We start from the raw sequence: 144,179 nt of genomic DNA on the forward strand, positions 1-144,179 counted from the left end.
TTATGGATTTATATTACATTTATTTAAAACAAGGCACATGAGTGTGTGGATCAGAAATGTGTTTGTGAAACTTATTTTAGTTTATGGATTTATTTTACGTTTATACATACCGATATCCATTTGTGTGTGCATTTAAATGTATTTGTGAGAAGAGAGTAATTTATATATAAATCACAAAATACATTTGTGAATCCTTCTCTGTGCATTCATTATTAATGAGACTGTTCTAATCTGACCCCATATGTAACGGGTACAAATATAGACTGCGCCTTTAAGAGAAAACGGGCGGGAAGAGGGGAGCGGGAAGACAGACAGTGAACGAGCGGGAAGACAGTGAAGGAGCCAGGCGGTGTGCAAGGCGATGTAATGCGGTTGCATGCTGGTTTTTCCGTTTTGATTTGTTAGATAAGTTTAGCACCAAGTTAAGTTTAGTACCAAGTTGTTCCAGTCAAACTGGTACGGTTTTGCGTCAACTCAGTCGCTGAGATTGGTGCGGCGGTTTTGAGCGTTTCGTAGTGGAGTGAGTCTGGACGTCAGTGGAGGCGACGGGGCAAAGAGACCCTCCGTGTGATTGTTACGAGGGAGGACGCTGTCCTGCGTGGTTGCCTGGGAGTCTGAACGTCGGTGAAAACAGGCCCTCCGTGTGATTATTGCGAGGAAGGACGCTGTCCTACGTGATTGCCTGGAGCTGCCCGAGAGCTGGGGTCGTTTCGGGAGGGCTTTGCCCTGCCAGCCATCGCACATCCCGAAGTGCGGTCTCTGCTGCAGTATCGTAATCCCTGCACCCCACCTAACCATTTACACTGAAACAGAATACACACACACCGTGCGCAGCGCGAACAGAACTGGGACGGAACGAACTAACGCTGCGCCGGTACACACACACACACACACACACACACACACACACACACACACACACACACACACACACACACACACACACACACACACACACACACACACACACACACACACACACACACACACACTGAAGGAAAGGTGTCTTTCTTGAGTGTTATAAGTGTTATAATATAGACAGTGTTATATTGGATTGTGATTAGAGATGTCCCGATCTCATTTTTTAGCTCCCGATCCGATTCCGATATTTTCATATTGCTCCCGATCCGATCCCGATATTTCCCGATACTGGTTTTCCGATACCGATTTCCGATGTCACTTGTGATCCGATTAAACGGCATTATTCCAAACACATGACAGGGAGGGGAAAAGGGCAATTACTAAAAAGATAACGTAATAAAATGATTACCTGAATGTCTTCGAGGATGGAGTAGGCCTTTGGTGAATGCTTAAAATGACCCACAAGCTTCCGTGCGTTGGCGACATTGGTTGATGACCACTAGATGCAATGTGTGTGCGAGGCAGCCCAGGCTCTGTACCCCCATGTCTGCAAATGCTTACAGTCAGAGATTGGGAGAGAGGATGATGGTGAGAGAGAGATAGATGAGAGAATATCATTTCAACTGGATATTAATGTTTAGTTTTAAATTGTTTGCTGTCTCAATAACAGCTTGCTGCTAGTGGCTATGCTGACGTGAGTTAGCTAATAACGCTAGGCTAACTTCTAGCCTGTTAACATGGTTTTCCATCAAACAGACACGTTATCGATACATAATTTTAAATAAACCCAGGGTATACGTAATTATATTTGGGAATAGGTGGTAACTAGTGCCCGACCGATTCATCGGCCTGCCGATTTAATCGGCCGATTATAGCCTTTTCGAAAATAGTCAACATCTGCCAAAAATATGCAGATTACAACCGATTATTATTTTATTTTTTTTAAATGTTATTACGCTTAGTATCCTGCAGATTTCGCTCCTACTCGCCTTGCTAACTAACAACTTTAGCTGGAGTAAAAAAGAGGAGATTGAATTTTACCGTACAACATGAAAGCACGCTCGCTCAGGCAGCTGCGCCCTCACCTCACCAATGTACACAAGGCGTGTTGTTTGAGCATGTTGTGCCTGTTTTTCTTCAGGTCCCAGGCCATGTTATTTTGTTATACTGTAGACTCTAACGGTGAGACCATACTGCTCAGCACGCACGTGTCAATGCTCACGAGCGCAGCACATTATGAGTTAGTTAATATTTTACATTTTACATTACACTAATTTATTTTGATTTAATTGACTGTAAATGTATTCTAAAACACTCAAAGGTTCTGCATTCAATTCACATATTCGTCAAAAGTGGCCGATTAAATCGTAAACGTAATTTTTCTCTGAAAATAATCGGCATTGGCACTCAAAAATCAATATCGGTCGGGCCCTAGTGGTAACATTTAATATACATCCAGTAGATCATGTCAAAATCATCAAATGGAAGTTGACTTCATGATAGGGTTGGGCGATGTGAAGGAAATGGCCGATTGGCGCTCTTGAAGGCAAAACATTGTGATGGCCGAAGCCATCGGCGGGGACGGGGACGGGGGGGGGGGTTGTTGTTACGTATTTTATTATTTTTTAGTTTAGTTTTAATTTCATTATTATAAAAAATATTTCGAATACTAATGTTATTATGTTATTTAAAAAGGTAAAGGAAGTTTTTCATTGAGGAGCTGGAGGTGTCAGAGGTGGATACGCAACTCACAGCTGACTAGAAGCGCGTCATCCTGGAGAAGATTGAAGGGAAATATGACAATGATGACTCCCAGAAGATGACGCGCAAAGCAAAACTGCTTGACCCACGAAACAGAGGGGACCACATGAAGCCACCTGAGCTTAGTAATTTAAAAACTGGTAGCGAAGATGGCGGCGGCAGCAGAAGCATCAAGCTCAAGTCCGACACGTGTTCCGATATCCATACTTCCATGACTACACTTAAACAAAGTACACTATCTACACTCAATAAGTGCGCCAATTTTCAGATGTCAGTGTTTTTCCAAATCGAATACTCCGTGCACTAACCGGAAATTACGATCACGACTCACAATTACGCTCCTCCCCCGCAATAAACATCCCGCTTTGATCGGTGAACTCTTTACTCTTTTTTCATGTTTGATACACGTAGTTGTCATACTACGTGTTTACAGGTTACTAAGTACAGGTTACTAATCCCCCAATGATTTAACAATTATGATTTTAGATTAGTTTGCCCCTTTTTTACTTTATAAGAAAAGCACCTTGTATATACCTTTTTGTATGTTAAAACAGAAATCATAATTACCACTCGTTTTTTAATATATTTCTGTTTCTGAAACGAAAATCAAATGCCCAATATATACACAGACCCATCAGCTGGTGTACCCAGGGAAATCACAAGGTGTTAGGAGGCAAAGGAATGATGACCCCCAATACGGAGCTTGCGTGTTGCTGACGGCTGTCACAATCTCTGTGTTCGTCAATCTACCTATCAAGTCTTGAAAACAAAATGGCGTCGACGGGTGATCTACTGATGGTATTGTGTGTATAAAATGTCATTTTTAATATACAATCTGTACACTTACAAAGTTCTCAATGCCTCGTTTTATAGGTTAAGACCCTTACTATACTACCAAAGAAGTGCCGGGCTACTTCTAGCCTTTTAAGTGGTTTAAAATAGCCATTTAGTTTTTACCATAACCACTGCCCCCTTCGTTCCAAGTTTATAGCGTTTTGATAGAATCAGCTAAAAACAGCCAACTGAAGAAAGCGTCTATATGAGTTTTTTGTGCTAAAAAATGAACGTTTCAACTCGTTATCATGCAAAACATATCCCAAATCCATTTTACACCGGAATTACCCTTCAAGTAGTTATAGTGCAGTTAGCAGAATACACGCATGATGACAAGTTTGTGCAGACCACAATAATGACGTTGTAGCCTGCACGTTCAAGAGAGAGAGAGAAAGAAAGCAAACAATAAAAATACGTAAAATTGAAAAATTGAAAGAAAATAAATGTTATGAACTACACAAAGTTCATTGTGCCAGGGTGTTTACCTAAAATGTTTATTCACAAAGTGATCCCTAAATGCCAGTCCACTCGGTTCCACACGGCCAAATTCATTGTCCTGTTGATCGCCATCATCATCATCGTGGTCATCGTCCTCTTCATCGTCGTCATCATTATCGTCTGGCTGTAGAATGTTCCTCCGCTTGCAGAGGTTGTGTAGAATGCAGTGATGACTGTGCTTGCCCTCTCTGGGGTGAGGCATATTTCGCCATGGAGGACATGAAACCGACGTTTCTTCTGCACAATTCCTCTCTCCACAACATTTCGTGTATGTTTGTGTGCTCTAACATATTTGGAGGAAAACATTAAACAATAATAAATATGGATTCAACAAATAAAAGGCGTCAAAGATCCAATATGATGTGTTTTACGCATAGGACTAAGTGTAATCTGCGTAATCACTTACATGTTATACTTTAACTGTGCTCCCGGTTGTGGATTGAGGTAGGGTGTCAAGAGCCACGTCTTGCAGGGATAGCCACTGTCACCCAGCAAGTGTCACCCAACTCCTACATGGTGCCTCCTACAAAACTGCCTCAGACCGCTCTCCATTAAAATGCGCGAAACATGGGTAGCTCCAAAAACAACCTGCGTGTTGATGGAATGCACTTTCTTCCTATTGACAAACACAATTTTTATGTGCGTCTCGTCAATAGCACCGACCACACCGGGTATACCTGCAATTGCCATGAAGTTGGCTGTGATCCTGTGTAATTGTTGAATGTCCAATGGAAACCGGATAAACTGTTGGATGATATGTGGTCTAGAGAGCGCGTTGATAGTTTGGTTTATGGCACGGCTGACTGATGGTTGGGATATTCCTAAATCGTCGGCATTGCAAAGTTGCATTTTCCCTGTTGCTAAATAACGTAGTGTTGCCAAACATTTTATTTCGGGACTAATCTGTTACGGCTCAAGACAGGGTGGACCCAAACGCATGGCACAAATTACCACAGACGAGGACGATAGCAATAAACTGGTTTACTGCTACACGGATGGTTAAAGGTGGTGCAGGTGGTGGCGGTCCACGTGCCGGGAGGCCCGAACCGGGGTTGGAGGAGTCAGCAGGCAGCCGAGCCGACAACCACACCCGACAACACGGTGCAGATGGAACTCCGGCAGCAGAGCTGGGTTGGAGAATGGACATGGTGGAGATGACTGGTAGGGAGACAGACGGATTAGGAACGGAGACTGGAACACGAGTAAACGGGAAGACAAGCTCGAAGAATCAAGAGGATACTCAACCGGGTAAGTAGAACTGACGATCCATCCGGCGAAGAATGTTTGGAAGGCTGGGGTAGATATGCTGGGTCCTGATTGGAAATGACTGTCGGGTGCGGGTGATCAGCGTGGCTGGAACAGCTGGGAATGCGTGGCCACGCCCCCGCACATGAAACACTGAGACAGAGACAAACAGGGACAGACAAGACTAACACAGAGTGAACTAGCGGAAGCTAGGATCTGGTGGGAGAGACCGAGACAGCATCCCCCCCTCTACGGACGCCACCTGGCAGACGTCTGGCAGTAGGATGAGCTCGGTGGAAGTCTGAGATCAACGTATCGTCTATGATCATACTCCGCGACACCCATTGCCGGTGTTCTGGTCCGTAACCCTCCCATTCTACCAGGTACTGAAATCCGCGCCCCCTAGGGCGGACATCCAGCAACCGCCGGACCGTCCACACCGGGTGACTGTCAATGATGCGCGATGGAGGTGGAGCAGGCGTAGCGGCCGCCAGAGGACAGGAGGAGACAGGTTTCAGCAACGTGACATGAAAGGTGGGATGAACCCGAAGAGAGGGGGGGAGCCGGAGACGCACAGCACAAGGATTAATGATGGCCTCGATCTCAAAAGGACCAACAAACCGGGGTGCGAGCTTCCGAGAGGCTACCTTCAACGGGAGGTCTTTCGCTGAGAGCCAGACCTTCTGGCCGGGAACGTATCGAGGCGCCGGTGTCCGGTGGCGGTTGGCCTGCCGCTGGGAGCGGGTGGACCCCCGAAGCAGTGCAGCCCGTGCCTTGTTCCATGTATGTTGGCAGCGTAGGATATGGGCCCGAACCGAGGGAACGGAAATCTCTATCTCGGCTGGTCGCCCAGGGAGCAGAGAAAGGGGGACATTCCGGTAGTGTCATTACGATGTGTATTGCAGTGATGTTGATAGGTTTTCAATGTAGTGAGTCCCCGGGACCCACAGGTGGCGAGTTGGGTGGGTCCCTGAGAAATTCAATGGGTCCCGACTCCCCAGTTTAAAAAATGTGTTTCTTTTTTATTATTATTCTATTTCTTTGTATGTGGTGAGCCACTGCTTCAGAAAAGTTCGCTTTTTTTGGGAGGAACATGTAGAAGGTTGAGGCACTTCTTCTGCAGTGGGCTTATCAAGGCTCAGTAGAGGGGGAGGCAGAAGTAGGTACAGGCAATGTTGAGGTACTCTCTCTAGGCTGATCAGAGTCAGGGAGGAGTGCAGAGGTAGTGGGGACAGAAAATGCAGCTGCAATAGTTTGCTGACCTGCAATAGGTTTCATCTTTTTCTTTGGTGGCATTTTTGCGTTCTCTCTTCTCTGTTTCTTGCCTGTTTCTCGAGAAAAACGGGATCTCGTTGGAAGCGCGATGTATGCGCAGACGCCGTTTGGGCATAACAATATGGCGGCTGCCGTTCAATGTAGTTATCACCACCACCGGATTATGTTTCATTTATTTCATTACAGCACGTCCCCTAAACGTTACAACATAATCGACACGAATGAGCACAGCATCGAGCAGTGGAAACGTGGGTTTATTTACTATGAAGTTCCTATTTTTAATTGTTGAAATGAAATCAGCGGTGACGAGCTAGTTGTTTTGGTAGCGGCTAAATTAGCATGTTGCGATACTTTGTACAGGGGATCACGTCTGCGCCCAGTAGATGCGCAGAGGGTTGAAACAGCGGTTGTCCGGTCTGCTCACAAGAAGGTTTCTTTGGCCAGTTACTGTGATTAAACACGAGTTGTTTAATGTTCACAATGTATCGTTTTTCATGGGGAAAATGAGATGCGTCCCCGGGACGCATGGATAGTGAGTTTAGTGCGTCCTTTCAGATTTTAATGCGTCAGAGACGCAGGACGCGTACCTAGCAACATCACTGGTATTGGGAGCGTACTCCACCCAGGGAAGATGAAGGCTCCATGAGGCGGGATTGGCGGCTGTGACACAGCGCAGCATGGCTTCCAATTCCTGGTTTGCCTGCTCCGCCTGGCCGTTCCAGAGCGATGTTGGACCACGGAAGACTGGGGAAAGGCAGGTGGCGAAGCAGTCCAGACCGGGGCTTATTGGATGTCTTGCTGAGTGCACAGGTGGCACATGCGGCGACGAAAGACCGGGTGTCCCGATCCATGGTAGGCCACCAGAACCGGTGGTGCAGGAAGGCCAGGGTGCGGTTGATCCTGGGATGACAAGCCAGCCTCGACGAATGACCCCACTGCAGAACGTCCGAGCGAACTGCATCCGGAACGAACAACCGACCGGGTGGACCAGTCCCCGGATCGGCCTGGTGATCCTGGGCCTGGGTCACCAAGGACTCGATTTTCCAGACCAACGAGGCCACTACGCAGGTGGGCGGTAGGATGGGGTCCAACTCTCAACACTCCTCGTCCACGGAGTGCAAACGGGACAAGGCATCCGGCTTGGTGTTGCGGGAACCTGGGCGATAAGAAAGAGAGAACTTAAACCGACGATGTAACTTAAGTTTTTATGGTCCGTCCACACGATGAACGGCAACTCCGCTCCCTCCAGCCAGTGATGCCACTCCTCGAGTGCGAGCTTGACGACGAGGAGCTCCCGATTTCCCACGTCGTAGTTCCGCTCTGGGGGAGTTAGCCCTCGAGAGAGGAAGGCACAAGGGTGAAGCTTACCGTCCATGGCTGAGCGCTGAGACAACACTGCTCCAACCCCGGTGTCCGATGCGTCAACCTCGACCACGAATTGCAGCTTGCCATCGGGCTGCGTGAGAACCGGGGCAGAGACGAAGCGCCGCTTCAACACCCCGAAGGCCGCCGCAGCCTCTGGGGTCCATCCGAATGCCACCTTGACGGAGGTGAGCGCTGTGAGAGGTGCGGCGATGTGGCTGTAGTTCCTGATGAACCGTCTGTAGAAATTGGCAAATCCCAGGAAACGCTGGAGCTGCTTACGATTGGTGGGAGTAGGCCAATCCGTCACAGCAGTTACCTTCCCTGGGTCCATCTCTACCCTCCCCTGGCTTATGATGAATCCCAGGAAGGCCACTGATGGCACATGGAATTCGCATTTCTCCGCCTTGACAAACAGCCGATTCTCCAAAAGACGCTACAGGATCTGACGAACATGCAGCTTGTGTTCTGCGAGGGACCGAGAGAAAATCAGAATGTCATCAATGTACACAAAAACAAACTGATGGAGCATAATTGTCTCTCAAAACGTCATTGACCAGGGCCTGAAATACTGCAGGGGCTTTGGTAAGTCCAAAAGGCATCACCATGTACTCAAAGTGACCTGACGGAGTAGTGAAGCCCGTCTTCCATTCGTCCCCTTCGCCGATGCGAACCAAATGGTAGGCAGTATCGGTGATCCGCGGCGGAGGTCTCGCTGTCGTGGGCTGGAAGGGGGAGGATGACGGGATCCGGACTGCACTTTCCCTCCTTCGCTCCCGAATGCGATTGTCTAATTGCAGGGCAAGAGTTATGAGCGCCTCTAAATCGGACGGCTCGTCCCGCAACGCGATCTCATCCCGTAGGAGGTGATCGGCCAGAGATCGCTGAAAAACGTCCCTTAATGCGTCGTCACGCCAACTGCTCTCCGCTGCGTAGATCCGGAAATCGATCACGAGCTCCGCCACGCTGCGGGAACCCTGGCGTAGAACCAGCAGATGCTGAGCGGCTTCTCGTCCCCGGACTGGATGGTCGAAAGTCCGCCGCAACGCCGTCGTAAACGCCAGGTAGTTTGATGCCTCGGGTCCCCGCGGTCCATCTCTGCCGAAGCCCAGGTAAGCGCTACCTCCCCGAAGGCAGGCGATGAGGTAGGCGATGCGGGAGGTCTCGGTGGCGTAGGTGAGCGGCTGTTGTTGAAAAACCCCACCCACCTGGAGAAGGAAGCCATGACAGGCCCCTGGGTCGCCCCCATATGGCGCCGGGGTTGGAACGTAGGGCTCCCGGCGAACGACAGGAGCCGTAGAGGGGGGACGAACCAGCGGGCGGGGTCGAAAATGTCAGCCGGGATTCGAGGGACGACAAGGCAGTGGCAAACCGGCTTAGGCTCGCGGAAGCCATTTTACGATTCTTTGTGAATAGGTCTTACTGAGTGAGGAGTCCTAAATTTAAGAGTGACACGCCCATTATTTTTAGGAGTTACTCCTAAATTCGCCAGTTAGGACCTACTTTTAGCCTTAAGATCCTTTGTGAATGCGGCCCCTGGTATATATGTTGGAATATGTTGTCGAACTTTATGATATTAAGACAGCAGAATGTAACATAACTAGACCTGATATAAATATGTCAGAAAGGAGAAGCTATAGAGGAATTGTTCTAACTATTCCTGTCAATTCATACATAGTTGCTGTATTTAAAATAATTATTGGCCTCAATCTCTAATGCCCTTCAGCTTTACAATACGAGTATCAGTTTGTGTCCTATCAAATATTAAATTGAGATGATTGCAGTAGGGCAGGCCTATAACACAGAAGGAATTCTGAATTAAGAATTCTGAATAAGGTGTGTGTATTTACAGAAAGATAAGAGCCATAAGCTTAAAGTCAACAGCGAGTGTCAAGTCTTCTGTCCAAAACCGGAAGCGTTTATCCGATTTTATACCGTAATTTATTACGTTCATTTATGTAAACACATTACGTAATGCCCGAGTTTTATTTTATTTTCAGATTTCGCCCGTTCATTTATGTAAACACTTTTATTTAATTTCAGTTTTTTATTTTCAGATTTCCGGTGTGCTGGTGGATGTTTCTGTGAGTGGATGTCTGCAGCGGAAGTTCTGTGGGTGGATGTCTGGAGCGTTTGGGTGGATGTCTGCAGCCAGACTCTCTTGGAACCAGTCAAAAAATCGGACACGTTAACGGAGCACTGAACCAGGCCCTCTCGGATGCCTGGTCGAAACAACATTTGTTTCACTACGACTCCATTCAGCCGCACACCCCTCCTTCTCCAGCAAAAAATAATTAGAGAGAACGGCTAATAAAACGCTTGAGGTGGCGTTTTGAAAAGAAAAAACATAATTTTTTTTAGGACATGGCATGAAGATAATTATGAGCCTTTGATTGACATCCAGACATTTTTTGCGGAGACACATTCCTGTTCCCCGCTTGTATTGGAGTGAACGGAGATATCGACTTCTGGGTCCTTTGAATCGAGGGACCCGTCCACAGCCCGCTTAAACAGCTGCAATACCAGGCTTGGCCGCTGAGCAGTGGTGGATTGCGGAGGTATGCACTGTTCCCGGGGGGTTCGGTGGCATCTCCCCGCTTAGGACGACATATGGGGAAAATTCCAAAACAGCCCGTCTGAGCTTAATTTTTTCAAAGGCGGAGCAGAATGCCTAGTGCTCGTTGTACACCCAACGAAATGTCTAGCTACTGGGGGAGCATACGTAGGCTAGGGGAACTCATTTTAATGTTAGAAAACCTCAGAAAGTGAGGTTTAACAGAGAACAGTATCATCAGTATTAACAGGCTCAACAAAGAACACGAAGGGCCCTATCTTGCATCCGGCGCAAGTGACTTAGTCACTGGCGCATGTGTCGTTGCTAGTTTACAACTGGCGCAGAGCGCTCTTTTGCCACCTGCGCCACTCGCCGGTAAATTAGGGAATGATCTTGCGCCCCAAGGGGCGGTTCGGCGGAAGGAGGAGGCGTGTTCTGGCGCAAACGGTATTTTGCCGTCTCTGAATACCATTGCGCTACTGACCAGGAAATACCTGGTTTAAATTCAGTGGCGCGTTGTTCAGATGCTATTTTAAGGGCGCAAGCATACATGCGCATGCGATGCATACGGATTGCTTGTGCACCTCGCGCATACACTTTGCTTCTCTCATCTACCTAGCTGCACATTCTTGGTAAATTATTTGGGAAAGAACAGCTGATGCAGCGGTAATAAGTTGTAGGCTACTTTTTAATCAATGCATCTGCAAACACCGTACAGCAAACACATATTTTCTTGACACAGACATCGTGTAGGCCTACATGCCCATAACTTTTAGGATTGATGAGTAGGCCTATTTGATCGTGAAAAACATTGTTTTACCACGAGTGAGTGTTAAAAAGAATTAATGAATGCGGGCGCGCGTGTGTGCTCTGTTTAAACACACGCAAACTAAACACTCTCATCATCATCTCATCTTCGTCCGCTTATCGGGGGTCGGGTCGCGGGGGGAGCAGCTCAAGCAGGGGGCCCCAGACTTCCCTTTCCCGGGCCACATTGACCAGCTCTGACGGGGGGATCCCGAGGCGTTCCCAAGCCAGTGTTGAGATATAATCTCTCCACCTAGTCCTGGGTCTTCCCCGAGGTCTCCTCCCCACTGGACGTGCCTGAAACACCTCCCAAGGAAGGCGCCCAGTGGGCATCGTTACCAGATGCCCGAACCACCTCAGCTGACTCCTTTCTAAGTAAAGGAGCAGCGGCTCTAATCCGAGTTCCTCACGGATGGCTGAGCTTCTCACCCTATCCCTAAGGGAGACGCCAGCCACCCTTCTGAGAAAACTCATCTCGGCCGCTTGTACCCGCGATCTCGTCCTTTCGGTCATCACCCAACCCTCATGACCATAGGTGAGGATAGGAACGAAGATAGACCGGTAGATCGAGAGCTTTGCCTTGCGGCTCAGCTCTCTTTTCGTAACAACGGTGCGGTAAAGCGAACGCAATACCGCCCCCGCTGCTCCGATTCTCCGGCCAATCTCACGCTCCATAGTTCCCTCACTTGCGAACAAGACCCCGAGGTACTTGAACTCCTTCACTTGGGCAACCTAAACACGTAACGCATAATACAATCAATGGCAATGTCTATTACCGCGGGGACACATGCATATTAGGATAGCATACAATACTGATAAGAAACAATGTTTATAATGTATTGCGTATATCATTAAATAGAACCACAGTTACCGCATATCATATGTTATAGCCTATCATACGTTTTCTTTGCCGAAATTTATTTGAGGACTCAGTATTTCTGAAGTTGTGGAAGAAAACCCCTTATTCCATGTGTGAATTAGGCCACATTATTTGGCAATAAACTAAGCCATTTGCAAATTCATGTGCATCTGTCTCATCGGAGACTGCAGACGCACTGTCAAAATGCGCTCATGGCTCTTAAAGGGGATGGGAGCTGGCACTCTCATTGGTTTGTTGCACGTTACGCCCAAACCACACCTACGGGTAATTAGGCTGCTTCAGACCAACCCTTTTGACGCTTGCGCCGCGGCGCAAGCGTCATTTATCCGCCTGTAAAATAGCGATAGCGCCGTAGAACCGCCCACAAAGCTACTTGCGCTTTGCGCTTTCCCACTTGCGTTTCAGACCGTTAAAATAGGGCCCGAAGAGTACTAACAGAGAACAGTATTAACGGTATTAACAGAGAACAGTATCAACAGTGACTGTTTATAGAGAACAGTATCAACAATATTAACAGAGAACAGTATTAACAGAGGACAGTATCAACAGTTAACGGAGAACAGTTTCAACAGTATTAACAGAAAACATTCTCAGCAGCGTTAACAGAGAACAGTATCAACAGCGAACCGCATAAACAGCTCGCATCAACATTTTAATAACAAAATGAATAGTATCCACAGTATTACCAGTGAACAGTATGAACAGCTTTAACAATCTTTACATTAGTAACAGTATTAAAAGAGACCAGTATCAATAGTATTAATAGAGAAAAATATTTGCTGCATTAACAGTGTTAATATTATTAACAGTATTAACAGACCAGTGTTAACAGAGTAAAAGTATTTACTAATTAACAGTTATACATATTTGTTGATTATGGTGTTGTTTATCTTTATTCTCTAACTTTATCTTCTTTCTGTATGTTGGCTCATCCCTTTTAACATAAAGGTTTATCTGTGCTCATGCAAATTTTATCAAGTTCCTCATTTCCTCACCTCACCCAGGTGCGGACAAAAATATGAAATGAAGTTGTTGCCCTTCAGGAACTTCAAATCAAGTCCTTCACCTCTATCACGTAAGTCACCTTTATATCTGGTTGCTAGAACAAAGGAACATAGTTCCTCTTTACATGTATTGATATATATATTAGTTTAAGTTTTATTCAAGCAATACCGGTTTTAGTTTGACCTTCGGCAGACAAACACCATGTTTTATCTTTTGTTTTCCTATTTATATCTGTATCTAAACCTCTCAAGGGTTGAACATGTCCAATTAAATTACATGAGCAGGTTTATGATCATTGTTCTTCTTTTAATATCGGTGTTATGTGCTTGAAAATTTGTTGAATTAGTCATGGTAGTGATAGATTTACTGGTATTTTGAAATAGACATTTCTATAGCAGTTTACAGTATCTCACTATAATTAGTGCAGTACTGAATACCTTAAGTGTAGTACGATATTCAGTGTGGTACAGAAGCTAATGTCCTCTATAGTTTTAATGAGGAAATTAAGAGATTTTGTATTTCTCCTGATGAAGTTTTGGAGGAGAACATGACTGGATCCTGGAGACTATTCCTGCTCTGTTGTCTCCTGCAAGGTAAACATCTCAACCCTCTATGTTGAAACCTGGAGTGGGTACTATACCTGTAGCACTGAAGTACTCTCTCTAGTACTCTCACTAATACCTTTAATACTTGGTTATTACCTATAGTACTATGTTAATATTGGCAGCACTCTCTATATTCCTCTGTTAATACCTGTAGTATTCACGGTAATGTGAGCAAAATAAACACCTGATTGCGACCTAATTTACCTAATAACTTTTACGTTACACACAAACACACCCGCACGCGCTCCGTGTGCAGGGACACACAGCCACAGAAAATGTTTGAGCTAAGGTTAAAAACACCCTCAAAATAGTCATGCATAAAATTATCTTACATTTATGTAGAACTTCAACTTGAAAATTATTCTTACAAGAACTTAAAAAACATCAACCGGAAAACAGCCAACATGTTGAGCCAACGGCAGCTCAACTAATACATCATGAATCAAATCTCCACAGCCGCGGTGGTTTGAGTGACGGTCTGAGAGCCCCCCCTCACCCCTAATTACTATTGGAGAGGCGAGCATGGTTATTGGTGGCTTCCACCGGGAGTACACCTTTGTTCCAATATCCATACTATCAGTACTCACTATACTTAGTTTGAGTACGTAAGGCCTTCCAATTAAGATCGGGCGAAAATTAGTGTACTGAAAGAAAGGACCGGATGGTGTACTCAAAACGGCCAAACCTCGTGTGTGGGAAAATGCACTCTTTTCGTATTTAACGGCAGCCATCTTAGCTATGTAGCGGGAAGAGGCGGAGCCAGGCTGAGCCAACGTCGGCAGATTTTTGACATAGCCTGCATTAATGGAGTCATTTTGTCTTTTTTTTTTCTTTTATAGCTTTTTATAGCTACTATGCGTAAAGGGTTCACCGTTCAAAGCGGGATAATTATTGTGGGGGAGGAGTCACGGCGGCGGTCGGAATTGTAACTTCCGGTCAGTGCACCACAGAATTTTCGATTTGGAACGACCCTGACATCTGAAAATCAGCGCACTTAGTGAGTGCGGATAGTGTACTACGTTTATGTGTACTCATGAGAGTATGGCTATCGGAACACAGTCCCGGATATGTAGCAAGCACCTGGACTCTAGCCATATAAACGGGGTCGTCAGGTAGACAAACGCCCGATATATATCAATCATATTTCCAATCGATTAATTATTTTATCGCAAGTGTAACAAGAAATACAGAACCGTTTGTGCTTTGCATTGTGTTTCTAGGTTAAATATTGACGTTGTTTAGGCTCCACGACTTCCGCAATGGTTAGCTTTCATAGCCACCATGGACTATCGCAAACTAGCCACCTTGTCATGTTGCCTGTCATCTAGAACGTGCTAACGCTCGAGCCTCAACGTCCATGAGACCGACTGTAAATATAGGAAGCGGGTATGAAATGAACTTAAAATTTGATTCTTAAAAAAGTATAAATTATATCGAAATTCTGTCTCTACAAAGTTTGTATAGAATAATAAATAAGAACTAGAAAATTGTGTGCTCTAGTGCAAAGTGAGATTGAAAATATTTTTTAATAAAGCCACATAGATTAAGACATTACGTCAATTGGCTTAAATCAAGTGAAGGAATTCAAACAAAAGTTGAAAAGTCTAAATGGAGTACACAATGTAAACATGCACACCATTTAAGAAAATGTAAATGGTTGGAAACAAATCAAGTCACAACTGAATGAAAAACACAAAGCATTGCTAAAAATGCAGAAATGTAAAATGAATTGAACTGAAGAATCTGAAAGGTCAAATGTATTGCCGTGTGTGTGTGTGTGTGTGTGTGTGTGTGTGTGTGTGTGTGTGTGCGTGTGCGTGTGCGTGTGCGTGTGTGTGTGTGCGCGTTTAAGAGAATAGCGAGCCGGTGCGTGATTAAAGTAGGCAAATAGAGCTGGAAAAACAGCCCAATCTGGCAACACTGCCTGAACTTCGTCATGCTCCAGCGTCAACGTAAATCAATTGGGCCTTTCACACTGCTGCAAAATCGGAGCCCGAACTGCCTTTACGCCAGGGGCAGGGGGCGGGGTTATCCTTACCTTCATAAACAGGAAGACCAACGAAGACCGGCATTTTTAAAAACAGCAAAGTGAACAATGGACGTGAATCTGTGTATGGTTCGTTCTTTGAATATTCCGAACAAAATCAGAAAAGAAAATTAACAGTCGTTTTTTGGTTTTTCTGATTTGGTTTTGAATCGGAAAAAGGGCAAAAGGAATAAATAAATATACGGCATTTTATTTGTGTTTGTGTGTTTTGTGTGTTGTTTTTTTAAGCCCGAAACACAAAAACAAAAATAGATACATTTAGTTATAGGCTACACCAGAAGTTAGAACGCAGCGAAGAAAAAATAGCCAACCACCTAAACCAGCAATAGACTGTCTAATTATATTTAGCCTTAGTTATGGCCGCACTTGAACCTTATGGTGATTTTATTCGTGAACTATTTGACACTGGAAAGACACACGACGCGATCAGTACCGCTCTAAAGCAATCTGGTGCTCCGTTATGACGGTGAGGAGGTTCTGTGTGGAGCACAACCTTCGAAGGAGAAATCTAGTTTCCGATTTAGTTTCAGATCGTCCACTCGCAGACTAAGTCGCCGGCTCCCACGAAAAACAATAAAGCTGGCCATTGTAGAATGCGAGAGACTCGATGGAACGTTTAAAACGTCTTTATATGTATTTTTTTTTAATCTGCGTGCCCTTTTCCCGGCATTCATTGCGGTTATATCTAAATATCACACAAACAAAACAAGCAACTGGATTATTCAGTTTTCCCGTTTTGATTAATTTAAATAACAGAAAAATAACGTTTATTTGTTTATGCCTTTTGCCCTTTTTTGGTTTCAAAACCAAATCAGAACGACTTAATAGTTTTTTCTGATTTTTTTTTAAATTGGAATATTCAAAGAACGAACCATACACGGATTTACACGGATTGAATCGAAGACGAAATTGTTGTTGTTGTGTTTGAAACTGGCGCAAGGGTTCTTCTTTTTATTGTACAGTTCCGGTGTGAGTACCAGATGTGTTCGGCTGCCAGATCGGCTCGGGGTCCTGCGCTTACAGATGGCGTATCGACACTTGACGTATTGACACAAGCCAACGGACAAAACCCGGAAGTGTTGTTTATAAACGGTGCTCTTTTGATTTCTAATAGCACTGATATGCATATGGGGCATACTGAATGCATATTTTTATTTTCCTATATGTTAAAGTAAGGATTGGCATTGTTAGAGTTAGATATTAAGACAGTATTTTCTAGTTTCTATTAACTGAAAATGAAAAACTTGGACAGTATGAGCAAATAAAATCTTGATGAGATTTTATTTGCTCATACAAAACCGAAAAAATAAGACAAATTAATACAACTGAGGATCAGCTAAATGTAAATCCATAAAAAAGAGCATGTTTAGATCCCATGGTGAATTGAGAATGAATTCATGAATGTGTTCATATTAGATATTCATCCTATTCCTTGAATTTCTTTTTTTTTTTTATGATTTTCCAGATGTTCAATGAATCGTATCCTTGCCTATACAACTAATAACAATAAAAAAATTAACATTTTCCTCGTTTCCACTAGGGGTATCTTTGCTCTATAATTTAGCAAACATCTGTAAAATAGTAAAAATTTCTAGGTTGGCCTGTATTAAGAATGTATATAATGTACCACGTTTCATGAATATATCCTCAATTGGCCGTGGGATCAAAACATGATGTTCTCATGGATTTACATTGAGCTGTATGTGTGTATGTGAATTGCAGTGTATGTGTTTGGATACACACACGGGCACACACACTGACATATTTGTATATTATTATATATTTTTTTATTCATGTGGCCTGCAGTGGCGATATCGCACAGGTGATTCCCACAGGCTCTGAAAACAACAGTCATCAAGCCATATCTAACTTACCATTTTTAAGCAAAATCATTGAAAAAGCTGTTTATCAACAGCTAAATAACTACTTCAATCACTGGATTTGCCAAATTGTCTTCAATTGAACAATGAAAAAACTGAAGTAATGGTCTTTGGTGCAAGGGATGAACAATTAAAAGTCAGTGCACAGCTGTTATGTTAGAATGCACACACCAAGAATTCTTGGCGTAGTCATAGACTCAGACTTGAATTTCTAAAACCACATTAAATGCCATACTGTACTAACTGACTAAGGTGTAAATGTGAGATGCATTTTTGACTGATAGATGCTTTTGCTTAAATTATTTGGGGATTCATAAATAACAACATGAGAAAAAAAATGTCTGTCAAAATCCCAATCCCAATGTATTGGCATTTAGGAGTTTTGAAGGACTGATTAAATACATTTTAATACCAATACCATTTAAGGAATTATTTTAAGCATTTGTATGACTTGGATTTATTCTATACATTTGCATAGCAATTGAATGATTTACTTGTAGATGAATTAAATCAATGCTTGTTAATAACAACAGTCATTAACAGTCATCAAGTCACTTCTAAGAAAAGAACAATATAGATACATCACTCATGAACAATTATATCTAACTTACAATTTTTAAACAAAATCATTGAAAAAGCTGTTTAGCAACAGCTGAACAACTACTTACTTCTTAGCAATGAATACATATCGCTGACACACCGGCTGCTGAGTGACGCGCATGCGCATTTAGTGACATCGTTTACAGGAAGTGCGTCATTATTGCGCATCTAGGAACCCCGAGACGATCTGGCAGAGTAGGGTCTATCTGCAGCCGGAGCCACTTGCCAAACACGCCCATTGCTCTGCCAGACACGCCCATTGCTCTGCCAGACACGCCCATTGCTCTGCCAAACACGCCCATTGCTCTGCCAGACACGCCCATTGCTCTGCCAAACACGCCGATTGCTCTGCCAAACACGCCCATTGCCAAACACGCCCATTGCTCGTTCAATGGTGGCCATTAAGGATTAGTCGGTCGCGACCGATTCGTTCACAACGAACGAATCCTGAAGGTGAACGACAAGAACTGGTTCCCCAAAACAAGAGAACTGGTTCTTTGATTCTTTTTTTTTTAACATAAAACAAAAATATGGTCACGGAAATAAAATATACAAACGAACAGAGCTTCGTCTCCCCGCGACCTTATATTGATTGAGTCTACAACGTTCTCAAAGATTCAGCCAATGAGAGGTAGCAATGGTGTTGCTATGGCACCTGGGTAAACAAATGACAAGGTGGTACCGTCTCCCACACACGTTAACTTATGATCGCTGTAGGCTTCAATATCATGCAAGCACTTCATACGTTTTATTTTTATTTTATTTTTATAACACAATTGCATGATTTAATAAAGTATTGTTTTACCTACCATTAGAGTCTTGTTTGGTCTAATATTAATAAGCAGTGCTTAGAGCTACTTGGAAGACGTCATTTAATTCTTACTGCACCGCTTTATGTATTAAGGATATTTATGAAAAAAAAGGCACGTATGTGCTTTATATATGCTTAATATTTACACTTAACCTGGGTAATTTCACCAGAAGATTAGAAAGTCAAAGTAGTAGGCTACATGCATGCATGTTGAACATTTATTCAATCATTTCATTGACCAACAATATCCCGTCACACTTGGTATGGGCCGAGTTGTTCAGCGCCAAACTTAAAGGAGAAAGAGGGGGGGGGGGGGGGGGGTCTTGAACATGAGGTCTTGAAGTCTATAACCCAAGCAACCATGTAAATCCTTCCACTGTCAAACATATTTTGCTCGAATTTGCGCGCTTTCTCTGTCTGACGTATCTTGGGTCATGCCATTCGACGTGGGGCCACTCCAGTGGAGGCTTCTCCATTGAGGAGAGGGAGGAAGATCCTCCTTAACATTGTTCAGAATAAAAAATGTAGATTGCCCAGACTACTGTAATAAATTAATGCCCTTAAATATGACTACTTTAATGCCTTTGAATATATAATGTTCGTTTCCCTGGGTAAAGGGACATTAGCACCCCCAATCGCCTTTTGACAATTACTTCAGGGAGGAAGGTCCTCCCACAGCCTCCGTTGACTCCCATTCATTTCCCAGAAAGTACTGGCGGCCGGTGAATAACATGGGTTTCAATGGTTGAGAGGAGGAAAGTCCTCCTCTGAGTGGGTGTGACCTTACAGGCGTCTGATTCGCGCAAAAATCTAGTCGCGTTGCACTATGAACCAATCAGCAGGATCCCTGGCTGGTGAAACAGTGTTGCCAGATTGGGCAGATTTCCCACCCAATAGGGCTATGTTTAACCTCTTTAGGCTGGGAAAATTATCATTGGGCGGGAAATTTAACCCTGTGGAAATGGTGTGGAAAGGGTGAATGATTCAGAGCATGATGCATTTTAAATGGCATCACTTTTGGTCAGTCTTTTCTTAAAACAATTGTGAATGAAAATAAACAGCTAAATGACAACCAATAACTTCAGTCATTGAGGGCAAAAATAGGCCCAGATTTTTTTATTTACTTTTACAAATCAATAGTAGGCCTGATTTGACTAATGGGCTTTGTATCCTTTCCTGCTGCCCTTGTGGTCCATTTCAAAGACATGCTGCCCACCAGCTTGATGCCACTGGTGGCTTTGTATCAAATTTATTCACATAACTATCCCGCCCTACTATTTTGTAGTTCACCAAAACACCCTGAAACAACTTGAGTCCCACATTCTTATGCCACCATACACCAACAGTGCAAGCAGGCCAATGGCAACCAAGCGCGCAGTCCTTCCTCCCTCACTTTAAAAACTACCAGCCGCCACTGGGCCACTCATATATCCCCCTACATTTCCGAAAATAGACTTGACCTGTTTGGCGGAGCAACGGGCGTTTCTGGCAGAGCAATGGGCGTGTTTGGCAAAGCAATGGGCGTGTCTGGCAGAGCAATGGGCGTGTTTGGCAAGTGGCTCCGGCTGCAGATATACCTACTTGATCTGGCAGCCGAACACATTTGGTACTCACACCGGCAAGGTGTGAGGGTTGCTGGGAAAGCGGAGACGTTTGCAGTGACGTCATGACGCTGCTCTCGCCGGCTCCATGGCTGGCTCTGGCCGGTGTGAAACCAACTGGTTCATAACTGGGATAAGGCTGGAACCTGTTTTGAACTGGCCGTAGCACCAGCCCGGAACTGGATCTTGGTTCTTTTTGGTGTGAAAGGCCCAAATGAGACCAACTGTAAACGAAGCCGGTATGAAACTAAAACGGTGATTCTGAAGAAAGTGACTCTCATGTTAAAAAAATAGATATTAGTTTAAAAGTAGAATATCTTAAGTATAGAATATTTAAAAAATCTGAAAATCAGCGCGATCCCAAGCTATTCTGAATATTTTAAAATGTAGGTCTATAGGTCTATAGGTGCAAAATTGAGGAAGGAGATATGTCCCAAAGTTTGTAGAGAATAACAAAGAAAGAAAGAACGAAAGAAAGAATAAAACTTATGAAGAACAATAGTTGAGCGAGCACTCACCTAATAATAATAATACTAATAATGATAATGATAATAAGACAAACTAATAACTTAGTAAATAATATTACTTACTAATAATTATTCATTGATACGGATAAATTGTCTTTTTGATTTTTTGTTAGGAAATTCAATGTTAAATTAGAATATTTTGTCAAAGTTTGTGCATCGATTGAGTCTTTGGTTTTATCAACCCCTTGTTTTAAAGGTGATGAATGCAGCTCTGCAGAATTTGAGGCCCTAATGCCAGATAGAGTGAAGACGACACTCAGCTCAACTGATAACTTAGCAACTAATATTACTAATTAATATTAATAGTAGGATATATTATCTTGTTTTGGTAGGAAGTTCAATGTTGCATTTAAATATTTTGTCAGTTTGTGCATCGATTGAGCCTTTGGATTTGTCAACCTCTTGTTTTAAAGGTGCTGGGTGCATTGGAAAATTTGAGGCCCTAATGCCAGCAAGTGTGATGACACTCAGTGGATCCTGTGTTACCGTTCCTTGTTCCTTCACCGTGGAGGACCAGTATAAAGTCAATCTACTTCCTGGATGTATACCAATATGGAAAAAAAGTGAAACGACTATCATAACTACTACAACATTGAGGGGAAATCTAACAGCGTACAACTGTACTACAACATTCAATGACGTACTTGAAGACAATGTTCCATATCAATTTAGAATTGATTGTGGAAATCCATTAAAATATAATTTTAAAGTAAAGCAAGTGACCATCCAGATCAAGGGTAAGTGCAATGTGTGTCCGTCTGAAACAAACATCTCTCACAAGTCCTATTGGTCTCACTGTGGTTCAGATGATGCTGAATGCTGGTAATGCTTGGGTCTCCATAGTAACCTCTCTAAATTGGTTTGGTACCCAGTGGACCCTGATGCACCTCGTTTGACCACCCCCAAGGAGCCGGTGGTGGAGGGGACTCCTGTGGAGCTGGGGTGCTCTGCCCCGTCCTACTGTGACACCCACCCCCCCACTGTGACGTGGACCCCCTCCCTGGGGGTCAGCACCCAGCTCCAGCAGAACGATACCGTGACCTCCACTCTGACCTTCAACGCCTCCCACTTCCACCATGGAAACAATGTCTCCTGCACTGCGGCCTACTACATACCATCTGGGAACAAAACTGAGACGTCTACAAGATACCAACTCAGTATCTTATGTGAGTCAATGTTCTACCTTTTCAATGAAAAGTACATTTTATCATTTGTTTTCTTTTTTATATTGATCTTCTCTGTAAATATACATTTTTTTCCTTGATCTTAGAAGACAAAGCAGTGGGCTGATGAACAACAACTTTTAATGCTTCTCCTGTTTTTCATTTAATTTACTATATTTTACTGTATTCAGAACAGTTTTGTTAAACTCACAACATCTGACCAACATGACACCGGAGCTGAGGGCTAGGCTCTGATTGGTGGGTTCTCTCTCAGATGCCCCCAGGAACACCTCTGCTGTCGGTAGCCCGTGTCTTCCAGCCAGAGAGGGAGGCTGCCTGAACCTGACCTGCTCCAGTCATGCTAACCCTGCTGTCAGCGAGTTCACCTGGTACCGAATACACGGAGAACACATCCATAAGATCGGGACTGGATGTTCTCTGTCCATCCAGCTGTGGAACGCCGATAACGTTTTCTTCTGTGAGGCCAGGAATGACATTGGCACTGAAATGTCTAATGTCTTCAAGATCGACATTCAAGGTAAGTTGATTCAAAACAGGATCAACCCTGAGCTTGTACCTAAAGGTTTCCTCGATCTAAGACAGAAGACAAAGCAGTGTGTTGATCAATCATTCAAAATTAGATTGACTCAAAGCCAGGTACAACCCTGAGTTTGTTGATGTAGTGATAATAATGTTTTTTGTTAAACAGGAAGTAAGATGACTTCTCCAAATTCTCTCTTGATGTTGTCCTCCCCCTTCCCTGTATTCACAGCTCCTCCCAGGATCCTGCCCTCTTCAAGCTGCAGCAGAATTGCAGCCTGGGTGCGATGTTCCTGCTACAGCGTGGGCAGACCATCACCGTCTCTGGAGTGGCGGTTGGATGGGAAACTGGTGTTGGGTTCTGAAGACGTGTCTGTTAGCCAGGTCAACCTGGAGAACGTCACGTTGAGGAGCTCCCTCACAATGAGGGCCCCTGCTGGTCTGACAGCCTTGACCTGCCACAGCTCCAACGCTGCCGGGAACACCAGCCAGGAGCTTCCTGTCCCCCACCTGGATACACAGCCAACCCTGACAGGTCTGACCTCAGGGAGATAAAGGGACCCTATTGCACCACCAGCTGTGAGGCTGATCAGTCATTACAAGGTCTTTCAAAATAGAGTCACTTCTGGACACTCCCATCACAAATAGGAGTGGTGTAGTACAGAATGATGTATGATAATAATTATAATATAAATAAATTATTTATAGAGCACTTTTCAAAGTAACAGAATGCTTTGCAAGGTCATGCAAACAAGGAAAATGACTAAAAGCAGAATTGATGAAGTAACAATGACAAGCAAGAGGAATTGGGAGATATTTTAAAGAAGAAACAACGCTCAAGTTTGTAGACGCTGTATTGAGAGGGACAGTAATACAACGAGTTACAGTAGTCTAAGCAGGAAGAGATGAGAGCGTTGATAACAGTGTCTACATTCTAACTGGTTAAAAACAATCTAATTTTATAGATAATACGACGTTGCAGACACACAATTCAAAGACTGATATCATCTTGTGGTTAAAGATGTTAGCAAAGATGACACCAACATTTCTGCAGTGGGGTATGATGCAACAGGATACCGTGAGGAGAAGTGCTCTCTGGCCTGCCCCCATGGTAATGGCTTCCAATTGATCTGAGTTTAGCGGAAGAAAGTTTTTTCAGAAAATATATATTTACTTTTAACAATATACTGTGTTGTATTTTGAGCAGTTTTGTTGGGTGTTATTGTAGTCAAACAAGAAATTGGTCTGGCAGTAATCTGCATATAAATTAAAAAAAAAAAAGTGACTTGTGCATCATAGATCATGGTACATGAAAATGAGGTAATAAACAAAATAACGGATGGGTAGATCAACTCCCAGGTCACCCCCCTGATGGACTGCACCAATTGGTAGGTTGGTAAGAAATGACCTTTTGTGACTTTTTTAAGGGCTTGTGACGTCTAATAAGCACAAGGGATTCTTAATATGCATTGTTGACACATCCAATCTCAAATTCCTGATGCCACCTTTTCACACTCAGACCAACTGCCCTGGATAGCTGCTATAGCAGTGCTAGCCGCGGTTCTGCTGTTTGCAACAGCGTGTGCCGTAAGGTACGTGGACTGCTAGCCAGTGATTTTACAGATTTTTCACTGATTTCTTTACTGAATATTAAATTATTGTCATTATTGAATAATTAGTAAGGTGAATTGAAACCAGCCTCCCTTTCTGGCAGTGGGATCAATAAAGCTAACCACATGTCAATCAAAAATAGCCAGCTTATTTTTCTCCTTCCTTTTCTTCTTCTTCCCCTGTTAACATTCCAGAGCTTGGAAGATGGCCAACCAAACAAGACTCGGCAAGGATGCTCTACTCAACAAATCTCCACCTAACCAAGGGAAGCCCCAGGTAACCCTCCCCTTATTTATACCCAGGTTACCCTATCTGAAAACAATCTGTAGCCGGCTGACCCTAACACTATATTTACCAAGGTAACCCTAACCTTATCTGTAAACAGGTTACCCTAAACCGACCCTATGTTTACCAAGGTAACCCTAACCTTATCTGTAAACAGGTTACCCTAACCCTATGATTAAAAAGGTAACCCTAACCTTATCTGTAAATGGGTTACCCTAACCCTATGGTTACCAAGGTAACCCTGACCTTATCTGTAAATGGGTTACCCTAACCCGACCCTATGTTTATCCAGGTAACCCTATCTCTGTCCCATGGCCACCCTAAACTTAACCGGTTTTAACCAAGGAAACCAGGGTGTGAGTTACGTGGGAGTAGGAGTTGAGCTCCCATAAGTCTGAGCTCCAATGAAATTAATAATGTGTGTGTGTGTGTGTGTGTGTGTGTGTGTGTGTGTGTGTGTGTGTGTGTGTGTGTGTGTGTGTGTGTGTGTGTGTGTGTGTGTGTGTGTGTGTGTGTGTGAGAGAAAGAAAATTGTGGGACTGGGAGAAGAGGCTGCTGGACTGGGAGAAGAGGCTGTTGGACCGAGAGAGGAGGCTGTAACAGCAGCAGGTTCCTCAGCCTTGACCCAACGGGATTCAGAAGAAGCAGCAGACCCAGCAGCAGACAGGCAGGTGGCAGACTGTGATGTCCTGTACACGAGAGTGAACTGGAAGAAGAAGTCCAAGAAAAAAGAGATCTGAGCTCCTGGGGCAGAGACCCTCTGGGGCCCAGGGCCCCGGAGGCCCCTAGACTTCCTCTGGGGTGGATGAGGGATGAGCTAAGGGCCGGAGGGATGAGTTAAGGGCTACATTGATGGGTAAAGGCTAGAGGGATGAGTTAAGGGCTACATTGATGGGTAAAGGCTAGAGGGATGAGTTAAGGGCTGCAGGGATGAGTTAAGTGCTACAGGGATGAGCAAAGGGCTAAAGGGATGAGTAAGGGGCTAGACCAGGGGCCATATTCATTCTTGAGACAATGGAATTGATAAAGAGATATAGGCGTGAGGGTATCAAACTTGTGTTGAATTAGTGAAAAACATTTCGCTATTTAGCAACAGGGAAGATGCAACTTTGCAATGCCGACGATTTAGGAATATCGCTGTTAAGGGAAATGTATAAATATGTCCTCAGTTGTTAGGCTATGTAGCTTAAATAATGACATAATCAGGCCGTATAGAATGCAGCATTTTTAATAGCCTAACTTTCAATAGATGGGGAAAAACATGAACGTCTTAACATGAACGTCGCAATAACGAGGCATAGTGTTACGAGTAGCATATGTGTGTGCGCGAGTTCCCTTTCAGTCGATTCACTCGGTACAACACATTAGTATGGGATATCACGCCCTCGCGTGGCTGACTGAAGACACCTCTATTCACGCCTTAAAAAGGCAAATGACCTGTGGTGACGTATGTGAGGCCCCGCCCGCACATAAAACACCGGTCACCACGGTCATTTCTCAGTTCTTACACTCTTCACCTCGCTAGGAACACCTCGCTAACTCTACAGAGTCACTCAGGCTAGCTAGCTGCTGCTAGTTAGCTCTGTTGCCGTTTTAGCGCCTTCGAACTAGCTAAACTGCTCTATTGGTGTAGTGTTTTGCTGCCCGCGGAGCGCTTGTTTCGTATTTTTCTGCTATCTCACAAGCTGTTTTTCGGGATGAACACACAACCTAAACCTGCGAGGAAGAAGTCTTCCGTTCGCCCCTGTCCTCAGGGGTGCGGCTTCGCCTTGCATGATAAGGACCAGCACGAAGCGTGTCCCGTCTGTATGGGTATTGTCCACGCCAGGAGAGCGTTGACGGAGCCCGGAGCTTGTGGTTTTTGCCAACCACTTCGCCACTCCCCCCTTGAGAGACGCGTTACTTTCGTAGAAAGAGTGCTGGGCCAGGCTACAGTCGCTCGGCAGGACCCACTCCTCTCCGAGTCGAGGGACCCAGCTTTGTCTGTGTTCCGTTTTCTCCCCACGGAAGGGGTAACCCGGTGTACAAAGAATATTACTCGGTATTCCACTTTTGTTTGTTTATTCTTTAACAAAGGGAAAGCAGGTAACAAATCTGAAAGGTAAGGAATGCAATGTTACACTTCTCATGTGCATTACACAAACATCACCTGCATTCATCAAAATACCAATATACAACAATAATAATAATTTACAATCATTAATGTACACGTTTCAAACGTCACCCATGCGCCATATTCAAATCCTATTCAAATCTCCGCAATAGGAAACTACAACTCCCAGAATGCCCCGCGGCAACCCAGGAAGTACAACACAAATGCCGGTCCCTGCGATTCATTTAATCGACGTTCACAAAACAAAACAAATACAAACATGGATGGACACGGATGTACGGAAGCCGAGAACGGCCATCGATTATTTTATTTTTCTATGCACTGTTATCTCGTGATAACGACTTATTATCTCGTTATCTCGATATAACAAAGATCGTTTTCTCGTGATAACGAGATATTTTTTCCCCTTCGTTTTCTCGAAGGGGAAAACCTGTCTACTGTCTACACCCTGAAGAAGGCTGTTGTGCCACTACGCATGGTCTTCAACCCCTTGGGGGACCCCCTTATAGTAAAAAAATAAAATGATGTTGCATTTTAAGTGTGATCTATAATAAGAAGTGCACTCCAGGATATCAGGATTGACACTCCTAGGATAGATATCTGTAAACTGCAAATCAAAAGCGCATTTATAAACGTAATGCTGATGATTCATGTGTGATTCATCGACATTTTGATTTGATTTATTTATCCTTAGTTGTGACTTGTGAAAGCTTGTAAAGTTGGATTTGATATGAGCAACGAGGTTCAAGTGAAGATGGACGATATAAAGAGCGCGCAGCCGCGTCGAGAAAACGACCCTTGTTATATCGAGAAAACGAGATAATTAATTCGTTATCACGAGAAAACGACCTTTGTTATATCGAGAAAACGAGATAATTAATTCGTTATCACGAGAAAACGAACTTTGTTATATCGAGAAAACGAGATAATAAGTCGTTATCACGAGATAACAGTGCATAAAAAAATAAATAATCGATGGCCGTTCTCGGCTTCCGTACGGATGGGACAGCGACGTTACAATTCCAAATGGATTTATGTATTTGAAATGTTTATATAGTTTTAACTTTGGCTATTAGCAACGTACTGGGATCTACCGGCGCATAGTGCTATTGCGAAATCATTAGACGACATAGCAGGCAACATGATTTGACATCAAGAAAGCAGACAAGAAGACAAGAATTCAAAGGAGCTTACCAAGTGGCTGCACACCGGGTCAAAGTTATGTGGCAATAATACAACTCTTGCGCCACCTTCTTATTGGGCGAACACCGGTCACATGGACCCACAGCACACCGTTCTCTTAAAGAGGCACTACACCATTGGGCTGCCGAGCCTCAGACGTTCATCAACAACTCAACTAAGTAAATAAGAAACAATAAAACTACACAAACGGCAGACCTCCACAGAAAACACAACACCTCCCACTTAAGTTGCTGATCTTATGATCCAGGCAACTTACCAAAATCAATGAAAGGACCCATTAGTGACACCCTTATTATTATTATTATTATTATTATTATTTTTTTTTTTTTATTATTATTATTATTATTATTATTTATTTTTTTTATGGCCATGTGGAAGTGTAAGTGTCCAATGTCCAAGTCAATCACATTCCTTTGGCAGTTGTGTGGTGCACTGCCTGGGGATATGCATGCTCTTACCTCTTCATGAGTGAGCAATGTGATGGGCATGGTGGCAGCGCTAGGCTTGCACCAACCAGCCAACAAGGGGTAAGGGTGGTGACTGGGGTTTGGGCAGGTGTGTGACAAGGGGATTGGGCGGTGTGCAGAATGAGAGGGATTCAGGGTTGTGTCGCGGAACTTGACACCGTCTTGAGCTTCGAGAGCTACATCTTTGAAAGCTGTTGCTCTTTCTTCCACAGACAGGCATGGTCTTGCCTCCCACTTTGACTGAACTGGGGCCTGGCAGTTGCCACCCAGCCAGATTCCCACTGCTCGTCTTATCCAGGCGATGGTCCCGCACAACCGTGTCAGTGAACTGAACCTTCGGGGTTTCACAAGGCGCACAAGCGCAACGCTGGTCGGGCCCGACCATTTCCTGGGCTGGGCTTTTGCTGTGACAAGGGCCGAGAACGCCTTCCTCCGAAGTTCCCCGATCTCTTCAGTGACAGTGGGGTTGATGTCTCCGGCGGTTTTCACGGGCCAATCTGACTCAGGCAGCTTCAAAAACCCTGGGCCTTCCTGCCAGACTGATCCCTCGGCAAGCTCCTCAGGGGATGCTCCCCTTGTGATGGGGTCGGCGATATTGTCTTTTCCTTCGACCCACCTCCAGCTGTCCACTGGTCCGGCCTTTTGGATTTCTCCAATCCGGTTCGCAAAAAATGTCTGATAGCCATAGCTATCCTTCTGGATGGCTCCCAGGATTGTCTGACTATCGACAAAATGGATCCACTGTTCGACCTTGATGTAGCAGTGCTTCTCGAAGTATGTCTTCAGGCGGGTTGCAAAGACAGCCCCACAAAGCTCTGCTTTAATGACATCACCTTTCTGGTCTAGAGGGGTGAGCTTGGCCTTTGATTCGACCAGCTTCACTACGACTCCATCTTGTTCTGTCTCCCACCGAAGGTAAAGAACGGCTCCGTAGGAAGTTTCGCTCCCGTCAGAAAACGTGATCCCCATCGGGCGGCCTATCGCTCCATGGGGTGTGAGGCTCCTATCAAATCTGACTTGGCCAAGCCTTACATACTGCTCAAAGAGCTTTATTGCAGCCTCTCGAAGACGTGTCGAGAGAGGATCATCCCAGGTGTCCTTGGAGGGACGGTCTCTTCCTGCTTCCTGAAAGGACTCTCTTATGAGCATCACTCCTCGTTGCTTGGCAGGTGAGGCCAGGCCGATGGGGTCATAGAACCCTGCGACCTGACTCAGCAGCATGCGCCTGGTGAGAGGGTCGGGGGTGCCGTCTCTGATCTCATCCTCCCGTAGATCCAGCCCGGTTCTCATCTTTCCTCGCCTCTTTGAAAAGTTCACAGACGTTAGCACACAGAGCTTGTCAGATTCAGGTTCGTATCCCACTCCCAATGCCTTATTCTCTTCGCCCCGCATCTGGTTGGGGAGTATTAGGGTCTTTGGCTCTGTCGACCCGACGTTGTTGGGGTCAGTGGGTTTTTCACTCCTCCCACTTTGGCCTGTCAGGACCCAGGGCTTGAGGGAGAAACCCCCTGCTTTTAGGATTTCCTCCACTCCTTTGGTCATTTTAATCAGGGTTTGGAGGTCATTATGTGACGTCAATATGTCGTCCACGTAGCAGTCCTCTGTCAGGATCCGGCGTTCTGCAACCATGGATGCAAACTGGGGCAGGTTTGCCGTCTCTCTCATGGCAACCTGAGCGATGCAACCGGCAGGCTTGTCGCCGATGTTGACCCTGACGACGGCAAACACACCGATTTCATCATCGGGGTTATCCCTCCAGAGGAATCGATGGAGGTGTACCTCCTCGTCCTTCAGCCACACTGAATTATAAATTTTTTTAACATCACCAAGAGCAGCGTACAATCTGCTCCTGAATCTCAGAAGGACGCCTCGGATTTGGTTGAGGACATCAGGGCCTTTGTGCAGAAGATTGTTCAGGCTCATCCCTTTAAACTCCTGGCTACTGTTCCAGACTATCCTCACTGGCGTTGAGCTAGAATGAGGATTCGGGGCGACCAGATGGCTGATGTACCAGATCGGCCCGTTCCAGCCCTCAATCTCTTGCTTTGTGAGCTTGATGGCTGCTCCTCTTGATACCATCTCGCGGATCTGCTCTCCATATGCCGCTTTCCATACAGATTCTCTTGCCAGTCGAGCCTCGGTGTTCCGGAAGGTTGCTTCCACTGCTCGGCGGTTATCTGGCAGAATCGCTGGGTCGGCCTTCCATGGGTAGGCCGCATCCCAGTGTGGGGCGTCACTGTGCTTGTCTACTAGCACATAAGAGAGGCAGTCCTTTATTTTCTCTAACTCCCTTTCTTCTCCAAGGGTCATCTCTTTGCCTCCCGGGGGACACTTGCTGCACTTGCAGCTCCCGCATTTCGGGTCACATGCTGCTCCAATACTGTCCCACTTGAACCACTCAAACACCTCTTTATTCGTGGCAGTGGTGCTGCTGAGTGTCACTTTTTCCAACCTCGTTGGGTCCTCGTCACTCAGGTCTATGGTGTCCACCAGGACCTCCTTGTACACCCTTGAGGATGTTCTCATGGACCTTGCAAAGTGGGTTTCGGACTGGTGCAGCGTTAGGTCGACCATCTCGAAGAGATCAGGGTGAGTACCGCCAACAGTTTTGCCCAGTGTGCCGTCCCAGAGGACTAGATCTCCCTCCATCTTGAACGGCTGTGGAACTAGGCGACCTTCCCTGTGGCTGATCAAAAGATCTATGTTCTCAGGACGGACCAGTTCTTCTGCAGCGACGTCGGGAAAGATCTTTTGCAGTTGCTGCGGAGTGACAGGCTGACTTATCTCCGCGATACTCTCCAGGCCATAGCAGAGCAGTTTGTGTTCCGTTACCGTCCCCTTGGTGGTCTTCACTCTTAGACGCAGGGAGTATCTCTTGGTTGTGACAGTCTTTCTCATCCCTCCTACTCCATGGACGATTAACTTAATGCTCTCACCAATCAGTCCAAGGCGTTGGGCAGCGTTGTTTGTTATATAGTTGGTGTCAGAGGCAAGGTCAATAAGAGCACCGATTAGCTGGCCTGAGTTCGTGGTTACGTCCAGCAACATCATTACCACCGGGTATTCTTTCAGTCCACCTCCAGCAGTGCAGATCGATGTTGAGACTTTGTTAGAAAATGCCTTCCTGAATTCTGCTCTCAGTTCCGGAGTGACTTTCGCCAGTAGCTCTACCTGCTGGCTTGTCATCCCGAGGCCTTTCCGTTCCACCCTCTTGGTACCTTGCTCCTCGCTACCAGTGTCTTTTTCTTGAGCGATGAACTTGGGGCAGAGCAGATAATGGTGAGACTCTTCTCTGCGGCAGTCCATTTTACTGCAGAGAAACTTTGGGTTGCAACGGCCATCCTTTAGGTGGAAGCACAGGCACCGATTGCATCCCCCATGGGTCTTTAGATGGGCCTTTCTCCTCTGGAGATCCATCTCCCTGAAGGCTTTGCAGGCAAACAGCCTGCCAGCGTGTGTCTCATCGGCACAGGCAGTGCATGAGCCCAAGCATGAGCCCGTTGACTGAGACCCTCTTTGGCCTGAGGTGGCTTTGGAGAACGCTTTCTTGGCTCCTCTTTCTTGCTTGTCTGCCGGGCCTCTCACTGAGGGGCTCCACTCTCCAGGGCTTGCCTCCAGCAGATCCAGCTCCTCCAGGATTGCCTCCTGTTTCTTCAGGAAGCGCAGCAAGCAGTCGAAGTGGTTAGGTGGAGCAAAACCATTCGCAGCCTCAAACTTGTGTTCAATCCATTTCTCCTTCAGAGAGCTTGGGAGCTTGCTTTCAAGGGACTGTGCTACCCAACGGTTCTTTATAACATCCTCTTCTCCCAGGATCATAAGGTTGCTAAGGGCCCGCTCCACGGTTTGGATCAGCTCAATTGCTTTCCTGGGGTTGTTTCCTTTTACGGGGAGTAGGGCCTGAACCTCCTCGGATATCCTCAGGACGATTTTCGCCTTGTTCCCGAAGCGGTTGTTGAGGCGCCTGAACATTTCATCTGCCGACGCACAGCTGGACAGAACCAGGTCTTTTTTCACTCTGTCGCTGAGACTTGCTAGGAGATGGAACCTTGTAACCCCAGCCGCCGTCTGTGGGTTTCCCAGCTGTTCCAACTCTTCCCACTCAGCCTTCCACCGGTAGTAGTCGGTCATGTCTCCTGAGAACGTGGGCAGGCGTGTTCTTTCAAGACTGATCTGTGGTCTGAAGCCGTACACCCCGGGATTCATGCCAGGGATGCTTTGTGGTGGTGCGTGTGGGAAGTTCGGAACCGCAGGCGCCGCCTCTTCTCCCCCGTCAAGCTCTTCAGTCCGCTTCAACTTTTTCCAGCTCTGCACCCAGTCATGCAGTCTGTTTCCCAGGTTGTATAGCTGCTGCTTGTACACTGTTGTCTTGGCTTCAGAGACAATGGTTTCCCATTCAAGCACCTTCCGCTCGAGCATGCTGATCCTCTCCTCCAGGCTCTCTCTCAGGACTTGACAGTCTTCCTCCGGCAACTCCTTCACGTCAGTGTACTCAACCTCGGCACATTTCTCCTCTGCACCGTCGGCGTACAGTTTTATTTCGACATAGGCGAATTTGAACCATAATGTCTCCTTAGCGAGCCGGAGCGTGTCTGTGTATGTGTCAAGGCACATCGCCGTTTTCTCCTCTGCATGAGCTGCTTCTTCTTCTGCCTTTTCCACTTCTCCCAGAGCATCGATATATTCGAGACCAGTATCGTGCACCTTTTCAAAGTCCACACCAAGTGTTCTGATCTCGTCAATGAGTGCTCTTTTTCCTAGGAGATCTACAGTGAGGGACAGCTTCTTCGCTCTTTTGCTAAAGAGGGCCTGTGCTGTTAAGCGCTTTCCTTTCAGGGCCGCTAATTCTGCCAAATCCATTTTCCTTTTCCCGCACTGACCAAGGTGCTGTTCCACAGAGGGGTCTATTCGGCCTATTCCTCTTCGTCTGGTGCTCCTTCACTGGTCAATGCTGATAGGGCGGTGACAGACTTGGCTCTTGGCTTGATGTGCTCAGGCCGTTGATTTATTACTGTTCCGTTTTCTCCCCACGGAAGGGGTAACCCGGTGTACAAAGAATATTACTCGGTATTCCACTTTTGTTTGTTTATTCTTTAACAAAGGGAAAGCAGGTAATAAATCTGAAAGGTAAGGAATGCAATGTTACACTTCTCATGTGCATTACACAAACATCACCTGCATTCATCAAAATACCAATATACAACAATAATAATAATTTACAATCATTAATGTACACGTTTCAAACGTCACCCATGCGCCATATTCAAATCCTATTCAAATCTCCGCAATAGGAAACTACAACTCCCAGAATGCCCCGCGGCAACCCAGGAAGTACAGCACAAATGCCGGTCCCTGCGATTCATTTAATCGACGTTCACAAAACAAAACAAATACAAACATGGATGGACACGGATGGGACAGCGACGTTACAATTCCAAATGGATTTATGTATTTGAAATGTTTATATAGTTTTAACTTTGGCTATTAGCAACGTACTGGGATCTACCGGCGCATAGTGCTATTGCGAAATCATTAGACGACATAGCAGGCAACATGATTTGACATCAAGAAAGCAGACAAGAAGACAAGAATTCAAAGGAGCTTACCAAGTGGCTGCACACCGGGTCAAAGTTATGTGGCAATAATACAACTCTTGCGCCACCTTCTTATTGGGCGAACACCGGTCACATGGACCCACAGCACACCGTTCTCTTAAAGAGGCACTACACCATTGGGCTGCCGAGCCTCAGACGTTCATCAACAACTCAACTAAGTAAATAAGAAACAATAAAACTACACAAACGGCAGACCTCCACAGAAAACACAACAGTCTGCGTCCGACTCGGATGAGCCTTTGGCCCACGTCCCTACTGGTGACTGGGCTGAACATATGGAGTTTGTCGACAGGCTAGCCGAACTTGAACCGGAGCCCCCCGAGAGCGCTGGCCAGCTGCCGCTTCAGCTAGCTGCTCCCCAGGATGAAGAAGACGTTCTAGACATCGGCCTGGACGTGCATGGGTTATCGGAGGATGAGCAAGACGCACTTGCGTCGGGTCAATATGCCACCGACACTACACCGGTTGGCGATGGCGATACTTCTTTCTTTTCTCTGTATCGTCGTGCAGCGCGAGAATTGGAGGTTGACTGGCCCGCTGCTGCACCGGCTCAGAAACAATCCCGCTTCGCGGGATTCTACCTTCCCCAGGAACCAACTGCGACCAAAAACCGACTACCTATGTTTCTGGATTTTGTGTCGGAGCTAACGTCGGCTTGGAGCAAGCCACTTTCTACCCGCGTCACAGTGGCGGGGTATGGGCAATACTTGGACCTGGACGGTGCTGACAAGGCTGGGTTAGTCAACCCCCCACCCATGGAACCATCTCTGGCAGCGTACCTTGCTCCATTGCAGAACCACGGTGTGGGCGGCCCCCGCTGTGCAGCGCTCTCCCTCGGCAGAGGAATGGCTTCTACGGTGGTGGCACAGAGGCACCTGTGGCTCACTCTCTCGGACGTGCCGGAGAGGGACAGGGCTGTGTACTTGGATGAACCAGTGTCTGCTGAGGGATTGTTTGGACATTCACTCGACGCCATTCAGGCGAAGTTTGAGATGAGGAAGAAGCAAACAGAGGCTCTGCGCAGCATCATCCCCAGACGCGACGCGAAGCCCAGGCCATCAACCAGTGCTCGTAGGCCCGCAGCGCCGCAGCCGCCTCCCCCCAAGAGACCGGCGCCGTTTGCGAGCTCACACTTCCACCCCGTGAAGCAGCATCAGCAGCCGAGTCAAACTCATGGTCAAGCTCCACGCCAGTCGGCTTGGAACAAAGGGCCGCCGCCGAGCTTCCGTAAAGACTCTGCGACGCGGAGGAGGAAGCCACAAGACTCCTAACTTCGGGAGTACAGAGGGCAGAGCAGCATGGAGACACTGCCAGCCCTCATCTGTTGCCGCCAAAGAGGTTGCCATGTTATGTTCAAGGGTCCAGCCCCAAAAGGCGTTGTTTTCCCCTAACACAGTCTCCCAAGCACTCACCCCCCATACACTCAAGTGCATGTTCATTTGCAAATGTTTCTGTGTTCAGTGCCCCAATAAAGGTGCCCCATGTTCAAAATATTGCTTGTCAAAATACAAGTCAAATAAAACACAGCAGGCGGTTAATGCCGTCACCTCCCGGCCCACTGGGGGGCGACATACTACCACCTACAGTACAGGAGGTCAGTCGGCTGTCAGCACAACTTCCCCAGTGGCGCGCGTGCGCAGTCTGCCCATGGGTAGAAAGAACTGTTGCTATGGGTTACCGGTTACAGTTTTGCGCCCGGCCACCTCGCTTCCTCTCTGTAGTAAACACAGTTGTAACAAGCGAAGCAGCAGCCGTGCTGAGGGAGGAAATACACACTTTGCTGAGCAAAAATGCAATACGAGTGGTTCCGACTTCGGAGGCGAACAGAGGTTGGTACAGCCGTTATTTCGTTGTCCCGAAGAAAGGGGGGGGACTACGTCCGATCCTAGACCTGCGTGTATTAAACAAATACCTGCGGTCTTACAGGTTCAAAATGCTGACACTCAGACAGCTACTGAACGCTGTCAGTACGGGAGATTGGTTTGCGACGATCGATCTAACAGACGCATACTTCCATGTAGCGATCCACCCGCACCACAGACAGTTTCTCAGGTTTGCGTTCGAAGGGACGGCATACGAATACCTGGTGCTACCGTTCGGTCTGTCGCTAGCCCCGCGCACCTTTTCAAAATGTGTCGAGGCGGCGTTAGCTCCTCTTCGAGAGAAGGGCGTCCGCATCCTAGCCTACCTAGACGATTGGGCTTTGGTGGCAAGCTCCAAGGAGCAAGCAGCAGTGCAACTGTCGCTAGTTCTGTCTCACATTCAAACGCTAGGGTTTTCAGTGAACGAACGGAAAAGCTCGCTGTACCCGAGTCAGCAGTTTTCCTTCCTCGGACTCGAAATATGCTCCGTTTGAGGCCGAGCATGTCTTTCAGAGCACAGAGTGACCGCGTTTCTCCGCTGCCTTGCTCAATTTCAGTTGGGACACAGACTGTGTTTTCGGACAGTTTTGAAGCTGTTGGGCACGATGGCATCTATGATCGCGGTAGTGCCGCTCGGGCTGTTAAAGATGCGAGCGTTTCAACGTTGGACTCTGTCTCATCGGCTGTGCACGCGGCGTCATCTTCGACGAATGCTGGCGATAACCCCGTCTTGTATGTCAGCTCTCCTCCCATGGAGGGATCCCGCTCTACTGAGTCAAGGTTCCGCGATAGGGAGGGTGACTTTTCGCAAAGTGTTGTCCACGGATGCCTCCCTCAAAGGGTGGGGGGCTCTGTGCGACAGTGTCGCGGTGAGAAGGGTTTGGTCGGCGGCTCAAAGCCAGCTTCACATCAACCACTCGGAAATGCTAGCAGTGTTTTTAGCCCTAAAGCATTTCTGTCCAGCTTTGACAGGCCAGCATGTCCTGATCAGGACAGACAACACAACTGTGGTTTCATACATAAACAAGCAGGGAGGGACCCGCTCACTTCCCCTGTTAAAACTGTCTCGCTCTCTGTTACTATGGTGCAGTGTGCATTTTCTGTCTCTCAGAGCCACCCATATCCCAGGTCATTTGAACCTAGGGGCAGACCTTCTTTCCAGGGGAGGGCCTCTAGTGAGGGAATGGAGGTTGCATCCAGCAGTGGTGGCTCAGATATGGGAGCGCTTCGGCAGGGCGGAAGTCGACCTCTTTGCCTCCAGGTCGAACACCCACTGCCCCTTGTTCTTTTCCATGACGGATCTAAACGCGCCTCTGGGAATGGATGCGCTAGCTCATCAATGGCCGAACACTCTCCTATATGCGTTTCCTCCTGTGGACACTGCACTATGGTGCAGAAAAAGCTGGACAGGCTGATCATCTCTGCAGTCGTGGTATGCAGAGATGATCAGCCTGTTGATGGAGAGGCCGTGGCCTCTTCCTCTCATCAGCAACCTTCTTTCCCAGGCAGGGGGGGAGGTAATTCATCCACGCCCCGAACTGTGGCGTCTCCATGCTTACCTGTCGAAAGGTCCAATCTGATAGCTAAGGGTCTGCCTCCGAGTGTCGTGGAAACGATCCAAAGCGCAAGAGCATCGTCCACCAGAGGCTTATATGCTTATAAATGGCGGGCATTTGAGCAGTGGTGTGAAGACCAGAATGTTCTCCCTTTCCAGTGCTCTATTGTGGACGTTTTAACGTTCCTTCAGGGGCTTTTGGATAAAGGGCTTTCTTTTTCCACAATTAAAGTCTATTTGGCGGCTATATCGGCCTGTCATATCGGCTTTGATGGTGTGACACCAGGTGCTCACCCTTTAGCTGTGCGATTCTTAAAGGGAGTTCGCCGGTTGAGGCCCGTTGTTAAATCCAGCATTCCCTCATGGGATTTGGTTTTAGTACTTGAGGCTCTTTGTGGTCCTCCTTTTGAGCCTATTGAGTCGGTCGATATGAAATTTGTTTCATACAAGACGGCACTACTCCTGGCTTTGACCTCTGCAAAGCGGGTTGGCGACCTTCATGCGTTATCTGTGCATTCCTCTTGTACCCAGTTCACCTCGGATGGCTCCAAGGTTACGTTGCGTCCGAGTGCGTCATATTTGCCTAAAGTCATTCCTGCGGCGTATAACTCTATGACATTTGAGCTCTCAAGCTTTTGTCCTCCTCCTTTTGCCTCTGAAGAGCTGAGGAGGCTACATTGCCTGTGTCCTGTGCGTACGCTGCGCACCTACATTGACCGCACTCAGGGTGTGAGGCTTTGTGACCAGTTGTTTGTTTGCTTCGCTAATCCAGCAAGGGGAAAGGCACTGTCTAAACAGCGACTTTCCCACTGGATTGTGGAAGCGATCTCCCTGGCTTATAGCAGCAGAGGCCTCCCCTTACCCCAAGGGGTGAGGGCACATTCAACTAGGGGCATGGCAACGTCATGGGCGTTGTTTAGAGGGGTATCAGTGACTGATATCTGTGCTGCAGCTAGTTGGTCTTCACCGCACACTTTTGTCCGGTTTTATCGATTGGATGTGACCGCCCCTTCGGTGGCTCATTCTGTCCTTTCTGCTGGGTCTGTAATGCACTAGAGTGCTTGGTTTTATGACCCTTGTTCGGTGGCTGCTCCGGGGGCGTGATTATATGTCCCATACTAATGTGTTGTACCGAGTGAATCGACTGAAAGGGAACGATATGTTATGAATATAACTTCTGTTCCCTGAAGGAGAGGAACGAGGTACAACACATGGTTGCCCCACTCCGCAGCTGGGCTAGGTGAAGAGCGGTTACTGAACTGAGAAATGACCGTGGTGACCGGTGTTTTATGTGCGGGCGGGGCCTCACATACGTCACCACAGGTCATTTGCCTTTTTAAGGCGTGAATAGAGGTGTCTTCAGTCAGCCACGCGAGGGCGTGATATCCCATACTAATGTGTTGTACCTCGTTCCTCTCCTTCAGGGAACAGAAGTTATATTCATAACATATCGATTGGCAGAGTGCGTATGCGTGTGTGAGTGACGTCAGCGAGCGAGGAGAGCGAGCGGTAGCGCGTGTGTCTTGTGAAGAAGCGAACGAGTCCGGTAGAATAAAGTACCCATCCTGTCAATAATCGGTGGCCGCTTCATTCCGACCTATAAGCAGACAAACTGCCAGTCAAATCACACAAAACCATAGAGACAGGATCACAGAGGCGATTTTTTTTCGCGCTTGGCCCAATCTGGATAAATGTCGTTCATATCGCATATGCGGACTTCCACGGCTGTGGAGAAATGCAATCCTCCATAGCCACGGAGAGCTGTCATCACAGAGAGGTCATCTCGTTGCATACTTACGGCATCGATAGAGGGGGTGGTGTCAGCAGACTATTATTTAGACAATTATTAGCACATTTCAATCGGACAATTTGACCGGAGAGTTATAAAGGGCGTATCGCGCTTGTGCCTTCACACACCGCGAGACAGGTTCGTGGCTTTGAGTGTCGCGATTTCGTTTTCGATATCGTTACAGCCCTAATATATATGTGTGTGTGTGTGTGTGTGTGTGTGTGTGTGTGTGTGTGTGTGTGTGTGTGTGTGTGTGTGTGTGTGTGTGTGTGTGTGTGTGTGTGTTTATTCTGTACCCAAGTCCAGAGAAGGGGAGCTTGGTTATTCTGTACCCAAGTTCCCAGGCTGGCAGTGGGATCAATACAGCTAACCACATTGTCCGTCAAAAATGGTCAGCTTCTTTTTTTCTCCTCCCTCATCTTCTTCTTCCCAACTGTTAATATTCCAGAGCTTGGAAAATGGACAACCAAACAGGACTCGGCAGCGACGCTCTAATCAACAAAGCTCCACCCAACGTAGAGTACTCCCAGGTAACCCGCCCCCTATTTTGACCCAGGTTACCCTATCTGAAAACAATCTGTAGCTGGCTGACCGTAACACTATCTTTACCAAGGTAACCCTAACCTTATCTGTAAACAGTAAGGTGACCAGATTTCTGAACTGAAAATCGGGGACATTTTCAATGCGGCGGTGAAAAATCCTTACATATTATCATTATGAAATAAAAAATGGGGACAAGTACTTTTTCATGTATTTTAACCAGCTTTTATTACACAAAAGGTCAGAGGCGCCATTAGTGGGCGAAAAGTTAGGACAATTCTGTGGGCCAGTGAATGACAGGGGCCCTGAAAAAATATTAGAACATTAGTTATGTTAATAAAAAAACATCATTAATGGATTTTAATGGAAAATCAAATTTATAATTAAACAAACACTATCAGTATGCAGAATGTTTCCTTCATGTCTTCACAGTGTTATATTATCACAACTCAATGTCATATTGTAAAGTTAGTATCGGACAATAAGATAATTGAAGCCTTCACAGGTAGAGGTGTGGTTACAGAAACTGCACATGGTTGGCGTTGCCTGTGTGTGTGTGATGGTGGGACCCAGTGTGATATCTTTTAATGGGGCCCAACATCCCTGGTGGCGCCCCTGCAAAAGGTTAATAAATCAAAATATCAGCACCCACAAATATCATGTATCAGTAGTGCACAGCAGTGTCAAAAACACAAATATAGAATAATACATGAGAAAAAAATCTCTCTTCCAAAGTTAAGTGTCATGTGCAAAGACAGCTGCCAGACCAGTAGCTAGTAAATATCATCAAGATGTAATTAGTAATAATTACCAAGTCAAAACATATAAAAAGATGTAAGACTCTCGTCTGTTCTCTTCTCCTTCAATGCTTTTCTTTTCTTCACCCTTCTTTCTTCTCTCCTTAGCTTCCCTCTGTTGTTTAGTTCTATATTTCTGCCTTTCCATACTATTCTCCTGCTCTTTTCATCTTCTCTCCTTCACTCTGTTGATTACTTATTTATTTATTATACCTTTACTAAAAACATTGACATAAAATAGTGACTCAGGGCATCAGCTAATCAAATGGTCTGCATTTATAACTACTACAGTCATTGGTTACCCACACAGCCCGACAAAAAAAACAGCAGCCTAACACACACAACTATCAACCATTGACTGATTATTAATTAATTTATTATTAATAAATAATGTCATCATTATTATTATTTTAACAGTCTCAGGTCCCTATGCCTACAGGAAAATCATATGCTACCAAAGCAGTCTTCCACCTCCCCCTCTTCCAAAACAGAGCCACATACAATGTCATCACCTGGTAATCTCATGCTAACGTTAACATTACAGCTTCACTAATGACCGATATGAAAACATTGTCATGATTTTAACGTTCACTGACTTTTATAACGTTACGTTAGGTCTTCAGTTCAGATAAACAATCATACTTATTTTAACGTTACCACTTCACACACACACACACACGCGCACACACACACACACACACACACACACACACACACACACACACACACACACACACACACACACACACACACACACACACACACACACAGCCAAGTCTACTGCCAATTCACACAAAATAAATAAGTTCATACACAACATACCATTTATGAGACCGCTGATCTTCTCTTTTTCCTTTTTGCCGCCTCTAGATTGTTGTTGTTGACGCTGCTGCGTCTGGTCGTACGTCCTGATAACGTCTGTACGTCATACGACGTCTTCTCTGGTGCTGCGTTAAATTACTACCGTAATAACTGGTGTTTGAGTCTGCGCGCATTTTTCCCCCATTCACTGTCAAAATCGGGGACATTTCCGGGGACAGCTTTGACCGGGGACAGATCACCGAAAACGGGGACTGTCCCCGGAAATCGGGGACGTCTGGTCACCTTAGTAAACAGGTTACCCTAACCCTATGTTTACTAAGGTCACCCTAATCTTATCTGTAAACAGGTTATCCTAACCCGACCTTATGTTTATCCAGGTAACCCAAACCTATCGCTGTCCGAATGCCACTTAACTGGTTTTAATCCAGGAAACCAGGGTTCAAGTTACGTGGGAGCCAGTAGGAATTGAGCTCCATAAATCTGAGCTCCCATGAAATAAATAATATGTCAAAATGTGTGTGTGGGTGTGTGCGTGTGCGTGTGTGAGAGAAAATTGTGAGATCCCTGAGGTTCTGGTGACATCCCAATCAGTAAATCCGTATATATATATATCTCACTCAGCTGTTCTTCAAAAGTGGAGCGGACACCTATGCCACCATTGATAAACTGAAGAACACGGTCGGACCGAGAGAGAAGCCTGTTGGACTGGGAGAAGGGGCTGCTGGACCGAGAGAGGAGGCTGTAACAGCAGCAGGTTCCTCAGCCTTGACCCAACGGGATTCAGAGGAAGCCGCAGACCCAGCACCAGACAGGCAGGTGGCGGACTGTGATGTCCTGTACACAACAGTGAACTGGAAGAAGAAGTCCTAGAAAAAAGAGGTCTGAGCTCCTGGGGAAGAGACCCTCTGGGGCCCAGGGCCCCGGAGGCCCCTACACTTCCTCTTGGGGGGATGAGGGATGAGCTAAGGGCTACATTGATGAGTAAAGGCTAGGGGGATGAGTTAAGGGCTACATTGATGGGTAAAGGCTAGAGGGATGAGTTAAGGGCTACATTGATGGGTAAAGGCTAGCGGGAGGAGTTAAGGGCTACATTGATGGGTAAAGGCTAGCCTAGAGGGATGAGCTAAGGGCTACATTGATGGGTAAAGGCTACAGGGATAAGTTAAGGGCTGCAGGGATGAGTTAAGGGCTGCAGATTCACAAAGAATCTCAGGGTTGAAAGTTGCTCACAAGTGGCGAATTTAGGAGAAACCCCTAAAAATAATGGGCGTGTCAGTCTTGTCAGTCTTTGGCTCCTAATTGATTTTACTTGGAGCAATTCACAAAGTATTTTAGGCCTAAAAGTAGCACCTAAGTCTAGGGGAGCTTAAAAGCCCTCGAGAGGACTCTTAACTCAGTAAGAGCTATTCACAAAGAATCTGAAAACGGCTGCATCGAGACGAAATGTTTTGGAGGCAATGGAGGACTGCGAATTGATAAATAGATATAGGCGTAAGGGTATCAAACTTGTGGTTGAATTTGTGAATAACACCTTGATATTTAGCAACAGGGAATTTGCAACTTTGCAATGCTGACGATTTAGGAATATCGCTGTTAAGGGAAATGTATAAATATGTCCTCAGTTGTTTTATATATATATATATATTGTGATTATTCTTTACCCAAGTCCACAGCATAATTATTGCACCACTGTGTAAGGATGCAGGCTTGCATATGTAAATGAAGGTGCGTTCACATCAAGCACTTGTTCAGGATGTATAATGCAGTTCTAAGAGAGCTCGGCTGAGCGTAACATGTATAAATGGTATTGAGAAAATAAACCATGCCAAAGAGCTAAAGAGTTCATTGTCTCCGTCCCAACTATCTCTCTGAGTGCAACGTATGAGGAAGCTGCCATCCTTAACGTCAACAATCGCAACCATCAGTGATGGTTAAAACAAACGGGGTCTGTAAAGTTGACATCGAGTGGTACACTCTTCGTCGCTGGTGTGGTGGAGTACAAGTAGAACGAATAGTATTCACTTCAGCCTTATGGCATATTTATTCACCGTTCAGAAGAGCACACAGAATACACTGCCGCTCACTCACTTGACGCACTCATCTGCTAGAGCGTAGTGACATCATCACGTTACACTATAACATGTAGCACATTGTCAACAGGATAATACTGGTAACCTACTACCACAGTACATGGAGTAAGGGCACATTCACATATTAACACTTAACAGGGGCAATGTTACAAATGTACCTTTGATCATCCTTAATGATATTTGTATTAAGTTTATAATCTGCTCAGTATCAATTTATCCTGAAACCAGTTGGGCTTTCGCTTGCACTTCATGTCTTGGTCTTTGCTTTCATTCATGATAGGAGGACCTGAACGGCGATAAGGGCTGATATTTAAAGTGTTCTGGAAATATGCTCATTGGATAATAGTTTGCAGGGTGCTTTTATATACCTCCTTGATATAATGCAATTTAGGTATTTTCATTGTTTGCTTTCTGTCACCCTGGTTGAAAGTCTAATTGGACAAGCTTCACTTGTCAACTAATTTAGGTTAATTTCTAGCAACGGCTTGTTGCCAATGCGTTTCAATGGAGCATTTGATGATGTTGTGTGAGCCTTTCCTGTAGGGCTGGAGCCCCCTGGTTAATAATCATATGCATCCTTTTAGCCCCTGTGACATAAAAGAGACCCCAGGTCTATAGCTTACTTGTTAATGGCCTCGACTCAGTCACCTATTGCATCACTTCCTTTATGGTTTCGGCCTCCTAATTGATCATTGTAGTATATTTGAATACCCTCTTTCATATATATGATACCACCACCCCTTGGACGTGGCAACAATTCTCCATAACCATATGGGGGGGGGGGGGTGCTTGTGGACAGTATTGGTGTACAATAGACATAAATAGGAAGCCCACTCAGGAGGAGGAATGACCTGTCTCATTCATATTTAATTATTTTTTTCAAATAACCCTGCCTCGTTAAATCAATGAGCTTGCTGTTTTGCTTTCAAAAATAGGTTATAGGCTGTGTCACTATAAAATCTTCACGTCTCCGCGAGTGACGTAACAAGCCACCAGACGGCGATTTAAAAAAACGATTCAAGTTCATTAAGAAAGTAGCTAAGCAAAGACAATGGTTTTATAGCCATGATTTAAACGGCATGCGAGCTGCTGGTTTCAGCGTCCATAACATCCATCATTGCAACCATGTTATTATATTTCTGTCGAGACCTATAATATTCTTCGTCATAACTATCAAACCAAACATCCTTCGGAGTGAGACTGTGTTGGTAAACCCCAGGTTAAAAATCCCAAAGGTTGTAACTAGGTTTTCATTAAATAATATAGATATGATTATTATTATTCTATATATTGTTTTAATTTTTAAAATACGATTGTTATTTTCAAGCAAGTGATAAGTCATACTGTTTATTTCTGATATTTAGATTTTTCTCCTGTTTACCTATTTACATTATACAACATTAGATTAATGTAAATAATTAACTGTGGAGCTATACCATTTTTGTTTATGAAGTTGCAATCTAGTGGACACAAGAAGGATCTCTGTATGAGTTAGTCATCTAAAAACTAATTTATATTTCCTTGTTTAATGTACAGATTGAATGGGTCACTTTAATCATTATCAGAAAAATAGCCCAACATGAGATTTTCTTCAGGAGCCGCCACTGGCTGAATATGCAATTGTGTGAACCCGCAAAACCAATTAAATTCAAGATCCATTCCGATGGGCTTATTCTGCCCTCTGGTGGTGTGAATTTGCCTTCACAGCCCAGCGAGAAAATGCTTGCCATTGTCCGTGGTGAATTTTAATACAATATATACTTTTTCAGTGTACAAAATGCGTTGTGTGAAACGGGACAGCAAATCTATTGAAATTTATAAATATATTAATTGTAATTCTATCCTGATGGCATAATAAACATAGGTTAAGTTCCTACTAGGTTTCATAGCAATGTCTAAGGCTAATTCAAATGTGTAACCATCTCTTTTAAACAATTGCAGTCTTCCGTCACAGTTCTCAGCTCAAGGCAAGGTAAGGAGCCGCCCTAAAGAAAGTCTTGCCCAGGGCCCCCTACTGCCTATAGAGCCAAAACGTATTAGTATTGACAAAGTGCATTATTAACAGTATTAAGAGCAGCATCAATAGTATGAACACTGAACACTTTGTTTACAGTAACAGAACAGTATTATCAGTATTCAAGTGGAAATCCTGAAGATTTATTTATTTCATAACATTCATAGTACTGCAAAACCAATGGTTTTGATTTTCATCAGTGGGCCACACTCTCAAGCAGCACTTTTGTGATACCTTATTCAGCGATAGATTTTCAAGATTGCCAACACAAAGTTGTCATGTGTAACACACTTACTGAACTACATCATACATTGACCATGATTGGTCATCAGAGATTAAGGACACTGTGGCAGTGTGTGTGGATGTTCTACTACATGTAGGCTACGCCGTCTAGGCTTCGCCTTATGGGCTTGTCCCGTGCGCGTGCTCGCGCGCACTGAAAATTTCCACTATGCACCAATCAACGTGGGCACCGCCCACATTTCCCACAGCACCGTGTATGTAATGCAGCGCATACCGCCGCTCATCGTCCCTTCCTTTCAGCATTGTACTGATCAACAGCAGTTAATAGAATGACTTCTCTTCAAGAACGTTGTGGCAGCGGCGGGGGCGAGGCGACAGACCAACGGCCCAATTCATAGCCATTGAAGAGCGCTTCCTTGAGTGCTGGGCCCTTTTCAGGGCCTCAATGTTCTTCCTGTCCCGCCTCTCTGGGAGATCATGGGTGAGGCGGTGGCCATCAAGGGCAACCCAATGCCAGCCCCCCTGTTGGATGTAACGCAGGGCGAGTGCTTTCGCACCCCGTCTTGCTCCCGGCGTGCTACTCGATGTTCCCAACCGTTCAGCATTTCTGCTGCGGGTGGGGACCCTTCGACACGGAAGGCCAAAAATAGGCCAAGGCCAACATGACAGCAAATCTACTAACATTAATAAATGTATTGTTACGTCCCCCGCTAGGGGAAGGGGTGGCAACATAAAAACCAGATGTCTTTGGTTAACTGGAAGTAGTTTATTTAACCCGGAGCTTGGGGTAATCAATGTAACACAAACAGAGGCAAAACTATAAAAAGGAAAAGGACCATTGGGTGCTGTCAAAATCAAAGAAATGAATATAACCAAAAGAGAAGCTCCCAAAATACATGAGTGGAACAGCACCCCTGCGACTAATGTTTTTAACAGAGGTATAGCTGCGTGTGGTGTGCGATAACCCCTAACAAACCCTTGCCCAGTTCCCAGGTAGTCAACAAGAGCCTCAATCAAACAACAAATAACCCTTCGAAGACCCAATATGGCAAGCTGCAAATCCAAGACAAGCTCCCGTGAATATTGAGCTCGTCCGTCTTTTATTCTCCTGGATCCTCGGTCTTCCGATGCAGCAACCAATCACTTCCGGGGAAAGCACATCAAAATTAACATAATGGTAAACAAATCACACGCGGGAAAACACATGGTCATTTACATAGCAGTCGACAAACTGAGGTTTTTACCCATGAGGGCGGGGCGTCAGTCCTCAACCGTAACAGTATTTATTGTAATTCTATTCTATTGGCAAAATAAACATAGGGCAAGTTTCTACTAGGTTTTATAGCAATCATGTTCATTAAAATGTGTAACCATTGCCTTCAAACAATTGCAGTGTTTTTCTTTCTTTTTTAACACAGCTTTCAGCTCAAGGCAAGGCAAGGAGCGGCCCCAAAGAAAGTCTTGCCTAGGGCCCCCTACTGCCTAGAACCAACGCTGACCAGTGTACCTGGTAACATAGATGTCCCTGGTACATCTAGCGTCCCTGGTAACATCTAGTGTCACTGGTAACATCTAGTTTCCCTGGTAACATCTGGCGTCCTAGGTAACAACTAGCATACCTTGGTTCCCTGGTACCAACCGGTCTTCCTGGTCAGTATTAACTAAGAGCAGTATTTACAGTATCAAGAGAGAACAATATAAACAGTGTTAACAGTTGACCGTATCAATGGTAAACATTTTCGTAAGGGAACAGTGTAAACTGGCAGAGTCTGATTGGACTGTGGGGCTGGGTGAGGCTGCACACCTGTTGCACATTGAGTAATCAGTGAGCACAGGTTAGACCAGCCGTCTGCACTCGGCAGCGGAGCACCCTTGCCGTGTTCATTATCACCCTTGTGCAATAAACCATATTATTAATTTGGTGGTATTTTAACACCACCACCCTAAGTCCTTTGTCTTGAGGAGCCCAAAATAAGTCACCTAGGTGGGGTGGGGCAGCGTCCTATGTGGGGTGTAACAGGGACCTTTGCTACAGGCAGTATGAACAGAGCAGGATCAACAGTATTAACAAAGAATGGTAGTACCAGAGCAGTGTCAACAGTATTAATATGGAACAGTGTTAACAGAGATTAGTATCAACAGTACTAACAGAGCAGTATTAACAGTGCAGTATTAACAGTTGTGCCGACCCTGTGGCTCGAGGAGACTGGGGGCGGGTCCCCTGCTCATGTGTTGTAGGTCGTGGGAGGAGCCAGTGGCTCATTACGGAAAAGTGGAAGCACCTTTGTCACTTGTTCTCAGAAGTTGCCAATTTGAATGAATGACTCGCTTTCCCTTTTGAAGGCTTCTTAACTTCCCGTTTTTTGTTCCATTACCCTGCTTTGTTGACTCTACACCTAACCACTACATAACATATATCCATCATCCACTTACTGTGTTACTGATGCTGCTGATCTACACATATCATTACTTCAATTTATTGGTTGTCCTTAATTAAATTATGTTAAGTTTACTCTTTCAAATATCAACCTCTGCAATAGTTTGTTACGGCCTAGAGCCGGGTCTAAACACAGTATTAAAGGTCCCATGGCATGCTACTTTATGGATGCTTTAGTGGGCCCCTAATACAGTATTTGAAGACGTTTCAGAAATTCAGCTGTGTTGCAGAATTACAGCCACTTTGAAACCAGTCGCACATTGAGCTTTCCCCAAAAGTATGGGGTCAGAACAGTGTCATTGATAATGAATGCACAGAGAAGTATTCAAAAATGTATTTTGTGATTTTTAAATAAATTACTCACTTCTCACAAATACATATCAATGCATACACAAATGGATATCGGCATGTATAAATGTACAATTTATCCATACACAAAAATAAGTTTCAAACAAACATTTCTGATCCACACAAATGTACCTTGTTTTAAATAAATGTAATGTAAATCCTTAAATATATGAATTAAAAAAATGTGTCATTCACTTTTCATTTGTGAACTGGTTTGCATTTGTGTGTGAACTGGTCTGTATTTATATTTGGATTTAAGCCAATCACATGACTGCAGTGACTGGGTTTTTACAATGTCGGTGCCGTTTACTACTTTAACGGCACTGACAATCCCAAACCCAGTCGAAACTAGATGGAAAAAGTGTGTAGCTCAAAACGTGACGCAGCTTTTACTTCTTCGCCACCTAGAGATTGTTATGTACGATCATTCAAAAAACCCATGTTATTTCCCACAGACATTTGACCCGGGAGGCTCCGAAGCTGGACTCAGAGGTCGGAACTGCAGTCATGTGATTGGCTGAAAACAAGGGAGGCATCTGATTGGCTACAGAGAGTTCCTTGTTGAAAGAAATGCATTTGTGAATCCAGCGACGTCAGGAGAGTCTCAAAAATCCACATATAAATACAGTCCAGTTCACACACAAATGCAAACAAGTTCACAAATGAAGAGCGTCTTGTTAATTCAAGTTTAACAGTTTGTATATAAATGTAACAACATCCAAATACATTTTTGGTGAAAATTGCAGATATTTTTTTAATTAACATATTTATGGATTTATATTACATTTATTTAAAACAAGGCACATGAGTGTGTGGATCAGAAATGTGTTTGAGAAACTTATTTTTGTTTATGGATTTATTTTACGTTTATACATACCGATATCCATTTGTGTGTGCATTGAAATGTATTTGTGAGAAGAGAGTAATTTATATATAAATCACAAAATACATTTGTGAATCCTTCTCTGTGCATTCATTATTAATGAGACTGTTCTAATCTGACCCCATATGTAACGGGTACAAATATAGACTGCGCCTTTAAGAGAAAACGGGCGGGAAGAGGGGAGCGGGAAGACAGACAGTGAACGAGCGGGAAGACAGTGAAGGAGCCAGGCGGTGTGCAAGGCGATGTAATGCGGTTGCATGCTGGTTTTTCCGTTTTGTTTTGTTAGATAAGTTTAGTACCAAGTTAAGTTTAGTACCAAGTTGTTCCAGTCAAACTGGTACGGTTTTGCGTCAACTCGGTCGCTGAGATTGGTGCGGCGGTTTTGAGCGTTTCGTAGTGGAGTGAGTCTGGACGTCAGTGGAGGCGACGGGGCAAACAGGCCCTCCGTGTGATTGTTACGAGGGAGGACGCTGTCCTGCGTGGTTGCCTGGGAGTCTGAACGTCGGTGAAAAGAGGCCCTCCGTGTGATTATTGCGAGGAAGGACGCTGTCCTACGTGATTGCCTGGAGCTGCCCGAGAGCTGGGGACGTTTCGGGAGGGCTTTGCCCTGCCAGCCATCGCACATCCTGAAGTGCGGTCTCTGCTGCAGTATCGTAATCCCTGCACCCCACCTAACCATTTACACTGAAACAGAATACACACACACCGTGCGCAGCGCGAACAGAACTGGGACGGAACGAACTAACGCTGCGCCGGTACACACACAAACACACACACACACACACACACACACACACACACACACACACACACACACACACACTGAAGGAAAGGTGTCTTTCTTGAGTGTTATAAGTGTTATAATATAGACAGTGTTATATTGGATTGTGATTAGAGATGTCCCGATCTCATTTTTTAGCTCCCGATCCGATTCCGATATTTTCATATTGCTCCCGATCCGATCCCGATATTTCCCGATACTGGTTTTCCGATACCGATTTCCGATGTCACTTGTGATACGATTAAACGGCATTATTCCAAACACATGACAGGGAGGGGAAAAGGGCAATTACTAAAAAGATAACGTAATAAAATGATTACCTGAATGTCTTCGAGGATGGAGTAGGCCTTTGGTGAATGCTTAAAATGACCCACAAGCTTCCGTGCGTTGGCGACATTTGTTGATGACCACTAGATGCAATGTGTGTGCGAGGCAGCCCAGGCTCTGTACCCCCATGTCTGCAAATGCCTACAGTCAGAGATTGGGAGAGAGGATGATGGCGAGAGAGAGATAGATGAGAGAATATCATTTAAACTGGATATTAATGTTTAGTTTTAAATTGTTTGCTGTCTCAATAACAGCTTGCTGCTAGTGGCTATGCTGACGTGAGTTAGCTGATAACGCTAGGCTAACTTCTAGCCTGTTAACATGGTTTTCCATCAAACAGACACGTTATCGATACATAATTTTAAATAAACCCAGGGTATACGTAATTATATTTGGGAATAGGTGGTAACTAGGGCCCGACCGATTCATCGGCCTGCCGATTTAATCGGCCGATTATAGCCTTTTCGAAAATGGTCAACATCTGCCAAAAATATGCAGATTACAACCGATTATTATTATTTTTTTTTTAAATGTTATTACGCTTAGTATCCTGCAGATTGCGCTCCTACTCGCCTTGCTAACTAACAACTTTAGCTGGAGTAAAAAAGAGGAGATTGAATTTTACCGTACAACATGAAAGCACGCTCGCTCAGGCAGCTGCGCCCTCACCTCACCAATGTACACAAGACGCGTTGTTTGAGCATGTTGTGCCTGTTTTTCTTCAGGTCCCAGGCCATGTTATTTTGTTATACTGTAGACTCTAACGGTGAGACCATACTGCTCAGCACGCACGTGTTAGTCAATGCTCACGAGCGCAGCACATTGGGAGTTAGTTAATATTTTACATTTTACATTACACTAATTTAATTTGATTTAATTGACTGTAAATGTATTCTAAAACACTCAAAGGTTCTGCATTCAATTCACATATTCGTCAAAAGTGTTTAAAGTATATTCAAGGTATCAAAAACTACGTTTTATATGCTTTTTTTTGTTTTGTTTTTAATCGGCCGATTAAATCGTAATCGTAATTTTTCTCTGAAAATAATCGGCATTGGCACTCAAAAATCAATATCGGTCGGGCCCTAGTGGTAACATTTAATATACATCCAGTAGATCATGTCAAAATCATCAAATGGAAGTTGACTTCATGATAGGGTTGGGCGATGTGAAGGAAATGGCCGATTGACGCTCTTGAAGGCAAAACATTGTGATGGCCGAAGCCATCGGCGGGGACGGGGGGGGAGGGGGGTTGTTGTTACGTATTTTATTATTTTTTAGTTTAGTTTTAATTTCATTATTATAAAAAATATTTCGAATACTAATGTTATTATGTTATTTAAAAAGGTAAAGGAAGTTTGTCATTGAGGAGCTGGAGGTGTCAGAGGTGGATACGCAACTCACAGCTGACTTGAAGCGCGTCATCCTGGAGAAGATTGAAGGGAAATATGACAATGATGCCTCCCAGAAGATGACGCGCAAAGCAAAACTGCTTGACCCACGAAACAGAGGGGACCAGACCACATGAAGCCACCTGAGCTTAGTAATTTAAAAACAGAACTGGTAGCGAAGATGGCGGCGGCAGCAGAAGCATCAAGCTCAAGTCCGACACGTGTTCCGATATCCATACTTCCATGACTACACTTAAACAAAGTACACTATCTACACTCAATAAGTGCGCCAATTTTCAGATGTCAGTGTTTTTCCAAATCGAATACTCCGTGCACTAACCGGAAATTACGATCACGACTGCCGCCGCGGCTCCTCCCCCGCAATAAACATCCCGCTTTGATCGGTGAACTCTTGACTCTTTTTTCATGTTTGATACACGTAGTTGTCATACTACGTGTTTACAGGTTACTAAGTACAGGTTACTAATCCCCCCAATGATTTAACAATTATGATTTTAGATTAGTTTGCCCCTTTTTGACTTTATAAGAAAAGCACCTTGTATATACCTTTTTGAATGTTAAAACAGAAATCATAATTACCACTCGTTTTTTAATATATTTCTGTTTCTGAAACGAAAATCAAATGCCCAATATATACACAGACCCATCAGCTGGTGTACCCAGGGAAATCACAAGGTGTTAGGAGGCAAAGGAATGATGACCCCCAACACGGAGCTTGCGTGTTGCTGACGGCTGTCACAATCTCTGTGTTCGTCAATCTACCTATCGAGTCTTGAAAACAAAATGGCGTCGACGGGTGATCTACTGATGGTATTGTGTGTATAAAATGTCATTTGTAATATACAATCTGTACACTTACAAAGTTCTCAATGCCTCGTTTTATAGGTTAAGACCCTTACTATACTAGTAAGGCTCGTTTTTACCATAACACATATCTTTGCTACTTTTACCATAACCACTGCCCCCTTCGTTCCAAGTTTATAGCGTTTTGATAGAATCAGCTAAAAACAGCCAACTGAAGAAAGCGTCTATATGAGTTTTTTGTGCTAAAAAGTGAACGTTTCAACTCGTTATCATGCAAAACATATCCCAAATCCATTTTACACCGGAATTACCCTTTAAGTAGTTATAGTGCAGTTAGCAGAATACACGCATGATGACAAGTTTGTGCAGACCACAATAATGACGTTGTAGCCTGCACGTTCAAGAGAGAGAGAGAGAGAGAAAGCAAACAATAAAAATACGTAAAATTGAAAGAAAATAAATGTTATGAACTACACAAAGTTCATTGTGCCAGGGTGTTTACCTAAAATGTTTATTCACAAAGTGATCCCTAAATGCCAGTCCACTCGGTTCCACACGGCCAAATTCATTGTCCTGTTGATCGCCATCATCATCATCGTGGTCATCGTCCTCTTCATCGTCGTCATCATTATCGTCTGGCTGTAGAATGTTCCTCCGCTTGCAGAGGTTGTGTAGAATGCAGTGATGACTGTGCTTGCCCTCTCTGGGGTGAGGCATATTTCGCCATGGAGGACATGAAACCGACGTTTCTTCTGCACAATTCCTCTCTCCACAACATTTCGTGTATGTTTGTGTGCTCTAACATATTTGGAGGAAAACATTAAACAATAATAAATATGGATTCAACAAATAAAAGGCGTCAAAGATCCAATATGATGTGTTTTACGCATAGGACTAAGTGTAATCTGCGTAATCACTTGCATGTTATACTTTAACTGTGCTCCCGGTTGTGGATTGAGGTAGGGTGTCAAGAGCCACGTCTTGCAGGGATAGCCACTGTCACCCAGCAAGTGTCACCCAACTCCTACATGGTGCCTCCTACAAAACTGCCTCAGACCGCTCTCCATTAAAATGCGCGAAACATGGGTAGCTCCAAAAACCACCTGCGTGTTGATGGACAAACACAATTTTTATGTGCGTCTCGTCAATAGCACCGACCACACCGGGCATACCTGCAATTGCCATGAAGTTGGCTTTGATCCTGTGTAATTGTTGAATGTCCAATGGAAACCGGATAAACTGTTAGATGATATGTGGTCTAGAGAGCGCGTTGATAGTTTGGTTTATGGCACGGCTGACTGATGGTTGGGATATTCCTAAATCGTCGGCATTGCAAAGTTGCATTTTCCCTGTTGCTAAATAACGTAGTGTTGCCAAACATTTTATTTCGGGACTAATCTGTTACGGCTCAAGACAGGGTGGACCCAAACGCATGGCACAAATTACCACAGACGAGGACGATAGCAATTAACTGGTTTACTGCTACACGGATGGTTAAAGGTGGTGCAGGTGGTGGCGGTCCACGTGCCGGGAGGCCCGAACCGGGGTTGGAGGAGTCAGCAGGCAGCCGAGCTGACAACCACACCCGACAACACGGTGCAGATGGAACTCCGGCAGCAGAGCTGGGTTGGAGAATGGACATGGTGGAGATGACTGGTAGGGGGACAGACGGATTAGGAACGGAGACTGGAACACGAGTAAACGGGAATACAGAGCTCGAAGAATCAAGAGGATACTCAACCGGATAAGTAGAACTGACGATCCATCCGGCGAAGAATATTTGGAAGGCTGGGGTAGATATGCTGGGTCCTGATTGGAAATGACTGTCGGGTGCGGGTGATCAGCGTGGCTGGAACAGCTGGGAATGCGCGGCCACACCCCCGCACATGACACACTGAGACAGAGACAAACAGGGACAGACAAGACTAACACAGAGTGAACTAGCGGAAGCTAGGATCTGGTGGGAGAGACCGAGACAGTATCCCCCCCTCTACGGACGCCACCTGGCAGACGTCTGGCAGTAGGATGAGCTCGGTGGAAGTCTGAGATCAACGTATCGTCCATGATCATACTTCGCGACACCCATTGCCGGTGCTCTGGTCCGTAACCCTCCCATTCTACCAGGTACTGAAATCCGCGCCCCCTAGGGCGGACATCCAGCAACCGCCGGACCGTCCACACCGGGTGACTGTCAATGATGCGCGATGGAGGTGGAGCAGGCGTAGCGGCCGCCAGAGGACAGGAGGAGACAGGTTTCAGCAATGAGACATGAAAGGTGGGATGAACCCGAAGAGAGGGGGGGAGCCGGAGACGCACAGCACAAGGATTAATGATGGCCCCGATCTCAAAAGGACCAACAAACCGGGGCGCGAGCTTCCGAGAGGCTACCTTCTACGGGAGGTCTTTCACTGAGAGCCAGACCTTCTGGCCGGGAACGTATCGAGGCGCCGGTGTCCGGTGGCGGTTGGCCTGCCGCTGGGAGCGGGTGGACCCCCGAAGCAGTGCAGCCCGTGCCTTGTTCCATGTATGTTGGCAGCGTAGGATATGGGCCCGAACCGAGGGAACGGAAATCTCTATCTCGGCTGGTAGCCCAGGGAGCAGAGAAAGGGGGACATTCCGGTAGTGTCATTACGATGTGTATTGGGAGCGTACTCCACCCAGGGAAGATGAAGGCTCCATGAGGCGGGATTGGCGGCTGTGACACAGCGCAGCATGGCTTCCAATTCCTGGTTTGCCCGCTCCGCCTGGCCGTTGGTCTGTGGATGATAACCAGAAGAGAGACTGGCCGTGGTTCCCAGAGCCAAACAGAAGGCTCGCCACACCTGGGAGATGAACTGGGGACCCCGGTCCGAGACGATGTACGCGGGGATGCCGTGTACGCGGAAAACCTGGGATACCATGAGCTCTGCGGTCTCTCTCGCGGAGGGAAGTCCGGGCAGTGCGACGAAGTGGGCTGCCTTCGAAAACCGATCTATGATGGTGAAAATGGTGGTGTTATCTCTGGATGGAGGGAGACCGATTTCAAAATCCAGAGCGATGTTGGACCACGGAAGACTGGGGAAAGGCAGGTGGCGAAGCAGTCCAGACCGGGGCTTGTTGGATGTCTTGCTGCGTGCACAGGTGGCACATGCGGCGACGAAAGACCGGGTGTCCCGATCCATGGTAGGCCACCAGAGCCGGTGGTGCAGGAAGGCCAGGGTGCGGTTGATCCTGGGATGACAAGCCAGCCTCGACGAATGACCCCACTACAGAACGTCCGAGCGAACTGCATCCGGAACGAACAACCGACCGGGTGGACCAGTCCCCGGATCGGCCTGGTGAGCCTGGGCCTGGGTCACCAAGGACTCGATTTTCCAGACCAACGAGGCCACTACGCAGGTGGGCGGTAGGATGGAGTCCAACTCTCAACACTCCTCGTCCTAGGAGTGCAAACGGGACAAGGCATCCGGCTTGGTGTTGCGGGATCCTGGGCGATAAGAAAGAGAGAACTTAAACCGACGATGTAACTTAAGTTTTTATGGTCCGTCCACACGATGAACAGCAACTCCGCTCCCTCCAGCCAGTGACGCCACTCCTCGAGCGCGAGCTTGACGACGAGGAGCTCCCGATTTCCCACGTCGTAGTTCCGCTCTGGGGGAGTTAGCCCTCGAGAGAGGAAGGCACAAGGGTGAAGCTTACCGTCCATGGCTGAGCGCTGAGACAACACTGCTCCAACCCCGGTGTCCGATGCGTCAACCTCGACCACGAATTGCAGCTTGCCATCGGGCTGCGTGAGAACCGGGGCAGAGACGAAGCGCCGCTTCAACACCCCGAAGGCCGCCGCAGCCTCTGGGGTCCATCCGAATGACACCTTGACGGAGGTGAGCGCTGTGAGAGGTGCGGCGATGTGGCTGTAGTTCCTGATGAACCGTCTGTAGAAATTGGCAAATCCCAGGAAACGCTGGAGCTGCTTACGATTGGTGGGAGTAGGCCAATCCGTCACAGCAGTTACCTTCCCTGGGTCCATCTCTACCCTCCCCTGGCTTATGATGAATCCCAGGAAGGCCACTGATGGCACATGGAATTCGCATTTCTCCGCCTTGACTAACAGCCGATTCTCCAAAAGACGCTACAGGATCTGACGAACATGCAGCTTGTGTTCTGCGAGGGACCGAGAGAAAATCAGAATGTCATCAATGTACACAAAAACAAACTGATGGAGCATGTCCAGGGGTTGACACTAAGGTTTCAAAAGCACTTGCCCATCGGGCAAGTACAGGTCAGGTTCAACTTGCCCGAATGTGATGTTCACTTGCCCAAATTATAATCAGAATCGTGAACAGGCCTCTTTTTGCCAGGCACGCGGCCTGGTTTTGGGGGGGGCTCAGAAAAATCATCCTAGCTCAGACTGAAGCTGAATGTTAGCTTCCACACATGTTGTGTTTAAAAAATAACAAACTTCTCTTTGTTTACTTATTTATCGAGCGGTCACATCGTGCCATGAAGTGATTTCAGTCCACCGTTGCAACCTATTAAAGTTATCACCAAGTTATATGTAGACCTGCATGATTTCATGCAAATGTACTTAACTAAATTTCAGAGGTAGTAGCAAAGATATGTATTTTTTAACTTTCACGTTTCTTGTAGCTCTAACTGAATATCACAATCGCGTTTCTAGTAGTGTTGTATCAACAGTTAACGGAGAACAGTATCAACAGTATTAACAGAGGACAGTATCAACAGTATTAACAGAGGACAGTATCAACAGTTAACGGAGAACAGTATCAACAGTATTAACAGAGGACAGTATCAACAGCGTTAACAGAGAACAGTATCAACAGTATTAACAGAAAACATTCTCAACAGCGTTAACAGAGAACAGTATCAACAGAGAACCGCATAAACAGCTTGCATCAACATTTTAATAACAAAATGAATAGTATCCACAGTATTACCAGTGAACAGTATGAACAGCTTTAACAATCTTTACATTAGTAACGGTATTAAAATAGACCAGTATCAATAGTATTAATAGAGAAAAATATTTGCTGCATTAACAGTGTTAATATTATTAACAGTATTAACAGACCAGTGTTAACAGAGTAAAAGTGTTTACTAATTAACAGTTATACATATTTGTTGATTATGGTGTTGTTTAACTTTATTCTCTAACTTTATCTTCTTTCTGTATGTTGGCTCATCCCTTTTAACATAAAGGTTTATCTGTGCTCATGCAAATTTTATCAAGTTCCTCATTTCCTCACCTTACCCAGGTGCGGACAAAAATATGAAATGAAGTTGTTGCCCTTCAGGAACTTCAAATCATGTCCTTCACCTCTATCACGTAAGTCACCTTTATATCTGGTTGCTAGAACAAAGGAACATAGTTCCTCTTTACATGTATTGATATTAGTTTAAGTTTTATTCAAGCAATACCGGTTTTAGTTTGACCTTCGGCAGACAAACACCATGTTTTATCTTTTGTTTTCCTATTTATATCTGTATCTAAACCTCTCAAGGGTTGAACATGTCCAATTAAATTACATGAGCAGGTTTATGATCATTGTTCTTCTTTGAATATCGGTATTATGTGCTTGAAAATTTGTTGAATTAGTCATGGTAGTGATAGATTTACTGGTATTTTGAAATAGACATTTCTATAGCAGTTTACAGTATCTCACTATAATTAGTGCAGTACTGAATACCTTAAGTGTAGTACGATATTCAGTGTGGTACAGAGGCTAATGTCCTCTATAGTTTTAATGATGAAATTAAGAGATTTTGTATTTCTCCTGATGAAGTTTTGGAGAAGAACATGACTGGATCCTGGAGACTATTCCTGCTCTGTTGTCTCCTGCAAGGTAAACATCTCAACCCTCTATGTTGAAACCTGGAGTGGGTACTATACCTGTAGCACTGAAGTACTCTCTGTAGTACTCTCTCTAATACCTTTAATACTCGGTTAATACCTATAGTACTATGTTAATATTGGCAGCACTCTCTATAGTCCTCTGTTAATACCTGTAGTATTCACTGTAATGTATGTGACAGGCGCGTCGTTAGCAATTGAAAACATCCGGGGCTTTAGCCCGGGGGGGAGCACCGTCCTGACTCCTGCGTGCTACGGTATCTTAATTAATTAAATAATTAATTAATTAATGTATCGATTAATTAATTAAGGGCGCCCCCAACACATAGGTCGCCTATGCCGAGCGCCAGGGCAAAAATAAGACATTAGAATAGCCTATATAGCCTGCGTGCACCTACCCGATGTCAAGAAGCCATCGCTGCTCCGACGGACCTTTCTCCCCCAGCCAGGCAACGGCAAGTAAGTAGTGGTCTGCTTTATGTTTCATTTTTAAGTTATTACTTATTGTCAGTGTAGGTTTAATGTTACAGATAAAAACATGCTTTATATTTAGTCAGCATTTCAGAGTTCTAATGTTTTCCCGGAATATGCATTCCTAAACTGTTCACGTCAAGTTCTCTCGCATGAGATGATATGTGCTATCGCGCGACCTGTAACCAGGAAGTAAACACTCGCTTGCATGAAATGATATGCGCTATCGCGCGACGTGTAACCAGGATGTAGATTTAAATAATGAAAAAATAATCTTCCCAGACTGTTTCTGTTACTTGCTTATGCTGTATGCAAGTTGTTTAAGAAGCGTATCTCCATATAAATCTGAGCTGTACATGAATCTGTTAATGAAGTCTCATTTCGACTCCTTCCTCCACTTCACTATTCATGTTCTGTTGCTTGCAGTTAACTACAGCCGCCCTTCCTGGGTAACACCACCACCAATCCCTGGTCATCCATTGAAGCCATCTCTCTCACTCTGCACAGTCACACTGTTGCCGCTTCATTCTCATTGTCTCATAATCTCATTATTATGGCTGCTGTGGATGCTTTAAAAAATAAACATTTTTCTCTTAGGTAAAATCAAACCAGTGGGATGTTAGATTGAAAACCTCCAAAGCAATGTATTAAAAATTGAAAGACAGTCCTATGTGAAGTTTCTTTTTTGGGGATTTTCAAAATGAGGTACCAGAATGGATTGTCAACCCACTGTTTCTCAACCCTCTCCGATTATTACTATGAGTAGTAGTATTGCATGCATGCAGTAGGCCTACTCACATCAGCGCCACAGTAAGCCTATAGAGGCTGCAACCATTTGCTTCTCAAAAGATTGTAGTGTTTTAGAATGAACAACCACTAGAGAGACAAGACAAGACTAATTTTGATTGACAAGTTGGCTAGATTTATATATGTATTTATATTATTTTTTTATTTATAAGAATGAAAGAAAATTGTGTAATGAAAGAATAAAACAATGATTGATGCATTTTTGTTTGAATAACATCTTGCTCCCGCGGCCAGTGCCAGCGCCGGCATTGCAAGGGGAGGGATATTACGTACATTTGCAGGAGGCGGGATAAGTGCGGCCGCTGTCACTCAGGTTTGTTTTGGTTTGACGCAGACAGCATGGAGGCAGAACAGACCGCAGAAGTCAACGCGATCGTCTTCAATGTTGCTGCAACGATGCAGCATATATTCAGAAGAGCAGCCAGTACTTACGTGTATGAAAGCAGCTATATGTATATATATATGTATATATATGTATATATATACATATTTTAATTTTATTTTTTTACGGCAGAGATCCGGGGCTGATCCCAAAAGATCCGGGGCTATAGCCCCGAATGCCCAGGTCTAACGACGCGCCTGGTATGTGAGCTAAATAAACACCTGAATACGACCTAATTTACCTAATAACACATTACATAATTACATAATTTTACGACACACACAAACACACGCGCCTGCACACTCCGGTTGCAGGGACACAGCCACAGAAAATGTTTGAGCTAAACACCCTCAAAATTGATCTTACATTTATGTAGGGGTGTGCCAAATAATCGTCATGACGATGCATCGCGATTCTAATTTTCACGATCTACTGCATCGATTGTTGACGCCAAGAATCGATTATTAATATAAAAAAATGAATAATTAAAAATATATATATATATTATTATTTTTTTATATAGTTTTATAAAGCCTATTCACTTTTTGTGGCATCAGTTTGTCCTCTTATGTTTATGAAATGATATTGTTGTTATGATGGCAGCTACTTACAAAAGGGGAAATGTTTGAATGTTTTCATTTCATTGGTTTAAAGGACCACTGAGGCCATGTAAACGGCACTGATTATCGTTATTTTGTTATTTTAAGTTTTATAGATCCTTAGCACTTCTTGTCAGTGTGTCCAGTAATAGTCGTTTCAATAAATACAGCTATGTATGAATTGAGTTGCTTTGAGTTATCAATTGAACACACTATCCAGATCATACACAGCCAGCCAGCCACTGGTAATGGCTTAATTTTTTTTTAACAGTGTTCAGTGAAAATTCGCAATGCATCGCAATAATTCAAGTATCGCGATGCATCGTGATAGAATCGCATGTGAATCGTGATACGAATCGAATCGTGACTTCTTTGGCAATACCCACCCCTACATTTATGTAGAACTTTAACTTGGAATATTATTACAAGAACTTAAAAAACATCAACCGGAAAACTATGTTCAGCCAACGGCAGCTCCACTAACACATCATGAATCAAATCTCCAGCGGTGGTTTGAGTGACGGTCTGATAGCCCCCCCTCACCCCTAATTACTATTGGAGAGGCGAGCATGGTTATTGGCATGTAGCTTCTACCGGGAGTACACCTTTGTTCCAATATCCATACTATCAGTACTCACTATACTTGTTTGAGTACGTAAGGCGTTCCAATTAAGTTTGGGCGAAAATGAGGGTACTGAAAGGACCCGGATGGTGTACTCAAAACGGCCAAACCTCGGTGTGTGGGAAAATCATGGACATATTATAAAATGGGCAACGGATTCAAAAATGGAGCCTACTTTTTCTGTTTCGGGTTTAAAAAACCAACACACAAAACACACAAACACAAATAAAATGCAGTTTATTTGTTTATTCCTTTTGCTCTTTTTCCGATTCAATATCAAATCAGAAAAAAACTAAAAATGACCCTTTATTTTTGTTTGTGTGTTTTGTGTGTTGGTTTTTTAAACCTGAAACACAAAAACAAAAATAGATACATTTATAGTTATAGGCTACACCAGAAGGCAGAACGCAGCGAAGAAAAAAGAGCCAACCACCTAAACCAGCAATAGACTGTCTAATTATATTTAGCCTTAGTTATGGCCGCACTTGAACCTTATGGTGATTTTATTCGTGAACTATTTGACACTGGAAAGACACACGACGCGATCAGTACCGCTCTAAAGCAATCTGGTGCTCCGTTAAGACGGTGAGGAGGTTCTGTGTGGAGCACAACCTTCGAAGGAGAAATCTAGTTTCCGATTTATTTTCATATCGTCCACTCGCAGACTAAGTCGCCGGCTCCCACGGAAAACAATAAAGCTGGCCATTGTAGAATGCGAGAGACTCGATGGAACGTTTGAAACGTCTTTATATGATTTTTTTTTAATCCGCGTGCCTTTTCCCGGCATTCATTGCGGTTATATCTAAATATCACGCAAATTGTTTATTGATTATTCAGTTTTCCCGTTTTGATTAAAAAAAAACAGAAAAATACAGTTTATTTGTTTATTCATTTTGCCCTTTTTCGGTTTCAAAACCAAATCAGAAAAAACAACAACGACTTAATTGTTTTTTCTGATTTTCTTTTAAATCTGAATATTCAAAGAACGAACCATACACGGATTGAATCGAAGACGAAATTGTTGTTGTTGTGTTTGAGACTGGCGCGAGGGTTCTTTTCATTGTACAGTTCCGGTGTGAGTGGTGTGAGTACCAGATGTATTCGGCTGCCAGATCGGCTTGGGGTCCTGCGCTTACAGATGACGTATCGAGACTTGACATATTGAAACAAGCCAACGGACAAAACCTGGAAGTGTTGTTTATAAACGGTGCTCTTTGATTTTATTGAACGGAGCCCGTTCTCTCACACGTCTTGGAAACACGTCTAAAAGCACTGATGAATGCATATTTTTATTTTCCCATATGTTAATGTAAGGATTGTTAGAGTTAGATATTAAGACAGTATTTTCTAGTTTCTATTAACTGAAAATGAAAAACTTGGACAGTATGAGCAAATAAAATCTTGATGAAATTATATTTGCTCATACAAAACAGAATAAATAAGACAATACATTACTACAACTGAGGAACAGCTTAAATGTAAATCCTTAAAAAACAGCATTTTTAGATCCAATGGTGAATTGAGGATTAATTCATGAATGTGTTCGTATTAGATATTCATCCTATTCCTGGAAAATTGATTTTTTTTTTTATGATTTTCCAGATGTTCAATGAATTGTATCCTTGCCTATACAACTAATAACAATAAAAATTGTAACATTTTCCTCGTTTCCACTAGGGGTATCTTTGCTCTATAATTTAACAAACATCTGTAAAATATTAAAAAATTCACGGTAGGCCTATATTAAGAATGTATATATGTGTATATATATGTGTTACCAATTTTAAGAATATATCCTCAATTGGCCGTGGGATCAAAATATCATGTTTTCATGGATTTACATTGAGCTGTATGTGTGTATGTGAATTGCAGTGTATGTGTTTGGATACACACACGGGCACACACACTGACATATTTGTATATATTTCTTTTTATTCATCTGCAGTGGCGATATCGCACAGGTGATTCCCACAGGCTCTGAAAACAACAGTCATCAAGCCATATCTAACTTACCATTTTGAGCAAAATCATTGAAAAAGCTGTTTATCAACAGCTAAACAACTACTTACTTCTTAGCAATGAATACATTTACACATCGCTGACACACCGGCTACTGAGTGACGTGCATGCGCATTTAATGACATTGTTTACAGGAAGTGCGTCATTAATGCGCATCTAGGACCCCAGAGCCCATAGATATATAAATTAACTAGATTCCCTACGGCGGCATCTAGAACGTCACCATAGGCCGCCATCTTACCACAGTAAAGCTTTCTGGGGGAATCTGTTGTAGCGGACGTAAGTCAGTGATCTGCACTAACGCTAATACTCTTATCTCGCTGAAATCTTGACGGATTTACAAACGGTTTGGTTTCTTACAAACTTTTGCTTTTTCAATATATGGTCTAATAAAGAGTTTTATTAGACCATGTATTGATTTAACATAAATAAAATGAATACGAATGTGCATGTGTGTATTTATTGCACCTATCTGTTCTGTTTCATGTTAATTTCATGTGAAAACACATGTTTATATATAATTACATAAATACATCTGTACAGGGTGGGGATTTCAACATGCAGCCTTTCTTGATGTATATTTGTAAAGGGAAATCTTGTAACCATTTTAGAACATTATTCTATTTTTCTTAGAACCTAACAATTATTCATAAGTATGTACTGTCATATCTACATCTCTGACGTTTATAACAAACCAAACCGTTTGAAAATTGGTTGAAAATTGAGCAAGTTATGGTTATTGAAAAAGTACATGAATCACTACCAACACAATGTTATTGGTGAGCAGCTTACTGTGGTAAGATGGCCGCCAGTGGTGACGTTCGACTCCATTGGCCAGCACCGCGGACGAGGCATCTAGTTAATATATCTATGACCAGAGCCGATCTGGCAGCCGAACACATTTGGTACTCACACCCATAGATATATATATTAACTAGATGCCTCGTCCGCAATGCGGACGATCCCAAGCTATTCTGAATATATAAAAATTTGAATGGAGTCTATAGGTGAAAAATTGAGGAAGGAGATATGTCCCAAAGTTTATAGAGAATAACAAAGAAATAAAGAACGAAAGAAAGAATAAAACTTATGAAGAACAATAGTTGAGCGAGCACTCACCTAATAATAATAATACTAATAATGATAATGATAATAATAGTCATTAATAATACCAACTAATAACTTAGTAAATAATATTACTTACTAATAATAATTAATTGATACGGATATATTGTCTTTTTGATTTTGTTAGGATATTCAATGTTAAATTGGAATATTTTGTCAAAGTTTGTGCATCGATTGAGTCTTTGGTTTTATCAACCCCTTGTTTTAAAGGTGATGGATGCAGCTCTGCAATATTTGAGGCCGTATTGCCAGATGAAGTGACGACACTCAGTGGATCCTGTGTTACGGTTCCTTGTTCCTTCACCGTGCCGGACAAGTATAAAGCCAATCTACATCCTGGATGTAAACCGACATGGAAGAAAGATCAAATAACTATCAGTACTACAACATTCAGGGGAAAACTAACAGCGTACAACTGTACTGCAACATTAAATAACGTTCTTGAAGACAATGTTAAAAATTATTTTAGAATTGACTGTGGAAATCCATTAAAATATGATTTTTCAAAATACCCAGTGACCATCCAGATCAAGGGTAAGTGCAATGTGTGTCTGACCGAAACAAACATGTATCACAAGTCCTATTGGTCTTACTGTGGTTCAGATGATGCTGAATGCTGGTAATGCTTGGGTCTCCATAGTAACCGCTCTAAATTTGTTTGGTACCCAGGGCTCCCTGATGCACCTCGTTTGACCACCCCCAAGGAGCCGGTGGTGGAGGGGACTCCTGTGGAGCTGGGGTGCTCTGCCCCGTCCTACTGTGACACCCACCCCCCCACTGTGACGTGGACCCCCACCCTGGGGCTCAGCACCCAGCTCCAGCAGAACGATACCGTGACCTCCACTCTGACCTTCAACGCCTCCCACCTCCACCATGGAAACAATGTCTCCTGCACTGCGGCCTACTACATACCATCTGGGAACAAAACTGTGACGTCTACAAGATACCAACTCAGTATCTCATGTGAGACAATGTACTACCTTTTCAATGAGAAGTACATTTTATCATTTGTTTTCTTTTTTATATTGATCTTCTCGGTAAATATAGCTTTTTTTCCTTGATCTTAGAAGACAAAGCAGTGGGCTGATGAACAACAACTTTTAATGCTTCTCCTGTTTTTCATTTAATTTGCTATATTTTATTGCATTCAGAACAGTTTTGTTAAACTCACAACATCTGACCAACATGACACCGGAGCTGAGGGCTAGGCTCTGATTGGTGGGTCCTCTCTCAGATGCCCCCAGGAACACCTCTGCTGTCGGCAGCCCGTGTCTTCCAGCCAGAGAGGGAGGCTGCCTGAACCTGACCTGCACCAGCAATGCTAACCCTGCTGTCAGCGAGGTCACCTGGTACCGAATACACAGAGAATGCATCCATAAGATCGGGAATGGATCTTCTCTGTCCATCCAGCTGTTTAACGCCAATAACGTTTTCTTCTGTGAGGTCCGGAATGACTTTGGCACAGAAAAGTCTAATGTCTTCGAGATCGACATTCAAGGTAAGTTGATTCAAAACAGGGAACCACCCTGAGCTTGGTGATGTATCTAAAGGTTTCCTCGATCTTAGACAGAAGACAAAGCAGTGTGTTGATCAATAATTCAAAGTAAGATTGACTCAAAACCAGTGAGCAAATTAAAAGGTTGTTTTATTCAAACCTAAATATGTTTCTTATGTACTCATTTCAGATTTGTTCTGCTTTTTTGTTGACTCTTACTATTTATTGTGAGATCAACATTCAGAGTTAGATTGACTAAAAACAGGAACAAGTCTGAGTTTAGTGATGTAGTGATGGGCAGACAATCACCGTGTTTTATCTTTTATTGTACTATTTATATCTGTATCTAAACCCCTCAAGGATTGAGAATGTCCAATTAAATCACATGAGTAGGGTTATTAGGGGTCCGAGCAGCGACGCGGCTTGGTCCCCTATTGTTTCTGTAAAGTTTTTTTTATCCCTCAAATTCTGTAAAAGTCATACGGCAGCCTATACCGCAGGTCGAAAACTCTTGAAATTTTCAGCTATGGTTACCAATAACCCCCGATACCCATAAACCCAAATTTGTGGTACCGCACCCAAAGCCGGCGCTATTTAAAAAAATCATGAACTAGCTTTATTTCTCCTTACTAAATTGACCTGGACTCAAAATTCTTCCATCTTATTAATCTCTAAAATCAGATGCATCTTTTCCACCCTGGTCTTCTGCTCTAAAAATGTTTACCTTTCCCACAATTTCATAGAAAAGCCTAACGTCCACAGTCTAAACCCAAATTTTCCGATCTGTACTCTTTTAAGAAAGCCCTTAATTCTCTTGTGGAATGTGTTCTTGGAGTTTTCTTGATGTTGTTTGCTTATAAATCGACGTTTTCACAGTGTGAATGAGGCTTCATGCAGTTCAGGAATGTCAGTGGCTCTACGGGTCAATGCCGTGTACTGGTGATCCTTAGGTTGAGAGTTTGAATCCTGATTAGAGTATACTGAACATGACATTCTGTCATTGCCATTCATTTAAGAAACAACATTGAACCGCACCTGAAATTAATCAGGCAATCAACATTACGGCTCATTAGTTTCCTCGGACTGCCAAGACACAGTATGGCATTAAGGAAAACTTCTTCGTTAACCATTTTTCCTTCATTATTAACTCTGTCGTATTTATATTTCCTCCGTTAGTGTTCTTGACTACAGATGTTTAATTTCCCCAGAATTTCAAAGATTTTTCAGGTAAATACTTTGAAGAAAGCCCTTAGGTCACTTGAGAAATGTGTGCTTTGAGTTTTCTGGATGTTGTGTGCTTATCAATAGACATTTTGACCATGTGAATGAGCCTGCAGTTCAGGTTTATAAGTGGAAGATCTTTCCTTAAATGTGACAATTAAATGTTATATTTATATATCTTCCATTAGTGTGTTCTTGACTGTTAATTTAGCTTGTATTTATCATTGTTCTCTTAATTTATATTGGAATTATAAGTTTGAAAATGAGTTTAATAGTCATGGTAGCATTGGTAGATTTACTTGTATTTTAAAACAAACATTTCTATAGCAGTTTACATTGTCTTACTATAATAAGTGTAGTACTGAATACCTTAAGTCTAGTATGATATATAGGGGAGTACAGAAGTTAATGTCCTCTATAGAATTAATGAAGGGATGCAGATATTTTTGTATTTCTCCTGATGAAGTTTTGTTAAACTCACAACATCTAAACAACATGACGGCGAAGCTGAGGGCTAGGCTCTGATTAGTGGGTTCGCTCTCAGATGCCCCCAGGAACACCTCTGCTGTCGGCAGCCCATGTCTTCCAGCCAGAGAGGGAGGCTGCCTCAACCTGACCTGCTCCAGTCATGCTAACCCTGCTGTCAGCGAGGTCACCTGGTACCGAATACACGGAGAACACATCATTGAGATCGGGACTGGATCTTCTCTCTCCATCCAGCTGTGGAACGCCAATAACGTTTTCTTCTGTGAGGCCAGGAATGACATTGGCACAGAAAAGTCTAATGTCTACAAGATCGACATCCAAAGTAAGTTGATTCAAAACAGGATCAACCCTGAGCTTGTAACTAAAGGTTTCCTCGATCTAAGACAGAAGACAAAGCAGTGTGTTGATCAATCATTCGAAGTTAGATTGACTCAAAACCAGGTACAACCCTGAGTTTGTTGATGTAGTGATAATAATGTTTTTTGTTAAACAGGAAGTAAGATGACTTCTCCAAATTCTCTCTTGATGTTGTCTTCCCTCTTCCCTGTATTCACAGCTCCTCCCAGGATCCTGCCCGCTTCAAACTGCAGCAGAATTGCAGCCTGGGTGCGATGTTCCTGCGACAGCGTGGGCAGACCATCACCGTCTCTGGAGTGGAGGTTGGATGGGAAACTGGTGTTGGGTTCTGAAGACGTGTCTGTTAGCCAGGTCAACCTGGAGAACGCCACGTTGAGGAGCTCCCTCATAATGAGGGCCCCTGCTGGTCTGACAGCCTTGACCTGCCACAGCTCCAACGCTGCCGGGAACACCAGCCAGGAGCTTCCTGTCCCCCACCTGGATACACAGCCAACCCTGACAGGTCTGACCTCAGGGAGATAAAGGGACCCTATTGCAACACCAGCTGTGAGGCTGATCAGTCATTACAAGGTCTTTCAAATAGAGTCACTTCTGGACACTCCCATCACAAATAGGAGTGGTGTGTAGAGTACAGATGATGTATTATAATAATTATAATATAAATAAATTATTTATAGGGTTAGGGTTAGGGGTTAGGGTTAGGGTTAGGCACTTTTCAAAGTAACAGAATGCTTTGCAAGGTCATGCAAACAAGGAAAATTACAAAAAGCAGAATTGATGAAGTAACAATGACAAGCAAGAGGAATTAGGAGATATAAGAAGAAACAACGCTCAAGTTTGGAGACGCTGTATTGAGAGGGACAGTAATACAATGAGTTACAGTAGTCTAAGCAGGAAGAGATGAGAGCGTTGATAATAGTGTCTAGATTCTAACTGGTTAAAAACAATCTAATTTTATAGATAATACGACGTTGCAGACACACAATTCAAAGACTGATATCATCTTGTGGTTGAAGTTGTTAGCAAAGATGACACCAACATTTCTGCAGTGGGGTATGATGCAACAGGATACCGTGAGGAGAAGTGCTCTCTGGCCTGCCCCTATGGTAATGGCTTCCAATTGATCTGAGTTTGGCGGAAGAAAGTTTTTAAGAAAATATATATTTACTTTTAACAATATACTGTGTTGCATTTTGAGCAGTTTTTTTGCGTGCTATTGTAGTCAAACAAGAAATTGGTCTGGCAGTAATCTGCATATAAATTTAAAAAAAAAAAGTGACTTGTGCATCATAGATCATGGTACATGAAAATGAGGTAATAAACAAAATAACGGATGGGTAGATCAACTCCCAGGTCACCCCCCTGATGGACTGCACCAATTGGTAGGTTGGTAAGAAATGACCTTTTGTGACTTTTTTAAGGGCTTGTGACGTCTAATAAGCACAAGGGATTCTTAATATGCATTGTTGACACATCCAATCTCAAATTCCTGATGCCACCTTTTCACACTCAGACCAACTGCCCTGGATAGCTGCTATAGCAGTGCTAGCCGCGGTTCTGCTGTTTGCAACAGCGTGTGCCGTAAGGTACGTGGACTGCTAGCCAGTGATTTTACAGATTTTTCACTGATTTCTTTACTGAATATTAAATTATTGTCATTATTGAATAATTAGCATTCAGTTACACCGGAGGTGTAACTGAAGGTGAACATAAGGTGAATTGAAACCAGCCTCCCTTTCTGGCAGTGGGATCAATAAAGCTAACCACATGTCAATCAAAAATAGCCAGCTTATTTTTCTCCTTCCTTTTCTTCTTCTTCCCCTGTTAACATTCCAGAGCTTGGAAGATGGCCAACCAAACAAGTCTCGGCAAGGATGCTCTACTCAACAAATCTCCACCTAACCAAGGGAAGCCCCAGGTAACCCTCCCCTTATTTATACCCAGGTTACCCTATCTGAAAACAATCTGTAGCCGGCTGACCCTAACACTATATTTACCAAGGTAACCCTAACCTTATCTGTAAACAGGTTACCCTAAACCGACCCTATGTTTACCAAGGTAACCCTAACCTTATCTGTAAACAGGTTACCCTAACCCTATGATTAAAAAGGTAACCCTAACCTTATCTGTAAATGGGTTACCCTAACCCTATGGTTACCAAGGTAACCCTAACCTTATCTGTAAATGGGTTACCCTAACCCGACCCTATGTTTATCCAGGTAACCCTATCTCTGTCCCATGGCCACCCTAAACTTAACCGGTTTTAACCAAGGAAACCAGGGTGTGAGTTACGTGGGAGTAGGAGTTGAGCTCCCATAAGTCTGAGCTCCAATGAAATTAATAATGTGTGTGTGTGTGTGTGTGTGTGTGTGTGTGTGTGTGTGTGTGTGTGTGTGTGTGTGTGTGTGTGTGTGTGTGTGTGTGTGTGTGTGTGTGTGTGTGTGTGTGTGTGTGTGTGTGTGAAAGAAAATTGTGGGACTGGGAGAAAAGGCTGCTGGACTGGGAGAAGAGGCTGTTGGACCGAGAGAGGAGGCTGTAACAGCAGCAGGTTCCTCAGCCTTGACCCAACGGGATTCAGAAGAAGCAGCAGACCCAGCAGCAGACAGGCAGGTGGCAGACTGTGATTCCTGTACACGAGAGTGAACTGGAAGAAGAAGTCCAAGAAAAAAGAGATCTGAGCTCCTGGGGCAGAGACCCTCTGGGGCCCAGGGCCCCGGAGGCCCCTAGACTTCCTCTGGGGTGGATGAGGGATGAGCTAAGGGCCGGAGGGATGAGTTAAGGGCTACATTGATGGGTAAAGGCTAGAGGGATGAGTTAAGGGCTACATTGATGGGTAAAGGCTAGAGGGATGAGTTAAGGGCTGCAGGGATGAGTTAAGTGCTACAGGGATGAGCAAAGGGCTAAAGGGATGAGTAAGGGGCTTGACCAGGGGCCATATTCATTCTTGAGACAATGGAATTGATAAAGAGATATAGGCGTGAGGGTATCAAACTTGTGTTGAATTAGTGAAAAACATTTCGCTATTTAGCAACAGGGAAGATGCAACTTTGCAATGCCGACGATTTAGGAATATCGCTGTTAAGGGAAATGTATAAATATGTCCTCAGTTGTTAGGCTATGTAGCTTAAATAATGACATAATCAGGCCGTATAGAATGCAGCATTTTTAATAGCCAAACTTTCAATAGATGGGGAAAAACATGAACGTCTTAACATGAACGTCGCAATAACGAGGCATAGTGTTACGGGTAGCATATGTGTGTGCGCGAGTTCCCTTTCTGTCGATTCACTCGGTACAACACATTAGTATGGGATATCACGCCCTCGCGTGGCTGACTGAAGACACCTCTATTCACGCCTTAAAAAGGCAAATGACCTGTGGTGACGTATGTGAGGCCCCGCCCGCACATAAAACACCGGTCACCACGGTCATTTCTCAGTTCTTACACTCTTCACCTCGCTAGGAACACCTCGCTAACTCTACAGAGTCACTCAGGCTAGCTAGCTGCTGCTAGTTAGCTCTGTTGCCGTTTTAGCACCTTCGAACTAGCTAAACTGCTCTATTGGTGTAGTGTTTTGCTGCCCGCGGAGCGCTTGTTTCGTATTTTTCTGCTATCTCACAAGCTGTTTTTCGGGATGAACACACAACCTAAACCTGCGAGGAAGAAGTCTTCCGTTCGCCCCTGTCCTCAGGGGTGCGGCTTCGCCTTGCATGATAAGGACCAGCACGAAGCGTGTCCCGTCTGTATGGGTATTGTCCACGCCAGGAGAGCGTTGACGGAGCCCGGAGCTTGTGGTTTTTGCCAACCACTTCGCCACTCCACCCTTGAGAGACGTGTTACTTTCGTAGAAAGAGTGCTGGGCCAGGCTACAGTCGCTCGGCAGGACCCACTCCTCTCCGAGTCGAGGGACCCAGCTTTGTCTGCGTCCGACTCGGATGAGCCTTTGGCCCACGTCCCTACTGGTGACTGGGCTGAACATATGGAGTTTGTCGACGGGCTAGCCGAACTTGAACCGGAGCCCCCCGAGAGCGCTGGCCAGCTGCCGCTTCAGCTAGCTGCTCCCCAGGACGAAGAAGACGTTCTAGACATCTGCCTGGACGTGCATGGGTTATCGGAGGATGAGCAAGACGCACTTGCGTCGGGTCAATATGCCACCGACACTACACCGGTTGGCGATGGCGATACTTCTTTCTTTTCTCTGTATCGTCGTGCAGCGGAAGAATTGGAGGTTGACTGGCCCGCTGCTGCACCGGCTCAGAAACAATCCCGCTTCGCGGGATTCTACCTTCCCCAGGAACCAACTGCGACCAAAAACCGACTACCTATGTTTCCGGTTTTTGTGTCGGAGCTAACGTCGGCTTGGAGCAAGCCACTTTCTACCCGCGTCACAGTGGCGGGGTATGGGCAATACTTGGACCTGGACGGTGCTGACAAGGCTGGGTTAGTCAACCCCCCACCCATGGAACCATCTCTGGCAGCGTACCTTGCTCCATTGCAGAACCACGGTGTGGGCGGCCCCCGCTGTGCAGCGCTCTCCCTCGGCAGAGGAATGGCTTCTACGGTGGTGGCACAGAGGCACCTGTGGCTCACTCTCTCGGACGTGCCGGAGAGGGACAGGGCTGTGTACTTGGATGAACCAGTGTCTGCTGAGGGATTGTTTGGACATTCACTTGACGCCATTCAGGCGAAGTTTGAGATGAGGAAGAAGCAAACAGAGGCTCTGCGCAGCATCATCCCCAGACGCGACGCGAAGCCCAGGCCATCAACCAGTGCTCGTAGGCCCGCAGCGCCGCAGCCGCCTCCCCCCAAGAGACCGGCGCCGTTTGCGAGCTCACACTTCCACCCCGTGAAGCAGCATCAGCAGCCGAGTCAAACTCATGGTCAAGCTCCACGCCAGTCGGCTTGGAACAAAGGGCCGCCGCCGAGCTTCCGTAAAGACTCTGCGACGCGGAGGAGGAAGCCACAAGACTCCTAACTTCGGGAGTACAGAGGGCAGAGCAGCATGGAGACACTGCCAGCCCTCATCTGTTGCCGCCAAAGAGGTTGCCATGTTATGTTCAAGGGTCCAGCCCCAAAAGGCGTTGTTTTCCCCTAACACAGTCTCCCAAGCACTCACCCCCCATACACTCAAGTGCATGTTCATTTGCAAATGTTTCTGTGTTCAGTGCCCCAATAAAGGTGCCCCATGTTCAAAATATTGCTTGTCAAAATACAAGTCAAATAAAACACAGCAGGCGGTTAATGCCGTCACCTCCCGGCCCACTGGGGGGCGACATACTACCACCTACAGTACAGGAGGTCAGTCGGCTGTCAGCACAACTTCCCCAGTGGCGCGCGTGCGCAGTCTGCCCATGGGTAGAAAGAACTGTTGCTATGGGTTACCGGTTACAGTTTTGCGCCCGGCCACCTCGCTTCCTCTCTGTAGTAAACACAGTTGTAACAAGCGAAGCAGCAGCCGTGCTGAGGTAGGAAATACACACTTTGCTGAGCAAAAATGCAATACGAGTGGTTCCGACTTCGGAGGCGAACAGAGGTTGGTACAGCCGTTATTTCGTTGTCCCGAAGAAAGGGGGGGGACTACGTCCGATCCTAGACCTGCGTGTATTAAACAAATACCTGCGGTCTTACAGGTTCAAAATGCTGACACTCAGACAGCTACTGAACGCTGTCAGTACGGGAGATTGGTTTGCGACGATCGATCTAACAGACGCATACTTCCATGTAGCGATCCACAGACAGTTTCTCAGGTTTGCGTTCGAAGGGACGGCATATGAATACCTGGTGCTACCGTTCGGTCTGTCGCTAGCCCCGCGCACCTTTTCAAAATGTGTCGAGGCGGCGTTAGCTCCTCTTCGAGAGAAGGGCGTCCGCATCCTAGCCTACCTAGACGATTGGGCTTTGGTGGCAAGCTCCAAGGAGCAAGCAGCAGTGCAACTGTCGCTAGTTCTGTCTCACATTCAAACGCTAGGGTTTTCAGTGAACGAATGGAAAAGCTCGCTGTACCCGAGTCAGCAGTTTTCCTTCCTCGGACTCGAAATATGCTCCGTTTCAGGCCGAGCATGTCTTTCAGAGCACAGAGTGACCGCGTTTCTCCGCTGCCTTGCTCAATTTCAGTTGGGACACAGACTGTGTTTTCGGACAGTTTTGAAGCTGTTGGGCACGATGGCATCTATGATCGCGGTAGTGCCGCTCGGGCTGTTAAAGATGCGAGCGTTTCAACGTTGGACTCTGTCTCATCGGCTGTGCACGCGGCGTCATCTTCGACGAATGCTGGCGATAACCCCGTCTTGTATGTCAGCTCTCCTCCCATGGAGGGATCCCGCTCTACTGAGTCAAGGTTCCGCGATAGGGAGGGTGACTTTTCGCAAAGTGTTGTCCACGGATGCCTCCCTCAAAGGGTGGGGGGCTCTGTGCGACAGTGTCGCGGTGAGAAGGGTTTGGTCGGCGGCTCAAAGCCAGCTTCACATCAACCACTTGGAAATGCTAGCAGTGTTTTTAGCCCTAAAGCATTTCTGTCCAGCTTTGACAGTCCAGCATGTCCTGATCAGGACAGACAACACAACTGTGGTTTCATACATAAACAAGCAGGGAGGGACCCGCTCACTTCCCCTGTTAAAACTGTCTCGCTCTCTGTTACTATGGTGCAGTGTGCATTTTCTGTCTCTCAGAGCCACCCATATCCCAGGTCATTTGAACCTAGGGGCAGACCCTCACCCTTTAGCCGTGCGATTCTTAAAGGGAGTTCGCCGGTTGAGGCCCGTTGTTAAATCCAGCATTCCCTCATGGGATTTGGTTTTAGTACTTGAGGCTCTTTGTGGTCCTCCTTTTGAGCCTATTGAGTCGGTCGATATGAAATTTGTTTCATACAAGACGGCACTACTCCTGGCTTTGACCTCTGCAAAGCGGGTTGGCGACCTTCATGCGTTATCTGTGCATTCCTCTTGTACCCAGTTCACCTCGGATGGCTCCAAGGTTACGTTGCGTCCGAATGCGGCATATTTGCCTAAAGTCATTCCTGCGGCGTATAACTCTATGACATTTGAGCTCTCAAGCTTTTGTCCTCCTCCTTTTGCCTCTGAAGAGCTGAGGAGGCTACATTGCCTGTGTCCTGTGCGTATGCTGCGCACCTACATTGACCGCACTCAGGGTGTGAGGCTTTGTGACCAGTTGTTTGTTTGCTTCGCTAATCCAGCAAGGGGAAAGGCACTGTCTAAACAGCGACTTTCCCACTGGATTGTGGAAGCGATCTCCCTGGCTTATAGCAGCAGAGGCCTCCCCTTACCCCAAGGGGTGAGGGCACATTCAACTAGGGGCATGGCAACGTCATGGGCGTTGTTTAGAGGGGTATCAGTGACTGATATCTGTGCTGCAGCTAGTTGGTCTTCACCGCACACTTTTGTCCGGTTTTATCGATTGGATGTGACCGCCCCTTCGGTGGCTCATTCTGTCCTTTCTGCTGGGTCTGTAATGCACTAGAGTGCTTGGTTTTATGACCCTTGTTCGGTGGCTGCTCCGGGGGCGTGATTATATGTCCCATACTAATGTGTTGTACCGAGTGAATCGACTGAAAGGGAACGATATGTTATGAATATAACTTCTGTTCCCTGAAGGAGAGGAACGAGGTACAACACATGGTTGCCCCACTCCGCAGCTGGGCTCGGTGAAGAGCGGTTACTGAACTGAGAAATGACCGTGGTGACCGGTGTTTTATGTGCGGGCGGGGCCTCACATACGTCACCACAGGTCATTTGCCTTTTTAAGGCGTGAATAGAGGTGTCTTCAGTCAGCCACGCGAGGGCGTGATATCCCATACTAATGTGTTGTACCTCGTTCCTCTCCTTCAGGGAACAGAAGTTATATTCATAACATATCGATTGGCAGAGTGCGTATGCGTGTGTGAGTGACATCAGCGAGCGAGGAGAGCGAGCGGTAGCGCGTGTGTCTTGTGAAGAAGCGAACGAGTCCGGTAGAATAAAGTACCCATCCTGTCAATAATCGGTGGCCGCTTCATTCCGACCTATAAGCAGACAAACTGCCAGTCAAATCACACAAAACAATAGAGACAGGATCACAGAGGCGATTTTTTTTCGCGCTTGGCCCACTCTGGATAAATGTCGTTCATATCGCATATGAGGACTTCCACGGCTGTGGAGAAATGCAATCCTCCGTAGCCACGGAGAGCTGTCATCACAGAGAGGTCATCTCGTTGCATACTTACGGCATCGATAGAGGGGGTGGTGTCAGCAGACTATTATTTAGACAATTATTAGCACATTTCAATCGGACAATTTGACCGGAGAGTTATAAAGGGCGTATCGCGCTTGTGCCTTCTCACACCGCGAGACAGGTTCGTGGCTTTGAGTGTCGCGATTTCGTTTTCGATACGCGTATCGTTACAGCCCTAATATATATATGTGTGTGTGTGTGTGTGTGTGTGTGTGTGTGTGTGTGTGTGTGTGTGTGTGTGTGTGTGTGTGTGTGTGTGTGTGTGTGTGTGTGTGTGTGTGTGTGTGTGTGTTTATTCTGTACCCAAGTCCAGAGAAGGGGAGCTTGGTTATTCTGTACCCAAGTTCCCAGGCTGGAAGTGGGATCAATACAGCTAACCACATTGTCCGTCAAAAATGGTCAGCTTCTTTTTTTCTCCTCCCTCATCTTCTTCTTCCCAACTGATTATATTCCAGAGCTTGGAAAATGGACAACCAAACAGGACTCGGCAGCGACGCTCTAATCAACAAAGCTCCACCCAACGTAGAGTACTCCCAGGTAACCCGCCCCCTATTTTGACCCAGGTTACCCTATCTGAAAACAATCTGTAGCTGGCTGACCGTAACACTATCTTTACCAAGGTAACCCTAACCTTATCTGTAAACAGGTTACCCTAACCCTATGTTTACTAAGGTCACCCTAATCTTATCTGTAAACAGGTTATCCTAACCCGACCTTATGTTTATCCAGGTAACCCAAACCTATCTCTGTCCGAATGCCACTTAACTGGTTTTAATCCAGGAAACCAGGGTTCAAGTTACGTGGGAGCCAGTAGGAATTGAGCTCCATAAATCTGAGCTCCCATGAAATAAATAATATGTCAAAATGTGTGTGTGGGTGTGTGTGTGTGCGTGTGTGAGAGAAAATTGTGAGATCCCTGAGGTTCTGGTGACATCCCAATCAGTAAATCCGTATATATATATATATCTCACTCAGCTGTTCTTCAAAAGTGGAGCGGACACCTATGCCACCATTGATAAACTGAAGAACACGGTCGGACCGAGAGAGAAGCCTGTTGGACTGGGAGAAGGGGCTGCTGGACCGAGAGAGGAGGCTGTAACAGCAGCAGGTTCCTCAGCCTTGACCCAACGGGATTCAGAGGAAGCCGCAGACCCAGCACCAGACAGGCAGGTGGCGGACTGTGATGTCCTGTACACAACAGTGAACTGGAAGAAGAAGTCCTAGAAAAAAGAGGTCTGAGCTCCTGGGGAAGAGACCCTCTGGGGCCCAGGGCCCCGGAGGCCCCTACACTTCCTCTGGGGGGGATGAGGGATGAGCTAAGGGCCGGAGGGATGAGCTAAGGGCTACATTGATGAGTAAAGGCTAGGGGGATGAGTTAAGGGCTACATTGATGGGTAAAGGCTAGAGGGATGAGTTAAGGGCTACATTGATGGGTAAAGGCTAGCGGGAGGAGTTAAGGGCTACATTGATGGGTAAAGGCTAGCCTAGAGGGATGAGCTAAGGGCTACATTGATGGGTAAAGGCTACAGGGATAAGTTAAGGGCTGCAGGGATGAGTTAAGGGCTGCAGATTCACAAAGAATCTCAGGGTTGAAAGTTGCTCACAAGTGGCGAATTTAGGAGAAACCCCTAAAAATAATGGGCGTGTCAGTCTTGTCAGTCTTTGGCTCCTAATTGATTTTACTTGGAGCAATTCACAAAGTATTTTAGGCCTAAAAGTAGCACCTAAGTCTAGGGGAGCTTAAAAGCCCTCGAGAGGACTCTTAACTCAGTAAGAGCTATTCACAAAGAATCTGAAAACGGCTGCATCGAGACGAAATGTTTTGGAGGCAATGGAGGACTGCGAATTGATAAATAGATATAGGCGTAAGGGTATCAAACTTGTGGTTGAATTTGTGAATAACACCTTGATATTTAGCAACAGGGAATTCGCAACTTTGCAATGCTGACGATTTAGGAATATCGCTGTTAAGGGAAATGTATAAATATGTCCTCAGTTGTTTTATATATATATATATATATATATTGTGATTATTCTTTACCCAAGTCCACAGCATAATTATTGCACCACTGTGGGGAGCTGTGTAAGGATGCAGGCTTGCATATGTAAATGAAGGTGCGTTCACATCAAGCACTTGTTCAGGATGTATAATGCAGTTCTAAGAGAGCTCGGCTGAGCGTAACATGTATAAATGGTATTGAGAAAATAAACCATGCCAAAGAGCTAAAGAGTTCATTGTCTCCGTCCCAACTATCTCTCTGAGTGCAACGTATGAGGAAGCTGCCATCCTTAACGTCAACAATCGCAACCATCAGTGATGGTTAAAACAAACGGGGTCTGTAAAGTTGACATCGAGTGGTACACTCTTCGTCGCTGGTGTGGTGGAGTACAAGTAGAACGAATAGTATTCACTTCAGCCTTATGGCATATTTATTCACCGTTCAGAAGAGCACACAGAATACACTGCCGCTCACTCACTTGACGCACTCATCTGCTAGAGCGTAGTGACATCATCACGTTACACTATAACATGTAGCACATTGTCAACAGGATAATACTGGTAACCTACTGCCACAGTACATGGAGTAAGGGCACATTCACATATTAACACTTAACAGGGGCAATGTTACAAATGTACCTTTGATCATCCTTAATGATATTTGTATTAAGTTTATAATCTGCTCAGTATCAATTTATCCTGAAACCAGTTGGGCTTTCGCTTGCACTTCATGTCTTGGTCTTTGCTTTCATTCATGATAGGAGGACCTGAACGGCGATAAGGGCTGATATTTAAAGTGTTCTGGAAATATGCTCATTGGATAATAGTTTGCAGGGTGCTTTTATATACCTCCTTGATATAATGCAATTTAGGTATTTTCATTGTTTGCTTTCTGTCACCCTGGTTGAAAGTCTAATTGGACAAGCTTCACTTGTCAACTAATTTAGGTTAATTTCTAGCAACGGTTTGTTGCCAATGCGTTTCAATGGAGCATTTGATGATGTTGTGTGAGCCTTTCCTGTAGGGCTGGAGCCCCCTGGTTAATAATCATATGCATCCTTTTAGCCCCCGTGACATAAAAGAGACCCCAGGTCTATAGCTTACTTGTTAATGGCCTCGACTCAGTCACCTATTGCATCACTTCCTTTATGGTTTCGGCCTCCTAATTGATCATTGTAGTATATTTGAATACCCTCTTTCATATATATGATACCACCACCCCTTGGACGTGGCAACAATTCTCCATAACCATATGGGGGGGGGGGTGCTTGTGGACAGTATTGGTGTACAATAGACATAAATAGGAAGCCCACTCAGGAGGAGGAATGACCTCTGTCTCATTCATATTTAATTAATTTTTTCAAATAACCCTGCCTCGTTAAATCAATGAGCTTGCTGTTTTGCTTTCAAAAATAGGTTATAGGCTGTGTCACTATAAAATCTTCACGTCTCCGCGAGTGACGTAACAAGCCACCAGACGGCGATTTAAAAAAACGATTCAAGTTCATTAAAAAAGTAGCTAAGCAAAGACAATGGTTTTATAGCCATGATTTAAACGGCATGCGAGCTGCTGGTTTCAGCGTCCATAACATCCATCATTGCAACCATGTTATTATATTTCTGTCGAGACCTATAATATTCTTCGTCATAACTATCAAACCAAACATCCTTCGGAGTGAGACTGTGTTGGTAAACCCCAGGTTAAAAATCCCAAAGGTTGTAACTAGGTTTTCATTCAAAAATATATATATGATTATTATTATTCTATATATTGTTTTAATTTTTAAAATACGATTGTTATTTTCAAGCAAGTGATAAGTCATACTGTTTATTTCTGATATTTTGATTTTTCTCCTGTTTACCTATTTACATTATACAACATTAGATTAATGTAAATAATTAACTGTGGAGCTATACCATTTTTGTTTATGAAGTTGCAATCTAGTGGACACAAGAAGGATCTCTGGAAATATAATAGTTAATCATCTAAAAACAAATTTATACTTCCTTGTTTAATGTACAGATTGAATGGGTCACTTTAATCATTATCAGAAAAATAGCCCAACATGAGATTTTCTTCAGGAGCCGCCAAATGCTTGCCATTGTCCGTGGTGAATTTTAATACAATATATACTTTTTCAGTGTACAAAATGCGTTGTGTGAAACGGGACAGCAAATCTATTGAAATTTATAAATATATTAATTGTAATTCTATCCTGATGGCATAATAAACATAGGTTAAGTTCCTACTAGGTTTCATAGCAATGTCTAAGGCTAATTCAAATGTGTAACCATCTCTTTTAAACAATTGCAGTCTTCCGTCACAGTTCTCAGCTCAAGGCAAGGTAAGGAGCCGCCCTAAAGAAAGTATTGCCCAGGGCTCCCTACTGCCTATAGAGCCAAAACGTATTAGTATTGACAAAGTGCATTATTAACAGTATTAAGAGCTGCATCAATAGTATGAACACTGAACACTTTGTTTACAGTAACAGAACAGTAGTATCAGTAGAGTTAATCATCTAAAAACAAATTTATATTTCCTTGTTTAATGTACAGATTGAATGGGTCACTTTAATCATTATCAGAAAAATAGCCCAACATGAGATCTTCTTCAGGAGCCGCCACTGGCTGAATATGCAATTGTGTGAACCCGCAAAACCAATTAAATTCAAGATCCATTCCGATGGGCTTATTCTGCCCTCTGGTGGTGTGAATTTGCCTTCACAGCCCAGCGAGAAAATGCTTGCCATTGTCCGTGGTGAATTTTAATACAATATATACTTTTTCAGTGTACAAAATGCGTTGTGTGAAACGGGACAGCAAATCTATTGAAATTTATAAATATATTAATTGTAATTCTATCCTGATGGCATAATAAACATAGGTTAAGTTCCTACTAGGTTTCATAGCAATGTCTAAGGCTAATTCAAATGTGTAACCATCTCTTTTAAACAATTGCAGTCTTCCGTCACAGTTCTCAGCTCAAGGCAAGGTAAGGAGCCGCCCTAAAGAAAGTCTTGCCCAGGGCTCCCTACTGCCTATAGAGCCAAAACGTATTAGTATTGACAAAGTGCATTATTAACAGTATTAAGAGCTGCATCAATAGTATGAACACTGAACACTTTGTTTACAGTAACAGAACAGTAGTATCAGTAGAGTTAATCATCTAAAAACAAATTTATATTTCCTTGTTTAATGTACAGATTGAATGGGTCACTTTAATCATTATCAGAAAAATAGCCCAACATGAGATCTTCTTCAGGAGCCGCCACTGGCTGAATATGCAATCGTGTGAACCCGCAAAACCAATTAAATTCAAGATCCATTCCGATGGGCTTATTCTGCCCTCTGGTGGGGTGAATTTGCCTTCACAGCCCAGCGAGAAAATGCTTGCCATTGTCCGTGGTGAATTTTAATACAATATATACTTTTTCAGTGTACAAAATGTGTTGTGTGAAACGGGACAGCAAATCTATTGAAATTTATAAATATATTAATTGTAATTCTATCCTGATGGCATAATATACATAGGTTAAGTTCCTACTAGGTTTCATAGCAATGTCTAAGGCTAATTCAAATGTGTAACCATCTCTTTTAAACAATTGCAGTCTTCCGTCACAGTTCTCAGCTCAAGGCAAGGTAAGGAGCCGCCCTAAAGAAAGTCTTGCCCAGGGCCCCCTACTGCCCATAGAGCTAAAACGTATTAGTATTGACAAAGTGCATTATTAACAGTATTAAGAGCAGCATCAATAGTATGAACACTGAACACTTTGTTTACAGTAACAGAACAGTATTATCAGTGTTCAAGTGGAAATCCTGAAGATTTATTTATTTCACAACATTCATAGTACTGCAAAACCAATGGTTTTGATTTTCATCAGTGGGCCACACTCTCAAGCAGCACTTTTGTGATACCTTATTCAGCGATAGATTGTCAAGATTGCCAACACAAAGTTGTTATGTGTAACACACTTACTGAACTACATCATACATTGACCATGATTGGTCATCAGAGATTAAGGACACTGTGGCAGTGTGTGTGGATGTTCTATTACATGTGCTACGCCGTCTAGGCTTCGCCTTATGGGCTTGTCCCGTGCGTGTGCTCGCGCGCACTGAAAATTTCCACTATGCACCAATCAACGTGGGCAACGCCCACATTTCCCACAGCACCGTGTATGTAAGGCAGCGCATACCGCCGCTCATCGTCCCTTCCTTTCAGCATTGTACTGATCAACAGCAGTTAATAGAATGACTTCTCTTCAAGAACGTTGTGGCAGCGGCGTGGGCGAGGCGACAGACCAACGGCCCAATTCATAGCCATTGAAGAGCGCTTCCTTGAGCGCTGGGCCCTTTTCAGGGCCTCAATGTTCTTCCTGTCCCGCTTCTCTGGGAGATCATGGGCGAGGCGGTGGCCATCAAGGGCAACCCAATGCCAGCCCCCCTGTCGGATAACACGCAGGGCGAGTGCTTTCGCACCCTGTCATCCTCCCGGCGTGCTACTCGATGTCCCCTGTTCCCAACCGTTCAGCATTTCTGCTGCGGGTGGGGACCCTTCGACACGGAAGGCCCCGGTGAAGGCCTTCACTGACTTCACAGACGTGGAGGGGTGAGCTGATACTCAGGCGAGGGGGATCCCTCGCCTGGAGCCTCCCCTGGCAGCGCTTCTCGGTCTAACGAGAAGCCGCTGCCCCCCGACCGCCTCCAGAAGCAGATTGTCGGCCTGACCGACAGAGTGTTCGTCTGTGCCTCGCAATCGGCGGCGGCGGTCAACAACATCGCCCTGCTCTCCTCTGCCCTGGTCTCTTTGTCGGCGGGCAGGGAGGCTTACGGCCCGGAGGAACCCGCAAGACGGCTTGCAGTTTCCCGCTTCTCCAGTGCCATCCTCCACCTATGACAGCCGATAGCCATTTCGGCCTGACGGCATCTGTCCACCATGATTCAGCGGGCCATTTGGCGCTCCCACACTGCGGTGCCGGAGCGAGAGCGGGCCAGCCTCGTCCAGGGCCCATTAGCTCAGTACGCGCTATTTGGGCCCCCGGTTCTCGGAGGTGCTCGCGCACCAGCAGTCTGTCCCGGGAGAATCATTCCCGGTTCGGGGCGATTCTCAGGGGCTCCTCCCACCAGCAGGCCGGGAGGAAGCGGGGTCGAGTGCGCTCCCAACGCTCCAGGGGGCCCGCCCCCAACGCCAACCCCGATGCCGCAGCCGCCGCAGCACCAGCAGGGGGGGGAGCCACCAGTACTGCAAGCTGGCTCCCAGTTCTTCTTTACCTTTCAAAAAAGATACAAAAGACTGTTCGGCCGAACGGCAGTACATACTTCCGAAAGAGCGATATTCCTACGCTTGTTGTGCATTCATCTAGGCTCCCTCCTTCCCCCCTCTCAGTCTGGTAGCTGTAGGGTGGCGGCCGGACGGCGTGTTTACATAAGCTTCAAATAAGCGGCGTCCCTTTGAGCTTCGTGGGCGGGCTGGAGACTCGTTACACGGGCCCGTAGATACGGACGCATGTACCAGTCTCCTAGCTCCCCACATCATCCCCGCTACCTCCCTCCGACAGTCTGTGGAAGGTGGGAAGACGGGTCTGCGCGCTGGGGTTACAGCCAGCGGACAACGCGGCGATCCTAGCGTGGCGGCTAGACAACTCGTTGCTCGTTCATCGGGCACGAGCGCGGCGTCTAGACAGCTCGCTGTGTGTGCAGCGACCGACTCTGTAACGTCTACCACGCTCGCCGTGCCCCCTCCCTTTCATGGGACGCCCCCCTTTCATGGGACGTTCACAGACCGTGTGGAGGCGGTAGGGGCCGAGGAATACGGGTTATTCATTGCCAGCGTTCCTCAGCTGTCAGCTTGCCCTCTCTCCGACCCCGCCCTCTCTCCGACCCCGCTATGCGTGTTGTCAAGAGCGGTGCGTTCTACCATCGTGGTTGGACAACAGGTTAAGATGGGGCCATCCCATACAGTTCAAGCGCCGTCCCCCACCCTTTATGGGGTTGGTGGAGACCAGGCTACGGGATCCGGCGGCAAGCACGGCTCTGGCAGCAGAGGTGGCCCGTCTCTTGGAGAAGGGGTCCATCACTACCGTTCCCCCCTACGAGTCACATCTAGGGTTTTACTCCCGCTACTTCCTGGTTTCCAAGAAGTCAGGGGAGAAGAGACCCATTCTGGATCATTGCGTGTTCAACACATTTTTTGCCGCGAGGAAATTCAGAATGCTCACGATCAGAGTGTGAGAGAGGGCGCCTGGCTCACATCCCTGGATCTCAAGGATGCTTACTTCCACGTCCCTGTTCGGCAGGCGCACCGGAAGTTTCTCCGCTTTGCCTTCATGGGGGTGGTGTACGAGTACCAGTGCCTGCCACAGCAAAGCCTAGACGGCGTAGCCTACATGACATAGAAAGATAGTTATGAAATTATAACTCTAGTTCTATGATTGTAGGCGTAGCCGTCTAGTTTCCCACCTGCTGTACCCTCCAAATGCTGAAAGAATAGCGTGGAGGATGAGCGGCGGTTTGCGCTGCCTTATATACACGGTGCCGTGGGAAATGTGGGCGGTGGCCACGTTGATTGGTGCATAGTTGAAATTTTCAGTGTGCGCAAACACGCGCACGGGACAAGGCCATAAGGCGAAGCCTCTACGGCAACGCCTACAGTCATAGAACTAGAGTTATAATGTCTATCGATGGCTGGTTTGAGCAGCCTCAGCTGGCGGAGTCTGATTGGACTCTGGTGCTGGGGGAGGCTGCACACCTGTTGCACATTGAGTAATCAGTGAGCACAGGTTAGACCAGCCGTCTGCACTCGGCAGCGGAGCACTCTTGCCGTGTTCATTATCACACTGGTGCCATAAACCATATTTGCTACAGGCCGTATGAACAGAGCAGGATCAACAGTATTAGGAGAGAATGGTAGTAACAGAGCAGTATCAACAGTATTAACAGAGATTAGCATCAACAGTATTAACAGGTAATAGTAATAATAGAGCAGTATTAAGAGAGATTAGCATCAACAGAATTAACAGGGAACAGTATTAACAGAGCAGTATCAACAGTATTAACAGAGCAGTATCAACAGTATTAACAGAGCAGTATAACGGAGCATTATTAACAGAGATTAGTATAAACTGTATTAACAGTCGGGATGGGCATGATTAATCGACGATCGACTAATTGATCGTTAAGAATTTCGTCTTACGTAAATTTTTCATCTATTAAACTAATGCAGTGTGCAATTAAACATTTTACCACACGGGGGCAATATTTAAATTTGCGGCTCCTCCCCCGCAATAAACATCCCGCTTTGAACGGTGAACGCCTAGCAGCTATAAAAAGCTATAAAAACGATAAAAACTAAAAAATGACAACTAATGCAGGTGGAAAATGCGCCGACTTTGGCTCAGCCTGGCTCCGCCCTCTTCCACTACGTAGCTAAGATGGCTGCCGTTGAGCACGAAAAGTGTACATCGCCACACACTTCCCGATTGGACCATTTTCAGTACACTTATTTTCGCCTGATCTGAATCGGAACGCCCTACGTACTCAAACTTAGACTAGTAAGTACGGATAGTATGGATATTGGAACACGGCGATGTAATCATGAAGCGGACGAGGCCACGGCGAAGTCTGGTGTGGGACCATTATGATTTAAAAAATGACTTATTGGGGAGCCCTAATAGCCCTACCACTCAAGGCGAGGTTAGCATCGAAGCAGAAATAAAGAACTTTCTGAGCCCCTGGATTGTGGAAAGTTGTTCCCCCGCCTTGCCAAGTTAGCACGGAGGGATTTGTGCATCACGGCAACGTCGGTCCCCTCAGAGCGGGTGTTTATTGGCGGCTGGACTGACGGTCACCAGGCTGCGGTCGCGTCTGACCCCAGAGCATGTCACATTCTCATCTTTCTGAACAAAAATCCGTAGACTGGTTGGTTAAGTTATAACATGATTGTTTTTTTGATATTATTATTGTTATTATTTTGGGAAGTAACTAGGGTTGTGTTTATTTTTAGTTATGGTTATGAGCACCGGCTTCGAGCTGCATGCTCCGTTGCTTAGAGCAGAGTAGCGCATATCTATTGAACGGATCTGGTTTAACTGAGTCGTTCATCTAATAATAACGATCCCAATGAGGAAAACACGCTGCATTTGTATTTATTTAATTTTGATTTTTTTTTTATTTTTATGTAAAATATTAACGATTAATCGACTAATTGTTCGTTAATTCTCCCGACGATCGACTATGACAACTTAATCGAATGCCCATCCCTAATTAACAGAACAGTATTAACAGAGCAGTATTAACAGTATTAACAGAGCAGTATCAACAGTATTAACAGTGATTAGTATCCACAGTATTAACAGTGATTAGTATCGACAGTATTAACAGAGCAGTATTAACAGTACTAACAGAGCAGTATTACCAGTTGTGCCGACTGCCGACCCTGTGGCTCGAGGAGACTGGGGGCGGGTCCCCTGCTCATGTGTTGGAGGTCGTGGGAGGAGCCAGTGGCTCATTACGGAGAGGTGGAAGCACCTGTGTCATGTGTTCTCAGAAGCTGCCATTTTGAATGACGCAGTCTTCAAGCCCTCGACCCCAGTGCACTCGCTTTCCGTTGTGCAGGCTGCTCAACTTCCCGTTTTCTGTTCCATTACCCTGTTTTGTCGACTCTACACCACTACATAACATATATCCATCATCCACTTACTGTGTTACTGATGCTGCTGATCTACACATGTCATTACTTCAATTTTGTGGTTGTCCTTAATTAAATTACTTAAAGGGGTAGTTCGGAATTTTGGACATAGGGCCTGATTCCCAAGTGAGCTTTGGTATTCTTTATCACTGGAGACAGTTTTCAACACATTTCATTCAGTCCTTCTAGTTGCAGAGTTCGCTCGTGCTAGGCTAGCGCACGTCAACGGGCAATGCTATTAAAAACAGTGTTACCCACTCCACAGTACACCCGAGGTAAATCAATTATAACGACAGACTATACATTTAAATGTCTGTTTATAGAATAATGTTAGAAATAAAACCAACCTTGCATTGCATTGCATTTTGAGGGAATTGCTGGGTCTCAGCAGCAGTGTTATATTCCTGGTAGTAGTCTACGGCAGTGGCGGATTGATACCTAGGTTACCGGCTCTAGTTTTTTTACCTGCCGCTGTCATTGCTACAAACGCAGAGTACAGTGAACGAAGGAATTCTATTAGCGTATTCAATTAACAAGATATGGCCACGTTTGGAGGACTTAGCGATGCATCTGCTTTTGAAGACGATTATGAGGAATTTGTTGTATCTAACGAACCGTACATGTACTAGCCGGTGTTTTGATGTCCAAGCCAGCAGCACCAAGCCACAGTTGAGTCCTTTCTGGATCTCGCACTGGAAATTGGTGGAAACTTTGTGGTGCCCATCTGTAGCGTTTATTTCTGCAATTTCTAAAAGCACACTGAACCACCATGTTGCCTAGTCCTTCAATTGCGCTTCCGTCCCACATTTCTCTGTTTACGTTCTTCTGTCGTGATTCGGTTACAAAACTAACCGGCACATAGTAAAATTCCGCTTCTGCTGAGAAAGTAGTCCCTCGATTATTCATGCGATGCAAGGTTAGTTTTATTTCTAACATTATTCTATCAACACAGACATTTAAATCTATAATGTGGAGTGGGTAAGACTGTTTTTAATAGCAGGCTAGCATTGCCCGTTGCCGTGCGCTAGCCTAGCACAAGCGAACTCTGCAACTAGAAGGACTGAATGAAATGTGTTGGAAACTGTCTCCAGTGATAAAGAATACTGTTACGTATTTTAAGAATCTAAGCTACCCACACATAGACCCAATGAAGCACGACCAAACATATAAGCCGTAAATACTATACATAGCCACTAGGGGAGCAAGACCTTATTGGAGGCTGCTCCAGCCACAGATAGCAGATACGAAGAAGCCGAAGCCAGTACGGCACCCCGGCCACGCCCACTAGGCCACGCCCACTTGACGGTCTCTACCTGAGGACAAGGGGGTGGAGTTGGCCAGAGTTTTTCAGCGACACCCGCGAAGGGTCACGGGCCTCTGCCCGTGGCCCATAGTAGCCAGAGTTATTATCTCTCACACGTGTTCTACCAATTCTTAGAATTCCCTCCGTATAGCTTCACTTACCATGCCGAAACATGCCGACGACTTTATAATAAATAAAGTGAGTTAAAGTAAAGCAACCCGGGATTGGACAACTTTCTTCGAGAATATGCAATAGATGGTGACCCTGACGTTTGGAAGAAAGTCCCGTCCCGGCGCGACGCTAAAACAACTTCAACAGGCCCGCACGTCTGAGGTAAGTAGAACTGTTTGTCTTAAAGATTTAATCTGAAATAGGATTGGTTATAAGAACATTTAGGTGTAAGTTTGTTTTAGCCACCGTCCGGTCGTGCTGCATAACAACACGTGTAGATCAACGGTTGCAAGGAACACTGAAGGCCCAACCTCCCCCTTTCTTTACACTTGAATTGTTTTTAGAACTCGTCGTTAACGATCATTCTTGGTACTGGTTGAGAGGTGAAGCCCTCCACTATCGGTCTCTGTATAGATCGGGCAAAAATAGTATATTAACGAGAGTTATCTTTCACTTCTCCGCTGAGGCCGGCACGATCTGTGTTCCTAAGCAGTAGCACCATAGCGGACGTTCGGAGTGCATACTATCTTATCTGCCGATCCGCTAAATGCCACCCTAGACTGCATGTTTCATTTTACATTCAAGTCTGTTGGTATTTTGTTATTAAAGACGATGAATTATTAAAGGTAAAAGACCCTCCAGGCCCCCTACACACGTGTAACCCCCCCCCCCCCACCCTTTGTCCCAGTCTTCCAGGTCCGGTAGTCAGACCCCCCCCCCCCCCCCACCCTTTGTCCCAAGTCCGATCGTCAGATCCCCCCCTCCCCACCCTTTGTCCCTGCAAACTTTCTCTTCCCCTACCCTTCCTCATTCATATTGCTTAGAGAAGGCAACTCGCCTCTCTATTGTTAGTTAAATTGAAATTCTTGTCTTATTGTTCTTCCTTCCCCTTGCCCCCTCAAACCCTCAAACCCTCACACCTAGCCATGTGTTGGAACCAGGATGTAAATTTAGCCTTTGCAACCTGTGTTTGTGTGCATTGATCTTAATATTCTCTCTCTCTCTCTTCAGGAAATAGCAGTATATGCAGTAACGAAAGCCTAACACTCAGACATTATGTTTTTCAGGTTGCTAAGCCCTTCTGTCTGTTTTCATGCGTTTTGTGTATCAAAACAGGAGTGCAATAGACACGGGTTGTGTCATGCACAATGATATTAGAGAACCAGGATGGTTCAAATAGACACAGGGTTCAACTGCTAAAATAATATGTTTAATTAATAAATGATGCACATGGTTTTAACCGGTGCACAAGGCGGGAGTTAGCTCAACTGCTGTAGTTCAATTACAATAACATTTGTTTCAACCGATAACTTCTGAATTTTTCTTTTAGGTTCAGTTTTTGTTTTGTTTATAGAATATCACCATATATTTAATACCAAGATGTGCATAATTGTTGTAAGTTTGGATGACTCTTTATTCTACCTAGTTTAGACGGTTTTGATTGACCTAGCTCAAGATTCACCAGGTGTCAGACGTAGGATTGTGACACTTCCTGGGAGCCCCCGAGCCACACGTCGACTGCACCAGGTGTCAAGACGTAGGATTGTTGCACTCCTTGAGGAGCCTCCGAGCCACGCGTTAATCGACTAATCGTTCCTGCAGAGTTCTGAGGTGGTAACGGTGGAGCTCAATGAGAGGCTCCGGGAGAGTACAATCGCGGGCTCACACGGGGAGTGGTGGCGGTGGGGCTCATGGGGAGGCCCCGGGAGAGTTGTCATTCGCGGGCTCACACGGGGAGAAATCGGGTGGGTCAGTAAGTCAGAAGGTTGAATTAATGTATCGATTTGATGTTGACCAACAAAAAACTAGATAATTATAATAATAAATACTGTTCATGTAATGGTATAGTTAGGTCTGGGACCTGCGTAGCTAAAAAAACTGTTTTGGAAATAGTAATGAACGTGTCCGGGACATGTATAGCTATAAAATAAGTAAAGATAAAACTGGGTTTTACTTTACTTCACTTTGCTAAGACATATTCACGTTCGATGTGGTATGCAGAAAGTGGCGCAATAGGATGTTGTGCAGAGAATAAGGCGTATTCACGTTTGATGTGGTATGCGATGTACATAGGAGTGAATCAAAGTGTAGACAACATCAAATGCAAGCAATAGGTAGAATAAATGAAGATTAGGTCATCCAATATACATAGTTAGTGTAGGACAATCGGGTAGTATGATGAAGGTAACTGTTATTATGAGATACGGTTAACACAGAAGTGATATTGAACATGCAGATTTTAACATTGTTATTTCCCTTTTACATATTTTTGGTTATAGCAACTTGGATACACTACGGTGTTGTTAGCTTTGGTTGTCATTCAATGCACATGGCTGAAGCAATGCGCAAGGAGGGATGTAGTGTGAAATTAAACCAAAGTAGATACTGTAAAACAATTAAAATTAGAATTCATGGAAATATGTTTTTGAACAACTAACTGCTGTACATGAGTTTGTATTTCTGCAATAGAAGCAAAAAGTTCCAGAACCAGATGCAGACACACCCGGAGCCTACAAACTACCACCGCCGAGCAAGGACTAACAGTCACATGAGGAGATCAAATAACAGCAGGATTTGAATCGCTCCGGATGGGTTGGTGGCCAGGGCGCTGGCCACCTGTTGCTGACACGACGACGACGGAGAACCTGTTTGGAGGCTCCCATGATGTAGGAGTAACCTCTCTGAGTTGTGCCCTTGACAAGGAGGGACGAGTCTTGGGTTCATGAACTAAAGGCCCGACGGCGACAGAATCCATGCCCAAACCACCCACATGCAACAGCGAACCAATGCACGAAGATCACCTGAACCACCCGAATCCATGCTAGGCTATCAATAATCTTGAATTTTTTAAAATTGTATTATGACTACCAATTTTTAGTTTACTTTTGCACATGATGAAAATTGTATGACCTTGTAGCACATGACCAAAAGTATTAGCTCAGGATTTCTATGAATAGTTTTGTTTGTGTGCTGTTTGGCCATGTTCATTGTTGTATTGTTAAATAATGACCTGTATTTCTAATGAGACCCACAATGTGAATACCGTTTCAGTGTTATGGGGACGCGTAGTGGTTTTTCTCTATTCGATAGAGTTGTTTCCACTCCGGTTGATGGTGTTGATGATTGATCCTAATTTGACTATGTTTTCGGTGTGGTAAATGGTGTTTTTGATTTAAAATATTATTGTATGGTCATCTAAGATGACCAAGGAGGGATTGTTACGTATTTTAAGAATCTAAGCTACCCACACATAGACCCAATGAAGCACGACCAAACATATAAGCCGTAAATACTATACATAGCCACTAGGGGAGCAAGACCTTATTGAAAAGCGGCTCCACCACAGAAGGCATCACCTGAAGAAGCCGAAGCCACCACGCCCACTAGGCCACGCCCATTTGACGGTCCCTTACCTGTGCACACTACCAGAAGGGGCCAGAGATTTTCAGCGACACCCGCGAGGGGACATGGGCCTTTGCCCATGTCCCGTAGTAGCCAGAGTTATTATCTCTCACTCGTGTTAGATACAATTCCCTCCGTATAGCTTCAGTTACCATCCCGAAACATGCCGACGACTTTATAATAAATGAAGTGAGTTAAAGCAACCCGGGATTGGACAACTTTCTTCGAGAATATGCAATAATACCAATGCTCAGTTGGGAATCAGGCCCTATGTCCAAAATTCCGAACTACCCCTTTAAGTTTGTTACGGCCTAGAGCCTGGTCTAAACCAGTATTAACAGAGAACAGTATCAACAGTGTTAACAGAGAACAGTGTCAACAGAGAACCACATGAACAGTATTTACATCGATAACAAAATTAATAGAGGTTAGTATCCACAGTATTACCAGGGAACAGTATGAACAGCTTTAATAGTGTTTACATTAGTATTAATGGAAAACGGAATTAGCTGCATTAACAGTGTTAATATTATGAATGGTATTACCAGATCAGTGCTAACAGAGAACTGAAACAATAGTGTTGACAGTGTTGAATATTGGTTGATTATGGTTTGGTTTAACTTTAATCACTAACTTTATCTTCTTCCTGTATGTTGGCTCAGCTCTATTAACATAAAGGTATGTCTGTGCTCATGCAAATTTTAACAAGTTACTCATTCACTCATGCCTGGACAGAAAGATTAAACAACATTGTTTCTCCTCAGGAACTCCTAATGAAGTCCTTCACCTCTATCACGTAAGTCAACTTTACGTCTGACTGCTAGAACCAAGGAACATAATTCCTGATTACATGTATTGATATATATTATTTTAAGTTTTATTCAAGCAATAACGGTTTTAGTTTGACCTTGGGCAGACAAAAATGTTTTATCTTTTTTTTTCCTATTTATATCTGTATCTCAACCTCTCAAGGGTTGAACATGTCCAATTAAATCACATGAGCAGGGATATTATCATTGTTTTTCTTTGAATATCGGTATTATGTGCTTGAAAATTAGTTGAATTAGTCATGGTAGTGATAGATTTACTGGTATTTTGAAATAGACACTTCTATAGCAGTTTACAGTATCTCACTATAATTAGTGCAGTACTGAATACCTTAAGTTTAGTACGATATTCAGTGTGGTACTGATGTTAATGTCCTCTATAGTTTTAATGATGAAATTAAGAGATTTTTGTATTTCTCCTGATGAAGTTCTGGAGGAGAACATGACTGGATCCTGGAGACTATTCCTGCTCTGTTGTCTCCTGCAAGGTAAACATCTCAACCCTCTATGTTGAAACCTGGAGTGGGTACTATACCTGTAGCACTGAAGTACTCTCTGTAGTACTCTCTCTAATACCTTTAATACTCGGTTAATACCTATAGTACTATGTTAATATTGGCAGCACTCTCTATAGTCCTCTGTTAATACCTGTAGTATTCACTGTAATGTGAGCAAAATAAACACCTGAACACGACCTAATTTACCTAATAACACATTACATAATTACATAATTTACATAATTTTACGACACACACAAACACACGCGCCTGCACGCTCCGTGTGCAGGGACACAGCCACAGAAAATGTTTGAGCTAAACACCCTCAAAATTGATCTTACATTTATGTAGAACTTCAACTTGGAATATTCTTACAAGAACTTAAAAAACATCAACCGGAAAACTATGTTCAGCCAACGGCAGCTCCACTAATACATCATGAATCAAATCTCCACTGGTGGTTTGAGTGACGGTCTGATAGCCCCCCCTCACCCCTAATTAGGGGTCCAAGCCAACAGGTTGGATCCCTATTGTTTTTGTAGCGATTTATCTTATTATTATTATACTTCCTACCGTGAAAGTGGGACCACAGCCCAAACCGTAAATGGTGCAGACACGCCAATTGCATGACTACATCCAGGTCCGTGAGGACTACGCAGATGACAAAATCTGGTACCTACACCGTTATGAAACTAAAACTGTGATTCTGAAGAAAAATGACTCCCATGTTAAAAAAAATAGATAGTATTTTAAAAGTAGAACTAGATCTTAAAAAGTAAAAAATATATACTTTTTTTTTAAAAGAAGCGCGATCCCAAGCTATTCTGAATATTGTATAGTTTGAATGGAGTGTCTAGGTGAAAAATTTAGGAAGGAGATTAGTCCCAAAGGTTGAAGAGAATAAGAAAGAAAGAAAGAAAGAAAGAAAGAAAGAAAGAAAGAAAGAAAGAAAGAAAGAAAGAAAGAAAGAAAGAAAGAAAGAAAGAAAGAATACAACTTATGAAGAACACTAGTTGAGCGCTGCATGCAGCACTCACCTAATAATAATAATAATAATGATAATAATAGTTATTAATAATACTATCTAATAACTTAGTAAATAATGTTACTTACTAATAATAATTAATTGATAAGGATAAATTGTCTTTGTGTTTTTTGTCAGGAAATTCAATGTTAAATTAAAATATTTTGTCAAAGTTTGTGCATTGATTGAGTCTTTGGTTTTATCAACCCCTTGTTTTAAAGGTGATGGATGCAGCTCTGCAGGATTTGAGGCCATAATGCCAGATAGAGTGACGACATTCAGTGGATCCTGTGTTACCGTTCCTTGTTCCTTCACCGTGCCGGACGAGTATAAAGCCAATCTACATCCTGGATGTATACCAATATGGATACCAGATAAAATCAGTACTACTACAACATTCAAGGGAAATCTAACAGCGTACAACTGTACTACAACATTCAATAACGTACTTGAAGACGATGTTCAATATGAGTTTAGAATTGACTGTGGAAAGCCATTAAAATATACTTTTTATGAAAACCCAGTGACCATCCAGATCAAGGGTAAGTGCAATGTGTGTCCGTCTGAAACAAACATGTATTACAAGTCCTATTGGTCTTACTGTGGTTCAGATGATGCTGAATGCTGGTAATGCTTCGGTCTTCATAGTAACCGCTCTAAATTGGTTTGGTACCCAGGGCTCCCTGATGCACCTCGTTTGACCCCCCCCAAGGAGCCGGTGGTGGAGGGGACTCCTGTGGAGCTGGGGTGCTCTGCCCCGTCCTACTGTGACATCCACCCCCCCACTGTGACGTGGACCCCCGCCCTGGGGCTCAGCACCCAGCTCCAGCAGAACGATAACGTGACCTCCACTCTGACCTTCAACGCCGCCCTCCTCCACCATGGAAACAATGTCTCCTGCACTGCGGCCTACTACATACCATCTGGGAACAAAACTGTGACGTCTACAAGATACCAACTCAGTATATTATGTGAGTCAATTTACCACCTTTTCAATGGAGAGTACATTTTATTATTTATTAACTTTTTATATTGACCTTCTCTGTAAATATACCTCAAAGCTTCTGTGATCCTCCTTCCCTGTATTCATAGCTCCTCCCAGAATCCTGTCCTCTTCAAGCTGCAGCAGAATTGCAGCCTGGGTGCGATGTTCCTGCTACAGCGTGGGCAGACCATCACCGTCTCTGGAGTGGAGGTTGGATGGGGAACTGGTGTTGGGTTCTGAAGAAGTGTCTGTTTGCCAGGTCAACCTGGAGAACGCCACGTTGAGGAGCTCCCTCACAATGAGGGCCCCTGCTGGTCTGACAGCCTTGACCTGCCACAGCTCCAACGCTGCGGGGAACACCAGCCAGGAGCTTCCTGTTCCCCACCTGGAGACACAGCCAATCCTGGCAGGTCTGTCCTCAGGGAGCTAAGGGGCATGTGGGAGCTGTGAGGCTGATCAGTCATTACATGTTGTTTCACAAGATATTCACTTCTGGATACTCCCATCACAAATAGGAGGGATGTACGGATGATATATGATAATAATAATAATAATAATAATAATAATAATAATAATAATAATAATAATATTCATTCAAATAGCACTTTTCAAAGTTACAATGTGTTTTACACAGACATACATACAAGATAGTTGAATGAATAGATAAAGTAAAAATGACATGCAAGGTGAATTAGGAGAGATTTTAAAGAAGAAGCTCAAGGTTGGAGAAGTTGTATTGAGAGGGCCAGGAATACAACGAGTTACAGTAGTCTAAGCAGGAAGAGATGAGAGTGTTAAAAACAGTTAAGACACTAACTGGATAAAAACAATCAAAATTCTATAGATAATACTAAGTTGCAGAAACACAATCAAAGACTGATATCTTCTTGTGGTTAAAGTTGTTAGCAAAGATGACACCAACATTTCTGCATTGGGATATGATGCAACGGGATACCGTGAGGAGAAGGGCTCTCTCGCCTGCCCCCATGGTAATGGCTTCCAATTTATCTGAATTTAGCGGAAGAAAGCATTTAACAACTTTAAATTGTAGTCAAAGAAGAAATTGGTCCGGCAGTTGTCTGCATATAAATACAAACTGATGTACTGATGAAGGATTTGACAAAGCGTTAAAATATAGATGGAAAATAAATAAGGGCCAAGGACTGAGCCTTGAGGCACCCCATAGTGAAGGGGAGGCGGAGGATTTTAAGTAACCAATGGCCACGCAAAGGTTCCTAATAGAAAGGTAGGAAGAAAACCAATCTAAAGATGCACCTCATAAGCCAACCCCTATTATAAACAAAAGAACGGATGGGTAGATCAACTCCCCGGTCACCCCCATGATCGCCAATTGGTAGGTTGGTAAGAAATTTCCTTTTGTGTTTTTCTTAATGGCTTGTGACGTATAATAACCACAAGGGATTCTTAAAATGCAGTGATTGGTCCAATCAAAAAATCCTGATGCCACCTTTTCAGACTCAGACCAACTGCCCTGGATAGCTGCTACTGCAGTGCTAGCCGCGGGTCTGCTGTTTGCAACAGTGTGTGCCTTAAGGTACGTGGACTGCTAGCCAGTGATTGTAAGAATGTCCATTAGTTCACACATTTCTTCACTGATTATTCAATCATTGTCCTTATTGAACAATTAGCATTCAGTCACACCGAGTTCATTATCTGAACTGAAACCACTTTCCCTGTCTGGCCGTGGGATCAATTGTGCCAGCCTTCCTAACCTCTTCTTCTTCTTCTTCTTCCCTACTGACAACATTCCAGAGCTTGGAAAATGGCCAACCAAACAAGACTCGGCAACAATGCTCTAATCAACCACGCTCAATCCCACCAAGGGAACACCCAGGTAACCCTCGCCCTATTTTTACCCAGGTTACCCCATCTGAAAACAATCCAACAGCGGGCTAACCCTAACACTACCAAGGTTACCCTAACCTTATCTGTAAACAGGTTGTCCTAATACAACCCTATCCAGGTAACGCTAACCCTATCTCTTTCCCAAGGCCACCCTAAACTTAACCGGTTTTAACCCAGGAAACCACGGTTAGGTGGGAGCTAGCAGGAGTTGAGCTACCTTAAGTTCAAGCGCCAATGAAATAAGTCAAATATTTCAAAGTGTGTGTGTGTGTGCGTGTGTGTGTGTGTGTGTGTGTGTGTGTGTGTGTGTGTGTGTGTGTGTGTGTGTGTGTGTGTGTGTGTGTGTGTGTGTGTGTGTGTGTGTGTGTGTGTGTGTGTGTGTGTGTGTGTCAGAGAGAAAAGTGTGAAGTTCTGGTGACATCCCCATCAGTAAATCAATAAATATCTCACTCAGGTGTGCTTCAAATGTGGGGAGGACATCTATGCTAACATTGATAAACTCATGAACACGGTCGGACCGAGAGAGGAGCCTGTTGGAGCAGGAGAAGAGGCTGCTGGACTGGGAGAAGGGGCTGTTGGACTGGGAGTAGAGGCTGTTGGACTGGGAGAAGGGGCTGTAACAGCAGCAGGTTCCTCAGCCTTGACCCAAAGGGATGCAGAGGAAGCAGCAGACCCAGCACCAGACAGGCAGGTGGCGGACTGTGATGTCCTGTACACAACAGTGAACTGGAAGAAGAAGTCCAAGAAAAAAGACATCTGAGCTCCTGGGGCAGAGACCCTCTGGGGCCCAGGGCCCCTGAGGCCCCTAGACTTCCTCTGGGTGGATGAGGGATGAGCTAAGGGCCGGAGGGATGAGTTAAGGGCTACATTGATGGGTAAAGGCTAAAGGGTTGAGTTAAGGGCTACATTGATGAGTTAAGGCAAGAGGGATGAGTTAAGGGCTACATTGATGGGTAAAGGCTAGAGGGATGAGTTAAGGGCTACATTGATGGGTAAAGGCTGGAGGGATGAGTTAAGGGCTACATTGATGGGTAAAGGCTAGAGGGATGAGTTAAGGGCTACATTGATGAGTTAAGGGCTAGAGGGATGAGTAAGGGGCTAGACCAGGGGCCGTATTCCCAAAGAATCTTAGGGTTAATAGTTGCTCACAAGTGGCTGATTTAGGAGAAACCCCTAAAAATAATGAGCGTGTCAGTCTTAATTTTTGGACTCCTAATTGATTTAAATTAGAGTAATTCACAAAGTATTTTAGGCCCAAAAGTAGCACCTCTAGTGTAGGAGGGCTTAAAAGCCCTCGAGAGGATTCTTAACTCAGTAAGACCTATTCACAAAGAATCTGAAAAAATGCTGCAGCGAGACGAAAGTTTTGGAGACAATGGAGGACTGCGAATTGATAAATAGATATAGAAGTAAGGGTATCAAACTTGTGGTTGAATTTGTGAATAACACCTTGATATTTAGCAACAGGGAAAATGCAACTTTGCAATGCTGACGATTTAGGAATATCGCTGTTAAGGGAAATGTATAAATATGTCCTCAGTTGTTTTATATATATATATATATATATATATATATATATATATATATATATATATATATATATATATATATATATTTATATACATATTTATCATGTTTATTCTGTACCCAAGTCCACAGAAGGGATGCAGCATAATTATTGCACCACTATGGGGCGCTGTCTAAGGACGCAGGCTTGAGTTATAATATAGCGACCCTGGGACATTTAAATAGTTTGTGTGTTATGTTTTGGATTGTATTTCGTTGTCCGTTATGCCAGTTGTTCTGTGTGCATGTATTGCAATGTTCTTCTTGTCAATCAGTGTGGGGGCGAATCATTAGGTCAGCTGGGGGAGGGCCTTGGAAGAACAGGAGGGTGGGGGCTTGCACTTGAGAGAGACCGTGTTGGGGGTTGCCGGGGTAACCGGGGTTTGTTTTGTGCGGGATTTTCGCTGTTGATTACGCGTTTCAGTGACCTAGTTTTGTTACATTAAAAAGTTCCTTCAAATACCTATGACTGGACATCGTTATGTCACGGGCGAGGTCATTACATTGGTGTCAGAAGTGAACGTTTTCTTTTGATATTTTTTTTTTATCGGCCCTGCTCGGCGGGTCGGCTGAAGTTGCTAACGCCGTTAGCTCTGTTTTTGTTGTCGCTTTTTCTCAACAACAATAATGCTCCATGCAGACTGTCGGGTGAAGACAGAGATGGACGACTATGGCGAGGGGGCGTGTGGAGTAGCTTCGGGGTCTCTGGTGAGGCGTAGAAGCCAACGGGACCCGCCCGCCGTTGAAAAAGATGATGTTTCCCGCATAGTTCGCAGCGCCGACTGCCCGTGTCCGCCAGAACGGCGACAGACATGGCGGCGCCTTTCTCACATCGAGCCCGGTTTCCATCAAGACGCCTAGATACATCGGTAAGGCTGACTGGGAAGCTTCCAATTTGAACTTTTGGCCGATGCTGCCGGATGGTCAGTGAAGGTCAAAGCGCTGCAGCTTGCGATGTGTTTGGCGGACGACGCATTGTCTTGTTTGTTGCTGCTTAGCCCAGAGGACAGGAGGACTATGTTGCCCTGGTGGAGGCACTAATGCCGCTTTTCCACCGCACATGTAGCTCGACTCGACTCGACTCGACTCGACTCGACACGACACGGTAGCAGCACGGGTCGTTTTCCACCGCAAATAGTACCTCCTGGACGTGGGCGGGGTCGGCTGTGCGAAAGGGCCGTGACGTATTTTTGTATGCGACGCAAACAACACCTATGCAACCCACACATGGACAGAACCCACATAACAACAATGGAGGACATCGATGCGATGGTATTCGTGTTCGTATTATTAGCTGGCATGTTGAAGAAGTTGAAGAAGTGGAATATGTTGGCTGCGGCGCTGCTATGGCTGTTACCAGCATAGTTGCCATGTCGCTCTCGTGACTTCGTCACACTCTCTGGCCACTCAGTGGCCGGCCGTCTGCCGACGTCACCTTTTAGCAGACATGGGGGACTCGAGTCACATGACTTGACTCGAGTCAGACTCGAGTCGCAAATTTGAGGACTTGAGACTTGCTTGACTAACACTGATGAAAGACTCGACTTGACTTTGACTTGACCTTCATGGCTTGAGACTTGACTTAGACTTGAGACAGATGACTCGAAATGACTTTTTTAAAGTTAGATAAAAGGTTGGATATGGGATTTGCGATACGCCAGCAGATTTTGAAAATACACAACTCAAATGGTCCTACCCCCTCTCCTTCTACGCTGACTCTGACTCCACCCATTCCAAGTACATGGACACGCAATCACGCACAAGCTCGAACACATAGATACGCAAGAGGGAGTCAGGCTAGGTTGGAGTTTAGGGTTGTCTTCTAGTGCTAGGTCCAAATGTGGATTAGCTAGTTAGCTAGCTCCAGTAGCTACCGCAGTATAACAACAAACTGAAGCTTGCTCTGGGTCACGAACTTTGAGTACGTGCACGTGCACGAAGGGCTCACTCGCGGGGAGCGGGGGAGGGGGAGTGCAGTACGACCGTTTGATTGACGTACTGTCCAATGCCACTCGGTGGTTCTGAAAATCATTGGCTGGAGTTTTTCGAGCCCTGCCCGTTCCACTGATGATTGACTAGTTTAATTTTCATGTCAGTAGGCTACTTCTAACTCAGTGGCTGTAAGTGGGTTATGATAAGGATTTCAAGTAATTTTCAAGTAAAACTACACCGTCAGAGCCAGAGCATCAGACTGGGCTGTTCTCAGCATACCGCAACCTCAAGTTCCAGTCCCCAAATTCAGTTGAACCACTACCTGGACATTTGTGATGGACAGAACTGCCTTCAGTTTTGGGCTTATTCACATAATGGTTTTGGTATGTTTTGAATAGTTTGAGTTATTGTTAATGTTAAGACATTTTTATTGTTAATGTTGAAATAAAACTCAACTTATTAACTCTCTTTACCGATTTTTAAATGTGGAAACTGGGTTAGATCATCAGATTTTTGTATGACTTGACTTGTGACTTGCTTGACCTGAGCAATGACTTGACTTGTGACTTGCTTGGTTCTCACCACAGTGACTTGGGACTTACTTGAGACTTGAAGGTTATGACTTGAGACTTGCTTGTGACTTGCACATGAGTGACTTACCCCCACCTCTGCCTTTTAGCATCGGCTCAGCTCGCTTGGAACCTAGAGAGAGGCAGTACTAAAAAAAGCAGCCACTTCAGGTACCAGATATCATGTTTTCGCGGTGGAAACGCCAAAAATGCGAGCTGAGTCGAGTCGAGCTGGTACCATGCAGTGGAAAAGCGGCATAAGGAGACGTTTTGGACTGTGTGTTAAGCCGGGGCTAATGCGCTCAGAACTCTGTAATAGGCGCAGGAAGCCAGGGGAGACGCTGCGGGCCCTGGCCAACGATATCGAGAGCCTGTCTCGGCGAGCATACGCCCACATGCCGCCAGCCGTGCAGAGCGAACTCGCTCGGGATCAGTTTCTCCAGGCCCTTTCCCCGACAGAACTACGCATGCAGACCCAGCTAGCCCACCCACAGACTTTGCAAGAGGCCTTGGAGATGGCCGTAGAGAGGGAGCTGGCGTGGGCTGGAGCAATCGACGGTCATCCTGCTCCTCAGCCGATGGTGAGATCGGCAAGGGAGCGGAGTGAGGATTCACAGAAGCCAGCCTGACTGAACCCGCGCTGTCTCTATGCAGGCGGACCGCCGCCCCCCGTCTCGTCGAGAGCAGACGGTCTGCTGGGGCTGCGGGCAGCCTGGCCACGTTGTCAGAGAGTGCCCTAAAACTGTGAGAGCCCAGGGAAACGGGTCAGGGTCCGCGTAATTAGGGAGACGCGAGGCCCTGCCCCCTTACCCCCGCCGTCGTCGTCTGGAGGAGCCCATCATTGCAGCCGGGGGGGCGGGGCTCCACCCCCCCAGAAGCAGACGACAGCATCATGAAGCCTGTTGTCGTGGTGGGGCGGTACTGGGCGGGGGACTTTTGTCATGTTCCTGTCACTGTTGAGGGGGTGGCCTGTTTGGCTTTAGTCGATACAGGGTCTACAGTGACCCTGGTGAGGCCAGAGATTTTGCCAACCTGGACGGTACTCCAACCTACAACTGTGCAGCTCCGCACACTCACGGGGGAGAGGGCTCCCATGAAAGGGAAGGGGTTGTTGTCGCAGCTGTGCAGGACCCCTGTATCCCAGGGCTGGGCGTCCTGCGGTGCGCAGGCTGCCAGCTGGACCTGGAGAGGGGGGCGATTGGCTTCCAAGGAGGGCCCACAGTCTATATGGCCCCGCCAAACACCTCCTACATCCGGCCCCCACTGACAACAGCTCAGATGGACCAGTCACACGTCACCGGCCCCCTTCACCCCCTTGCAAAGACCTTCCAACCACCCTGTCTTCCCGATCCCTGTCCATTGTCTCAGTCCTCCTCCCGAAACCCTTCCCACCCCCTCGTGTCAATGTTTTGGCCCCTACTGACTACTCCCTTGCCATCCCAGGACCCCACTCCATGAGCCTGGGCCCCTTCCCCTGCCCTGCCCAGCTTCCCAAAAGACAGGTGAGGAGTCTGTGCTGTCTACTGTGCGGGCAATTTGGCAGGGGCACTGGGATGGACTAGACCCTCAACAGCAGGAGCAGCTGTGGCTACTACTAGCGGAGTTTAAGGACAGCTTTGCCTTCAATGAGAGCGATGTGGGTCAGACGCACCTGGTGCAGCATGAGATCGACACTGGGGGCTGCGGACCAGGCGCTGTGGGAGCTGCAGCAGGCGGGCCTCATAGAGCCCTCAGATAGTCCCTGGGCAGTAGCCGTGGTGATGGTGCCTAAGAAGGGGGGTAAGTGGAGATTCTGTGTCGACTACAGGCCACTTAACGCAGTGACGAGGAAGGATTCCTACCCCATCCCGCGCATTGATGAGGCCTTAGATGTCTTAGCTGGGTCGTCCTGGTTCTCCTCACTCGATCTCCGCTCTGGCTACTTCTAGTCCCCTCTCTCCCGTGATGCCAGACCCAAGACTGCATTCTGCACTAGCAGAGGATTGTGGCAGTTTCGGGTCCTCCCTTTCGGTCTCTGCAATGCACCTGCGACCTTCGAGAGGCTGATGGACAGAGTGCTTGCCGGCATCCCCCGGCAGCAGGGTATCGTCTACCTGGATGATATACTGGCACACGGGGGCTCCTTCGAGACAGCACTTGCTTCGATGCCTCAGGTTATGGAGAGAGTAGCTGCGGCGGGCTTGAAGCTCCATCCTGATAAGTGCCATTTCCTGAGGAGAGAGGTAACTTTCCTTGGGCACAGGGTGGGGGGAGAAGGCATTAGCACCATGGAGGACAAAGTGCAAGCTGTCCAGGATTGGCCCACCCCCACTGACACCAGACAGCTGAAAAGCTTCCTCGGACTGGCGTCTTATTACAGATGCTTTTTGAGGGGCTTCTCCTGTGTGGCCGCTCCCCTGTTCCGCCTGCTACAGAAGGACAGGGAGTCTGTGTGGGCAGAGGATTGCCAGTCTGCTTTCGAGACACTCAAGGGAGCCCTTACCAAAGCCCCGGTGCTCTCCCCTCTTGACCCTGCCCTGGCCTTCATCCTGGACACGGACGCTAGTAACGTTGGCAATGGCGCCGTGCTAACACAGGAGGGGCCGCAAGGGGAGCGGGTGGTGGTGTACTACAGCAGGACATTTAACAAAGCTGAACGCCGCTACTGTGTCACTCGTCGCGAGCTGCTGGCCATCGTTAGAGCTGTACGCCACTTCAAATATTACCAGTGTGGCCTGCGCTTCACTGTAAGGACTGACCGCTCCGCGCTCCATTGGCTCATGTCTTTCAAGGAGCCAGAAGGGCAGGTCACACGGTGGATCGAGGAGCCGCAGTCCTACAGCCTCAGTGTGGTTCACAGGGCAGGGGCACACCATGCTAATGCAGACGCCCTCTCCCGACGCCCCTGCAGTCAGGATGGCTGCCGCTACTGTGAAAGGAGGGAGAGCCGTGAAAGGGAGCTGTGCAGCCAGGAGGAGGGATGTTCTGCGGTGGAGGTGGCGTCCCCAGTCTGCTGTGAGCTCCGAGAGGTCGACACCGCAGGATGAAGACGGCAGCAGGAGGGGGACTGTGGGCTAAGTTCGAGGCCCTGTGGCTGTGGGATGGCGTGCTTCAGCGGGCCTGGAAGGAACCCGCCACCGGAGAGGTGAGGTGGTACGTGGTGGTGCCTCACTCTCTGCGTGGGGAAGTGCTTCAAGCGGTCCATGGTGCTGTGGGCTCAGGGCACTTTGGGGTGACAAAGACCCTGCGTCGCCTCCGCCCTGGCTTCTACTGGGGGCAGCACAAGAGGGACGTCGAGGACTTCTGTCGCCGCTGTGATGGATGGACAGCCCGCAAAGGCCCCACTGAAAGGTCCCATGCCCAGTTACAGCAGTGCCCTGTGGGGTCCCCTATGGAGAGGGTTGGGGTGGATGTGGTGGGCCCGCTACCCTGCACAGAGAGGGGGAACAAGTATGTCCTCACGGCCATGGACTATTTTACCAAGCGGCCGGAGGCGTACGCTCTGCCTGACCAGGGGGCGGAGACCATAGCGGACGCTTTGGTCGGGGGGATGATTAGCCGTTTTGGGGCAGCGGAGTCCATCCACAGTGACCAACAATAAGAATTTTGTATAAGGCTGCATTCAATGCAACTAGAAGGACAAGTCGGTAAACGAAAAAACTCTTGTTTACAACCCTTTCTGGGTTGTCTAGGATGGAAGACAACCCAGAAAGGGGGCTCAATGTGCTAAGTACCGGAATTGTCCTTTAAGCTATCCTGAATGAGCTACATTTGTCGACTGCTATATCAAAAATGCATGCAGTTACAGGAATGGTTAAGCAATTGAAAATTACTAAAATCTTTCTGTAGTATAAAATGTGATGCATGTTGTGCATATATGGTCAAAGAAAAAAGGAAATTTAACCTGTATGCATTTAATTTGAAATGTGTTGGAAGATATCAGCATGTTGTGTTTTATACTTTCATATAATAAAGTATTTAAAAAAAAAAGATTTGAAAATGTGATATTTTTTTGAAAGCCAACTTAAATCTTTCATTGTAAAAAAGTATTTTAATTATGTTGAGTAAACTTACATTTCACATTAAGGTTATTATAAAAAATATTCTTAACCTCAAGTCAGAATATTGGGTTCTAAGGAAGCAGTATCTTGCTTCAGGATATAGCAAATAATTGAGTTGGAAAATAAGACATTTTAATTTGTTGTGCATTCATTTTAAGTTTGAGTTAGTCTAACTTGCTTGGGTTAGTCTAACTTGCTATTTTTATTTGAATAAACTTAATTCATTTACGTGTTACCAATTGAAGTAATTAAATTAAGTTGATCCAACTATTTTCTTTTTACAGTGTGAAAGGAAGGAAGAAGAACTAGAACTAGAATGAAAGGAAGGAAGAAGGACTAGAACTAGAATTAGAAGAACTATGCCCAATAGTGCATCACTCAATAAAAGGTTGGATTTGTTTAACTATTGGATTTTTCATTACGGGTCCTATAAGTGTTGTGGGGCAGAGAGTGGAGAACGTGAAAAACACATCTCGACTATTCACTGTAAGGGATTTGCTGTACATTTGTAGTCAGTTTTGTATGTGCAGGATGGATATCTACTTTACAGGCTTTGTTGAATAAGAAGCTGTCAGACCAATTCTCAGCCCCGACATTAGGTGGTGCTATTTCATCTCTATTTTTTTAATGCCAGAGTCGAACCGCGTAGCTTCGGCGTCACGAAAACAGCAGCCAATCGCAATCCTTTACGTCACGTTTTTCCAAATGACGTCTAGAAAACAACAATTTTACCCCACCCCTTTGAAACTCAAGCGCAAGACAAGGGAACATGCACAGTCAGAGCTGAGCAAGGCTTGAGTTTGTGCCCAAATATGTTGACCACATAAACGCAACAGGTAATTCATAATCGGATGTGTGAATTGAATCAACTTTTTTCTGCTAACTTAGCTCTATTTCCTTACAGCTAGCTGCCAAGATAGCAACGTATCTATGAGAACGACCTGCCAGCTAATATTAGCCGCAGCTTGCTAGGTAGATTGCTGGGTGGCCTCGATACGCAATTTTTACTTATGTAATGTGATATGATATAACTTGTATTTGCTGAGTATCAAGTTGAGAAGAACTTGCATCTGATTTAAGGACAGGACCTTCATGCAAATTGCTTTCGGAATGCTTAGCTAGGGCAATGTCATGGTGGTAGTTGATGCCTTGCTACTAGTGGTACTACACAACGGTGCCATTTTTTTTAACCATCGTTCAACACAACAACTTAATTTATTTTAAATTATAAACTGGATCAATGGAACTAACGTTAGTTACAACTAACGTCTACCGTTTAATAACGGTTGACTGCACATTATCTACTCGAGCTGAATGTCATGTATTAAATTACTGCGGAATAAATCTGTTTATATTTTAGAATTCATTAAGGTAAGTTTTTAGCAAATTATTCATTCATCTCATTTGACTGAATGGACTGAATTGATTTTGATCGTAGAGGGGCTATCGTTTCATTGAACATTAATTTATTTAAATGTTTTAGTTTTAATTCAAGACTATGGAAGAGCCAGGCCGGCCACGCTCTGACAAGCAAGGCTCTCGGCTGAGGAACACGGCCACAGATGAGGCAGACACCTGGAGATCCCAAGAGAGTAGACATGGCTACAACCCCATACCAGCTGGAGGTCAACAGAACCGGAAGAACCAGGGAGGAGTACCATACCGCCCCAGCCCCAACAAAGGTGGGATGGGTCCTTTGAGTAGCTCCCCTGGCGGCTTCAGAGGTGGGCACAGTCCCTCACAGCAGCAGGGCGTCCGAAGTTTTCCTGGGCCCCAGAACAGGGAAGTTCGGGGCGATGGCTGGAGAGGGCACCCGAAGCATCCGCAGCAGCAACAACAACCGCAACAATGGAGGAAGGGGGAACACATGAGGGATGAAAGGGACTATGGGAACAGGGAACCTGCTGATTCCGTTCATAATTCCGGTAAGCACAACCGATGAAGAAGGCCCAGTCAATTAGCATGTTTGTAATGGGTCTTTGTTTTTGCAATAATGGTTTGATGTTTTTTGTTTCTCCTTAGGTGGAAGGCGTAGGAACCGTGACCGACGGAGGGGGTTTGGAGAGGAAGATCAGGGTCCGGTAATCGATGAGTCAACGCTCTCCGCCAAAGAGTTGCAACTCCTTCAGGAAGCGGAGGAGCTGCTTGTCCAAGACCAGATCTCTCGCCTTAAAAAGGTGACGGTCTGCAGGAATCCGGCCCAAATAATAGTTGTTAAATTGAAAGAACAGAGATTTGTCTGATGTGGGGAATCCACCAAGTGTAACAACTTCCTATGATATAACGTCTTTACTTTTTTAAATTTAATCAGAGGGCCCGAAACAACCCAAACGCGATGTACACCTGCTCCCTGTGTGATGTGCTGTTGGAGTCATTGTCCGCCGCCCAAAGACACTCGCAGGACAAGTGGCACAAGAAGCGAGCCAGGGTATGACCTCACCTTTCTCAACCACTGACAAGGCATCCTTCTCTGTCTAGGCTTACTATAGTTGAGTCTGTGCGTTCCAGGCTGAAATCTGTGTGTGCATGTGCAAATACTTTTGGCTAATAAATCTTAAACTGACACTCGTCAGTACTGGCATACGCACTGGTATCCACCATCATCTGTCATGGGACAGCGTAATCAAACTCTGATCTCAGTCCGAGTGCGTTGAACCCTCTTTGCAGAACATTCTGTCACGTGTTGATGTGTCTGTAGGAGAAGCGCGAGCAGGAGATGCTGACTGAGATCAAGCCCCCAGGCCCGGCCCAGGTGACGGAGGTGGGCACCGCCCTGCAGGCGGTGTTCACGGCGCAGGGGCTGACGGAGGAGGACGTGGCCAAGAGACAGGACATCGTCTCCACCATGCAGGCGTTGCTCCTCTCCGTCCTGCCTGGTGAGCCACCAGGGCAGATAAGATGGCGCGCCACATTCTCAGTTCTGTGTGGGGGGGAAATTAAATGGAATGGTTACGTCATATTGGCTGTAATTATTAGCCCACAACTTTTGTGTAATACCAGTTGCAAATGTAACAAAAAATTGTTTCCTCTTTCTCGCTCTCGCTCTCTCTTGCTCTCTGTGTTGTAGAAATACAGCTCAGACTTTATGGATCCTCTTGCACCAAGTTTGGATTCAAGGACGCAGACATCAACATTGACATTCTGTATCCCCTTCACGTGAGTGGTGCCACATTGAGTGACCGTGTTTTTTTTTTTGGTGTATGCTTTTTGGGGGGGGAAAATCTCTGACCACTATGCTTGACGTATTCAAACACAGTTTTGTGTGGCATTCCTGTTGTGTAAAGGCTTTGACATGGAATGTGTTCACAGATGCATCAGCCAGAGGTCTTGTTGCGGGTCCGGGAGAGCCTCTCAGCCAGCCGTGAGTCTCTAGCGTTTTCTCTGAAACGACCACACCGAGGACTACGATGAGCTGTGGTTTCATGAATATTGGCGTTTTATTTGAACATGTCGTTTGCTTCCAGCTCTCTTTGTTGACCTGGATGCTGATTTCCATGCAAGGGTACCTGTGGTGATCTGCAAAGAGAAACAAAGGTGAGTGTTTGGTTTGGATATTTGAGCCATTTCCGTTTGCTTCCCCCTGCTTTGTCAGTTATTCTTGAGTGGGCTGCGTTTCTTATTCGTCATTCTTCACCAGTCATCCAGCCTTTGACTTAGTTTTATTACGATTTTTTTATCATAAACTTTTCAGAATACTGGTTAATGCTGTTGTAACAGGAATTTGAATCACAGGAAATGAGTGTCTACCGCCTGAAATGTTCCTTGAGGAAAACATGCAAGTTGTTGTGTCACTCGCAGTCGGCTGGTGTGCAAAGTGAGTGCAGGGAACGACCATGCCTGCCAGACCACCTCCTACCTGGCTACTCTGGCCAATCAGCAGCCCCTCGTCCTCCCACTGGTCATCGCCTTCAGACACTGGGCCCAGGTGAGTTCTCCCACACGCAGTCCCACTCATCACTGTAGTTACCCCAGGAACTCCAGCCCAGGGATGGAAATTAACGACGTCTCGGGGACCTCATTAATTGTCATCGGGAAGTTTTTTTTATTCTCTCTCGGGTCGACCTCGGTACGAAGAGAATTTTGTGGGCGCTGACTTCATTTTTCTGTTTTAAGTTTTCAACACTTTCTGCGAACCAGAACGTGTTCGCGGCCGGTGGAAAAGACTTGTTTAATGGAAAAAGGACTGGGCTTCGCTCAATTGGCTGGCGCGCTCGCGTTTGTGTTGTTCAGTGAGACAGAGGGGGTAAAATCACCCGTTCGTCATGGCGCGGGCTTTCTCGGTTCACTGGAGAAGGCAGGGCTGCGCACGGAGTCTAGACCTCTTTAGAATAATTTTCAAAGTGGACCGGCCCACAAGGAAAACAACTGATTTTTCGTCTTTGGTATCACTCCGCAAGTACCGGTAACTTGTCAACCCCAGCGTCTTCGGTTGCTAAGCAACGTCAACGTCTTTGGTGGACTATTTCTCTGCTGATCAACACTACGAATGCTGGTATCAAATAAATTGTAAAAAGACACATTTCAGTTATTTTTTCGTTTTGGCAAGTAGCCATGTAATAAGCGGGATAATGTTCTATACATTATCCCTTACATATCCCGCTGCTTCGGGTTTGCCTTTGTAGGCGCATTGAGAGGAGCGTGTGTGTGTGTGTGTGTGTGTGTGTGTGTGTGTGTGTGTGTGTCAAGGAGAAAGAGTGCTATTCGTAGATGAATGAACGGAACGATATTTAGATTTCAAAATCGCTTAAAAAAAAAAAAAGCACAATCAATTTGATTCTGTGGCGCTGTGCCACACATTGTTCTATGTTTGGGAAACACTGCCCCAGAATGTTTGACCCGATGACCACTTGTTTTTTTTCATCCCGACAAAAGCCTCGTAAGGACAGTTCCTCTGGTCTCTCTCGTAGATCGCACCATCTTTCAACGTCTTTGTTTAATGCGACCGCGTCACCTTCTCTTACATGATCAGCAGCTTGCGGATTCCTTTCATTTCAGTTAGAACTGCTCATGATGATATGCTGCGTTGTCTCTTCAAAGACTCTTTTGTCGCTAACCCAAGTCCCCCCGGAAACCGCGGCGCTGTCGCATTTACATCAGAATGAAACGCAATAAACCGCAAATATGTTTAGGGTGCGGGAGGGTAAAACGGGGTTCTGGCTCAAGCAGGCAATTTACCTCGGGCAGTGTAAACGCTCACACCGTGCCACGAAAAAGGCGCGCATAAGATGGCATTTTAGGCAGTCTCGCGTTGCTCCAGCTGCAAGCAGTGCGAGAGCCTGCTGCTCTGCGACCACAGCTCTGCCACTGAGGGTGTTGCTTGTCATCTGGAAATAAATATATTATTTCATCAATATTGTGTTTTAAGTATATCATCAGTAAGTAACAACTCAAAATGTAAAAAAGATTTATGGGGACGGTTCAAAATGTTTTTCGGGACGTTTCCGGGACGGTGGTGAAGAAAAAGTTAATTTTAACCCCTGCTCTCCAGCCCTAACGGGGCTATGTTCGATGACGTGCCTGTTTAGCAGGAAGCGGAACATGTCTGTCGGTGACGAGATTAAATGGTCTGAGTATTGGTTGCGTCTGCTGCCGTAGATCTGTCAGCTGGACTGTGCCGACGAGGGGGGCCTGCCGGCCTACGTCTTGGCCCTGATGGTCATCTACTTCCTGCAGCAGCGGACAGAACCGCTCCTGCCCACCTATCTGAATTTTGAGGTGGGTGTGTTTTTGAATATCCTCCACCTCCCCTTTTAATTTATTCGATAAATAAAAACCACCGCCTCAATGAAGGCGTCGGAGCAGTTGGTTCCTGATTCCCTCCGGTTCATTCTCTTCCGTTTCCCCTCAGATCAAGGAGTTCTCGCTGGGCAGGTTGGCCGACTTCAGCCTCACGCGCCTCGAGGACGGACACGTGCACTGGGCGTACGCGCCCGCCGGCAAAGACGCCTCGCTGCACGCCAAGGGCAAGGTATCCAAACTCCCACCACAACCCTGTGCAGAGGAAGTAATAAAAACACGCATAAACGTATGCCACATCCGTTGATGAGTTTAACGGCGCTGTCAGATGAAGTCTGCCAATATGTTGAATGAGTGTTGGCCAGCGTTAGTCAACTTTCTTGCATATTTGTCATCTTGTTGTAATTAACACCCATTTGGATCTTCATCATCACTAATCAACTGGTGATTGACCTTTTTTCACAACGGTTTACATGTGACTTTTAAAATGGATAGTAGAGTAGCTAGATGTATGGATTGCACTGTTTCACTGTATTTGTGTGTTGGGGGGGCTCTCCTTAGGTCCCCCTGGCGTTCCAGAAGGATCTCTCCTCTGTGGCTGTCGGACAGCTGTGGGTCGAAATGCTCCGCTTCTACTCGCTGGAGTTCAACATGGTCGACAACGTCATCAGCGTGCGCACCAAAGCCATCCTCTCCCGCGAGGCCAAAGATTGGCCAAAGAAGCGCATGGCGGTGGAGGGTGAGAGCCTGTCTGGTTCCTTTTGCTTATGCTCGAAAAAAATTCAAAGGAAATGTACAGAATCCAGTCACAAAACGATTATGAAGTGTTTAACATGATCCTGTTTCCCCCCCCCCCCCCCCCGGCGGCTTGTATCTCTTCTGCTCTCAGACCCGTTTGCCGTAAAACGTAACGTCGCCCGCTCCATGAACAGTCCGCAGATGTACGAGTACTTCGTCCACTGCCTCAAAACCACCTACAAGTACTTCGCCCTGCCGCTCAACTCACCCAGCACCAACCACAAGTCGGAGAAACCGCGTGGGCCCCCGAGGGGCGACAAGGCCCCCAGGCCGGACCCCGCGGCCCCGCTCCTGAAGGGTGTGGGCGCGCTCGGCCTTGGCCCGCGTGACGCCGGCACGCCTCCGGCCCCCCGAGACCCGCTGGACTCGGACTGCATCATAGAACAAGAGGAGGAGGTGGAGAACGACTCTGAGAAGGAGAAGATGGACCTGGGCAAAAGCAGCCTCTCCGAAGAAGACGACGACGACGACGATGACGACGATGACGAAGAGGAGGAGCGAGAGCAGGAGGAGGAGGACGAAGACGACGTGTACGGTCGCCTCCACCTCGACAGCGTCACCACGGAGGACGACGAGCTCTTTGTGCTGGACGAGATCTCCGGCGAGGAGCTCCTCTCTGACGAGGAGGGTCCCGACTTTGACCTGCCGGGGTCCATGGACGACGAGGAGGAGCAGGCTCCTCCCACTCTGACCCCCAAGGTCGCCAAGGGCGGAGCCGGCGGCGAGAGACCTGAAACCCAGAAGCAGAAGCCTGTGAGTCAGGGCTACGAGTTCACCAGGCAGGCATTCACTCGGGGCAAGGTACGTTAATCCCTTTTTTTTGTTTTACTGGCCGTTGGCAGATATATTGTTTAGTTTGTTTGTCTATTTATTTAGCTAATCAAATACATTGGTACTTGGAAGTAGGGTTGCTGGATTACTGGAAAAATCATAATCACGATTATTTTGGTCAATATTGAAATCACGATTATTCAAACGATTATTTTTGAGTTTGAAAACATGATGTATTTATTCACCATGTCTCTCCCAAAAAGAACTTTGTAACTGAGAACTTTGCCTTAAAAAAATACAAAAAATGGTCAAGAAGAAAATGTTTCAATCAAAAATGATATACAGATATGTGTCCAGGTGTTCTGCCCTTTCTATAAATCACAAAAACAAATCGGAAAACGCTTATGTTAATTTTCTGATCGTTTGACGCTAAAAATCGTAATCGCGATCAAAATTCGTTTAATCGCCCAGCCCTACTTGGAAGCAGGGTCACTATGCTGCTGCTCCTGACGGGCTTCATTCCTCCCTCAGTCCCACATGGTGGTCTGCAGCTTGTGCAAGCGGGACGGCCACCTCAAGAAGGACTGCCCGGAGGAGTTCAAGAAAGTGGAGCTGGAGCCGTTGCCCGCCATGACGGCGAGGTTCCTCAAAACGCTCAACCAAATCTGCGAACAGTGCTTCAGTACGTCTGCTCCTCCTTTCTGTCTGCGTCCACAAAATACTCGGTGCAATCAACTCGTTTCAATGTTTTTAAATGGAAATCTGTCTGAGAGATTTTGACTGCATTACGTGATCAAGTGTACCGCGGTGTGATCAAAAGATGACTTGATGGTGGAGGAGCTTATTTATCTGCCAGCCACGTACCGCTTGGTGATTCATTCGGTAAAAAGAAACACGCATTTGAGATGCATTATTCACCAAGGATGACGACCTTCAAACTAGTCCCGCTGGACAGATTATGCCATGGGTCGTGGCTTAATCCATCGGGTGATACTGCTCCCTGCGCATCAGTGGAGGCCATAAAACCATGGTGGCGCCAGTAAAAGATGTAGGTGGGTCACCCTGTCCGCTGTGCCTGTGTCTCTGCAGAGGACTTCGCCCCTGATAAACCAGAGGTCAGCGTCCGAGAGCACATCCTTCAAGACGTGGAGAACTTCATCCAAAAGCAGTTTGCAGGTGAATTAACTGAGACCTCTGTTTTAGCGAATTCTGGTGTTGACTTTTGGTTGCATGCACAAAAGTAAGTTTAGAGTGATGAGAACAGGACTTGTTCCTTTCTGTGTTCTTCCTAGGCCAAGTGTTTCATTGTCCATCGGCAAGATTGCAGCTATTTGGCTCATCCAAGAATGGGTTTGGCTTCCGCCAGAGCGACCTGGACATCTGCATGGTCCTGGACGGGCAGGAGACGGCAGACGTACGTACACGATCGTGGCTCGGAATCCTGTTCAGTGATTGTCTAATCACATCTCTTGTCATCACACAGGAGTCGATGTAGCCATGGTTTGCAGGAAATGGAAGCATTTAAGGGAATTTAATGTCGAACGTAAAGTCATTCATGAATCTACACTATGGTAGGGTGCGATTGCCTAATTGACCCTCTTAATCAATCTGTTTCCCTGTTTTATTGATCGGCAGGATCTGGACTGCATCAGTATTATCGAGAGCATGGCGAGACTGCTGCGGAAACATCCAGGTTAGAGACGACGCATGAATATCTATTCTACGTTCTTCCCGTCCCTCAAATGTGAAATATTTGAGTGCTCTAATTGAACAGACACAGGAAAAAGCGAGTGCGTGCTTACTAGTTTGGTTCCTCTGTTCCTGAAGGTTTGAGGAACATCCTGCCTATTACCACAGCCAAGGTGCCCATCGTCAAGTTCTACCACGTTCGCACTGGCCTCGAAGGAGACATCAGTCTGTACAACACGCTGGTGAGGACCTCGTACTAATCGGACGTGGTGCACGGTTTCCTTGATTAGAAGTCATTTCTCTGACCTTCCTTATCTTTAGGCTCCACCCCTTCTCCCTTGACCGTTATGCATCCTTCTCAGGCTCTCCATAACACGCACTTGCTGGCCTGCTATGCCGCCATCGACTGGAGAGTGAAGATCCTGTGCTATGTGATGAAGGTGTTTGCCAAGGTGAAGCCACAGACCGAATAGTGAATTCCCCCGCCCTTCTTTCATGAAGGACTTGGACCAAGTTGAATAAAATCGTAGCAAATAGAAATAAAACCGTTCTATTGCAGATGTGCGACATTGGCGACGCGTCCCGCGGCAGCCTCTCCTCCTACGCCTACACTCTGCTGGCGCTCTTCTTTCTCCAGCAGAGGAATCCCCCGGTCATTCCAGTCCTTCAGGAGGTAGACTCGCTAATTGATTCATTCAGTTGTTCTACAGACACGGAAGGGCTCATGTCCTGCCACCAGGTGTGGGTGAAGAGCTCATGGCATGACATGAGCCCTTAAAATGTTATTTTTAATGGATCTCTTTTTAAAGAATGTTAAGATTTGATTTGGGAAGTCTAAAATATGCCTCTTGTAGACATCTGAACGTTTGGAGATGGAATCCAAAAAATAAATAAAGAAGTAATAAGGACGACTTAACCGTTGTATAAAAAAAATCAACGCATCATAAACGTGTTTTCTCTCAGATTTACGATGGAGAGAAGAAACCAGAGTTGCTCGTGGATGGTTGGAACGTGTACTTCTTTGATGACCTGAAAGCGCTGGTGAGTGTCTTACTGTTTATATACTTAGACTATAGATGTCTATCTTAACCCAGCACAGTATAGCTTGCTATCAAGGGTGTAGCTCACATAACAAATAACACATAACAAAGGCCATTGCGCAACCATACTTTTCACTCTATTCCTGGCGCTTACAGAAGCTAATCAGCAGATTATGTTGATGAGTTTCAGTACACTGAAAAGTGAAACTTGCTTGTCTCCGTTCCTCTGCTGATCAGTGATGTTACTGAGCCAGACAGACCTTCAGAGGCCTTGAGTTGTATGGGTAGGACCCCTTGTGGTTGGTCCTTCTTCTAAATTACGCATGTCTCAATATTGTATCTCTTCATTCTTAAAGAACCGTAGTGGTCGTTTTAGTTTGTACTAGTGCTGTCAGTTAAACGCGTTATTAACAGCGTTAACGCAAACTGATTTTAACGGCGTCAATTTTTTTATCGCGCGATTAACGCAATTTATTATTTCTTTTTTTTTTATTTCTTTTTTTTTATTTGCCTCAAAACGAAGAGGCAGTAGCCTGACTGCTATGTTCAAGGCAGTATGTTTGTATGTTCATCGTTTAATTGCACTACAGGCTTTTTTTTTTGTATCGTCCTGTTTAGATCAGTATATGCTAATGTTGTTATCAATAAAAAAACATTTGCACTAGGCAAGCCGATGCACTTCTCCATGTTGATAGGAGCATTAAAAAAATTAAAACAATTAATGGGACAAAGAAATCAAGGGATATTTAGCATAGAAAAAAGATTTGCGATTAATCTTGAGTTAACTATGACATTAATCGCGATGAAATATTTAAATCGCTTGACAGCACTAGTGTATACAGAATGATTTATTGGTCGCAGAAATAGTTTCTGGTGTGAGTTTGTTACAGGTGTTTTTAGAACTTTAATGCAATTGGTTACGTTGATGACTAACCTTTTTAAAATGTTCTGACCATGGCATTTATATTGTCACACAACAAAGCCATCCACACATTGTGGTAAAAAATAAATATTTTTCAGCCTTGTATTCTTGCATTAAAAAAAGGTTGCTTTAAACGGTTTTCCCCTCGACGGGCTCCTTAAAGTCTCTTCACACGTATGTCTTTGCACCTTTCTGCAGCCCGGTCGCTGGCCGCAGCACGGGAAGAACGTGGAGACGGTGGGGCAGCTGTGGCTGGGTCTGCTGCAGTTCTACACCGAGGTCTTTGACTTCAGGGAGCACGTGATCAGCATCCGCCAGCTGGCCCCTCTCACCACCTTCAACAAGCAGTGGACCTCCAAGTACATCGTCATTGAGGGTGGGTCCCCAGTAGCTAGTACTCAAATCTGTGGATGGATGTAAATTCCTTACTGGTGTTATTCACTCACAGTCGTTGGATGTAGCTGGATGATCTGACGTTTAACTGCTAGTTGAATGACTTTGTCTTTGACCAATAGAACCTGAACTTATGAGCTGTATTAATATTAATACTAATAATGTGCCCCCCCCCCCCCCCTCCCCCAAGAAAGGTGTTTCATTTGCTGAGAATCTCTTGGTTGAAGTAGTGGGTGTTGAGTTGATAATTGGGTTAAATGTTTCCATATTAATGTGAAAGTTTTGTCTCCACAGATCCATTCGACCTGAATCACAACCTTGGATCTGGTTTGTCAAGAAGAAGTATGTTTCCCATCTTCTGCTTTAATCTCATAACCCTAATTAGTTTGGGCCTGCACTTTTGTTTTTCCATCAGCGACATTTCATTTCCCCCTCTCCTCCCAACAGTGACCAACTTCATCATGAAGGCGTTCATCAACGGCAGGAAGGTGTTCGGCACACCGGTCACCTCCTACCCTCCCGAGTACCCCAGTCCCATGGTGGGTTTTCCCAAAGCCCGGAGCCGCTCGCCCTCTCCACTGAGTCCTGTGACCTGAGGAGAGCTCGAGCGCTGACCTCTTTTGTCTCGCTGTTTTGCGTTGGGTTCCAGGAGTACTTCTTCGACCCGGACGTCCTCACCGAAGGGGAGCTGGCTCCGAACGACCGCTGCTGTCGGATCTGCGGCAAGATAGGGCACTTCATGAAAGACTGCCCCATGCGCAAGAGGTAGGAGCGGCAGACATGACGAGGTCACGCATGACACAAATTAAAACAAATCAAAATATATAAACGGCCATTGGCCCGCTTGGGCCAATGGCCGTTTATATATTTTTATTTGTTTTAATTTGTGTCATGTGTGTCCTCATCCAGCCTCTAATTTCAATTTTAAATGTGATGCATATCTCAACGCATTAAGCCGCAATAACGTCCCGAGCATTCACCTTACATACTGCGATGCCTCTGTTTCTGCTATCCTCTTATCGATGATGAACGTACTGTGGTGTGCAGGTCTAGGCAGAGGCGGGACATGGAGAACTGGACGGACAACCCCCGGGACCGACAGGATCTGGCGGAGACCCCCAAGGACTCGGCAGGGCGGCAGGGGGAGCGCTGGAAGAGACCCGAAGAGAAACGCTGCTGCTTCCTGTGTGGCTCCCACGCCCATATTAAGAAGGACTGCAGCCAGTACAGAGGCCCCACAGGTACTGTTGGTGGGTTCCCGGTTCTTTGGCTAGTGACTATGTTATTGGTGTTCAAAATATGGCGCATCTCTTTAGAAATATCCGGACCGTTCATGTAGTCTCTGCTGTGACATTTCCCATCTGGGATAATTAGTAAATCTCCATTTCTTTTTTTTTTTTTTTTTATGTTGTCCGGTTTTCCCCAAAGAATTCAATTTTAACATTTGTTTACCTACTTACTGATGAAATGACAACTTTGTACATCCTTAAAGCAGTCCTTAACCGACAACTTTTATTTTATTTCTTTGGCCTTGCAGGAAAGCCGAAGACTGAGATGTCGTCCTATGGCTCCTCGCCCTCCTCATCTACTGGTTACATGAGGAATTACAGAGACAAAGACAAGCAGGTATGAAGCACTCAAATGGCCGGTGTGATTCACCGTTCCTCCCGCCAGTACTTGTTACTAAATGCTTTCATTGGTGTTGAAATGACTCGAGCCTATAAACGTGACGCCCCGTGTGGCCACGCTTTCAGATGTGCTAGGATGTTTCCTTGGTGTGTCTAGGAATACAAGTAATTAATCGAGCACTTTGTTGTGCTGCCTAGGGTGGACTCTTCTCAGAGGAGAAGAAGAGGAAGCCCAAAAGTGTGATATTGGGCCCACAATCGGGTGGGTGCAACTAGTTGGGTTTTTAGGTTATTCAGGTTATTAGTTTTCCTGTAGAAAAGGTTTTTGAAGAATGCCCCATCGAACGTTGTTTTGTTCTGCACGGCCTTGCGCTCCACAGGCAGCCTAGCCAACTCGCACATCGGCGGCTCTGGTCATCGGAGGAGTCCAGTGGAGTGATGGGATCCCTCCGGAGTGGACGGCATCGACCCTGCCCCCCCTCCCCCCCCTCCTTGTAGTGGTTCTCGGGTCCAGAGGGAAGGTGCTCTTCAGTTAAAAGCCCAACACGTTTGAAAGTAACACCATGGCAGCCCGCCATTGGGCCGGGACGCCCAGAGCCTTGACTTGAAGCCAAATGAGTCTCATCTATGTTTCATTTCGTTATCGTTTAAACTAAACTTCTCCTCAGAAGTGCTTTTTAAGGGTGTTAATTTTAATTTTTTTAAAAAAGACAAGCCATGGTTTGTGTTGTTCTTGTCTTTTATGTTTACCTATAACTATTCTCCCATGGCCAGTGTTTGTTAGTGAGTTTTATTTTTTAATTAGTTTTAATAAATTTGCACTGACTAACCGACGTCGTCCGAGAGGATGGTCGACAACGGGTCCGGACGGCGTCCCTGTGTGCGTCCAGGCTCTCTGTGCGCTCACTCCTACGCCCATCCTTATGTTCTTAGAGTAGAATTTTAATTTGCAGGATAATTACACCGCCCCGAAGAGGCCACGTTTTTTTAGAAACTGCCTGTTTGTGTGTGAGTGTTTGTGTGTGAGTAAGCAAGTGTTTTGTGTTTGTGTGAGCGAGTGTTTGTGTGAGTGAGCTAGTGTTTGTGTGTGAGTGAGTGAGTGAGTGAGCGAGTGTGTATGTGTGTGAGCGAGTGTGTATGTGTGTGAGTGAGTGAGCGAGTGTTTGTGTGTGTGTGAGAGAGGGTTTGTTTTTCGTTCTGTTTGCTGGTGGTTATGTCTGAAGACCTGCTTATCATTAAACTCAAAACATCCCCCCCTAAGTTGGTGTCTGTTAATGGTGATGAATCTTTTATTGAAGAAATTATAGGCTGGAGGCGAAATTCTTTATAATACTACATTGGAACTATTTTGAATTTTAGAAGCCTTTCAAGGTTCTGATGTTTGTCATGTAGGTGAAACAGTAAAAACGATTTAGTGAAACATTTTGGATACCCTATATTTAAAAAATGGGGAAATTAGGCACTATATTGAACTTGTCGATTATATAATTGGGGAAATGTTATGTAATACTAAATTATTTGGCCAAATTATTGACCATCTTATAACATTCATAACATTGTGTGTACTTATGTGCTCCGCCTGTGACCAACGTGTGCAACAATACATTACATACGTTATATATAACGTCCACGGATTGGGCTGCGCATATGATTTCGCGCATGCGTAATGTAACGCCAGAATACCTTGTGACGCTTATGTTGTTCCTTGAAACAAGCAAACATGTCTGCCTCCATGGTGAGGGCAACCGTCCGAGCGGTCAGCAAAAGAAGAATACTGCCGACTAGAGCAGCGTTAACACTGGTAAGTGCCCCACGTCGTATAAAATGTTATATAATGACATTTTATTCCCACCGTGTGTTTAATAGTGAGTAAATACGATGTTCCAATGTTGCATAAGCCAACGCGCAGTTCGTAGCTAACGATTGACGTCATGAGCCTTCAACTTACACAACGGGGTGACTTGTTTATATCGGGTAATATCCTGAGTTAACATTTGTTTATATCTCAGTTGCATTATAAGTTTTCCTATTGTACATTTTTGGGCGTTGCCGGACAACGTCCAAACGATCCGTGATTGGACACCAGGAGTAAACGTATATGAGAAACTACACTTATCATATACTCTGCTTATTCTGTCTTTTTGTATCAAGAGTTTTGCATTTATTTGAATCATCCGGGAGGATCGATCGCTTTAATTTGTAGTCGCATTGGACATCAACTGCAAGCATGTTAATATTTCAGCCGATCAAGGCAGGGCTGACGCTGCTGCGAATAGATAACACAGGTCACTAAAGGTTATAGCAAGATTGGTTCGTCGCCGAATGTGTAAGCCTTTCCTATGGAGATCATTGGTCCAGGAGATCATCGGCCAAGAGTTCCATCTACGCAGTTTCTCAAGTTCTCCTTCCCATTCTCCTTGACACCGACGCTGTCCTCTCAACAGGGACACAATCATCTGTATCGACCACAAGTGGTCGCCTTTTGGTTGTTTCCTTGTTGCATATGCTTTGCCCTATTCTTTTCACGTAACATCAAATGCGGTGCACACTTTTCTTAAGTTCATCATTCTATTCTTCTAAAGAGTGCTGATGTAGGATTTGGTTAATTTCCCAAATTCCCATAAAGAAATATAAAATGTTGCCTCATATTCAACATCTAGCTATGGTTGGTCAAGAAGCTGATACCTGAAAAGGCTCCCTGCTCCCATGTGATAACTGATCCTGTCCACGTGTGTTCCTTTGCAGACTCCTGCTGCTGTGAACCAAGTCAGGATGTTGCTACAAGACAAGCCTGAATACGTGAGTCACCAACTGAACTACCATTCCCATGTAGAAGCTTGCGTCCCCGGTGGAAATCAGTCGTTAGCCCTCCCTTCCCACCTCCCCAGGTCACCACATGAACACCGGTCTCGCATGAATCCTGTCTCTGTTTCCTGGCAGCTTCCTTTGTTCTACAGCGCTTGGGGTGTTTGATAGTTTAAGCCATTCCTGTGAGCGTTGGAATGAGTAGCTTTGCCTGTTCCAGCATTGTCCGTCCAAACTGAAATCCTCTTGCCTGTGCCTGAACTCAACAGAGAGGCCTGCCTCTCTGTTGAGTTCTCTCTCCTGAGTGGGAACGGGGTACCAGAAAAATACATTTCTTGACATCATAGAGGAGGATCTTGGAGACCCATTGGGACCAAACACTCTATATCCGTGGTGGCTGTTGTAAAATAGACCTATTTAATACTTGCTTTAACAGAAAATATTCCTTACGGCATTTTAAATGCTCAATGGGAATGGAGGGGAAGTAACTTTAATTTTCTTTTACAATTGACTTCTTGGGAGACACTTTTATAATTGACTTCCAGTGAATTTGGATGTCAATGACTTTCTGCGTCTAGTCATTGACATCCGATGAGCAAGTTGTCTGCTTAAAACAATGCAACAATAATATGACTCAAAGATCCAGAGGGGTGTTCCACGAACGGAGGTTTAACAAACACTGAGTTAACGCTGAACTCTAGGTTGATTGACCCTGTGCCGACCAACCCAGAGTTTTCGGTTCCACAGCAGCGGTTATGCATTAGTTCAATCAACTCGGGGTTGGTTAACACAGGGTTGTGTGCGTCCACGCCAAACTTAAAAAGACGTGATGTATGGATCATGGAAACCCTGATCGATATGGCGAAACGGGCCGCTTATTTCAATGAAATGGAACTCCAGGTTCTCCTGGAGAGCTATGACGAGGAGAAGGACATTATCGCAAGAAAAGGGAACGCTAAAACCTCTGGAACCCGGAGAACCAAAGCCTGGCAGCGGATCGCTGACCGCGTAAATGCGTTAGTTACACGGCAAAAGCATGATCCTTAATATTTGAGCCATGAATATATAAATATCCCAGTTAAAGATTCTTAAAGATCCTACCACATAACCCCTTTCTTCTAAAACAATATGTAGCCTACTCCGATTGCTTCCAAGCGGTCAGGATCAAGTATAAAAAACATACTAACTGGTAAGCTTTTCCCACCATCGTATTGGTATAAATTTAAATAAGCCATTTTTTTAAGCCAATCATGAAAAGGCCGGTACCTGGAGGTACCTACCACCTCAGAGAGTCATCATGGGCCATACCCCACACTGGTTGAATGTAGGTTTTTGTGTTTTCTTGTAGGCCTATTTTAGATTTTTTTTGCCTTCGAAGTAACACATGCAAACCGTGTGCTTGCCACAGCGCATACTATTCCAAATGTTTCTTTTTTTGGTAACTGGGTAGAAAACCTAAAAGTGACAATTCATCAACTTCACAGATCAAGATGGATCAGTGCTTGTAATAAAGCCGCCGGCTACGATCGAACATTCTCCAGTGGATGCAAGTCCGTTAGGACTATTTTATACTTTATGTTGTAAATGCCTCTCGGCATAGTACTCTCAGACAATATTGCTCTTTGTATGATAGGAGGCCGATACAAATCTTGGATGGGTCATCTGAAACGACTGATGTGCTCAGCATCTCCAGCATTATAGCCTAGATAAAACTACCATTTGAAAAAAACGGAGGGCTACGCAAATAGTCTGGAGTGAACTGAGGCCAGGTCCTCGATTGGTAGTGTTGGCTATGTAAGGCTATTTAAATATATTAAAGATTTGCGCGAGAATCTATATCTCTCCACTCCAGCAAAAAGTCATCCAATATGCCAAGATGTCGAGCCGTGGTCTTATCAATCGCTCCCGGTGGATTGCACGTATAATTTGCGCTCTGATATCAGCAGTTCTCTCATCAAAAGGGCATGCCATTGTGAACACATGAAATCTGCGGTGAACGCCGGTTGAAATACCCAAAACCGGGTTATGTTTCAAACTTAACCTGAGCAAAACCTGGTCCGACCAGGTTTGATTCAGAGCATATGTTGCTATAGCAACTAACATACCGTGATCCTTTTGGAACGGAAAACCTAGGGTTACCGAAAACCCTGGGTTAACTTACCCGGTTATGTGATAAAACCGGCTTTGTGGAACACCCCACAGATGTCGCTTAGGGCAAAGTATGTTGTCAGTTGTAAAGTTGCTATGCTATAGTATAGTGACGATGATGCTCCTAGGAAAGCTATTGAAAATGTGTCTGACTGGAGACGCCTCTTCTGTCCGTGGGTGCCCAGATTGGCCTGAAGGTAGGCGTGAGGACCCGTGGCTGTAACGGACTGACCTACACACTGGACTACACGAAGGAGAAGAACCAGGCCGATGAGGAGGTGCTGCAGGACGGTGGGTCTGGCCAGAGCGTCTTCCTTACCCTCCTCCTCCAGTTTATTTATCATATCCTACTGTAATGCACTGCTTCTACCCGCTTTGGCCGGGACACTCAATGGAAATCTCAATGAGTCTAATCCTTGTGAAACAAAGGTTAAATGAAATATTGTTGATGGGATTGGCACCATTTCATGGATTATTGGTTAGGGCAAAAAAGGGAAACATATTGTTTTTCGTATTATTACGACGCTTTAGATTTGTTTCATAACGCTCTGTGTAAAGCATAAAAAGATACATAATATTGATGTTGATGAGCTGAAATGTTGCACTATTTGTCATTTATGCAATACCTGTAAAAAAAAAAAAAGTAGTACTTCCTTTCTTGTGTCATGTGTGGGCGCTCTCAACATGTTTGACTGCCTGATGCCAAAGCTTCTCGTCAGTACCGTGAGTGTGTACATACAGCGCCTGTGCAATGTGACAGCTGTGTGCTCGCGGTCCTCCAGGCGTGCGGGTGTTCATCGAGAAGAAGGCCCAGCTCACCCTGCTGGGCACCGAGATGGACTTCGTGGACTCCAAGCTTTCTACTGAGTTCGTGTTCAACAACCCCAACATCAAGGGGACGTGTGGCTGCGGGGAGAGCTTCAGCATCTGAGGGCGCCGCAGAACAAAGCTGTGAAACCCTATCCCAGCGTGTCGACCCAGAGGACCGCAGCTGGTGTAAACGTGGGGATCGGACACACAAAGAGTTCTCTACGACTCTTGACTACATAGTATTTTTCTTCTGCCGTTCCCACAGACCTCTATAGTGTCATGCACTCCCACAAACATGTACGGCTTATATCGTCACACGTTTTTTGAGCTATGTTTAAATATCAAATTCTGTCTGCTGCCCTTTTTTTGTTGAAAGGGAAGCAAACGGGCTGCAAAGGCGCACAGTGTTTTGGAAGTGCTAGGAGCATCGAGATTACATTCTTTCCATTATTATTGCGGTGTAGTGATAGAAGTGGCTATGGCTTTTCAGTCGTATCACACCTGTGTTTGCAGCCATTAGGATCAGGTCTATGTGCTTAACCCTGCTCTGTAGCTTGTCCAAACGGAAGTGGGCTGGGACAAAACGTGCTGTGATCAACGTCTTACTATGAGCATCTTTCGGTTTATATTTCAACCGGTCCACCAAAGCCGAAAGGGGAGAATAGCAAGCTGAGCGATGTCAAACTGCCCGCAAGGGACTGAAATGTGGCCATGCTCTTACATTATTATGTAGGAGCGAAAAAGTTCCTGTGTCTTGAGAGTGATTTTGTTATAAGTTATTTGTTTTGAAAGTAAAGGGTTTATATTTAAGTACGAGCATATATGAAGATTGTAAATTTCCATGAATACCGCTACACAACGCACAATATGTTATATATATCCCTCACAGGAATATATGCGGTTTAGATTGTTGCTTTTTGCTTCAGATAACTTGAACTTGATTTTTATAGACACCATGCATCGTTACTGCTACCGATGCTTTAGATTTATGATCAGATTGAGATGTACAAGTGATATAAATCTCTGCAATAAATTGAAATGAGTTAAGCTTTGAGGACAGTCTTGTGTTCAGCATTTGAGATGAGGCGCTGGGAAGTTGACAGAGGAATATATAGAACATAACTCCGATCAGACTAACAGCTGGGGGGACCAGCTGTTAGTCCTTTTGTCTTCATCATTTTTTATGTGTTGAGATATAAGTGAATGGATGAGCGTCCCATGTAGATCATCATGGCATGTCAAAAGTACAAGAACCACAGCAGAAAGTTGTATGGTCGTCCTCGAGGTATTTGATATGAGATGAGATGCAGTTAAATGGATCTGTAACCTGAATCCATTAATTTGGCTTAAGTATGCATTTCCTATAATGTAGTTATTATATATTACAGATTTCAGATCTAGTCAACTGTTGGTCACGATGGTGTTTCAGTTATCAAAGGGTGTTTCCTGCATGGAAGATACATGACTGCTGAACAGGGATAAACATGTTAGTATATTCATATAAGTATATTCGTAAAAGATGCAAGTCTACCAGTTTGGGCTTGTTTGTAAGACTATTTGTAGTATTGGATATGAAGTAAAAAACAGAATGCCAATGTGTATATATATATATATATATATATATATATATATATATATATATATATATATATACACACACACACACATACATATTAAATATGTATAAACTTAATAGCTGGGATATCTTGAACAGCGTTAGGGTTGGCATAATAATCATTGCAAAATAAGATGCACCATCATGACTAATAACATACGGTATTCATGATATGGATCCATTTATGGTAACGTTTATGTTTGTGAACAATACAAGCCAAAAGCGAAAACAATTTCTCAACTCAATTTATACAACAATTATGGCCATCCAAAAAATCCGGGCATCCTTTTAATTGATAGCGTGAAGGGGGCGATCTGCCACGTGACATGTTTTGTGGCGTAACAGGGCGCCACTACTTTCCCCCAATCAGCTGAAACGTTCCCTTGACATGTGACCAATTGTATTGTCCTCTTTGATTTTTCTCTCAAGACGAGCATCGACTCCATCCCTTTTGCACGCTATCCATTGCGCAAGTGGAACTGTATAGCCATTACAAATACTCCAGGGAAACCAAGGAATAAACGAAACCCTTCATCAAATCTAACGAAATCCACATCTGAAAGACATATTCCGACAATGGAGCAGAAAACAATAATCAACTTTGGTGCTGGACCTGCAAAACTTCCACAATCCGTAAGCAAGTTAATGTTGGCTGGGATGTAGCGATACATTTACTGTAAAATATATAATATTCGGTGCTGTTGCTCTATGGCAAGTGGTTATTCAACGACGAATCATAATACTGAATGCATTGTCTACGTCTATTGTAATAGCTAAGCGATACATAATGGCCAATGCGACGTTGAACTATTAAACTACAGTTTAATCTGTGGCGACATTCAAATCCTGCTGTGGGTGATGAAAGTGGCGTCCCTCGTACTGCGCTTAACGTCTCAACTCAGAGGCACTTGGATAGATTTACCCTACGTTGAAAGTTGGACCTGACTAGATAACATTTTGCAGACTGACTGTCTGCCACCAACACAAACTCGGGTTGCATCAGCCTCATTCATTCATCTGCAATAGGTGTAGCACCAGTTGCGACTTGCGTCCTTTAGGTGGCAGCAAAACGCAAAATCAAATATCGTGATGCCACATCATGAGAGTTTTGCACAAACTGAAAACCTTGCCTTAAGTGTATATCTAAATTGTAAAATTTTTACCAGAAATTTACCTTTTTTTTATATGAAACTCTGACACAGATGGTTATTGTCTGATAGATGCAGAAACATCAGGTTCAGACAGTAGTTGGATAAGATGGATGTTTAACTCTCGAGAGAAGGGTTGACCAACCGTTCTGCTGTTATCTTTTTTAAACGTCAATTGTATTGGTAAATCTTGTTTTGCTGTTGATTGCAGGTATTGTGTCAAGCCCAGAAGGAGCTTGTCAACTACGGTGGCCTGGGAATTAGTGTTCTTGGTGAGTATTATCTATATTGAATAGACGATTTGTTAATGATATCATGTATTCTGTAATCTATTATATATTTTCTAATTAATTTAGGACTAGTAATGATGGAATATCCTAAAATCAATATGCAAATGACTATATATAAAAACAATATTATAACTTTAAAATAACCTGTAATATATACATCAGAGATATTGTTGAGGTTGAAATCATTATCTTGCGACCAAATCTATTCAATCTGTAATAAGTCTGAGGTATATCCTTCTGTGGCTGCCATCATTTAAAGCAAGATTTTTAATTTAATTTAATTTCTCCGACAAACAGAGATGAGTCACAGATCTGCAGACTTCAGCAAGATCCTGAGCAAGACTGAGTCTCTTCTCCGAGAGCTGCTGTGAGTAGAACCAGCTGCTGTGGATCCTAGCTACAATGCCATTCCTGTACCCCACCTCTCCAAGGAGAAGTATTGGAGAAAGTTCTGAAGAACTGCATTTGGACAACATGCAGACACATGTGTAATCAGTGCTGTAGAATAAAGCCTTAAAAAAAAGTAATAGGGCTGTCTTGTTGCTCCGGTCTCGAAGTTGAATTCCTTCGCCTTCCTGTCATCTCCAAAAACGACCCGCTGTTTGGAAACATTGGTAAATCCACAGTTATAGCACAACAACGTTGACTTCTGTAGTGCGTTGAAAAAGTCTGAAAACTCCCAAGATAAAATGTCCATCTTCAGTTAGCTAGGCAGACATAACTATCACTAGAAACATTGCTATAGGTTTTACTGGGAATGTGGTCAATTGCAAAATGACGTGCAACTAGACTTGCCTTTTAACTTTGAGCAAGCAGATTTTTTTAGCGTTAGCATTTTTTTTTTGGTTGTTGAATACACAGCTCTCATCCAATGGCAGCCCTAACTGTGTGTTCACACCAAACGCGAATTTATTTGCCCGTTCGCGTTGTCGCCGAAGTTTTGTCGCGCCACACATCATAATTTGTCGCTGTGCAAATTTGTCGAATTGGTCGTGCCACAACAAGGTAACCACCATTGCATGTCTTTACCTTTTGTGGAAGAAGGAGAGACGTCGGAGGACCCGACGCAGTATATTCATAATATTGTAATGACCACGGAAGAGGCAGTGAATGAAGTATTGAATAGACAGAGATTTATTAGATAGGCCTACCTAATAAACCGTTGGAACACACAAGACCGGAAACGTAGCAACGCCGGTAAACAAACCCCGAGAAGCCCAATCCCTATGAGAGCTCCCCGCGCTACGGCCATCCGGAGGCGCACAGAGCTTTTGGCCGTGATATTATGCATACAAATATTATATTATATACTATTATATTATGTATAGAGCTCCGGGAGTCGCAAACGGCAACATTCACTTTCTCCTCCATGCTGCAGTTCACCCCGGACTGCACTGCACTGAGTTTGACGGTTGAACGCTGATTGGCTGTTATGTTACACATGTGACTCAGTGGCCACGCTGTTGAACGCTGATTGGCTGTCATCACGCGAAATTCGCGTCAAAGTTCAAATAGTTGAACAAATTCTCGTGAACGCGCTCGCCTGTGCACGGCAAAAGTGTGGCGCGACAAATCAAAACTTGTCGCCCGTTTTCTCTCGTGAAAAATTCGCCCGAAAGGCGTCTATACCTTCACTTTGTATGGGATCCTGTCTCCCCGTCGCGTTTGGTGTAAACAAACAGTAACAGCATTTTTTTCCCTTCTGTCTCTGCAGGAATATCCCAGACAATTACAAGGTGATGTTTCTACAAGGAGGCGGGTCTGGACAATTCAGTGCCGTTCCCCTCAATCTGATTGGTTTAAAGGAGGACAAGTGTGCTGACTACATCGTGACCGGCACCTGGTCTGAAAAGGCGGCAAAAGAGGCAGAGAAATATGGAAAAGTCAATGTTGTGCACCCGAAGCTTGACAGCTACACCAGTAAGTGTCAACATGCAGTATGTGTAGCATGTATGTGAAGACACGCCTGTATGTTTGCCAATTGATAACAGTTAAAACCAGGGGGAGATTGAAGTTCTCCCAATCTTTGTGTTCAATCAAACAGGCTGTGACACATGGATGACTGCCTGTGAATTGGGGGAGTAGTGAAAGTAGGTCGACAATAGAGACACAAGCCTGTTGGTCCCCAGTGGTCCTGATAAACTAATGAGGCTCATGAAGGGGGAAAAAAGACAAAGTGCCACCTGCTGGCTTCTGATAGACCTCCTGCTTCGAGTCGAACAACATTGCTGTTGTCAGGGGAAATCTCAAGCAGGTGACGTGATTATAATGGATGGTTGAACCTTACCGGTATCGTGTACACTTATTCACTGCCCCCATCGCTTTTGCACAAAATAAGTGGAAATGAAATTGTTTTTTACATGCGTGAGGCTTGAGTGCAGGTTAAAATGTAACGTGCACATTTGCACAAATACATTTTAATATATTCTACTATAGTGGTGTGAACATACTCTTATGTCAGCCACTTCATGTCAATGAACAGTAACACAGTTTTAACACAGTTTTTGTCGTTATTATTATATATAATTAAAAACTGAATTGCTCATGTGTTCAACAATATAGAACTACTGGTATGTGGAGATTTTTTAGACATCAATGCAGGTTAAGAACCTGTCTGTTGTGTTGAAGTCTGTTGTTTGAAGTCAAATTATTGAACCTAAGTTAGTACATATCTTGTACATTAGACTTTTCAATAAGGTAACATTAATAACCATTAGTTAATGCAGTTATAAGCAAAATATATATATATATATATATATATATATATATATATATATATATATATATATATATATATATATATATATATATATATATATATATAATGGCATAGGGGTTAGTGGGTTAGCATTAACACCAACCCTTTTAAATAATATATATGACCTATTACAAACTGGTTTCAAATGAATAAACAAAGAAGGGCTTCTGTAAAACCCTTACGTTTAGTATTATTTAACACTTCTTCAGCACCATGATAATAATCTCCCGGATCTCATCGAATTACCCCAAAACTGTCCCAAAAACCAGTTGCTTAGTTGCTACCCCACATTCCAAACCATTCTCTAAATCTCTTTACCGCTTCAACATTGAAGAGCGATGTCCCGCAGAGGAATGGAATGAGGAAGAACGTCTTCAGCACGGCCTCAATAAAGATAACAAGCCCCGTCTAGTTGTAACCGCTGCCTGGCGTCCGCCTCTCGCTTTGCGTTCTCCAGAGATCCCCGAGCCCTGCACCTGGAACCTGAACCCGGCAGCCTCCTACGTCTACTACTGCTCCAACGAGACGGTCCACGGCGTGGAGTACAACTTTGTCCCCGAGACCAACGGCGTGGTCCTCGTCAGCGACATGTCCTCCAACTTCCTGTCCCGGCCAGTGGACGTGTCCAAGGTAGAAAAGGACTGTATAAAAGGTCAAGGTCAAACGAGCTAAATGGGCCTGTTAGAAACCTTACAGATAGCTTTTTTTGGTTATCTGGTTAATTATAACTATTTATTATGTAGTTGTTATTAGTAAAATGAAATATGCAGTCCAAATTCCCCACATGAAGGAACATAAAGCCTTCCCTGGCTCATTCCCTGGCTAAATGCCACTTAGGCCCAATCCCATTTTTCCCCCTTACCCCTCCCCCCTTCCCCTTACTCCTTCAAAACAAGGGGGAGGGGGAAGGGGTCAGGGGTAGAAATGGAATTGGGCCTTAGGCACAATCCAATTTCTACCCCTTACCCTTACCCCTTACCCCTTCCCCTTACCCCTTACCCCTTACCCCTTCAAAACAAGGGGAAGGGGTAAGGGCTAGAAATGGGATTGGGCCTTAATGTTTGAAACTGTCTTTCCCTTTTTGTTATGAAGTACGGCCTGATCTTTGCCGGGGCCCAGAAGAATGTGGGCTGCGCCGGCGTGACCGTGGTCATCGTGAGAGAGGACCTGATAGGGCACACGTTGAATGAGTGTCCTGTGGTCTTCGACTACAAGGTCCAGGCGAGCAACAATTCTCTCTACAACACACCACCAGTCTTCAGGTAACACAAATACGTTGTGTATATCTTCCCCAGTAAGTTTTTTTTATATTTTTGATTTCTTTTCTTTTTTTGGATATCCCTGCTGTTGGGGAAACCCAACAGCAAAAAATGTACGCTGCAAAATTCAATTTTTACTTAAATTCTTCCTCTTTCGTTCAAACATGTGTTTGCTGCAGCTCATTATTCCTTGGGAAGTATGGGGGAGAAATTGTATAGGCAAAGCAGAAAGCGCCTCTTGGCCAAGAGCCATTTGGTGTCATGTGTGTCAGCATGGACTCCATTTTGGTACTCAGTCCCCTGATTACATTAGGGAGAGAGTTTGGGCGTAAAGCCCACAATTGCTTACTAAACTAACTATTAAAAATCTTTCTCTTGCATGTTTATGTTGATCTTGCAACTTCTAGAATTGTATTACTTATTGTGTGTGTGTGTGTGTGTGTGTGTGTGTGTGTGTGTGTGTGTGTGTGTGTGTGTGTGTGTGTGTGTGTGTGTGTGTGTGTGTGTGTGTGTGTGTGTGTGTGTGTGTGTGTGTGTTAGCATCTACATCATGGGCCTTGTGCTGGAGTGGATCCATAACAACGGTGGCACGGCTGCTATGGAGACGCTCAACAAGCAGAAGTCCTCCATGATATACGACATCATTAGCTCCTCCAGCGGGTTCTACGTGTGAGTTGCTCTACACTTTCGCAGTGCAGCCTAAAAACGACTAATGCTAGTCGTTTTTAGTTATCATTTAGTTATTTTGACAGGATGGTGCATTGGTTAGTGTTTTAGGGGGACTCCCACATTAAAGATTAAGGATTTGAATTCCCTGGTTTGAAGTCTACCTGTAGGCATTGATCAACAGGCCTGCTTGGTAATTTGATGACGTGTCACAACAGAAACAAAACACGAATCAACATGGAAATAGAACTATTAATGAACACCACACAGGTATGAAACAACATAGAACTAGTAATGAACAGCACCCAGGTATGAAACAACGTTGACATAGAACTAGTACTGAACAGCACACAGGTCATTTTAGACGTTGGTTCTAGCGTGGGCTCTGTTTAGTCCCCTAAATCCACCCTTTGGCCGCTGGGTTCCCTGTGTAGGTGTCCCGTGGACGAGGCGTGCCGGAGCCGCATGAACGTGCCGTTCCGCGTGGGCAAGAAGGAGGGCGACGAGGCCCTGGAGAAGAAGTTTCTGGAAGGGGCGTCCCAGCGCGGAATGATAGGCCTGAAAGGACACAGGTGAGACAGGCGAGGGGATACCGTGGACGTTTCCTCAGGTCACAATTATATTGAGCCTGAAGAGTCACGGCCTACTGGCTCTATGGAATACACTTCCACGTTGTGTTTTTTTCTATTAAGTTTATTGGGATTAGATTGGCTTTATATACATGGGTTACATAAGTGTTGCGGTTGCGCCAGGTTCAATTCCGACTTGTATTCCTATGCTACATGTCATCCGCTCTCTTTTCCAACCTGCTTTTCTGTACCTCTTAGTGAAAATTAGTTAAAACCTTCTATTGATTATTATGGTAGCTTTTCCCAGCCGAATTAATCAATTGAGAGAATTAAAAATTGCTCCCAAAGATTTATTGTTCCGTTAGAACCGAGGCGTTAGTGACGCTGTCTGTCTCCCCCTGCAGGTCGGTTGGGGGAATGCGTGCGTCTTTGTACAACGCGGTCACGGTGGAAGACGCTGAAGCTCTCGCCACTTACATGAAGGATTTCTTGAAAGAGCACCAATAAGAAGTTAAACCTGACGATTAGTCTATTCCACATAAACAATAACCATGAGCAAGATGCCTAGTTTGGGACCAACATACAGTCAATCCAATCTAACTTTAGCCCTACTTAATAAGCTTCAACCACTAGCGTGTTCGAAATGTAATATTTTTAATACTACTGTGCTTGTATGTACATAGATTATTCTTTATACATGTTTGGCTTGTTTACATACTAATAATTGTATTAGGTAAAATGTATCTTGCATTATGCCCTAAATGACCATTAAAATGTCCTGATTACTAATCCTTTGGTTTATTTTGACTAGTCAATTCCCATCCTTGGAAGTAATGGATAATCTGTGCAGCATACTTAGTTTAATTTGAATGTGTTAAAGCTTAAAACATAGCTATCATAGGTAGCCTTGGCTTATAAAAAACAATTGCCTTTTTTCAAAACAATTCACTCCTTTTTCGAGATTTTACATTGTCAGTTGGTATTCAACACGGCATGACAGATATACGTTTGGAAAAGTAGAATAAAAAAGAAAAACCTGTGCAAAGTATAAATATAAGTATAGTCATGACTTTGTCGTCGTCAATGTACCCTCAAGCGTCTTACCGAGTCTGTCCACGAGGTGGAGCCATTTATCAAGATAACTTGATAAGACGGACGTCGTTGATTATTTTATGTTCTTTTAATACCACTTGTGAGTAAATACACTCAGAAGTGGATCATGGCAAAACCAATTTATACTTGGCTCTGCGTCACTGGAATACGCAGGAGGGCTGATATGTCAACATGACAAATTGAACATATTTGCAAAGTAAATATTTGCTTGTGAATATTAAACCCAAATATTCCCCCAGCAATCGAATTCCCTAAAGCCAAAGAAATAGCTCAATATTTTATTATTGTTTTAATTATTTTATCATTATTTTATTTTTACTTAAATATCGAGTAGTGTACCTTCTGGTACCACATGTGTGACTATAGTCCTTGAGCCTACTGGTATTAAAGGGCGAGGGAGACATTGTGGCGTGTTCGTTGAGTAGCTTACTATCGCCGTGGGCGTGGTTGAGGAGGCTCAAAATCACTCTACCAATTTTCACAGCTTGAGATCAAAGAGCTAAACATATTAATATATATTAGATGAATACGACAACCATCAAAGGTCAAACATGTGTGATCAAGATCCAGCCTGAACCATAAAATAAGCAACATATGTCAGTCTGTGTTATTGGATTGTAAAACACGGTTAGGTGTGAATGTCGCCGGGGCGGCTCAGTTATATTGGGTTCACCATCACTGGCTCTTACTGTAGAGGCTGCCGCGGTCTCTTTACCTGACGGCGGGCGCCAAGCTGAGCCATTTGAACAGGAGGCAAATAACTGAATTAATGAACTCACTACTCAAAGGGTCATTTTTCATAGAATGCCTAATCCGGCCAGATTTGACACTTTATGGGACTTGGGTGGGGGTTGATTCTGAAATTTGACCGGTTCGGATATCATGATAGATGGGATGTGTATGGAATAAAAGGTGAACAACCGTCTGGTTTCAATAGGCCTAATCCGATCCGTGGGGGGGTTGTGTGTCTGCTGAGCGGACAGACAGCAAAGTGGAAGGCCTTCGCCCAATCCCATTTCTACCCCTTACCCCTTCCCCGTACCCCTCCCCCTTGTTTTGAGAGACTGGGATCCGTTACTTTACGCTTCATCGTGAGATATGTTCTGAACAAAAACACAGTATCGATACATAACACTATCAATCAAATCACAGATTGGGGTGATCTAATGGAACATTATAGCAGGTTGATTACTACCGTTCATGTTTATATCTGTTATGTTAACATGAATTTGTTTTATTTCATTTACTAATAGTACAGTACTTCTTGTGAAGGTTTTGTCTGGCCCTTGGTATGACTATAGTTTGGTTAGGTATTTTTCCAAGAAATTTCCTTGAATTAAAAAAATGTATAGAATATATAGAATAGTTCGTAGAATATATAATAACTTGGATGCCGCTTTCATAGACCTGAATGACTGCCTGAGACGTTAGAAAGTGACCTTCCGTCTCATTCTTCCCCATCACAAGGAAGTAGGACTCATGATGGCCATCCATAGACTATAGCTCTGTGTCTAAGCTTATTGATCAACCAAACCTTCCTCTTTTCTTGTGATGGACAAAAACTGTCCCTGACCTCCAGTTTGCTTAACCCGGCTTGTCTCATCTTCTTATACATCAGGGTGTACATCTTCCTCTTCACTCCTTCTTTGTCACAAGTCGGGACCCAGTCTACTCACAAAGATAGCTACCAACCTTTATTTTGAATCGCTGTGTGGGATCCGCTGAAAAGGCAACAAATGAAACTGAGACAGATAATATTTTAGACACATTCCCTAAGGTTTTTTGTTTTTTTGGGGTTTTTTGGAAAGTAATTTCAGATGTTTGCGAATAATACTGACAGTGGGATAGAAAAACCGGAAAGTTCCGCGGTGTTTGACCATGGAGCCCCGGGATGGAGACTGAAGCTGTACGGGGATGTGTTTGCTTAAAAGTAAGAGTGAAATATTGCTCCGGGCCCAATGGCTTACCTCATGGATTTCATCTGGGTTGGTGAGATGGGTATACTGTTAAGAAGCGGTGGATTACCGTCCAATGTGGGGACACAGTGGTGTACCGTCCTGTAGAGTCAAATCAGTGTTTAGCTGATAGTGTGAGGGCAAAGCACGCCAACGGGGAGTGGGGTCCCCTCAGTAGGCCCGGGGCTTTGCAGTTGTTACACCAATCCCCGTCATGTAAGGTGTGTTGGCGGCTTGGTGTCGGCATTGTTTTGAGTTGACTTGATTTCATTGATTAGTTATTGAATACATACAATTAATGGATAATTGCTTCTTTGTGCCTTAAAGAGTCAGATATTTTATTTTGTCTTGTTAAGAATTTTTTTTTTCTGCCAAAGCTAAATGAGTACCTCACTTGATGCAACTTGTGATGGATGTTGGTCTTATATTATAATCTAAATATAGCATTAACGAACATTAACGAAATGTAAGAATCTATGGAAATGAGGAATGCGTATTAGCTGCAGCCTGTTTAATTTAGCATGCCACTTGTAAATTGTGTAGGCTAATTCACACAAAATGAATGCATTGCCCAATATATATTAATATATTTCCTTCCCTGACCTACCAAGAAAAGCGACTGTGACCCTGTTGAGGCCACCTTTCCCTAGGATTCAAAAAAATAAAAGAAAAAACACAAGTGCAACAAAAAAAAGAGAGCCAGATTGTGAGTGAAAGGGTGTTCTTTCTCTCTGCTCCCTGTTCCTACGGAGATGGGAGGTGGCGCCTCGATTGTGTAGTGATCCTTGTCCTGTCAAGCCCACTAATGTCGAGGTAATGCCACTGTCGCGCTGCGGTAAGACGGCGATAATGAAAAACACCGGGGAAGACAATATCAAATGGCTCTTCTACATCCTGCAGTAGAGATTAGTCGACACAAAGGCAGGCTGATGGAGCCCGGAGCAGCCAGGGCCGGCTTTACTGTTGCTGATTGAGTCTCTTGTAAAGAGCTCCGCGGCACCCGGCAAATGTGACTGATATATTTTATGCAGTCTGTTTCCGACTGACACGCGCACACTCCACTCTGCCTCCAAAGTGTGTGTTTGCGAGTGCGCGTGGCGTGCGCGTGTATACGTGTGTGGGAAGGTGGTTGTGCGCTCTCGAGGTTGACATATTGCTTTCATTCAATGTCTGTTTTCTGTAGGTAGTTGATTCCTCGCCGTCACCTTTAAAGGTGGGAATGTTTGTGTGGGAATGTGTTTATCTTTAAAATAGGTTGCTTCTGTGCCCTAGTTGTGTTTACTTTCATATGCAGCCTGGCTATACGCCTCACTCCAGCAGGGATACTGTTCGATGTCACTATGATGCATAGCTCCACATATAATTTAGTTGAAAAATGGTTACAAGCGCAGTATTCTAGGTCATTCCTTTTGGTTTTAAGTCACATCTTTCGGTTTTTGATACCCAGACGTAAGCATTTTACTTTTAAAGTCAAGTTTATTTATAAAGCCTTTTTTTATTAAAGTTGCTGTCTCAGAGCGTTGCGTGGCTGCATTCAAACGAGATTTGACCCAGCACGGGAGGGACAAGGGAAAAACTCCTCCAAACCCAGTGGCAGACTTATAAGGTTCTAATTTCAGTGTGACGAGAATTATGTATACTGCATTATTTTAATTATTTAATAATGTATAGCAGTTGGGAGTAAAACAGCCTCAATATAATAAGCCTAATTCGTATTAAAGGTGCAGTTTGCAGGATTTAGTGGCATCTAGTGGACTGGACTTTGCAGAAATTGAATATATTATTCTTATTATTCGTACGTATAAGTATTATAATATATTATAATACTTATATAGTATTCTTCCACGGAGTCCGCCATGTTGCACTGCCATGTTTCTACAGTAGCCCACAACAGCCAAACGTTTCTCTCTCTCTCCGCAGTTACAATTTTCAACCATAATCGCTATATTACTGGTAAGCTATGACTGATGGTTTTACACACTGAATAACTAAAAATAAATTAGAAATCTACCAAGAAACCCCTTCACTTGACACTTGACACTACTTGATGCTGTCGTTGACAATGACATCATTTTCACAAGTAGCCTACCAAATGCACCGGGGTCATCCCTATGTTCCCCTGGTCCTGAAAAAGGGTCCTTTGTTCCCCGGTCAAACCATTCATGATGCCAGTGTGACTGGCGTCATGCATTGTTTTCCATCTCAAATTCTGCACCACAGAGTGCTTAATGTCCCCTGTAAAAGACTAGTCGACCATGCACAACATCACATTTCAGAATTAAATGGAAGCCATTTGTCCGATATGTACTCACTGCATTCCTGAATCACACCCTATTAGCATATGTTTAGACAACATGTTTCAGGCATACTGGATTAGATAAGATTAAATTAATTTGGATTGACATGGTGCAGAGTACAAGTACATAGACAACGAAATGCAGTTAGCTTCTAACCAGATGTGCAAAAAAGCAGTAAGGTGTAAACTATGTACATGTAATGAATAATATAGATAGTGCAGTGTGAACAGTATAGACAGTATGAACAGTATAGGTAGATACCTGTACAGTAAAGTATGGAGTATAGTATACATTAACGATATTTATACCATAGACAAAATAATAATGAATAATGTGGATTTTGCAGTGTGAACATAGACAGCATGAACAGTATAGGTATATACCTGTACAGTAAAGTATGGAGTATAGTAAACATTAATATATATACCATATACAGGCCATAATAAGAGCAGTGTATAGACAGCATCAACAGTATAGACATGTATTTACAGTTAATAATTTAATAATTACACAAGTAGAATTCTATAGGTGGGATACGAAATCGTCCAATGGTATGAAATACCAATGGACTATCATTTACTCAATTACTAAAGCCACTATTACTTTAGATTTTCAAGAAGCTCCGAAAACATGTAAAGGTGCACACTTTATCCCAGGTGTTTGTTCCCGGGGTGTCCGGTTGTAAAGTCCCCCGTAAATAAGACGTGGAGTCTCTCCACTGCGTTTGCCCTTTCGTGAGTAGACACCATGCGATTGAACGTTCTTTAACTTCAACAGGTCCCTGCATACAGGACATCTGGAGGATGTCTCTTTGAAACATCTCCCCCTCTCTTCTTTCCTTCTCCATGCCGTTCATTCCTCTCCTGTCGTTTATTTCACTCTCTCTCTCTCTCTCTCTCTCTCTCTCTCTCTCTCTCTCTCTCTCTCTCTCTCTCTCTCTCTCTCTCTCTCTCTCTCTCTCTCTCTCTCTCTCTCTCTCTCTCTCTCTCACTCTCACTCTCACTCTCACTCTCTCACTCTCTCTCCACACCTTCCTTCCCTTGTGCAACCCAGCTCCCTTCCCTTGTGCAACCCAGCTCTCATTCACTTTAAGCTCTCCCCAATCCACACACACACACACACACACACCAGTAGAAAAAAAAGCGGTACAGAGATGCACCATGCATTGCTCCACGAGGGCTAATCTTGTTAGCACCAAATACGCTGTGTTCCGCTAGCTTGTCGTAATTGCCGTTGTGTTATTAATGACCGGGGAAGGGGGAAATCACTCTTAATTAGCTTGACTCGTTCGCCAGCCATCTCGAGTGGCGCAGTAGCCACGCGGGAGTGGGGAGGGAGAGGGGAGGGAGGGGAGGGAGGGGGTCTTCACCATGGGGCACTCCGGCGACAAACACGTGGGCTATAATTAAAGCTCTTCACTTGTCAGCGTGCTTATCTAAACCGAAGAGCAACAAGCCGTTTTCGCAATTAGCCGCGTCATTCATTAGCCGCTGAGTGCCTTTGTTGTTAGCGTTTAGTTTAGTCATTTAGCCATTCTGCCACCGCGGCTGCCACTTGATTTTTTGTCAACTGTTTTTGTTGTTGTTGTTGTTGTTGAGGTACAAGTACGATTAGCATATCAAGCATTACCTGGTTCCTGACCTATTTGTTTGCTGTGCCACTGTCAAGAATTGTTTTTTAAAAATATGAATTAATAATATAATAACAATAATAATTAATGTTGTGATTGAAGGGAATGAGATATCATTAAAAATATATCTGCATTCTTTATCGTAATGTGAATATAATGTTATGCCAGATTTTTTTTTAAAGGGGAAATGCATTGCATAAGAACACACATTTGACATGAATACAAAAAATTAAATCTGAAAATCTGTTGGTTACTGTAGTCCTGTCACCATCACTGAACAGCAACTACAATGTGAAAAGGCCCTCTTTGCTAAAAATATTTTAACTAACAAAGAAAGCGTGTATGAACATGTGATATGTCACTGTTCACGCTGTGTTTGTTTTTCAAGTTCACAACAACATTGACGTCAGTGTCAGTGTGTGTGTGCGTTTGCGCATGTGCGGGAATGTGCGTGCGTGCGTATGTGTGAGCGTGTGCGTGCGTGCGTGTGTGTGTGTGTGTGTGTGTGTGTGTGTGTGTGTGTGTGTGTGTGTGTGTGTGTGTGTGTGTGTGTGTGTGTGTGTGTGTGTGTGCGCGTGGTGCCGAACCAGTCATAGTGCATTATAACTGTTATTCGGCACCTTCACCTCCAAGTGATAAAAGACTAATTGTTGCTTACACATTTAGTGCGCGTGTGATTGTACGCTTTGGTGTGTCCGTGTGTAGTGTGTGTGTGTGTGTGTGTGTGTGTGTGTGTGTGTGTGTGTGTGTGTGTGTGTGTGTGTGTGTGTGTGTGTGTGTGTGTGTGTGTGTGTGTGCGCAACATGACCGGGGGAATATTTCAGCGCGGGTGACAGTTTGTGTGCGCATCCATGTGTATCTGTCATCTTGTGCTAACAGAATGTCAGGAAAGACACTGGAGTTATTAATGTCTTTCATTCTCCCCGGGGACTTATATATGAAGCATCCTCCCCATCCGCGGACCCACCAGGATCATGCAAATATACACGACTGTGTGTATAATCTCGTTGCAGTGCGCTCCGGCACTTAACCAGTGGTTCACATCAAAGCTGCGCAGGTATTCATTCATTCTTCCTTTATAGTAACCCCTGGTGATGTACCATGGTATGATGGACGGATATAGGCCGGTAATGGGTAGGCTACCTCAACAGGTAGAGCTGGCCTCACGACAGCCGGACTGCTGAAAAGCTTCCTTAGCGCTGTAATAACGGTCATTATATGTTATTCATCCTTATGTGATGAGCTACTGCTGACGCTATTAAAAGACTTGGAGAAGGAAACTCAATGCAGGTTCCACCTTTTTCATGAGTCTGTGATGATACGCTGATTGACTTGATATGCTTATGCATTCATCTTTGATGGAAGCTTAGATAGGTTGATAAGGCGGGGGCAAACAGTTCACATTTCTAAATATATATCGCTATGCTCTGGGGGCCATTAGCGCCACATGCCGTCATGGCGGTTGAATAGACTGCACCGTCGCTGTGCATGTGCGCCCGGCTCTCTGCTCGCAGGGAGAGGCCGGCTGGCTCATAAATTTGACAGTTAAGCCTTTCATAAAGTTTAATAACGCATTGTAACGTGGCCCGAGGGAGCTGGCATTAGCAAAGCCAGCCACTGCCGCCGTTCCAGCGAATCACATCATAATAATGAGGTTGTTCTACGACTGCGGGCGGGCGGGCGGTTTGGTGTCAAAGGCAGGGGCGTCGGACACCTCCTTCAACCCCCCCCCCCCCCCCCCCCCCTCCCACACCTTTGTTTTCCTTACCTTTGCCTCTGACACAATAAGACGTCTTCTAGCTTCCCTGCCGCGGCTCCTACGGGGGTTGTTTTATTCCTGGGGAGGAACGGGGTTGTTTAAACGTCACTGCCAGCACGGTTATTTCTCATTTAGTAAAGATCACCGGCGTGGTGGACGCAGTTTGAATGCCAGCCGCGATGTGATTGGCAGTTGCGCGGCGGCGGCAGCATTTGCATGGCATTTACTAGGCCCCCCCTCCCCTCCTCACACCACGCCGGGTAAACACGCCGGCTCCTCTGTTCACGCAACAAAACATGCATACACACACGTGTGTATGCATGGGGACACACGCACGGTGCACACCCTCACACCCGCCTCTCTGGTGTGCACGCACCAACACTTGAATAACTGCATTTGTGTCCACATAAATACTAAATATAAATTTTAAAAAGGTTGTATAATATATTTATAGATGTATATTAGAAGATGCAAACAAACTGAACGACTGGTAGGGAAATACGAAGATCAGACACAAACAAACACGAATCATAGGTGACAACAAAATGTAAATGTGCATACATGCTTTCTACAAACCCACAACAGAGCAGAACCACTCAAAATTGTGTGGCAAAGAAAAGGCACTCGTGAGAAAGAATGACGAATAATATTGCAATTCATTTTTATTCTTTGTATACTTTTTTTCTTGCTGCCGGTTCTCCATGGGCCGACAAAGTCCATGGAGAGACAGATCTTATGAACACACAGAAAAATACAAAATATATTTTTTCGTGGATGATTTTCAGATTCAGGTGATTTAAGCACATTTCTGGGAGGATCTGGCGACTAAAACGACTTAAGACCAGAGAGTCAACTGCTGGGTACATAAAAGCAAATTTTGGCTTGGTTTATCTAAGTTAGCCTAGTTCACTTTCTCAACCAAATGGGCTTCTATTAGAGTCAAACTGTGTAATATATTTGTATTTGAGCATCAAAGCAGCAAACCATTATCTTGCGTCAAAACACATTTCCAACATCGGAATCTGTATCATGTATTAGTTTGATGTGGCGCCTCTTCAATGTATACAAAGAGCGTACTTACACAACCACAATGTGTTGACGATTAGAGAGCCAACGTTCTGAGTGACTTCTGTCGAGTGTGACCTTAACACAGAAACACTGCCAGTGCAGTTCAACACGTTGTATTGCCCAGGGTTTCTGCAGAGTGCTGAGTGGCAGACCTTGCCACTGACAGCTCTTTCAGTGCTTGAATGTCTGAACAGGAGGAATACCTGCACCCCGAACTGACCAGGCAAACGGTTCCAGGGGAGGGATTCAAGCTATAGGGATTCAAAGCCACAATAGAAGTGAATACACTCGTTGTCAATGTTATTCCACCGTTCTATTCCTCCACACAGTGTTCAGGGCTGTCTTTAGGTAACATGTGGGCCACCTACTCAGACCTTTTGATTTACACAGACTTACACTTTGGCTCTGGCCCTGGAGGAGATCTGCGCAGCTTTTTTCCTGCTCATAAATGGCATTTTTTCCCGTCTGAATGACAACGACCACTATGTCTGTATCGCCAAGGTCTCCGCCCTGCAGTAACGTGAGTTTCTATGCGGTTTGCAGCGAACCCGAGACGAGATCTGTGAAGTATAGACCGCTTTGTTTTGTTGGGCTCTGCCAACGCACAGAACAGACCGGCTCTACCGATACGATTCCCATTACGAGGGGCGAGAATGGCATGAACATATCGGAGTGCTTTGAAATGTGCAATTGACATCCTAGGTTGAATAACAGATATTCTCTCTTTCTTTCTATTGACCAAAGAGCCAAATGATTGGCATTTCTTCATAGCCTGGTCGACAAAGTCCTGCAACTGCAAAATGGTGACACTATGCCCCCCTCCCCCCACTTATATGGGGGGGGGGGGGGGGGGGCTTTAAATTTTGGTCTGAGATGTCTTCAGGAAAAAAAGAAGAGAGCTTTATTTCGTGTAGATGTTTTATGTATCTTCCCACTGAATATCATAAGAGTAGTTTGGGATTTTAATTAAAGTCATCAAATATTGTTTCTGTATAACCGTATTAACTACAAGTTAATTGAAGATACCTAATGTATGTGTAATGCATTTCCCATGTTATCTCTTTTAATAAAAGAATAAAGGCTCTTGATCTGTAGATGTCTTTCTTTTGTTTGTTCACAGGAGGTTTAACACATTGATCAAAAAGCATTGCTTACATATTCAAAGAAGAACCTTTCATTTGATTGTCATCTCTATGATCTAACAATAAGCTGTTGTTGGAATTAATAAGACTAGAAATGTAAATTGTTAGGATATTGTCAAGAGTTAACAGGTAAAGTTGAAGTTCTTATAGGTAAAGTTCCCTATTTCTTTCCCAAGGTAAATGTTCCTTTTTCATTCATAAATGAGCATCTGATTGTTTAAACTGACAATAATTGTTTCGGTGATCAAGCAATCGTAAATGGCTCTCCTGTCTTCACTAAAACATCGTTCTCTGATATCAATCGTCAGAATTACTTATATGAACTGATTCTGCCGTAGAACATTTAGTGTACCCATGCTCTTCCCTTGAAGCAGGGGCGGTTCTAGACCAATTCTCATGGGGGGGCCAGACTGGGGCAGTTGTTTTGTTGGAGGGGCACATTGAACCCGGGACGCAAAATATTAAGTTAAGTACTAAGTAAAACACAATATAAAATAATTGGCTTTCCCCGTTGCAGCATTTATTTCAGTAGCGTAATATTAAGTGTTTCCTTCCGTTACGGCAATTGTCAATATTATTCATTTGAAATGTTTCATTGGTTAAAGCAATTGTCCATATTACAACATTTTGTGTTTCCTTCACTGACATCAAACCACTCAGTATCATCAACCCCAACACCAATAAAGTCAGTATGATATATTATAAATCTCAAGTTCCACCTTGTGCGTCAGTGCCACACCAACGCAAGTATTCAACCCCCCGTCCGGACCGGGGTACAAAGAAAAAAACA

The 144,179-nt window shown here is 44.8% G+C and overlaps 5 protein-coding genes and 1 long non-coding RNA gene across 9 annotated transcripts; all 6 read left to right on the forward strand.

The window, feature by feature from the left end:
• Window positions 1-13,061: 13,061 nt before the first annotated feature.
• LOC115545421 (sialic acid-binding Ig-like lectin 5) lies at window positions 13,062-43,355 on the forward strand. The gene is made up of 11 exons (XM_030358587.1): window positions 13,062-13,152; window positions 13,616-13,675; window positions 21,567-21,890; window positions 22,026-22,319; window positions 22,591-22,854; window positions 23,089-23,391; window positions 24,376-24,448; window positions 24,662-24,743; window positions 25,280-25,419; window positions 39,802-39,883; window positions 42,134-43,355. Exons 1-11 carry the CDS (start codon window positions 13,101-13,103, stop codon window positions 42,380-42,382), a joined length of 1,923 nt encoding a protein of 640 aa, XP_030214447.1. The 5' UTR covers window positions 13,062-13,100; the 3' UTR covers window positions 42,383-43,355.
• A 14,747-nt stretch (window positions 43,356-58,102) lies between these two features.
• LOC115545420 (sialic acid-binding Ig-like lectin 5) lies at window positions 58,103-78,746 on the forward strand. The gene is made up of 12 exons (XM_030358586.1): window positions 58,103-58,177; window positions 58,635-58,694; window positions 64,938-65,261; window positions 65,397-65,690; window positions 65,962-66,225; window positions 67,988-68,251; window positions 68,486-68,788; window positions 69,800-69,872; window positions 70,123-70,204; window positions 70,753-70,892; window positions 76,969-77,050; window positions 77,489-78,746. Exons 1-12 carry the CDS (start codon window positions 58,126-58,128, stop codon window positions 77,735-77,737), a joined length of 2,187 nt encoding a protein of 728 aa, XP_030214446.1. The 5' UTR covers window positions 58,103-58,125; the 3' UTR covers window positions 77,738-78,746.
• A 14,054-nt stretch (window positions 78,747-92,800) lies between these two features.
• LOC115545434 (uncharacterized) lies at window positions 92,801-94,737 on the forward strand. Its single transcript, XR_003977089.1, has 3 exons — window positions 92,801-92,870; window positions 93,330-93,389; window positions 94,644-94,737. It is a non-coding gene; the product is annotated as an uncharacterized LOC115545434 (long non-coding RNA).
• Window positions 94,738-106,106: 11,369 nt separating this feature from the next.
• Window positions 106,107-119,617, forward strand: tut7 (terminal uridylyl transferase 7). 4 transcript variants are annotated; one of them, XM_030358032.1, is made up of 29 exons: window positions 106,107-106,216; window positions 106,864-107,305; window positions 107,403-107,557; window positions 107,692-107,808; window positions 108,079-108,256; window positions 108,448-108,536; window positions 108,690-108,741; window positions 108,845-108,914; window positions 109,179-109,305; window positions 110,976-111,095; window positions 111,229-111,348; window positions 111,678-111,855; window positions 112,006-112,715; window positions 113,217-113,367; window positions 113,775-113,861; window positions 113,978-114,099; window positions 114,321-114,378; window positions 114,513-114,616; window positions 114,737-114,826; window positions 114,934-115,047; window positions 115,338-115,415; window positions 116,535-116,712; window positions 117,024-117,071; window positions 117,177-117,268; window positions 117,379-117,494; window positions 117,777-117,979; window positions 118,267-118,355; window positions 118,556-118,619; window positions 118,738-119,617. In XM_030358032.1, the coding sequence occupies exons 2-29, from the start codon at window positions 106,879-106,881 to the stop codon at window positions 118,794-118,796; spliced, it is 3,996 nt and encodes a 1,331-aa protein (XP_030213892.1). In that variant the 5' UTR covers window positions 106,107-106,216; window positions 106,864-106,878; the 3' UTR covers window positions 118,797-119,617. The 4 variants fall into 4 exon arrangements, with proteins under 4 accessions (XP_030213892.1, XP_030213893.1, XP_030213894.1 ...); XM_030358033.1 differs by having other exon boundaries at window positions 117,777-117,970; XM_030358034.1 differs by lacking the exon at window positions 118,556-118,619.
• Window positions 119,618-120,022: 405 nt separating this feature from the next.
• Window positions 120,023-125,172, forward strand: isca1 (iron-sulfur cluster assembly 1). Its single transcript, XM_030358037.1, has 4 exons — window positions 120,023-120,158; window positions 121,103-121,156; window positions 123,496-123,601; window positions 124,093-125,172. Exons 1-4 carry the CDS (start codon window positions 120,078-120,080, stop codon window positions 124,239-124,241), a joined length of 390 nt encoding a protein of 129 aa, XP_030213897.1. The 5' UTR covers window positions 120,023-120,077; the 3' UTR covers window positions 124,242-125,172.
• An 805-nt stretch (window positions 125,173-125,977) lies between these two features.
• psat1 (phosphoserine aminotransferase 1) lies at window positions 125,978-133,214 on the forward strand. Its single transcript, XM_030358038.1, has 9 exons — window positions 125,978-126,368; window positions 127,095-127,155; window positions 127,471-127,540; window positions 128,888-129,093; window positions 130,389-130,561; window positions 131,024-131,193; window positions 131,731-131,859; window positions 132,291-132,428; window positions 132,830-133,214. The coding sequence occupies exons 1-9, from the start codon at window positions 126,312-126,314 to the stop codon at window positions 132,930-132,932; spliced, it is 1,107 nt and encodes a 368-aa protein (XP_030213898.1). The 5' UTR covers window positions 125,978-126,311; the 3' UTR covers window positions 132,933-133,214.
• The last annotated feature ends 10,965 nt before the right edge of the window (window positions 133,215-144,179 follow it).

The sequence above is a fragment of the Gadus morhua genome, chromosome 6, assembly GCF_902167405.1.
Source record: "Gadus morhua chromosome 6, gadMor3.0, whole genome shotgun sequence".
In the NCBI taxonomy this organism is placed as follows: Eukaryota; Metazoa; Chordata; class Actinopteri; order Gadiformes; family Gadidae; genus Gadus; species Gadus morhua.

Bases quoted from the DNA above. Each gene is read 5' to 3' on its own strand.
- LOC115545421 (XM_030358587.1), top strand. From the start codon at position 13,101: ATGAAGTTGTTGCCCTTCAGGAACTTCAAATCAAGTCCTTCACCTCTA. The intron at 21,891-22,025 runs GTAAGTGCAATG...TTTGGTACCCAG, and splicing joins AGTGACCATCCAGATCAAGG to TGGACCCTGATGCACCTCGT. The intron at 39,884-42,133 runs GTAACCCGCCCC...TATCTCACTCAG, and splicing joins CCAACGTAGAGTACTCCCAG to CTGTTCTTCAAAAGTGGAGC.
- LOC115545420 (XM_030358586.1), top strand. From the start codon at position 58,126: ATGAAGTTGTTGCCCTTCAGGAACTTCAAATCATGTCCTTCACCTCTA. The intron at 65,262-65,396 runs GTAAGTGCAATG...TTTGGTACCCAG, and splicing joins AGTGACCATCCAGATCAAGG to GGCTCCCTGATGCACCTCGT. The intron at 77,051-77,488 runs GTAACCCGCCCC...TATCTCACTCAG, and splicing joins CCAACGTAGAGTACTCCCAG to CTGTTCTTCAAAAGTGGAGC.
- tut7 (XM_030358032.1), top strand. From the start codon at position 106,879: ATGGAAGAGCCAGGCCGGCCACGCTCTGACAAGCAAGGCTCTCGGCTG. The intron at 107,809-108,078 runs GTATGACCTCAC...ATGTGTCTGTAG, and splicing joins GGCACAAGAAGCGAGCCAGG to GAGAAGCGCGAGCAGGAGAT. The intron at 114,617-114,736 runs GTGAGGACCTCG...CATCCTTCTCAG, and splicing joins TCAGTCTGTACAACACGCTG to GCTCTCCATAACACGCACTT.
- isca1 (XM_030358037.1), top strand. From the start codon at position 120,078: ATGTCTGCCTCCATGGTGAGGGCAACCGTCCGAGCGGTCAGCAAAAGA. The intron at 120,159-121,102 runs GTAAGTGCCCCA...GTTCCTTTGCAG, and splicing joins CTAGAGCAGCGTTAACACTG to ACTCCTGCTGCTGTGAACCA. The intron at 121,157-123,495 runs GTGAGTCACCAA...GTGGGTGCCCAG, and splicing joins TACAAGACAAGCCTGAATAC to ATTGGCCTGAAGGTAGGCGT.
- psat1 (XM_030358038.1), top strand. From the start codon at position 126,312: ATGGAGCAGAAAACAATAATCAACTTTGGTGCTGGACCTGCAAAACTT. The intron at 129,094-130,388 runs GTAAGTGTCAAC...TGCGTTCTCCAG, and splicing joins GAAGCTTGACAGCTACACCA to AGATCCCCGAGCCCTGCACC. The intron at 131,860-132,290 runs GTGAGTTGCTCT...TTCCCTGTGTAG, and splicing joins TCCTCCAGCGGGTTCTACGT to GTGTCCCGTGGACGAGGCGT.